The 144,179-nt window shown below is 39.4% G+C and overlaps 1 protein-coding gene across 1 annotated transcript; it reads right to left on the bottom strand.

Annotated features, from left to right (window-relative positions):
- Positions 1–72,466: 72,466 nt before the first annotated feature.
- LOC126229634 (uncharacterized) lies at positions 72,467–119,466 on the bottom strand. Its single transcript, XM_049942375.1, has 6 exons — positions 119,426–119,466; positions 118,627–118,764; positions 116,119–116,194; positions 91,698–91,885; positions 72,634–72,778; positions 72,467–72,484 (listed from the first exon to the last, which is right to left on the bottom strand). Exons 1-6 carry the CDS (start codon positions 119,464–119,466, stop codon positions 72,467–72,469), a joined length of 606 nt encoding a protein of 201 aa, XP_049798332.1.
- Between the last annotated feature and the right edge of the window lie 24,713 nt (positions 119,467–144,179).

Below are 144,179 nucleotides of genomic sequence, written 5' to 3'. Positions count from 1 at the left end.
ACAGAAAAGATTTTTGCTAGAGCCTGGATTGCAACTTCTGAAGTGGTTGAGGAGCAGCGAACCGCATATGGGAATCGGGAATAAGCATCAATGACAATGAGCCAAGAGCCATTGAGAAATGGGTCCGCAAAATTGATGTGAACACGTTCCCATGCCTGGGTTGCAGGCGGTCATGAAGAGAACGCTGACCTGGGAGATGCCTGTTGGCTCGCACACTGGGAACAGGCGGCCACCAAGTGCTCAATTTCTCTGCCAATACTGGGCCAGTACACATGTCTGCGAGCCAAGGTTTTAGTACGGGAAACACCCTAGTGCCCCTCATGTAATAACGTGTGGACTTCCCTTCGCAAACTTGCAGGAACAACCATGTGAGGATCTGTATCATCGGTAGCCAGAAGGAGAACTCCTTCCAAGATGGAGAGGCGGTCTCGTAGAACAAAATAATTATGAAGAGGGTCTGAGGCCCGGCCTGGAGGTCGGGATGACCACCACTGCTGAATGAGGTGAACTACTTGCCAGAGAACCAGGTCACCTGCCGTTTCCCTGGCGAATACATAATCTCCTCTCGATCGAACTTAGGATCCGGGCCCACTGGAAGACGGGAAAGAGCGTCTGCATTGGCATGCTGTCCGGTAGGGTGAAAATGAATGTCATAATGGTACTTAGAGAAGAACAAGGCCCAGTGCTGTAGTCTGTGGGCCCCCCTATCCGGAATCTGAGAGGCGGGGCCAAATAACGATATTAACAGCTTATGGTCAGTGATTAACTGAAACTTCATGCCGTACAAGAAATGGTGAAACTTGGTAACAGCGTAGACAATGGCCAAAGCCTCTTTTTCCACCTGGGAGTAATGGGCCTGCGCGGGACTAAGAGTTTTAAATGCAAACGCCAGTGGCTGCTCGGAACCATCCGCATTGCAATGGGCCAGGACCACCCCCACCCCATACTGCGAAGCATCTGTAGCCAGGACCAATGGCTTATGGGGGTCAAAAGTAGCCAAACAAGGCGGTGACGTGAGGAGGCCCTTCAGCGAGGTGAACGCTCGCTCGCATGCAGGCGACCAATCAAAAGGAACACCCTTGCACAGAAGACAGTACAGGGGGCAGGCTATGGTGGAAGCCCTGGGAATGAACCGGTGGTAATAGGCAATCTTGCCTAAAAAAGCTTGTAACTCCTTCAGCGAAGCGGGCCGAGGAAGGTCGATGATACCATGGAACAAACTTCCTAGCGGCTAGACGCCATGCTGAGAGATGGTGTAGCCCACATACTCAATGGACAGTTGGAAGAAGTTTGACTTACGCAGGTTGCAACGCAAGCTCACAGACCTGAATTTGAGAAAGAGGGTGCGAAGGTTGTGCAAGTGTTCCTTCATGCTGCGGCCTGTGACAATTATGTCGTCCAGGTAATTAATACAATGAGGGATTGTCGACGTGACATGCTCAAGATAATGCTGGAATATCACCAGGGCACTGGATATTCCGAATGACAACCGCTGGTATTGGTAAAGGCCAAACGTTTGGAGTCCTCATCAAGTGGTATCTGATGATAAGCCTCCGAAAGATCGATTTTCGAAAAATATTGGCCTCCCGCTACAGCGGAGAGCAATTCATCAGCACGAGGCAAAGGATAGGTGTCCACCACCAATTGGGAATTAATGGTAGCCTTGAAATCGCCACAAAGACGTAATTTTCCCGAGGGTTTCCTGACAATAACGAGGGGCGAAGCCCACTCACTAGAAGAAATGGGAAGAACGACCCCTAGGGCTGTCAGCCGGTCTAGCTCTTCTTTTACTCTAGGGCGGAGAGCCAAGGGCTCGCATCACTGACAACAATAAAAGTAATAGGCCGAGTGACTGATTTGTAAGTCACGTCGGTAGTGAATTGACCCAGTAGGGGAATGAACTGTTTACCATAACTGCGTAGACACCGGTAAACTGGCGCCAACAGGGCGACCCAAGGTTGGAGTAAGTTTGTGCATTCAACAAAGAAACTGCCATGCTTGTATCTACTAGCAGTTGTAATCGGTGCGACCGAACCGACACCTCGATAAAGAGTTTGTGTGCCGATGCATCGGGAGCCTGGCCCAATGAAACTTCCTGAATGTCAATGTCCATGTCCTCTGTACCTGCTTCCTTCGATTCTTTTGAGGCTGAGTGGCAAACTTTAGGAATGTGTCCTTTTTTATTACATTTGCGACAAACGGCCCAACGCTGGGGGCACTCTGACCGATCAAGATGTATATAGCACGATGCACAGGACGGTAACACGGGCTGGCAGCCGGAACTCTGTTTACACGCCGTGCGGGAGCGGCCATAACAGCCAGATTGTATCGCTCGCACGTCGTCCACCCCAGGCACAGTGGATGCAGCCATGCCGCCCTGAACCGCCGCGACGTCGCACCATGCTTCCAACTGTTTACCTGCGTCGTGAGAGACTTCATACGATTGAGCAATGGACAGGACTTCCTCAAGGGAAAGGTCTTCTAACTGCAGGGCCCGTTGTCGGACCTCCCTATCAGGGGCTGAACGAACAATGACGTCACACACCATAACGTGGGCATACAACTCTCGCGAGTGCTCCGTGACAAAATGACACTTGCGACTAAGACCGTGCAGGGTAGCGGCCCATGCTCGGTAAGACTGCTGCGGCTGCTTCTTGCATTGATAGAACTCGACCCTAGCCACCACAACATGCATGCGATGGCGATAATATGAACACAGCAATAAACACAATGTGTCAAAAGACAAGGACGAGGGTTTCGATGTTTGTATGCGTCCCAATCCTCTGCCGTCTCATCATACGGGGGAAAGGGAGGAGGGAACGGCGCTGGAGCAGACTGCGTGGAGAGCAACACCGGAAGCACTTGTTTCATGGTTGCCATGGGCTCCGTCTGCTGCTCAACCAAAACCTGCACTAAATCCTCCATGCCGTGGATAAGCTGGGAAACCGGAACAATGACACAACACGTGAAAGAATTACCCTACTCGTCGCCAATTGTGTAATAACACAGTTCACGTTTTCCGTCGCACTTCACATAGCGTAGACCGGGAACTGTCTCCTAGGAGTGCCCGATGTGAACTCACTGGGCACGGCCCATGCTGCCTGAGTTGTTGTTGTTGTTCCGCCGGCAGAGGTCGCAGCCGAATTCTCGCGTGCCCTCTGGTGGACGGGACTCTGCTAGCGGCAACTACTGTCTGTGACACGCCGTGCCGATGTGCGCCTCCCATGATCTTTATGGTGGCTACTGCATTTTCTCACTTCTTGTTAGTGTGCACAGTGTCACCATGGTGCTATGTTTCTCCATGCTCTCAAAGACCCTTTAAACTTATGGCCATAATTGTATGTAGAGAACATCAACAATACTACAATGCTCACTGCCAAAAAAAGGAAGAGCTCTCTTCTCTTAATACTGAATTTGTCTGAAGCTGTATTCCAGAAGAATCATAAAACATATTAATGTCTTCCACATGTGCATCATGATATGAATATGATGGTAAAATCAGAAAAATTTGAGCTTCTGAAGAGGCTTATTAAAAACCATTCTTCCCATGCTCCACTTGTAGATGGAATCATTGGGATTGTAAATGACAGTGGAACTCAAAAGTAACACATTACAATGTAGCATTAAAGTATTACTTTCAATGAATATGATTTACATAAAATCACTGGGTGCAAATGACTTGAATTTAACTTCATGTAGCTACATGTACTTTCAATCACATTATAGAAATCCTTGATTAAAGATTAAAAAGCAGCTATATATGTGTGGATGTAGCACTGCCATACACCCCCCCCCTCCCCACCCCCACCATCCCCACCCCAAAAAAAAGGAAAGCATGCACACGACATTCTTCAATATTTTTATTTTTCATTCTTTACAATTATGCTGGGGTATACACTTGTTTTAGGGATGCTTTCTCCAGTTGTAAGGAATATGTCAGACATAAACATTGTTTTGTACAAAAAAATGTATCAGATCTGCCTTTGTTACAGTTCATGCATATCTGGTCTGGCTGAGGACTAGAAGATTAAAGGAAAATAAATTGTTATAACAAATTAACTTTTATATTTGGCACATCAACTTAGATACTGTGATATGATATCACTGGTCATTTCAATCCATTCATTTTTTAATCAAAGATCAAAACTTGTTTCCAGTTGTTTTCTAGCAACAATCATAAAACATTGTAAAAGGAACCATGAAAGGATAATATCATACATCAAGTTAAAGAATCACTTATATACTTGATAACTGATTTGTCTTTTGATGTCAGCTGATGCTGGATGTCACACTATGAGGTCGAGTCTCAATATCAGGAGATGATGCTGTCATGTCTTCATCCACAACAGTCAGATGATTTTCATTTCCAGATGTAGGCTCTTTCTCTGAAATAATTTTCATAACATTAACTATACAGAAGAAATTCTGAATGGATTTAAAACAAACAACTTTCTGGGGAGGGCAGCCACAGCTCAGAGGCATTATGAATGACAATAACAAACATTCAAATTATCATAAAAATTATAACATTTAAAAAGTCAAGAATTGATGAGCAGTTTCCAAAAGGTGCACAACTGTATGAAGATACTGTATTTGCAACTATTGGTTTCATGACAGTATAGACATTTCTTCGGGTTTATCTGTCAAGAATACAAATTTCTGAAAACAAAAGTGACAAGTACTCACAATGGTTACATTTCCATAAGGTATATGGACAACATGGAGTCCCAGCTCTCAGGAAGTTGTCCATGTTAAGAGTCAAACCACACAGGTGGGTCGTCATAATAAAATTTAGTACAACCAAAACATCCTTGTCAATGTGTACAAAGCATTACTCTTGAATTAGTCAGGCCTAGAAAAAAGTGGAGGAAAACTATAATAATGAATGGTACACTAGTGTGAATGAGAATAAAATGTCTAAAAATTAGCTAATGTCTAGGGAAAGTACTATAAGTAATGGCAAATACCATTCAAAAAAAATAATACTCTAGGATAAAACTGAAATCTCAAAAATATAAGAAATTTGAAAAATAGCTTACAGGATAACACCCCAAAGGATACATTATAAGATACAGTAGACACTAGCTGCATAAAATCAGTATTTATAAAACTTAGCATACTTCTGCCTTATTGCTAACAGGTGAATGTGGTGCATGCAGCCTGTGGAGGGTAGCAATACACTGAATGGCAGAAGGAACCATGTCCTTTAGCCTTCCAGTGTATAGCTACCCTCCACAGGCTGCTTGCACCACACTGGCCTATTAGCAAGGTGGAAAAATATGCACGTCACATCGGATTCTAAGTTTCATTTACATTGATTTTATGCAGCTTGTGTCTACTGGATCACCCATTAGTGTGTTATCTGATATGCTATTTTTCAGATTTCTTCCATTCTCGACATTTCACTTTTATAACAGAGTATTATTTATTTGCAAGAAGGCACTGTAGCCTTCTGCCTTCCAGTGTATTGGTAGCCTCCAAGGCCTGCTAGAAAGATGGCAGAAGTATGCACATCACATGGGATTTTAAGTTTTATTTACATTTGTAGGTATTTTTCCCCTTTCACAGTAATGTCCCATTCCTTATGTATGCCCCCCCCCCCCTCTCCTGCTGCTTTTTTTCTGGGCCCTGCTCACTCAACAGTCATGATTTGTAAATTTTGACAAATATCTTCCGGGTGTACTGAATTTTATTATGACAACCCACCAATGTTGTTTGACTCTTAATGTGGACAATGTCCAGAAAGCTGGGATTACATAATTGTCCATCTACAGTATGAAAATGTAAACATTGTGTATGAAAATGTAAGCATTGTGGGCACTTGTCATTGTTTTTTTAGGTAAATGCCAACACTACGATTCTATATTTGTACCATTTCAAAAATTATATGCAGCAACTTGTATTCTTGATAGATAAACCTGAAGATCCATCAATACTGATGTGAAACAAGTAATTGTGAATAAAGCACCTAGATACAGCTATGCAGATTTTGAAAACACCTCATCATTCATATAGTAGCAAATATACTCTCGCATGCAAATACCATAAAGCTGCTGAAGGCATCCTGCAATAGATTGTCCCAAACTGCTACTTGCAGTTTTTGTTGCAATTTGGCAATGATTCTTGCAGGCTTCAGAGAATGAATAAGTATCCGCTTGAATATGTCCCATACATATTCAATTGGCAAGAGACTGGTGACTTTATTGCCCAGGACAATTTTTGTACACCATGGAGAACATGTTATGTCACATCAGCTGTGTGTGAATGTGCATTATCCTGCTTAAAAAGAAAATCACCTTCCTCTTGAAGAAATGGCAGTGGCACAGGGATAACAACCTGTGCAATATAGTGGGCACTGGTCACTTCACCCTGCAGAAACACCAAATGTGATTGCAAGTTGTAACTTTTGGCTGCCCACACCATGAAGCCTGGGATGTGACCCCTCTGCCATGGATGAATACGCTCTGGAATAGACAGTTTACCAGGTCTGCATGGTACAGATGTATGTCCATCACTTGCATACAGATAGAATGTACTCTTAACACTGAAGACAACAGAGTTCCATTGCACTCTCAAGTCGACTCTTCGCCAATACCAATGTAGTCTTGCTTGGTGGTGTCATAGTGTCAGTGGTAGCTTTGCCAGAGGCATAAGTAATCTTAGTCCCACTGCAAGCAGACAGTTTCACTGGTTTTTGGTGATACATTAAGTGCAAGATGTGCCCAGATTCCTTCTGCGTATGATGGCCTGTCAGCCACTGCTGCTCTCACAAAGCATCAATCTTGATGTGCGTCTGTATTACATAAATGTCTGGAATCTGTTCTATCGTGGAAATGTTCAACAGACAGCTGTTGAAAGCAATTTCAGTACAGAGTCAGTGGATGGTCTGAGTCAGAGGATCAGGCAGTCCTGTGACCATACAGGCTACAGATTCCTTGACGAACACCACAGGAGAGCAGGGTTTTGGGTTAAGCGTAATAGGTAAGGGGTCTGTTAAACACAGGAGGTGGCTATATAGGTAATGGGGGTTGTTTGAAGGGAGTGAGCAGTTTTCTAGATTAGAGGGTCTCATGAAAGAACAGAGAGGTGCAGATCAAACACAGGATGAGGGTGGACCTAGGAACCAGTGGTATTGTAGTTGTAGTATAGCTGTGCTGAGAAAGACCCAGATCTTCAAGCACCAACAGAAAGCACTGAAGTTCAAATTGTTAGAGGTATTGAAAACTTGCTAAAACCAAAGGTATGTTCAACTGAAACTTTTAGAAAGCAGCTAACAGCACTCAGAAAGGATAGATTAAATACAGCTGGTGATGGCATGTTTGTTGGTGTTAGAAGTAATTTAGTTTTAGTGAAATTGGAGTAGATAGTTGCTGTGAGTTAGTTTGGGTAGTGATTATACATAACAACTGGAATAAATCAAACAATGGAAAATCCAGGATGGAATGTAACAATATTATGAAATGGAAAGTTGCTACTCATCATATAGCAGAGATGCTGAGTCACAGATAGGCACTAAAAAAAAAAAAAAAGACTGTCACAAATAAATAAAGCTTTCAGTCATTAAGGCCTTTGTCAACAATAGACATAGAACACACACACACACGATTTCAGTCTCAGGCAACTGAAACCACACTGTGAGCAGCAGCACCATTGCATGATGGGAGTGGTGGCTGGGTGGGGGTAAGGAGGAGGCTGGGGTGGGGAGGGAGAAGGATGTATGTTGTGGGTGGTGAACAGTGAAGTGCTACAGGTTAGATGGTGGGCAGGGGAGAGCTAGGGTGGGAGGGGGGAGGGGAGCAATGGAAAATGAGAGAAGTAAAAAGAATGAGTGTGATGGTGGAATGAAGGCTGTGTAGTGCTGGAATGGGAACAGGGAAAGGGCTGGATGGGTGAGGACAGTGACTAACCAAGGTTGAGGCCAGGAGGGTTACAGGAACGTAGGATGTATTGCAGGGAGAGTTCCCACCTGCAGAATTCAGAAAAGCTGGTGTTGGTGGTAAGGATCCACATGGCACAGGTTGTGAAGCAGTCATTGAAATGGAGGATATCATGCTTCACAGTCTGTTCAGCAAGAGGGTGGTCCACTTGCTCCTTGGCCACAGTTTGCTGGTGGCCATTCATGCGGACAGACAGCTTGTTGGTTGTTATGTCCACATAGAATGCAGCATCGTGATTACAGCTTAACTTGTAGATCACATGGCCGGTTTCACAGGTATGGGATATGTGATGTTTGTGATGGACTGGAGTAGGTGGTGGTGGGAGGATGTATGGGACAGTTCTTGTATCTAGGTCTATTACAGGGGTATGACCCATGCGGTAAGGGGCTAGGAGCAGGCGTTGTGTAAGGACGGATGAGTATGTTGTGTAGGTTCAGTGGATGGCAGAATACCACTGTGGGAGGGGTGGGAAGGATAGTGGGCAGGACATTTCTCATTCAGGGCACAATGAAAAGTAGTCGAATCCCTGGTGTAAAATGTAATTCAGTTGCTCCAGTCCTGGGCGGTACTGAGTCATGAGGGAAATGCTCCTTTATGGCCAGACGGTGGGACTTTTGGAGGTGGTAGGAGACTGGAAAGATATGTTGGTGGTGACTTCAATCTACCCTCAATATACTTCCAAAAATGCTTGTTTAAAGACAGTAGTAGGCATTAAACATCATCTAAAATTCTACAAAAGGCATTCTCAGAAAATTATTTTGAGCCAGTAGGGAGGACACTCAAAGTGTAATTTTGAAATATAGAAAGGTCTTGATAGCACAATTCTTTATTAAGTGTTACAAATTTCAAAATTTCATCATCAGACTGAAGATAAAAATCGAACTTTATTACAAAATACAGCAAGCTTGGTACTAAAGTTTGGTTTCTTCCTTCAGTCTGATGGTGAAATTTTGAAATGTGTAATGTCTAATAAAGAATTTTGCAATCAAGACCTTCTATACTTCGAAGTTATGCCAAATGTAAATGTTTGTGTGCCTCTACTACGTAAATATTTCTAGATCATGTAATGCACAGTGTAACTGGTTGTGAAAACACACTTGCCCACTTAGCAACAAATAAGCCTGAGCAAATAGGGAGCATATTTGTTGGCAGTTTTGTTTCAAATTACTATTCAGTTGGTATGAAATTTCGGTAGGCAAACAACAAGTGCATATGCTGCTGCCACCACCTCCCCTCCACCCCTATCAATCCATCAGAGCCGAGTTAGTTGCTTCCCTGGAAACCAAATCCTTGCTTCGTAGATTCATTTTTGACTGGTATGAGATTCCCTTCATACTTCACTTCCTGAGTGTGGCTTGACTGCCAATTTTACACATAGCCAAGAACTCTGAAACTGCCCCACAAAAAGAAAAGTTTGGCCCCACTCAATATAGACCCTCAATAAAGGCCTCTAATTTACATCCAATCTTGATGTATGCTTCTAAAATATGCAATAACAAAGGGTAAAATAACAGAGCTTCATGTCTTATTGACATTGGTTTCATTACTGGCTGAGAATTAATCCAAACAGACAAATGAAAACATGCTTCCTGTCCATTATACCTACAGAGATAGACATGCATAAAGCTGCAGAAATGAGGCAAAAATCATCCCATTAAATCCAACTGACATAAACAGACATTAAAACTTCACTGGCTACCAAAGATTTCAGCCCTGAACACCAACAGTACTTGTATTGAATACCAAGTACAGGACATATGGTGGAAAAATGATTTCATGTTACTGTATCTGTATGCTTTCTAAAATCTAGGAATGATATTTTGTAACAAAAACTCCTCAGGCTGTGCATATCTCACGTAATACTCATAGTCTGCCTTAAGCACTACTTTCCTGCCATCAACAATATATAAACCACTCTGAGCATTGTTGAAACAAATATATGTATACAACAAAAAATCTTTTGAAAAGTTACGATGTCATGTCTTCAAGATCATTTATTTGTGCAGGAAATCGTATACTGGAGAAACTTTACATATGGGAGGAACAAAAAATGAAGCAAAATTTGTAAAAAGTAGCTCTGGAATTATGGTGATAAGAGTACATCTGACAGTAAAAATAAATATTTAAAAAATTTAAAAAGGTAGTTATTACCATTCATTTTCTGTATGATCTGCAATTAGAAATTATTTTTGTCTCTTACTAACAATATTTTACAATAAAACCTGGAATTTTGGTTTTCTAAAAAACTCCAAACTTAATATAAAATGTTTATTAGAGGAAGAAGCACAATAGTTTCTTATTACCTGAAACAGATATACACTGTTGATCATTGAAGGGAATATGGTGTTCTGAATTGGTCAAATTTTCAAATGATTTTTGTATTTTTGGAGTTTGATTTTCAGTTGAGGAAGTTAAAAGTTTGGCAATACCCGTAAAATGTAGATGTTTGCCCTTCTGTAAAAGAAGTCAGTAAAAAAATTATCAGTATGATACAATAACTCAGGGAGGCACAACAGTTTAATAAATAAAAACATTAAGACTCCAAAAGTGCAATTATTACCATGACAAGTTTCCTACTGTCGATGTAATAAAGTATATGTACTAAAATTAACAGTTTTCATGTGCACATGAGAAACACTTGGATTTAAAGACACAGATAATAATGTAATAGATATTCTTTCTTCTGAGAAATTAAAACAGCATAAGGATTCATCAGAGTGGTATAAAGCAAAAGAAATGCAAACATGTTTAAAACACGCAAATAAGTAGAGCTGTAGGACAAATGCACATCCCTGTGTTGTACACGTTCTTAACTCCTTGTAGCATAATGATGTACTTACCAAATGTTGAATGTTGAATTGTTGCCCCGTGATGTATTTTCTGCATGTATTTCATAACCTTGTATTTTTGCTGCCCTATTGATGAGAGCTACCAAACACTCCTTCCATGTAACACTCTTACTGCATGGTTCCATAAACTAAATGGTTTTAGACCATATCTACATTATGCCAGAAGATTACACCAAGGGACTGTACTGAGTGAAACAATGTAAAGTATATTTGCAATCCCCTGCAGGTCAACACTATAGGTGAAAATTGAAAAGCAAGCAGAACTGAGCTTTCTGGTTAAAGTACGTAAGTTATGGTACTACCTAAGTTTTTTATTTATATAGATGCCAAAGAACTTCAGACATTGAGTCTCATCCAATGTGTGCCCATCCTGCTACACTTCTGGTAAACTATTTAGCTGTTTACTGTGATCAAGTCATAAGCTTGTTCCATTGTACTGGCTGTGTCCAGTATTGATGTGTGTGGGTCCTCTATCAGCATCATGTGTCATCAGCAAGAAACAAAAGTTTTAAAGTGTTCTCCTATGACACAGATAAACCACTTTTCTCCTCACTCCAAAGTTAGTCTTATTCCTGTCACATCAAATGGTAATGTGACACTATGTTCTCTATCGTAAAAACGTAACTCCATACATGCAAGGAAAATGACTTTTATGTTACGCCAGTTTACTTTCTATGGTACAGGATAATTTTTCATATTAATTTCTACAGAACTGAGTTTGTGAGATCATGTATTTATTATATCAGAGACTACAAATCCTAAATATTTCCTCCATATACATTTCTGAAATTATAATCTTCCTACACAACAGACAAAAATTATTTCAGGAGAATCATTTTAACCGAACATATAACTCAAGAAATAAAAATAATTTTATGCTACCCACACACCAGATTAAATTATATGCATGGCCTCCACAGTATATGGTGATGACAATATACCTATAACAAGTTAATGGGCAAAAGCATATTTAATATGAAGCTGAAATTTTAGAAATGAGGCTACAGCAGATTCTGTGGGAGAAATGCTACTATTCAATAGAAGAATTCATAGAGGATGAAATGATAATTTGAGCAAGGGGTAATTAAGTGTTATATTTTATTGTATAAACATACAATAAAATATAACAAATATACAATAAAATATAACAAGATTGGATTATTATTATGATGCTGCTTACTAACATCAGATGTTCTTTGTTTATCATGAAATTTTACCACAATTTGACATGTCTATTGTACCCGAATCAAATGATTTAGATTATATATGTTATGAGACAAATAAACCACAATTCCCAAAAAAGTTATTTCTCAAGAGAAACCTTTATGTAAAACAAACTGTGTTGTAAACAAAGTTTAGGATCATGTCTAATTTTTATTTACTTATGTGACTTTAACTTCTGTAGCAGTCAGAGAACAATAATTCCTATTGCAACTGACAGATCATTCTTCAGGTTTTGCATAGCTTGTCAACATTTTTAGTGATGTGGGCGTCCATGCTGTCAGTTTCTTACTTCACCTTTTATATTTTTAATAATCTCCTCTGGCTTTCAACTTTTCTATCATTGTGTCTATATATTTATCACTTTTCATGTCTGTGTAGCTGTTCAAGCAGTTGAGGGATGTTTGTTTGCACATTGCCTTTTTCTTGGTTTTATGGTTTGAGTAGCCTTCCTCACTATTCTAGCTTACCATACATGTTTCTATTTGCACACACTATCTACAGTTTCTTTCTGGTCTTGTCTTTCATACCTTTGCAGCATTTCTATGATTTGACAGATGTTGGTTCACATCCTGCCTTATTAATATTACTTAGTCATCCTTGGTTCTTTGTCCAAACATCCACATTTTGTCGAGGATCGATTAATATTCTTTTAAAATATCAATTTTCCTCATACACTGTTTTATTCTAGATTATTACAGTTTAAAATGATCGATAAGATTTCTTATTGCACTAATTCTCTGTTACATAGTGATAGCTACTTTAAGTATAGACTGAATTTTAGAGTTCACTTCCCTCTTTGTTCCTACACCAGCATACACAGTTTGAGAATTTACTTTGTTGATGACTTCTAGTTTTATATTCTTCTTTTCTGTCTTATATCTTTGGTTACATTATTTGAAATTGGTTTTTCAATGGATGTGATGATGGAGTAAAACAAATGTTTTCAAACACAGGCTCATGTCTCAGCCTAAATGTGTGCATCTCATTTCTGATATTCTATTCTTTTCATGGTTTTAATAAATTTACTGCTGTTGGATATCTGTTTTCTGCAAGTCATCGACCAGCTGAAGAACCATTCTTCCATTTCTACAAGATAACAAGATAATTCTTTCTTTCTCCCTCCCTCTCTCTCTGGCAGGAAACTCTCTCACATTATCTTTGACAATGACATCCCACATTTATTGTTATAGTCTCTCAGAAACAAAGCACTGCATTTATTGAATTTTGTTGTGATTGGCTGTGAGCAAATATTGAGTTTTACAGAAACTCATAATTTTCAACACCCTATAACAACAGCAAGTACCAGATTTTGACCAAACTGTTTCAACAGGTCATGCATGAGAGTGTGGCATCGATCCACAGATTAATAGGCCAGAACATCATGTGTGTATTATGTCTTCGAGTTGATCTTTGTTTTGTATACTTCCGGGACCTCAGTTCCTGCCTAGTCTTCGACCAGTACATTTGTCATGTAATCAAAGTATTGATGATTAGAAGAGAGAACCGTGGTCATTACCTTACCACCTTGATACCTCCCTCAGTGGTGACCCCAAAGTTCGAATAATCCATCGAACCTAGTACAAAGTGACTACTGCGCCAGCTTCCGCGGTCTGCGTGGACCTTTGTCCGCTACACAATGGCCTTCTACAACACACCGCCGCCGCCTGGTTTTCATCAGCAACAGCAACTAAATTCAAGCACGCCAGCTGTAGTCAGTGCCTGACATGAATTTCTGCAGTCCTATAGCCTCGAGAACCCAGGGACCTCGTCAGGTGCAGTGGTTTTGAACATGATGCCAGTGATCTCCGACTCTGGCTTTGTTATCCCCGAAGTGCTTCAGTTTTCGCTGCACAGCAGTACAAGAAACCACTACACACTGATACCAAACTTTAATGCAAGTACTGTAAATAGAGGGGAGCATAGTTTTCATAATGTGCCACAACAGGACACCTTTTTGAATGTGCAAGCTCTACATGTGTATCACTTCGTGCCAGTTGCACACTACGTGTATGATATTCGCCAGCCTTTTACTCTGAGTGTTCATCAGTGCACTAATTTGAGTGCGTCAGGTTCCACCAAGCTCATCAGTGACTCTGTCATGGAGAATTTTGCTTTAAATGTGGAGGACCAATTGCATAATAACCCGTCGAGCAACCGCCGTGACCACTTTGACCTTCCGCCGCAATAACCAGTCCTGCTTCGCTCCATGCCGGGCTTCCTTTTTTGCTTCCCCTCCAGCTACTATGAACACAGCCAGCAAGTCTGCTTCCTCTCTACCACCCTCACGACGGAGAGTTAACTTTGACTTGCCTACTCCTGCGTCTGTGAGTGGCTGCCCGCATTCTTCGACCGCCAGCTCATTGAATCTACCGAAACTTCTGGCTTTCAAACCTGCCCATCTGGAATTCTGGTTCAACCTGGTCGAGCAAACTTTCAGTGTCTGTGCACTTGCTGACAACACCCATTTCAGATGCCTCATGAACCACCTCCACGACCATGTTGACTTAATTTATGACCTGGTTAAGTCACCTCCTCCGAACGAGAAGTACGCTACAGCTAAACAAGCGATACTGGAACGTGTCTCCAAGACAAGAAGAGAAAACGTTTGACAGCTCGTCTATGAAGAATGCCTCGGTGACAGATCTCCGTCCTAGCTGTGGTGATGTCTTCGACTTCTCGTCAGTGAATGCGACATGCCAGACACCACGCTCACCGAGATTTGGACAGAAAAGCTGCCTCTGTCTGTCCAGATGGCCATCTCCGCCTACGAAGATAGAACAAATAGCGAACGCTTGCGTGTTGCCGACCGAGCTTACTCCGCTCTACTACGTAAATGCCGTGCCCAGCAGTCCAGCAGCTATGCCAGTTTCCAACCACAACCAGGGCCTCAACGTGGATGCCCCACTAAACCTAAGTCTGTCAAGCTCGTCACACTATCGGCACCTTCACGTCCGCACAGCAACAGCACATCTGACTCTGCGGAAGATTCTGGGCCGCCGCCGTCTGACCACTCACAGGAGGAGCAGATGTTTGCCCATAAATACTGTTTCTTCCATGCAAAATTCGTGGAACAAGCACAGAATTGCAAACCGCCGTGCTCCTACCCGAACTAAAACCGCAGGTAGGCAGCAGCGCCACCTCCTGCAATGTAAACAATAGGTGCCGTACCACGCTCCATTTTGTGCCCAATGCTAATGCTTCAAATGGACGAGTCTACGTCCGCGACTTGAACTCTGGCACAAACTTTCTCATCGACATGGGTGCAGATGTTTCCATACTTCCATCTTGTCTTGCTACCGAAAAGATCCGGCTACATGAAACTGTCCTATGTGCTGTAAACTTATCTAGTTTGTCGTGCTTAGGTTCTACTTTATATGCAGTGTCCCTCTTGGCTGAGTGCAACCTGAAGTGGTCCTTGCTGGTGGCTGACATCGACAATCCCATTTTGGGCATCGACTTTCTACGACACCTCAAACTCTAGCCTGACCTTGTGAAGAATACAGTGTTCTACCACCCTACGCAGGAACACATCACGTGTGCTTCGTCGAGTGTCAATAGTACTGCTAGGTCCACCTGGCTAGGAAGTGTAATAACCCCTCCTCCGAGCTCTTGTCATGGACCAATAAGTGGCTCATGGAGCGTGTCGAGTCTACACGCCTGCGCTTGGAACAACTTGAGCTACACCATCTCCTCAATGACTTAAGTAACGAGTTATCTTCAACACGGCAGCAGCTTGCAGCAGACGACGCCTCGGCAACACACAAGGTTAGTCGGTGCCACTACAGTGTTCTTGCGCCCGAGTGCATTTGTGACCATGTGCCACATAAACTGTACAGTGTCCACACTCCCGCCAGCTCCAACTGTGTTAATTCGAGTGCACATTCATCCCCCTCCTCGCTTTGGCAGCTAACTTCCCAGGTGCAGGTTAATATTTTTGATTTACTGCCACCAGCTGTTCATTCGTGCCCACTACTGCCACCAAGCTCGACAGCAGCGCCTTCGGTTACTAATAAACAGTGTACCAACCTTGTTTCGTGTAGCTCACTTGTTTGTCACTCCCAGCCACCCAACAGTTGGCACTTATGCAAACTTTCGCCATTCGTGTCACAACACAGCCTAGCGGCTGCCACGCACACTATGCCACAGACAGTCGCCTCATGTACCACGTTGCGCATTTCCGTGGTTACACACGGCACCGCCCACAAACTCCACTTGCAAGACGGACCACCTATCTCTTGCCGACCATGTTGTCTCAAGCCAGAACTCATGAAAGTGGCTTGCAAACAAATAGATGATCTCCTAACAGCCTGCATCATCGAACCATCTGCCGGATGCTGGGCCTCGCCTATCCACTTCGTCACAAAAAGCGACAGCACCTGGCATATGGTTGGCGACTATACTAAGTTGAACTCTTGTACTATCGTAGACAAGTACCCGGTTCCTAACGTTGTGGATTTTAACCATGCTCTTGCAGGTGCCAAATATTTCTCGGTAGTGGGTTTTAGGAGGGCCTATCATCAAATTCCGATGGCACCAGAGGATATTGAAAAGACAGCTGTTACAACACCTTTCGGCCTTTTCCAGTACCAGTTCATGCCCTTTGGCTTCCACAACGCTGCACAAACTTGGCAGAGAGTCATAAACAAGCTGCTGTTTCATATGGATTTTTGTTTCGTTTACTTGGACGACATTCTTATTTTCAGTCCTACTTTGCAAAAGCACAAGGAACATTTGCAGATTCTTAAAGACACTCTTACCGCTGCCAGTGTTGAACTGAATAATAAGAAGCTCCAGTTGCACCAGACTTCGGTAAGATTCTTAGGCTACATCGTGTCAGCGAAGGGCCTCACTCCTACCGAGGATAAAATCAAACCTGTTTTGGATTTGCCACGCCCTCACTCGTTTAAGGAGCTGTGCAGGTTCATCGGAACAGTTAACTATTATAGGAAGCACTTGCCTGCTGCAGCCGAGGTTCAGGTTCCCCTAACAGACACCTTTGCTGGCAAAAATATGACTGGTATCCGCCCGGTCCCCTGGACCCCTGCCATGGAACAAGCTTTTGACAAACTGAAGCACCTACTAGCAAACGTACTGACTGTTGCCCACCCGCATCCGACACTACATTTTTTATTACCACAGATGTCAGTGATACCACAGTAGGTGCTGTTCTCAGCCAAACCATCGGAGATACTACCTCTCCTTTGCAGTTCTTTTCTAAGAAGCTCAACAGCGCTCAAAAAAAGTACTCAGCTTTTGATAGGGAGCTCTTAGCAGTTTACGAGGCTGTGAAACACTTTCGCGCCGAGGTTGAGGGTAGAGACTTCTACATTTTAACTGACCATAAACCTTTGGATGCTGCTGTAAAGAACCCCCTGACTTACCCTCCACCTAGACACTTCCGTCATTTGGACTTTATATTGCAATTTACCTCTGACATACGATACATCAAGAGTGCAGATAATGGTGGTCGCAGATTTTTTGTCTCGTGTCGGCGCTCTCAGAACTCTGATAGACCTCTGTAACTTGCCTCAGCTGCAGTCTGCCAACACGGACACTATGGACCTTATTTCCGATCACAGCCCGTCACTCAAACCTGTGCGATCCACCTTTCCCAGTGTCATAGGTGAGGTTTGGTGTGACGAATCAACTGGTACGCTGCGTCCCTTCATACCCAAACATCCACAGAGACAAGTGTTCGACAAATTACACAACCTAGCTCATCCAGGTGTGAGAGCCTCTACCAGACTTATTTCAGAGCGCTTTGTCTGGCACGACATGCGTTGCGACTGCCAAGCATGGGCCTGTGCCTGCATTCCATGCCAACAAAATAAAGATTCGCGGCACACATCACCCCCACTAGGCAGCTTCACTGCTCCTTCCAGTCGCTCCCAGCACGTTCACATCAACTTGGCGGGCCCCCTCACCCCCTCCGAGGGTTACAGATACGTGCTATCTATTATAGACAGAACCTCTTGTTGGTTGGAAGCTGCCCCGCTACCCAATATTACATCCGAATCAGTGGCACGATCCTTCAGAGGCACTTGGATTTCACGCTTTGGCTGCCCTGTTTACTTGACGACCAACCAAGGCCGTCAGCCATCAATTTGAGTCTGCCTTGTTTTCTGAACTATGTGGGCTGAACTATATAGGCTGTGTAGCATCAAGAAAGTTCATTCAACCGCATACCACCCCCAAAGCAACGACCTCGTGGAACATGGCCCTACATTGCCATGGCCTCCTTTGGACGGAAGCCCTGCCATTCGTCTTACTCGGTTTGTGGACCACTTTCAAGGAAGACCTTAAAGGCTCAGTGGCCAAGTTCGTCTACAGCCAGGCCCTTACACTGCCAGGCGAACTTGTTGCTCCTACTCCAGTCGTCAAACCATCCAAACTGCCGTCCTTGGTAGAATGGGTGAGTTTACACTGTAACAAGCTTCAACCCCCACCCCCTTCCAGCTACACGCTCGGCACTTGTGAATTTGTGTTCCTTTGCGATGACACTGTAAAAGCCCCGTTACAGACCCCTTACACAGGACCATACAGAGTTGTCAAACAAACCAGTAACACAATGGACATTGTAATTAAGGGCTCAGTAACTACTGTTTCCCTCAATAGGGTTAAATCAGCTCGCATCGAGTTTTCCCCTACCTCACCCACCGTTGAAGAGACCATGCTCTCTGGCCACCCTCGGCCTTCTTCCTCTGCTCATGATTCGAGTAAACTCACACCTACACCGGCCCTGTCAACGAGCCCACACTCATTCCAGGGTTTTCCGCCTCCTGGCTCCCATAGAGGAGGCCCCAGCTCCCAGGGCTCTAACATAACAGTTCCATCTTCATGCAACAGCACACAGCGCTGCTCTCTTCTAACCGGTGCAGCCCGCAGGTTCCTGCCATGCCCACTCAGACCTCAATGTCTGACACCCACCCCTCTACTCGCAGCACACCGCCCTCACCATACTATGGTTTCCCTACCCCACTGGCTCAGCATACCTCTCTGTTAGCAGGCGCCACTTACGAGCTCTCTACCCACGTTCATCCTAATGACATTTGTGGTTTATCTGTTGTCATTAGTGGTGATACTGCATTAGTGCTGCTTGCGTGTGATGATTCGTGTGACTCGTTAGGTGGTGTGTCACAACGTATAGTGAAGCGTTTCAAAATCTCTTGAAGACCTATATCTCTAACGTCGATCAGTTGTAGAATTTTGGAACATGTATTATGTTACGGAGATGAAAGATAAACTCCAGTGGAAGACTCTGCAGGAGAGATGCTCAGTAGCTCGGTACGGGCTTTTGTTAAAGTTTCGAGAACATACCTTTACCGAAGAGTCAAGCAGTATATTGCTCCCTCCTACGTATATCTTGCGAAGAGACCATGAGGATAAAATCAGAGAGATTAAATCCCACACAGAAGCATACCAACAATCCTTCTTTCCACGATCAATACGAGACTGGAATAGAAGGGAGAACCTATAGGGGTACTCAGGGTACCCTCCGCCACACACCGTCAGGTGGCTTGCGGAGTATGGATGTAGATGTAGAAGTGCTACGTGTGGCAACCTACGTGCTTATGTTAGGCCAAGTGGAAAGGTGATCATTAGGTTCCCTGCCGACGACACCCTTCCACACCAGCACTCCCGCACTGGCCAATGAGTACGACTGCCAACGTCGCTTCAAGACTTCAGCATCACCATTCCAGGATTTGCTCCACGCTCTCCTCCCACACGGCCTGTGCTGTTATACGTGGAGGAACTCACTGTAACCCACTTAAAACTCTCGCCAACCCCCCCCCCCCCCCCCCGCCCACCCCCACCCACTCCCCCCCACCACCTTCGGGTACGTACTCCATACTGCGGGTTGCACCGGTTTTGTATACTTCTGGGACCTCAGTTCTCATCTAGTCTTCGACCTGTACATTTGTCGTGTAATAAAAGTATTGATGATTAGAAAACAGAACTGTGGTCATTAACTTACCACCTTCATATCTCCCAAAAGAGCAACTTTAATTTATAATAAAAAAAACCTGAATTTTGAAAAATTCTTCAGTATTTATTGACCTTTGAAAAAATATTCCTCATTTGAGTAGGAATTCTTGAAGCTATCTAGATGGTTCTTGACAAAAACATATTTTACCCCATGGATTGTTTTGGCAGTGTGTTTTCTTTTGTGCAGGAATTTCATCCAGTTATCTTTACCTTCTGTGAGTTCCATTTTTGCCACACAAGTTGCCCTTTCCTCAAAACCATATCACATTAGCAGGTCCACCATGTACATTTCTGTTGTTTTGTTAATGGGTCTATTTTGTAAGTTAGTTTCGCTTAATGCTTCTTGTCACTGCTCTGAATTTTATGGCTCTCAGAACTTGAGCTTCTTGGTGACTTCTTCCTATCTGTTCCATGCTGACTTACCAATTTATTTGTATTGGGACTTCCTAGTGATATTTGGAAGTACCTTGACCTCGATCTTTGAGAGACAGTAATACGAGACATAATTTGCACTTTTCAGAACTTTGACATCCTGACCTACAAGTATCAATGTGCTTTGTTTGTAATAATATTATTGTTATTACTACTCTGCACTAAATAAAACTCTGTACTTCTGCAATATGTGCTTTGGTCCTCTGTCTTTCAGTGTCCTTTGTAGAAGAAGATATGATTCGCAATGTTTTAGAAATATTTTTAGAAAAGGATTAACTTTCTTATCTTAAGATGTCATTGGTAAACTTGTTCACCTTTTTCATCCTGCAAGTTACCTCTGATTAGAGCAACTGTATCAGCATTTTTGAATATATAAAATTGTTCCTTTCCCCTTTTGAATTAAAATAAATTGTTGGTAACATTTTGTTGCTACCATTTTACAACCATTGTCAGGTAACCAATTTATTATGCAGCTTGTACCTATTTTATGAAAGACAATTGATTTAGAAGTAAATGATCAATATCTATTGTACTATTTACCTCTATTCTTGCTGGGAATGTTACTGTAGAATCAAATCAAAGCTGGACAACAGCACCATATTTTGAAATGCCTTTCATCAGTACTGTCCAACATTAAATCAACTTAGAAATCTTTGCATATAATGACTTTCTACTATTTTTTTTATCAACAATATTAGGAAAAGTATAAGATTGCTACTCGCTGTAGAGATAACCCACTGAGTTGCAGACAAACACAACAACAGAACTGTTACACATTATAGCTTTCTGCCAAAGCTTTCTTCAGCAAAGAAAACAGATATACATTCACACAAGCAAGCCCATCTCACACTCGTGACACCATCAGTCAGAGTTGCTGGTGACAGTGGTTATGTATGTATACAGTGTGCTTGCTTTTGTGAATGTGTGTTTGTTTTCTTTGCAGAAGAAGGCTTTGGCCAAAAGATAAAATGTGTAACAGTCATTTTGGTATGCCTGGTTGCAGCTCAATGGTTCATCTTTATGGGGAATATCAGTGTATCCTTTTTCTAATATTGTCAGTAATTTGTTCGAAAGACTTCATAGTCAGAGGTTAAATAAACTATTAATATCTGTCAGCTGCTAAAGTAATCAACAGTACTTACACTTTTAATAGCAAGAAGCCCATTTTGATTTGATGCAGATTTCAATTCTTCAGGTAGAGTTTTTGTTAGAGATACATTGCTGGAAAACCTATAACACAATGTCTGATAATAAATATTCTTAACACCCTAACAAAAATTAAATGGACATAAAAAAGAATTACATTCATGACTGACCGTTTCTCAAAGCTGTGTAGACTCTCTAATGAGGACACATTTTTTTTTATGTTATAGGCTAAACTGAGATTCCTGTTTATGTATTTATCATCAACTGGCTTCAGAGAGAGTCTTATTTTTAACTGTGTAAAAGAAAAATAAATTATTTAGAAGCATTTCTGTAATAAATTCAAAGTATATTACAGTTAAAGTAAAACTGTTAGGTACACTTAGTTATTTTCAGTTAAAAATTGACCACATATATTAAAAACAGACAACATTTACAATAAGTGCTTCTCTGAAAGAAAAGGTTTTTTCCCATATGCAGTATTCAGTTCATTTTCACCAATATGTAATCACTAGCCTTTTACCTGCAGCTTCACCTGCTTATGCATTCGACATGTATATTGAACACACCTAATCCTCTCTCTCTCTCTGTGTCAACCTCTTCCTCCCTCTGTCTGTCAGTCTCATGCTTCCACCTCTATCTGTCTATCTCCTCCTTCCACTCTCTCTGATCTCTTCCCCCCCCCCCCCCCCCTCTTTACCATTTCCTCCAACCCTTCTCTCTGTCCACATCTTCCTCCACCTCCCTCTTCCATTTCCACCTGCCCCCCAGCCCTCTACACCTTCCATCTCTCTCACACATACCGCTCTCTTCCACTCTCCCTGCCCATTTCCTCCTCCCCTCACCCCCTGCTTTGTCTATTCCCTCCTCTATTCATCTCAACCTGTCCACTTGCTCATTCGCAGATGTAGTCCCTGCGATACAGTTCAATAAAGCAGGCCAATATTGCTCCAACATCATGGTTGTCATGCAGAGCACGCTACACATAGGGGGCTTGAAAATCATTTATTTGCCCCTGATATACAGATGACTATGCAAAGCAGGTTGATGCTACTATAAGACAGCATGCATGTCATGCAGGGCAGCCTACATCTCAGACATTGGGAAACTGTGTCTTGCCCCTGATGTGTAGGCTGTCCTGCAAATCAGGTTGATTTGGTGGGCTGATATAGTTCCCACATAAAATTCCTTTCATGCATGGCAGCCTATAGACCAGGGGCTGGAAAAAAACACATTTTTTTCCCACGTCTTTGCTCCTATTGGAACTACGAGGTTATAAACTCCACAGTGCTGAAATGAGGCCTCTGTTTCAGTGCTAAATTTGGTTGAAATTGATCCATGAATCTGGGAGGAGATACCAGACATACACACATATGCTCTGCTTTATACATACACTGAAGATCCAAAGAAACTGGTGTACCTGCCTAATATTGTGTAGGGGCCCTGCAAGCAGGCAGAAGTGCCGCAACAGGTTTGATGTGCTACAAAAAGATGAAAATTGTGAACAACAAAGCACTGAGGTAAATAAAAACTTCATAGTTCAAGAAAACAGCATAAGTAGCAAGAAACATTCGTACAACAGACACAGCAGTAACATAAAAAGCTCACCTAAACACAAAAAAAGAATAACAGTGTTTGCAGACAGCCATGGGCGATCAGTTGCAGCTAACTTAATGCATCAAAGTCATAATAATTTCGTAATGCAAGGAAATGTTATACCAGGTGCACCATTAACTTCAATACTTGAAAGCTGTAACAACTTACAGAATCTCACAATGAATGAGACAGTTATAATTTGGGGTGGCACAAATGATGTAGTCAAAAATGAAGCAGACAAGGCATTAAATGCTATAACATCAGCATTAATTAAGCTTCAGCACACAAATGTAATCATAGTAGGGATACCCCATAGATATGATCTTGAAAACTGGTCTTGTGTGAACGATGAAACCAGGCGAACAAATAGGAAAATAACCAAAATAGTGAAATCTTTCCAAAACACTCAGTTTGTAACAGTCCCTGAGAACAGAGACTGGTACACTTCTCATGGACTACACCTAAATGCTAATGGCAAGGAAGAAATGGCCAGAACTTTACTTGCAGTCATCTCTCCAAAAAATCAACTAAAGCCTGCAATATCACTTGAGTGGAAGGATCCAGATGGAACTGAGCAAATAATACCACAGCAAGAAAAAATTACAGTACCAGAAATCAAACACAATGTTGTCAAGAGGACAGTAACGAACAATGGAGTAGGAAGATCAGTTTGCAGCAACAGGATATTCAAAAGTCCAGAAACACATTGTGCTCCTAGAAGATCCTGAAGACCAATAAAACCCAGAGTTCAAAGTGACATGTTTTTGTGGGAAAGTAAAGCAACTAACAAATTCCCAGGACTGGGTAAAAACAACTTTCCAAGCCAGCTAGTTAAAACAACAGAAGCTGTGGCATCAACAGCAGACTCTTCAGCATCACTTACTCAATCAAATGTGGTGGAGTATACAACTCCAGTTACTGCAACACCAGGCAGTTCGGCAACTCCTCAGACTGTACGGAGCAAGAAGGCACCTCAACAGCTACCTTGACAACTAGACAGATAGAAGCCAGGTTGGGTAGTAGATCAAGAAATGCAAGATCGCCAAAGAACAGGAACACTTTTTAATGCCTGGATCCAGAACTTATGTAAGTGAACCAACTCAATGCATTTTAAAGGAAGATAATCAGAGTGACCAGTTAAAAATACCACTAAGGCTCATGCACCTAAACATACAGTACCTTAGAAATAAGCTTAATATATTACAGGTTTTTGTAAATGAACAGTCACCTCATATAGTAGTGTTAACTGAGCATGGATTAAAATCTGATGAAATTATTTACTGTAAACTAGAGGGCTACTCCTTAGCAAATAGTTATTGTAGACAGCAACATAAGGGTGGTGGTGAGGCAGTTTACATTAGTGAGAATCTCGAGTACAAGAAAATAAACTATCTAGACCAGTACAACAAAGAAGGCTTGATTTAAGTGACAGGCATTGAAGTCCACACCAAAGAGTGTAGAGAGGTTATGAGAAAACACAAAGTTATTGGGATTTATTATCAACCAAAGGCTGATGTAGTTAGCTTCATAGACATATTTAGTAGAGTAGTGGGACGTTGTGGTCCCAGTGACTTAACTGTACTTGGTGATCTGAATATTGAGGCAAAATCTTCCAGTTTGTGTAATATGAGGTTAATAGATACTCTTAACCCATATAATCTCATAAATGTAGTAAATAGTGATACCAGGGTAACGAAGTCCACATCTAGCAAAATTGATTATGTTATGCTATGTAAACATATTAAAGACAGTGTTAGGTGCTGGAATATGAATTTTCACTACTCTGACCACAAATGCCAGCTTGTAGAGTATGTAAACACAAGCATCCCAAAAATGACAAAAGTTATCGAAAGTAAAAGAATCCTAAAAGATGGTAACATCCTTGCCCTAAGAAATAAATTAGCTATAGAGGACTGGGATCTGGTTTACCAGACTGAAGGATCTGAAAACAAATGGGCCAAATTCTATGATACTATGCTAAGACACATTGATAGATGCTGCCCTGTTAAGAAAATACAAAGAGTGTTCACCCATAACCAAAGTGCAAAAACCAACAGACTGATACTTCCAGCAAATATGATAAAACTCAGGCAAAACATCCAGGACCTGGATGTGTTACACAAGTCAACAAACCTGCAGGTTTTTAAGGCCAAGTACAATGAAGCCCAGAAAATCTTTAAGAAAGAGCTTTCAAACCTAAGAAAACAGATATACAGCAGTGAAATAGCTCAATCAGACAATATAGCCAAGACCTCATGGAGAATTGTAAATCAGTTTCGCAAAGCCACACCAAAGCCAGAAACTGAAATTGTAAATATAAGACATGAAGGAAACACAATTAAAGATCCTAATAAAGTCTGCAATGTTTTCAATAAATATCTGCAGCTGTTAGTCCAATAAATAACACAATTGTGAGTAGTGAGGTAAAGCTCTGCCCCTTTGAAGAGCCACCTTTTGAATTCAAACAAGTAAGTGAAAAAGAAATAGGCAGGATAATAAATAATCTAAAGAATAAGTTCTCATCTGGATGGGATGGTTTGAGTAGTATCGTGATTAAAAAATGTAATAAGGAATTAGTTAAAATAATCACCCACCTGGTAAACTGCAGTATGAGAGAACATACATTTCCAAATGTATTGAAATGGAGCACAGTTCAAACCAGTGCATAAAAAAGGATCATTAATACCTGTCTTCAGCAAAGTATTTGAAGTTGTGCTGCTGACACAACTTAATGACTATTTCTTGAAAAATAAGTTCCTAACAGAGACACGAGATGGATTCCGAAAAGATCATAGTACTATCACAGCAATTACGGAATTTCTTCACAAAACGTATGGTGCTCTTGATCAAGGAATGCAAACAACTGGCATATTTCTAGACCTTACTAAAGCCTTTGACTCGGTAAACCATGAGTTACTTTTAAGTAAACTTGAGTCATACAATGTAAATGCTGCATCCATGCAATTGCTGGCTACATATTTATTTAACCGCAGTGTACAAAGCTGACTTACAAAATCAATAATCAGATCATTAATCTGCCCTGCCTTTGGATTTGGATTTGATTGTGGATTGGATGTGGCACTGTGTGATGGGGACACCACATCTATATCACCTTGGTTCCAGTTGTTGTTGTTGCTGCTGCTGCTGCAGTCTTGTCTGAAGACTGGCTTGATGCAGCTCTCCATACTATCCTATCCTATGCAAGCCTCTTCATCTCCAAGTAACTACTACAACCTACATCCTTCTGAATCTGGTTACTGTTATCATCTCCTGGTCTCCCTCTATGATTTTTATGCCGCACGCTTCCCTCTGGTACTAAATTGGTCATCCCATATTTCTCAGAATGTGCCCTACCAACCAACCCCTTTTTCTAATCAAGTTGTGCCACAAATTTATGTTCTCCACAACTCTCTTCAGTACCTCCTCATTAGTTACTTAATCTACCCATCCAATCTTCAGCATTCTTCAGTAGGACCACATCTCAAAACCTGCTATTATCTTCTTGTCGAAACTGTTTATTGTCTATGTTTAACTTCCATACAGGGCTACACTCCATACAAACACTTCCAGAAAAGATTTCCTGACACTTAAATCTATACTTGATGTTCACAAATTACTCTTCTTCAGAAATGGTTTTCTTACCACTGCCAGTCTACATTTTATATCCTCTCTACATTAACCATTCTCAGTTATTTTCTGCCCAAATAGCAAAACTAATCTATTGCATTAAGTGCCTCATTTCCTAACCCAATTCCCTCAGAAATTTGACTACATTCCATTACCCTCGTTTTGCTTTTGTTGATGTTCATCTTACATCCTACTTTCAAGGCATGGTCCATTCCATTCAATTGCTCTTCCAAGTCCTCTGCTGTCTCTATGAGAATTACAATGTCATCGACAAACCTCAAATTTTTTTTCTTCTCCTGGACTGTAATTCCTACTCCAAATTTTTCTTTTGTTTCCTTTACTGCGTGCTCAATATGCATATTGAATAACCCTCTCTCATTCCCCTTCTCAGCCTCTGCTTCCCTTTCATGCCCTTCAACTTTTATAACTGCTGTCTGGTTCCTGTACAAATTGCAAATAGCCTTTTGTTCCCTGTATTTTACCCCTACCATCTTTATAATTTGAAGGACACTATTCAAGTCAACATTGTCAAAAGCTTTCTCTAAGTCTACAAATGCTATAAACATTGGTTTGCCTTCCCTTAACCTATCTTCTATGAGAAGGCTTAGAGTCAGTATTGTCTTGCATAGTCCTACATGTCTCCAGCATTGAAATTGATCTTCCAAGTGTCCGCTTGTATTAGTTTCTTTATTCTTTTGTAAAGAATTCATGTTAGTACTTTGCAACAGTGACTTATTAAATAACAGTTTGGTAATTTTCACACCTGTCAGCACCTGCTTTCTTTGGAATTGGAATTTTTTATTCTTCTTTAAGTCTGAGTGTATTCCACCTACATCATACATCTTGCTGACCAGATGGAAGAGTTTTGTCATGGCTGGCTCTCCCAAGGCAATCAACAGTTCTAGCAGAATGTTGTCTACTCCTGGGGCTTGTCTTGACTTATGCCTTTCAGTGCACTCTCAAATTCTTCATGCAGTATTATGTCTCCCATCTCATCTTCATCTTCATCATCTTCCATTTTCATAATGTTGGCCTCAAGAACATTTTCCTTGTATACACCCTCTATATACTACTTCCACCTTTCTGCTTTCCCTTCACTGCACAGGACTGGTTTTCCATCTCAGCTCCCGGTATTCATATAGCTGCTTCTTTTTTCTCCAAACGTCTCTTTACTTTTCCTATAGGCAGCACCTATCTTCCCCTACTAATATATGCTTCTAAATTCTTACATTTGTCCTCTAGCCATTCCTGCTTAGTCATTTTGTACTGCCTGTCAGTCTCATTTTTTAGACCTTTGTTATTTCCTTTCATCTGCTTCATCTACTGCATTTTTATATTTTCTCCTTTCATCAGTCAAATTCAGTATCTCTTGTGTTATCCAAAGGTTTCTAGTAGCCCTCATCTTATACCTACTTGATCCTATGCTGCCTTCACTATTTCATAGCTCAAAACTACCCATTTTTCTTCTACTGTATTCCCTTCCCTTGTTCTTGTCAATTGTTCCTTAATGCTCCCTCTGAAATTCCCTACAACCTCTGATTGTTTCTGTTCATCCAGGTCCCATCTCCTTAAATTCTTACCTGTTTGCAGTTTCTTCCCTTTTAATCTACAGTTCATAACCAATAAATTGTGGTCAGAGCCCACATCTGCCCCTGGGAATGTCTTGCAATTTAAAATCTGGTTCCAAAATCTCTGTCTTACCATTACACAAGCAATATGAAACCTTCCAGTGTCTCCAGATCTCTTCCATGTATACAACCTTCTTTCATGATTCTTAAACCAAGTGTTAGCTATGATTAATTTATGCTCTGTGCAAAATTCTAACATGCGGCTTCCTCTTCGATTTCTTTCCCCCAGTCCATATTCACCTACAATTTTTCCTCCTCTACCTTTTCTTACTATTGAATTCCATTCCCCACTGCTATTACATTTTTGTCTCCCTTAACTATCTGAATAATTTCTTTTATCTCATTGTAATTTGTTCACTCTCTTCATAATCTGTGGAGCTAGTTGGCATATAAACTTGTGCTACAGTGGTGGGTGTTGGCTTCGTGTCTATCTTGGCTATAATAATGCAGTCACCATGCTGTTCAAAGTAGCTTATCCATGTTTCTACTCTTTTATTTGTTATTAAACCTAATCCAGCATTATCCCTATTTGATTTTGAATTTATAACCCTGTATTCACCTAACCAGAAGTCCTGTTCCTCCTGTCACCAAACTTCACTAAGTCCCTCTATATCTAACTCTAACCTATCCATTTCCCTTTTTAAATTTTCTAACCTACCTGCCTGATTAAGAGATCTGACATTCCACACTATCATCCATAGAACACCAGTTTTATTTCTCCTGATAACATCATCCTCCTGAGTAGCCCCATCTGGGGATCCAAATGAGGGACTATTTTACCTCCAGAATGTTTTACTCAAGAGGATGCCATCGTCATTTAACCATACAGTAGTAGAGCTGCATGCCTTCAGGAAAAATTACACCTGTATTTTCCCCTTGCTTTCAACTGTTCACAGTACCAGCACAGCAAGGCCATTTTGTTTGATATTACAAGGCCAGATCGGTCAATCATCTAGACTGTTGCCCATGCAACTACTGTAAAGACTGCTGCCCCTCTTCAGGAACCACATGTTTGTCTGGCCTCTCAACAGATTCCCCTCTTTTGGGGTTGCACCTATGGTACAGCTGACTGTATTGGTGAGGCATGCAAGCCTCTCCACCAATGGCAAGGTCATGGTTCATGAGGGCAGGGGTATAATTAGTCAAAATAAAAGAAATCACCTACATGGACAGGATTCAGAATACAAGCGAACATCATTGTCAAGGTCTGTATATTTAACATATCAATGGATTCCAATCCATCATCTGCACGTCAGGCATCCATCAGTGTTTTCTGATTCAGGACCTGGCAAAATGATGGAATGGGTTTGACTGAGTCACCAGTTACAAGTGAGATGATGTGATGTGTTCGACAAATGTGCCCAGCCCAGCAGTGGCTCAAGAATAATGAAGAGAAACTTAATAGCAGAGATTAATTCTAGGCTGAAATGAAAGAAAAAAAGTTTGGCAACAATCAGCATTAAGTGCACTTAGCTGAAGAAAGACTGAAGAATAAGACCCAGCATCATGGGGAAATGAGAGAGTTGTACATACCGAATGTTTAGGCCACATGCCACATCATGAATCCTGACAGGACAGAATCCTATAAAATCTCACATTTGTTGAAATAAATCGAAGAAAACATGCACAGAGCCCTTCTGGTACAGAATATTACAACAATAGAGGAATTCATCAAATTGTCAACAGAGGAATTCATCAGTGATGCCAACAAATTGAGGAAGACATGTACCAGTCTTTAGCACAAATCTTTGCAACCAGCTGAATGCACCAGGGAGAATGTGTTCAGCCAACTCATAACTACATCACAGCCATAAAATGACAACCCAGCACCTGACAAACACAGGTACTATCAACTCCTATGTGAATTAGAATGTCAGGTGGAAGAACAGACATTTGGAAGAAAGAGGATAACAAACTGATGTGTTTGCACTATGGTTGTGGTTAGCTAACTGGACTTGAATTTGGAAAGACAATGGTTCAAATCCCTATCTGGCCATCTAGATTTAGATTTTCCATAATTTCCCGAAATAGCTCCAGACGAATGCTGTATTATCACACCAAGCATCAGCCTTCTATTCATGTGAATTACCTGCAGACAATTACAGCTGACTTGTGGGATGAAACCCATACTGTACATGGAAAGGTCATTCCCCAACAAGCTGCAGCCACACTTGATTGTTGTACAGAGGTACCAGCGATTTGCATAGCTGCCAACTTCTAGGAAACTAAGTGACACGATTATCTACAGATGTGAGACCACCACAGGTGCATATCTTCCACAGATGACATTCACCAAAATATCAGTGAACCTAACTGACGTCATCATCAATGGTCAACTTGTCTGGGCACTAGTTGTCTCAAGGCTTCCCTTTCTGTAATCTTAGATGTTTATCACTGTCAGCTGAAGAAGACTATGTTCAGTGATATGAAATTGATGGTGCTGAAAGTCTCACTTGGAAAATATGTCCAGCTGACATATCTTCCATGGATGACATTCACCAAAATGTCAGTGTATCTAATTGATGTCATCATCGATGGCCAACTTGTCCAGATGCTAGTTGACTCAACACATCCTTTTCTGTAATCTTGGATGTTTATCATTGTCAGTACAAGAATACTATGCTCAGTGATAAGAAATTGGTGGTACTGAAAGTCTCACTTGGGAAATATGTCCAGCTGACAGAAATATGTATGGCAAGAATAACTACAAGCGACTGAACACAGCCCTCTGAATTTAAGGTTTTAATGGAATGTAGTCATAATATTATTCTCAGATGGGTCATCTTGCAGGCATGAAAAGCAGTTGTAGACTGTGGAAGATCAGAGCCCTGGATTGACAAAGCTATTCCAACAAGTACACTTAACAAATTTTGTCAATAATTATTACTTAAGATCTGTCTAATCATAACTGAATAAAGCAAGTTTTTCTTTCCATATGTGTTTGACATTTATTATTTGTAAGACATCTTCAGTGGCATAGAATACACAAGTATTTGTGTTTAAACTATTTTGGACATTATATATTGAGGCTATAAACAGTTCTGGCACTTTCTACTTATCTGTTATGTAGCAATACCATAAATTTCTATTTACAAGTTTGATAGCTGTTGACCTACATGCATTTTTGTCCCTTCCTTACAGCTGATTTTCTTCTGCTTTCTGCCATACAAAGTTTCATTTTCACAGCACTAGGAAATGAACAGTTGTTTACTTGATGGTATTTTTTGCAATGTGTTATCAACAGCTGAACTTTATTACTAACTGTTGAATGTGATGTCAGCGAAGTGACCCCGTGTGTGTGTATGTGTGTGTCTGTGTGAGTGTGTGTGTGTGTGTGTGTGTGTGTGTGTGTGTGTGTGTGTGTGTGTGTGTGTGTGTGTGTGTAGTTGTTTGCATGCCTGCATGTTTCAGTATGATTATGCAAGTGATTATGAAAACTTTTTATAAATTATTTTTTTTTTATATTATTTTGTGTATGTGTTTGTATGTATTTGTTTCATCATTTTATGTATTGCTTTAACTTGTTGGTATGAATGAGAGGATTTCTTTTTAATTATGTTTTGCTTCTTTTATTATGTTTAGCAAAGAGTTTATGATGATGTGTGTCTTGTCATTTATTACATGTTTTTTCTCTACTATGGCCTTCTGGGTGTGACAGTGCCCCCACAGTGATAGAACATGTTGGTTGTGGTTGAGTAGAACATTATGTCACACAGTTTGCAAATTTCAAGATAACAGAGTTACAGGAGCAACACGTCTGCATTAAATTTTGCATGAAACTCAAGAAAACCTTTGCATAGGCACACCAAATTATGCAGGATGACTAGAGTGATGAGTGATTAAGCCACACTTGGTGTTACAAATGGTTCACACAGCTTAAAAATGACTGGATGGAAGTTAAAGATGACCCTCATTCAGGATGCCCTTTGACATCTACGACAACATTCATGTCAGGAATGTCAATGAAATTGTGCATGTCAATCAAAGACTGACAGTCTGAGAGATTGCAAAAGAATGTAATATTTCAGTTGGATCATGTCATGAAGTCCTGACACAGCATCTTGGAATGTGTCGTGTTGTCACCAAGTTTGTCCCATGGCTCATGGCTCAAAACCAAAAAGACCTTTGCCTTGCAGTCTGTGAAGACCTTTTGGATCATGCAAATGAGAATGAGATGTTCCTTAAGAAAATCATAACTAGTGATGAGACATTGGTCTATGGTTATGATGTTGAGACCAAGGTTCCATCTTCACAATGGGTCAGGAAAGGTTCTCCAAGACCAAAAAAGCACATCAGGTCTCAGGTCAAATGTCAAAGCCATGCTGATAGTTTTCTTTGAAGGATTAGTTCATTATTAATTTAAGCCACAAGGGCAAACTGTTAATCAATGGTAATATCAGGATGCATTGCAATGCCTGAGAGACAATGTGAAAAGAAAATGGCCTGAAATATGGTGAGACAATTTGTGGCTCTTGCACCATGATAATGCACCTACACATTCATCCCTGTTCATGCACGACTATTGCACAAAAAATTAAATCACTTTGCTGCCTCATCTTCCAGACTCTCCAGACCTGGCCCCTGCAGACATTTTTATTATCAACTTGAGAAACCCATTGAAAGGATTTGCAATGATAGACAAGATAAAGAAAATTTGCAGATAGCATGTTATGCAATCTAGCAAGAGGCATACCAAGACTGCTTCCGGAACTGGAGAAAGCGTTGGGAGTGATATATCAATTGTGGAGGAGGGTATTTCAAAGGTAACCATGCATAGTAAGCAAAAGGTAAGCGGAGAAAAATTTTCTGGACAAAGATCTGAATTTTTTGAACAGATCTCATGCAATCTATCCAACACAAATTATTACACATTTGCAGAATGCTTAAAACACCATAACCACCATCCTACCAGCTTTGAACAAGAAACAATAACCATAGGACAAATAACCACAACTACTGCCTTATACCAATGCAGGAACACTATCATATACAGAAAGCAATAGCAGAGAACAAACACGATAAATGAACAAACACACACCAACACAAACTCTTTGTTAAACTTAATAAAAGAAATAAAAAAGTAATTGAAAAGAAATCATCTAAAACATACAACCATAATAAAACAAACACACACATATAGAGACACATCACTGATATCACAAAGACACATTCAACAGTAGTAATAACATTCAACAGCTGGCAACACTATCCAACACATAAAATCAAGTAAACAAATGTTCATTTACCAGTACTGTGAAAATGAAATTTCATATGGCACACAGCAGAAGAAGAACAGCTGTAAAAAAAAGAAAGAAAGAAAAACAACACACCAGCATCTATGAATTTAAAGAAATTTATACTACCACTACATCACAGATAACGAGAAACAGGGTACTGGCAAATCAAGGTCAACAAGGCTGACTGAGAGCAGCAAGGCTGACTCCTAACAGTCTCGATGAATTCAAAATTATGCTGTTTTGACCCCATAATGCTCCAGTCACCTTGAACATATACTGAACAACCTGCTGTGACACCTAAATGTACTTATTTTTGCCATTTGGATAACATCATCATTTTTTCTAAACCATTTGAAGAACATCTAACCTGCCTAAGAACTGTGCTGAAGTGTGTTCAAATTGCAAGGTCTCTATGTGAGTCCAAAAAAGTTCCTCTTTGTCACCCATGAGATAAGAGTCATGGAGCACCTACTGAATGGTGTAGGAGTCCATCCCAATCCAGAGAAAATAAGAGCAGTCACAGATTTTCCAATTCCTTGGTACATTCATGATGTGAGAAGTTTTCCTGGAATATGCTCATACTACAGGTGATTCATAAAGGACTTCTGTACCAACACATGACCCTTGAAAGAACTACTGCAGGAAGATGCCAAAATATCCATGAATTAAACTTAACAAAGATCTTTGTTGTCCTTGGGAGGAACTAATACCTTCTCCAGTTCTAGAATTGTATAAAGAGAATGCCAAGAGAGAGCTCCACACCAGTGCTACTGATTCTGGAGTAGGGTCAGCTCAAGTACAAATTCAGAAAGGTTCTGGAAAGGTGACAGCTTATGCCTCCAGAGAGTACTCTTGAAGTCTCAGATGAACTACTCTATAACCAAGAAAGAGTGCCTTGCAGTTATTTGGGCCATCACCAGTTCCAGCCATTTTTACTTGGTAGACCATTCACCACTGTGATGGACCACCATTCTCTGTACTGACTGACTAGCCTGAAGGATCTGTTGGGTCAACTAGCAAGATGGGCACTAGGGCTAAATAAGTAAGACATCACAGTGGTATACAAATGCAGATGTGCAAACACAAGGACGCTGAACGTCTTTCAAGAAATCATTTGGTGGTACAAAGCAGCATGAATGAAATATCAGTCATTGGTGCATTAAATAAGATTGCTGCTAAACAGAGGGAAGATCCAGCACTGTTGAAAACCAAAGAAGTCTTGAAGAATGAGGAAATGACCAATGGAGACTTCCAATTATTGAGTGGAGCATTGTATAAGAGGAACTATGATCCAAAGGGGTAGAAAGGGTTGCTTGTCATCCCACCTCACCTTTGGTCAGCTATCCTGATTTCCATGATGTTTACACATCTGATCCACTGGGCTCTGTGAAGGCTCTAGACAGAATCAGATGCAGATATCACTAGCCAGCCTTCTATCAGTCTGTTAGACATTATGTGAGCCATTTTAAGGGATACCAATGATGGAGAAAGATTCCCAAAGTTGGCAAATAGAAATTGATGACTAACAATCTAAACTGGCTACATCACTTGCTATGCTGTCACTTAAGCTGTGCCAACAGTCAAAGTTCCATAAACTGCAAAATTTCTAGTATAAGATTTCATTTTGAAGCACAGAGGGCCCCATGTGCTGATCCCTGACTGCAAAAAAGTTTTTCAGTCAATACTAGTATAAGAGGTAGTTTCACATTGCGACATCTCCCACGTGACTATTGCCTACCATTCACAGATGAATGACCTTACAAAATTCAATAACATGATATTGGGAGAAATGCTCTCAATGTATGCTGATATCAACCAGAGAGATTGGGGTACAATACTGCCCACTGTGACATTCTTATACAAAGCAGCGAAGCACAACACTACAGGCCGCACAGCATTCTTTCTGCTCCACAGTCACGAGATTCAAATGACAATATACACATTGTTCCCATTTCAGCTTGATGATATGCAGGATGACTATGTGAAACATCTCATCACCAGTACTGAAGAAACAAGACAGTTGGCTCACACTTAGACCATGAATTCCAAGGAGAAAGACCAAAAGAGCAAGAGCTACAATGCCAAGTACTGACCAGTGACATACAGCCTGGGAGACTTAATATGAATTTTTATTCCTGGTCATAAAGTAGGACTAACGTGAAAGTTTCTATAGCACTACTCTGGGATGTAGCATACACTTTGTTGCTTGTCATGTAGGAAGTTCAGAAGTATGACTCTTTATTATGAAGATAAAATTTCAGAGATATCCTCCACATGAAACCATACCACAGAGTACAGAGCGGCTTGCCTGTTTCATTGCCAAGGTTCAAGGGAACTTAAGATCCACTCAGCAATTGTGAAGCATCAACAGTAGGAACTACCTTCAATGCCCATCATAGTGGACTGTACGTAACAACAAGACCACAACATGAAGATCTACCAGTGCCACCATACAGAGGACGTTGATAAGATCTAGATGTAGAGTGCTAAAGTTGGCTCAAATGAGAACTTCTGAAAGAGTGGGTCATTGTTTCTTGGGAGAGGGAGCAGTGTCACAAGCTGTCACACATGCAATGTGGTGTAGTGGTTAGTGTCCCTAGCTTACATGCTTAGGGTCACCAGTTCAAACCTGACCACCTGCTATTTGTTGTTTATTACTTATCATTTCTGGAAGGTTCTTGATATATCTTATGTTTACGTTCTGGAATATTCAATGTTTGTACAAATACCAGCCTGCTGGAATATTCAATGTCTGTATGTGTGGTATCAATAGTTCCGATGCCACAGCGTAGTGGCACGCTCGTAGGTTGGCACTACGAGGGCAGACGAACTAAGTGGACCACAGCACCCTCTAACCAATGCTGTGGAGCACAATAAGTGCCGCTCTACTTTCAGCCCAGTTGATCAAGATCAGATGACCTAGCAACTTAGCTTCAACTTGTATGGTGGGCTAGCCATTACAGACTTTGCCTCTGTTAACTTCTATTAGCTGTTCCTTTGATACATGAATGGATTCGCTCCTATGTGCTCATCTGTACCAAAAGTTAAGTAATGTGTTTGTATATGTTTATACACCAGTGAAGGTGCTTTAACTTTACTTGCAGTACCAAAGTGCTTTACCTCACCTGCTCCTACTTGCTTCCTTCATTCGGCCTATATTGCAGATCCCAGGAGCAGACCCACGCACCACCTTCCAGGCGAGGGATAAAATTTTTTTCCCTCTACTTATGTTTCTTTGCTCAGTACTGCTTTAGCTTTTTTGTGAATTCTCCATGTGAATCAGTGTATGAGTGCTTCCACCCTTCACTATAAGACTATTTTGTGTCAACAATGGCTTCGACAAAGGAACAGGCTTCACTGTCTGATCTTGTATGGTTTCAGGCTCAGCAAATGACGAAGCTGCTTGCTGCTGTAAATGGACTGCCCTCACCACAAACTGCAGCTACTTCAGCACCTGTACCTCAGCTGACACCCACAGTGCCACCATTTTGTGCCTTCAATCCAGACATTGAACGCTGGCCAGAATACATCGCCCAGCTCAAGGCACACTTCGCCGCATACAACGTACTAGGTACAGAGCGGCTTGCCTGTTTCATTGCCAATGAGGGTGTAGTGTTATACTGTATGCTCGTAAAATTGTTCCCCACTGCCTGCCCAGAGACTAAAACTTACGCAGAAGTGATTGATGCATTGAACTCCAACTTCTGTGACAATATAAATGTAGTAGCTGCACGCTACAAATTCTTTCGCGTCCAGCGTGGTCCTAGTCAGTCCAATAAATCTTGGTTAGCGGACCTTCAGGGACTAACATCTGATTGTGACTTTAATTGCTCATGTGGACTCTCTTATGCAGATATCATGATTAGAGATGCAGAATGTGGTGGACCACCACATCCGCAAGCAAATCTTATGATTTAAAAACCCATCTTTGCAGGAGGTAGTGGACTTGCTAGACATACAAAATACATTAGATATGGCTACCTTCGCGTTTGACATGGCCCCGGGTGTATGTACTGTTAGTGTGGCACAACACGTGCCCTCCCACCCAGCCCTGTCACAGAGAGCTGCACCGCGCCACTCACACGTGAGTAAACAAGTTTCCAACCAGGCCCCCACTAAGAAACTGAAATCTTGTCGGAACTGTATTCATGCCACGCACAGGACAGTTGCCCATCCTGTCAAGCACAGTGTTATTTTTGTAATAAGAAAATACACGTGCAAGCTGTGTGTAGTAAGAGAAACTCTAATTCACAGCCTGTTTCCCGTTCGCATGACTCGCATGGGCGTCACTGCAATGGAAACCGCCGTGGTCATGATTCACATCAGCCTATTGACGTTAATGCTGTTTTTTCAAGGTCTTCTGCTTCATGTGCTTCTACAGCTCATTGTGTGAATAAACAAGTTTTGCCAACCACTTCCTCTCGCATTCAGCGTGATGCGAGGAAACTTTTTGTGACTTTGAACATTTGTGGACGTTCTGTGCACATGTAGATGGACACTGGTGCGTCAGTTTCTTTACTGAACAGATCAACGTATGATTTGGTTGGTTCATCCCTCCTTTGTTGTTCACATTCCATGCTGACTGCATTTACTGGACAGGAAATCTCAGTGCTTGGCGTGTGTAGTTTGCAAGCCGTGTATGGTGCAATGACACATACAGTGTCTTTCCATGTGCTCCGCTCTAGTGATGCTACGAACATTTTTGGCATGGACGCATTTGAACTTTTTGGCTTCGCAATTCAGGACAATGTACTTTGCATCAACACTAGTGACCATGCACACAGTGTTGCTGCACTATGCGATGGTTTTGCTGAACTCTTTTCTGATGGCCTTGGTTGTGCCACAGACTTTGCAGCACATGTTGTAGTTAAAGACAATGCCATGCCTATTTTCCGGTGCGCACACCCAGTACCGCACGCACTGCATGACACCATAGCTGCTGAACTTAAGAATTTGCAAGTCAGTGGTGTCATTGAACCTGTTTCTGCTTCACAGTGGGCTTCACCTATAGTATGTGTGAAGAAACCAAATGGTTGTCTCCGTATTTGTGCTGACTTTTAAGTCTACAGTAAATCCCCACGCAGTGGTCGCTACATTTCCCTCACCGTGCCCTGAAGACATTTTTGATAAGCTTGGTGCCAGAAAATTCTTTCCCACGATTGACTTGCGGGACGCATACTTTCAAATTCCGCTCGACGAACAGTCCCAGTGCTATTTTGTGGTCAACACCCACCTTGGATTGTTCAAGTTTCGCCGCCTTCTGTTCAGTTGTGCTTCAGCTCCTGCAATTTTTCAGTCTTACTTGCAGCAGTTGTGTGCCACTGTCCCTGGTTGTTCCAATTATCTGGACGATATTGTCATATCAGGTCGCACCCCTGATGAACATTTGCAGAATTTGCATGCCTTATTTACCGTACTTTTGCAGGCAGGACTCAAGTGTAACAGAGACAAGTGCAAATTTTTTCAAATGGAGATTCAGTATTTAGGACATACGATTAACGGACATGGTATCCACCCCTCACCGTCACATCTCCATGCGATTAGAGGCTTGCCAGCACCCAGGAACTTGAAAAAGCTTCAGCCTGTGTTGGGCAAAATTACATATTATGTTCGGTTTGTACCAAATGCAGCACAGATTGCAATGCCTTTGCATCACCTTCGGCATAAGAACGTTCCTTTTGTTTGGTCTTCGGAATGTGACGCTGCTTTCCACAAGCTCAAATCTGCTTTGTTGAGCGACTGCTGTTTGATTCTGATCGATCCCTCCAAACCAGTTGTCTTGGCTGTCGATGCACTTCTCATGGAATCAGAGCAGTTCTCTCGCACCACATTAATTCTGTCGATCGCTTGATCTGATTCTTCCGAATTGTCATGTATGTTTATTGATTCGTGAGATAAGGAATTAGCTGATGGGTTTCAAGTGGATTTTCGGTGCATTGCTTCTGTATCTGTATCTACATCTACATCTACATCTACATCCATACACCGCAAGCCACCTGACGGTGTGTGGCGGAGGGTACATTGAGTACCTCTATCGGTTCTCCCTTCTATTCCAGTCTCGTATTGTTCGTGGAAAGAAGGATCGTCAGTATGCTTCTGTGTGGGCTCTAATCTCTCTGATTTTATCCTCATGGTCTCTTCGAGAGATATACGTAGGAGGGAGCAATATACTGCTTGACTCTTCGGTGAAGGTATGTTCTCGAAACTTCAACAAAAGCCCATACCAAGATACTGAGCATCTCTTCTGCAGAGTCTTCCACTGGAGTTTATCTATCATCTCCGTTACACTTTCATGATTACTAAATGATCCTGTAACAAAACACGCTGCTCTCCATTGGATCTTCTCTATCTCTTCTATCAGCCCTATCTGGTACGGATCCCACACTGCTGAGCAGTATTCAAGCAGTGAGCAAACAAGCGTACTGTAACCTACTTCCTTTGTTTTCGGATTGCATTTCCTTAAGATTCTTCCAATGAATCTGCTTTACCGACGATCAACTTTATATGATCATTCCATTTTAAATCACTCCTAATGCGTACTCCCAGATAATTTATGGAATTAACTGCTTCCAGTCGCTGACTTGCTATTTTGTAGCAAAATGATAAGGGATCTATCTTTCTATGTATTCACAGCACATTACACTTGTTTACATTGAGATTCAACTGCCATTCCCTGCACCATGCGTCAATTCGCTGCAGATCCTCCTGCATTTCAGTACAATTTTTCATTGTTACAACCTCTCAATATACCACAGCATCATCCGCAAAAAGCCTCAGTGAACTTCCGATGTCATCCACAAGGTCATTTATGTATATTGTGAATAGCAACGGTCCTACGACACTCCCCTGCGGCACACCTGAAATCACTCTTACTTCAGAAGACTTCTCTCCATTGAGAATGACATGCTGCGTTCTGTTATCTAGGAACTCTTCAATCCAATCACACAATTGGTCTGATAGTCCATATGCTCTTACTTTGTTCATTAAACGACTGTGGGGAACTGTATCGAACCCCTTGTGGAAGTCAAGAAACACGGCATCTACTTGGGAACCCATGTCTATGGCCCTCTGTGTCTCGTGGACGAATAGCGTGAGCTGGGTTTCACACGATCGTCTTTTTCGAAACCCATGCTGATTCCTACAGAGTAGATTTCTAGTCTCCAGAAAAGTCATTATACTCGAACGTAATACGTGTTCCAAAATTCTACAACTGATCAAAGTTAGAGATATAGGTCTATAGTTCTGCACATCTGTTCGACGTCCCTTCTTGAAAATGGCGATGAGATGTGTCCTTTTCCAATCCTTTGGAATGCTACGCTCTTCTAGAGACCTACGGTACGCCGCTGCAAGAAGGGGGCAAGTTCCTTCGCGTACTCTGTGTAAAATCGAACTGGTATCCCATCAGGTCCAGCGGCCTTTCCTCTTTTGAGCGATTTTAACTGTTTCTCTATCTCTCTGTCGTCTGTTTCGATATCTACCATTTTGTCATCTGTGCGACAATCTAGAGAAGGAACTACAGTGCAGTCTTCCTCTGTGAAACAGCTTTGGAAAACAGCTGCCAATGCTTTTTGGCAAATTGTTTTATGGTATATTCATACTCAGTGGCCTCTATCTGCTACACAGATTAGTGACCCACTTGTTTGACATTACTTTGCTCAATGTCACAACTTGTCTGTACTCCACGGTGTTATTTTGTTATGAACTGACAATGATCCATCTCGTGTGGTTGTACCTCCTTTGTTGCAGTCGGAAATCCTCCAATTACTGCAAGTTGGTCATTGGGGTATAGTGCAGATGAAACAATTAGTGTGTTGTCACTCCACTCAAGTTGGCATTGATAAACAAATTGAGAATTTGCTTGCCAATTGTTGCTCTTGTGCGGAGCATCAGTCTGCTCCCCACCAGTGCTCCTTTGCATGTCGGACTCCTACTGCGCCTTGGCAGTGTGTTCATATCAATTTTGTAGGTCCTTTCTAGGACACCCACTGGTTGATAGTTATTGATGTGTACAGCAACTTTCCTTTGGTTGTGCCTTTCTTCTACTACATCTGCCAGTACTATTCGGACTTTGACGTCTATTTTTACCATTGAGGGCCTTCTTGAAGTTATTGTCTCCAACAGTGGCCCCAAATTCATGTCCTCAGAGTTTGAAGCATTCTGTGCTGCTAATGGCATTTGCCATCTGACCACAGCCCCATTCCACCCCCAGTCGAATGGCAAGGCTGAACGGTTTGTGCATACGTTTAAGCCACAGATGAGTAAGTTGCGTGCCACGCACTCTCATGAGTGTGTGCTATGGGCTTTCCTTGCTTCCTATAGCACCCAGCTGCGTGACGCCAATTCCCCTGCAGAACAGCTACATGGTTGTGCCCATCAGTCGCTCTTGCAGCTATTGCACCTGCCGCTGCACACTCCCACTGCTTCACCTTGTTGTGGCTTGGCACCACATGCTCTGGTGTTCTATCGTGTTTTGTCTTGCAGGCAGAGCAGGGTGCATTCATTGCCAGCTTGGCTGCACCTTATTTGTCATTTCTGGTCCCTCCGGCACTGTCAATCGCCACCGGAACCAGATCCATTTGTGTTGTCCTCGGTTTTCTGCTGCTGGTTCTTACCGGCAGAATTGGAGGCTTCGCAGCTTCCGCCACCACTGCCATGACTCCACCACTGGTGCTTCCGCAGCTCGCGCCTCCAGCGTGCTGACTATTTTGGATGAAGCTCTCAATTGAAGCTCATTATATCTAGCAGTCTTTTTCAGAGTGCCTGTCTATCATTCAGTGCCTGCTCTGTGTCGTGAGTAGTATGCTAGACTGTTCATAGTTGTCATTCAACCCTGATTTTCAATTGTTTGACACCAAGGACTTACATATAAGAAACATTAGTGTCAGAAAACTGTACTTTGTGCTGTTTGTTTGGAACACATGAGTTTTGGAAGGCTTGATAGTTAAACGGGATTATTTTAATTAATTATAAATGTATCACTTGCTATCTTGTGTTTATTAATGTCAAACATGCACTCTTAATCTGCATATTCATGTGACAGATTCTGGTGGATAATGTGTGTAACTGCCACTCCAACTGATTTGCTATATTTATTATTCACTCAAATATTCTGCATTGTGCTGCCATTTCATTTAGTGCTACATGTAGAATCATAACTGTAAAAAAGGAAGGTTAACATTCAAAGTCCCTTTCCTTTGAGTGTGAACTTTAGCCATATTATTTATAAGAATATTAATATTTGGCAACCGAACATGACTGCAACTCAGACCACAAAACTACATTTAAAAAAATGCACCTGAGTATATCTTGGACCACAATGTTTCATGACACATGAGTCAACTATCACTCAACAGTAGACTGATTTTGTGTGAGAACTATGTATGGATGTCTTGCTATCTGTCTATTGGCAGTTGCTATCCTCTGTCATAAAATTACTTTGATAGAAGCAGTAGAGAACATAAGAGCTACTGTCACAACTGACTGACCCTATTGTGTGCTTGAATTGACACAAGATTAGATTAGATTAGTTTTTCATTCCATAGATCCATGTTGAGGAGATCCTCGTGGATGTGGAACATGTCACTTTTTTTTTTTTTTTGTGTTGGCCACTAGTAAGTCTTTCAGGCTCCTTTTAAACTGATCTTTATTTGTAACAAAATTTTTTATGTTTGCTGGAAAATTATTGAAGATAAGTGTTCCTGAGTAGTGGACCCCTTTTTGAACTAAAGTAAGTGCTTTTAAGTCCTTGTGCAGATCATTTTTGTTCCTGGTATTGTATGTATGAACTGAGCTGTTTGTTGGAAAGAGAGATATATTATTTAGGACAAATTTCATCAAGGAGTAAATATACTGAGAGGCAGTAGTTAGTATACCCAGTTCTTTGAAGAGGTTTCTACAAGATGTCCGTGAATTTACTCCACAAATAATATGTATTACACGCTTTTGGACTCTGAAAACTTTTGTTTGACTTGAAGAGTTACCCCAAAATATTATTCCATATGACATTATGGAATGAAGGAATGAAAGTAGGCAAAGTATGCAAGCTTTTTCACTTTTATGTCGCCTATGTCTGCTAACACTCGAATTGCAAATACAGACTTGTTAAGGCGTTTCTGCAGTTCTGTGGTGTGCTCCTCCCAACTGAATTTATTATCAAGTTGTAATCCCAGGAATTTAAGACAGTCAACCTCTTCTATCTGCTCTTCTTCATACTTTAATCATATGCTGGGTGGAAACCTCTTACAGGTTCTGAATTGCATATAGTGAGTCTTTTCGAAGTTTAATGTCAGTGAGTTGGCTTTAAACCATTTATTAATATCCATGAAAATATCATTAGCAGATCTTTCTAGAACTACACTCGACAAACTATTTATTGCAATCTTGTGTCATCTGCAAACAAAACGAACTCTGATTCTGGCAGTGTAACTGATGAGAAATCATTAATGTACACAAGAAAAAGCAATGGCCCTAAGATGGATCCTTGTGGGACACCACATGTAATTTCTTCCCATTCTGATGATGACTGATGACTTAAATTCACTAGTCCCTTGCACTGACACCCTTTGTTTCCTGTTAGTGAGGTATGACTTGAACCATTTTGCAGCACTGCCTGTGACACCATAGAATTCTAATTTATTTAAAAGGATGTTGTGGTTTACACAATCGAATGCCTTTGACAAATCACAGAAAATACCTGCTGCTTGTAACTTGTTATTTAATGAATTAAGTACATTTTCACTGTAGGTGTAAATAGCCTTTTCGATATCAGAACCCTTCAGAAATCCAAACTGTGTTCTTGATAATATGTTATTTGTGGTCAGATGGTTGAGAAGCTGCCTGTACATTACTTTTTCTAATATTTTTGAGAATGCTGGCAAAAGTGAAATCGGTCTGTAGTTTGATGGCATCTCTTTATCCCCTTTCTTGAATAGAGGCTTAACATCTGCATATTTCAGCCAGTCAGGAAATGTCCCAGTTATAATTGACTGGTTACACAAGTAACTTAGAATTGTACTAAACTCACAAGAACATGCCTTAATTAACTTTGTTGATATTTCATCGTAACCTCTAGAATGCTTTGTTTTTAAAGATTTTATTATGGAAGTTATTTCTTTTGGTGAAGTGAGTGACATATTCATGTAGCTGAAGCTATTTGTAAAGGCTAGTTTCAGATATTCAAGGGCATTATTTACTGATCCTGACAATCCCATTCTATCAGTAACGGATATAAAGTACTTGTTAAATAGATTTGCCACACTATGCCCATCGGTTACTAATGAGTCATCTACCCTTAGTGCTATTTGCTCCTGTTCCTTTCTGGTTCTACCAGTCTCCTCTTTCACTATATCCCATATTGTTTTTATTTTGTTCCCTGACATTGCTATCTTCTTCTCGTAGTGCATTTGTTTAGGTGTATGAATTACTTTTTTTTAATATTTTACAGTATTCCTTGTATTTAGCTAAATCATCAGCACTGGAGCTATTCTTGGTCGACAGATACATTTTCCTTTTTGTCTTACAGAAAATCTTTATTCCTTGTGTGATCCATGGTTTTATTATAGACTTCTGTTTAATTTGAGTAACTTTTAGAGGAAAACAGTTTTCAAACATGGTACTGACATTGTTCATGAATGTGTTATATTTTTCATTCATGTCATGAGCACTATAAACATCTTTCCAGCTCATATCTTTGAGCATTTTTCTAAAACACTCAATTTTTGGTTGATTGACTACTCTCCTGTACTCAGATTTAGCAGTCTTGATAATCTGCTTAGAATTTACATCTAAAACAAGGAGCTTCATGTCATGATCTGATAGTCCATTTATTACAGGTTTTATGATATGATTTTGTTCCTTTGATTTGTCTATAAAAATGTTATCAATGGCTGTCCTTGAGGATTTAGTGATCCTAGTTAGAAAGTTTACAGTGTGAGTTAGATTGAAAGACAACATTACTAACTGCAGTAAATGTTTACTGGAAGATTGCATTAGAAAATCTGTATTAAAGTCAGCAGCAATCAAAATTTCTTTGTTTCTTCCTGTTAAATAACCCAAAAGAGCTTCTAGATGATTTATTAATAGATTATAATTTCCTGCAAGTGCTTGGTAAATAGTTACTATTATATAGGATCTGTTATGGAACTCTACCTCTGTTGCACATGCTTCTAGATGCTGCTCTGAACAGAATTTATTAATGTCAATGTTCTTGAATTTATGGCAGTTTTTAATAAACGTGGCAACTCCTCCTCCATCCATATCTACTCTGCAGAAGTAGGAAGCTAGCTTAAATCCTGAAATGTCTAACATATCTATACCAGTGGTCACTTGATGTTCAGAGAGGCAGATTATGTCAATTTGGTTAGACGAATTCATTTCATTGATACAAATGAGTAGTTCATCAACTTTATTTCTAAGTCCCGGAATGTTCTGGTGTAATAAAGATAACTGATACTGTATACTAATGGGATTATAACTGCTTTGGTGAAGATGAACTGGCAGTTTCTGATTACTTTCTGTTAAACATTGTTGAAATGGAGGCTGTATGCTAAAATCCGACTCCTGTTCATCTGTTTTCTCAAACTGAGTGTGCCTGCCAATCTCTCTTAAAACTTGTTTTCTATCCCCCTTCCCTATCCTAAAAAAGACATCCCTCTGACACCTGTGATCACTGGTATTTTACCACTTGTGACAGTGTCCCCTCTTAAGTTTTCTGCAATCAACCCAGACAGTTTTACCTTCCCTTTCCTAATGAGGTGAAGGCCATGCCTAGTGTAGTCCCACCTATCAATAGCATCCACAGGAATCAAACCAATATGGGACCCTATATCCGTCCTAAGCAGCCACTCCAACTCCAAGTTCACCCTCCCTACAGAAGAGTTCAAATGAGGCCGATCATGGCGTCTCAACACAGACATAAATCCCACACTCGTATGCTTCGTTGCTGATGCTATCTTCACCAGGTCACTCTCTATGGAATATTCAGAGTCTCTGTCAATGCTATTTCCCAGACCACCCACTATAACCACGGCATCCTCCTTCGTAAAATCCTTGCATAAAGAACCTATATCCTCTGTTACCTGACCCAGATCTGCACTAGGCTTGAAAAAGTTTGTGACCTGGTACTCTGGACCTAGATTTTCCTGCAGTAGTTGGCCAACACCTCTACCATGGGAACTACCTAACAACAGAACTTTCTTTCTCTTTACAAATTTCCCTACCTTTTTCAAGTCCTTGAAAGCTTGTTGTGCCCTTTCTACAGCTTCAGCTACATGAGGCTCATCTGATTCTGACTGAGGCAACAGGTCAAATCTATTTTCAAGATTTATCAGAAAACTGTCTGATGCTCTCCTTTGCCTGTTCCCCCTATTACCTGTTGCCACTTCCCACCTCTGTTCACCCTTCTCCCTCTTTAACCTGTCCAGATCCTCCCTTGCCTTGTCTAGGTAAGCTTGAAGAGCTGTAATTTTCCCTTCCTGTTCCAGTATTTTCCTATCTCTACTGCAGATCCTACAATACCACTGGTGAGCCTCATTTATGTCCCCCATTTCCCACGCCACTACATTCGCACCAATGAAAGAAACTACAACACCCATCACACCATACCCTGGAACTAACGATCCTATGGCATGCCACACACTTCTCACTCATGGCAAAAACAGAAATCATATAAACTGATTTAAGTACTGACTACTACGTAAACAAAGGACCCTAGAAACTATTCAGGCAGATATAAATAAATTGAAAGAGTAATGAATAAAAAACTGGTGATTACATATAAGTTTAAGTCACTGTTTACTTATGATATGCGTGCGTGAAATTAAGCCTAAAATCTGTGCTATAGGCGCGAGAAGGAAAATAAACTTCTTACCCCATTTAACCTTATTTAACACTTCACTAACACTTGCACTAATGTAACAACACTTATAATATATTTATACCAACTGGAAACGTTTACCTATAAGTTTAATTCACTGCTTACTTACGATTCGCGTGCGTGAAATTAGGCCTAGGATTCGTGCTACAAGTGCGAGAAGAAAAATACACTTCTTACACCTTTTAATCTTATTTTATACTTCACTAACACTTCCACTAATTTAACAACACTTATATTATATTTATAACACCTGTAGACATTTAAAAGTAGCTTAATAACAACGCTTTTTATAATTATTTAGCGCAGCAAATACTCAAAGAGTCCGCGTCGGCGAAGTGTTGCCAACCATGCAGTGTTCAAGCATGCACTCACTAGGATTTGATGTTTTCTGTAATTCTGCTACAAATACGTCATATATGTTAAGTGGGTAAGAAATTTCAAAAATTCTAGAGGAAGAATTAAATGATTCTGGTTCTGAGGGAGAAATATCTGAGTGGGAACAGTGTGAAGAAATTGGTGAAGGACTCTTCCAGAAAAGCGCAACAATGCATCAAGAAATTGTTCCTAGAGCAAATATCAGAAATATGCTTCTAGGAGTACACTTTTCTGATAAAATTTCTGCAACTGAGATATAGAAGTATCCAAAATGGGATTGCAAGAATTGTTTGGAAAAGATGAACAATCTACTGGCAAAATAAGCAGGAAATGTGCAACATACTTCTCTGCATGCAAGAATATTTCAGACATTTTCATTATATAATAGCCAAATGTATGTGTAATTTTTCAAGAAATAACCTTGCACCTTTCTTTTTTTGGAGGATAGCTAAAACTTCTTTCATCATTAGTGTAAAATTTGTAATCTATCACAGAACTAAAATAAAACTGTCATAAAAAAAGTTTGATGGTAGGTCTTTTTTGGTGTATATTACCCTTCACAATACCTCAACCAGAGATGAGCCGCTGACACTTTGAGTAATGGCATAAATGGTTCTTTTTCTGGGCCCAAACTTTTTTTTAAGAGGCTGAACCTCAAAATCTTAACTACATACTGCATTAATAAGCACATACGTCAGAAACAGCTATCATGTTGGAGATATAGCATCCTTGTCACTCCAGCAAATGAAATTCTTCAGCAGAATGATGATGATTTCTTAAGGTTTTTCATTGCTTCAACAAACTGATGTTCTTTGTCATTACCATCATCTTCTTCTTCAAAAATATCACAAAGCACACAAAATACATGTATCCATCTAACTGCTTGAGCCCATTAAATGTTCTGTTGGAAGTCCCTTCTACTTCACTACATCAGATCTTCACATGAATTCTTACAACTAACATTTCTTATCATAGTGTATTGAATCTTAACAAGATGAATGAATCTTAATTATTGTAGTATTCCATAAGTTCAAATCACTCTAATCCAGTGCACATAAATAAACTGTACTTGCAGGTTATGGACTACAAACAATAACTTATCTAAAGTTTAATGATATTGAAACAGCTAGAAACCATGTATTAATCTTTGTGAAAATTTGATGAACACCTCATTATATACTTGATTTCTTACTTATGATAATGTTCATACTGTCTGAAAACAAAACAAACTTGGTATCTGTTAGTGTTATTAATGAAAAATCATTATTATTATTTCTCTTGTTCTCTCAGCTGGCAGGTCACTATCATATTGGTAACTGAATGACTTGTTTCTTCTTTTTGACTGCCTTCAAACTATCGTTCTTCCCTCCCTGAGGAAGGAACTAACAGTTCTGAAAGTAGGACAGTTTTTTTTATTTATTTGTATGTGTCTATAGGCAGGACTTAGAATTATACCTCCAAAAGATAAGTACTGATGACCATTCTGTTGACTTACAATGTTATCATTTTGTGTGTGATTTTGATACAAAGTTCATTAATATATTGAGGAAAAAGTAAGGGCCTTAGATGGTACTTTGTGAAACACCCCACACAACTGTTACCTAGTCTGAATGGCTGATAGCATGATACAAAAGTTTTCTAAACAGACACCCATTGTTTATTAGCAGAGAAATATAACTTGAGTCATTCTGCATAATAAAATTTTAATTTATTTAAATGGATGTCATGATTTATGCACTCAAATGCCTTTGTCAGATGACAGAAAATAGTGGGTGCATGCAGTTTATTGTACAATGAATGAAGTAAATTTTTCAGTCTATGTGTCAATAATCTTAACAATATCAGATAAAATTGTTATATGGACTCAAATTTTTAAGCTGCCACTCACATAGTGCCTTCCCCAAATTTTTGGACAATGCTGTCAAAAGTGAAATTTAATAGACATTTGACTGTATTTTGTTATCTCCTTTCTTGCACAAGGACTTTACTATAACATTTTTTAACCAATTGGATGAAGTTCCAGTGATGAATGACTGCAAATGAACATAAAATCAAATATAATAAACCTACATAAAAGTATATTAATTACTTATCTTTATATTTTTCACAACCATTAGAGCTTTCATTTTAATTTTGAATATTTCCAGTGCAACCTTATATGGATTGACTAAATAAAAAAAGTAATAGGAAAAGCAGTAGCGAGACTGAGACATTCATAAGAAGAATCATGTGCTGACATAAAATTCGCCACTGTTATTATGCATTTGAACTCCCATGTGCACCTCTGCTGCTGGTGCTGTGGGCAGCATGACTGTGGTGCTTCTTAAATGTAGCTGCCTGCCATTTGCTGTGGAGTGACAACATGAGATCTTTTCTACCAATATTGTGTGAGGTTGGCTTTTGTCAATAGATTTTGCTGAGAAACTGCAGAGTTCATACATAAGGTTGATTTAATTTCTCAGTGACATCAGAGGAAGTTGAAAGGTCAGGGCATCAAAATAAGTTACTAACTCAGTTGATACCGATGTTCTTGAACGCTTACCAGCCAAACAGTGGAAACAGATTATCGATGTACTTACTGGCAGATTAGGTGATATTAAAGAAGCAGAGTATAAAACTAAATGAATGGACAACATGCTTGTGTGGCCTCTCCTTTCAAATTGTACCAACCTAGGAAGGTGCTATTGATGAGATGTTAAATATGGCAGTTATTAGGCCACACAAATCCCCATACTCCTCTCCTATATATGTGGTGAGTAGGCCCCAGTGCAGTGTGAGATCACTTGCTTCTTGATTATTGGGCTCTCAATAAGAAAGTAGTTTTTCAGTTTATACCCTTTCCTGATTCGCATCTGTGCCTATCATAGTTCCAAATGACAAATGACTTGACCACCTTTGACTTAAATCAAGCCTGCTATCAAATACTGCTAACTGAGAAGTCTAAGTCTTGTCTACAGGGGCAGTCGTGCTGTCGAATATACTGGATTAAAGTTTTTTCTGACCTCAGATTTGAGAGTGTCTATCATTATCTTGGTGATCTCCAGTGAGAACTTTCAGAAAAATGTAGCCCACATGATGGAGGAGCCTCAGCTGTTGTGTGGGGCTTGATTCATGGTTAAACCTTCAAAGGCTAGATTTACTCAGCCTGAAATTTCATATTTAGGTTATATTATTTCTAACCAATTGATCAGATCTGGACAAAGGCTATTTATTCTTGCCCCTACTCAAAAATATAAAAGCCAGGCTTGTTTCATTGGCATCGCAAATTATGTCTCTAAATTTATTTCTGATTTCTTGCAACTAGCAGGATCTTTAAATGATCTTCAGAAGAAAGGAAGGGAATTTAAGTCTGTCCGGACAAGTGATCTTTAAAGAAAACCCTGGTGAGCTCCATGGCTGCCTTTAGCAAGGAATTTGTCATTCAAACTGATGCCTCCATGTCAGCAATCAAGGTGATCCTTTTGCAGCAAGGGGTGGTCAGAAGACAGCCTGCTGCTTATGCCACACATAAACTGTCTCCAACAGAAGATAAATATTCTGTATATGAGCTGGAGGTACTGAAGGTTTTGTTTGGTCTCAAGAAGTTTAAACAAAAGTTAGAATATCAACCATTTGTCTTAGAAACTCTCAGTCATGTGCTCAGTTGGGTATTGGCCAGGCCAAGGCAAATGGGCAAATTGTTAGGTCATCAATAGGTATCTCAGACTTCCAGTTTAGGATTAGGCATGTTTGTGGAAGTGATAACATCATGGCCAATGGTTTGAGTTGTGTGTTTAAGGAGCAGGAAGAAAACCTTGATGAAGACTTCCTAGGAGAGTGCTCACCAGAACCATTCAATAATCAACGCTGTCCTATCCTTAGTAGGTTTCCATTGCTCTTCAAAGATGTTGTGGCACAACAAGATGTAGACCCTGAGTTAAAATCTCTTAAGGAAATTATAAAGAAGGGCAAAGTGGCTAAGACCTATTGTTTGAAGGGAAATGTATTGTATCATTTAGGCCATGGGAATTGAGGTGATAAGGTCATGCTACTGAATGATCAAGTTTCTTTAGCCTTCAGATATTACCACAAAACAGCAGTTGGTCATCATTTGGGTAGTTTCAAAATCTGAATGAAGATTAGAGAAAATTTCATTTGGAAGGGAATGGATGAACAGATTAAGTGATTGGTGTTGGGGCATAAAATTTATGGTATTAGCAGACCCGTATTAAATACATGGCAAGGGACTCTATTTTTCGATACAGTTAAGGAACCTATGCAGAAATTATATGTGGACTACATTGGGTCTTTCCCACACTCAAAAGAGAGTGACCAGTGTATCTTTGCATGTATAGATGCATTTACACATTTATTCTGAAGGGCTTGTGATGCAGTGCCTTCAGAAAATTTAAAAATACTTCATAAAAAAGAAAAAAGTCATATTTTGAATTTATTAGAGGAAGCAGAAATTTTTAGATACAAAAAGAAAATGCACCGTTCATGTTGAATAACCAATTAAAATTAAAGTACTGTAGCATTCTAGCTAATTTTGATTGTTTATATGATTAGGTATTAATACATAATAAAATTCTGTATTATTCTTGCTTGTAATGGTAGTGACCCAGCATTCCTAGTCATGAGTACATGAAGTCACGATGGCTCACATGGATGGCTTCTGTTCCACCAGCCAGCTAGTCTCTCTTTGTCATTCACCCAGGTTGCTTTTAATTTGCCCGACACCAGACTGCCCTGCCATCACACCACTAATAAATTGCCACCTGATACATTACACATAGTATTTTGCATAGTGCCATGACTGATCATGATAGCAGTGATGATTTTTTATCACCACTCTGGCCCCTTTAAAACATTTTTGCATCCTCTCACCAAAAAGTAATTTTCTTTTCTCTTTTTAGATGTAGCCAAATTTTAAAAAAACATGGCTCTATGATCACTAGTTTAACCTATCAACAGTTTGTCCTAAATGAATGGAGCATGCCCTCATTACCTTTCACTCACCATACTATTGACAATATTCACTGAATCATAAATTTTGATTAGGAGAGATGGGAATGCCTATGATCTTTTAGCATTGTGACTATATTTTAGACATTCCTTTATAAATTTTAATATCCATGTAGGTTGCACCCAATGATGCAGCTTTAGATTGCAAAACCGGTTGTGTTTTAATAAACAAGAATTTTACCAGCTGTTAGTGGAATTCTTCCATAACCAATAGGTTACTTGTCATGCCCACACAGAATGCTGCATGTCCCAGTCACATTAATGCAACCACCCTGAATAACTATCTTTTGCAGCATGGATATGATGGAAGAGAGTCAATGAGCTTCTGGAAGATACCAACAGCAATGTGGAGACCTGCTGACTCCAGTGCCATGACTAGCTGTTCTAGAAATCTAGGTTGAGGACTTATACGATGAACAGTCCAATCACGGTGGTCACACAGATTTGCAATTGGGCATAAACCTGGGAGTTTAGTGGCCAGGGGACTACAGTAAACTCATCTACAAATCACATAAGTACACTATAAGCTGTGTGACACATTGCATTGTGCCAAGAATAAACAAACTGCATGTATTTGTGGACACAGTCTGTAAGGATAGATGCATACTTGTGTTGACACATTGTGCCTCCCGGAATGATAGGATCACCCACGTCTAGCCACAAACACATTCTCCAGACAATAACACTCCCTCATCTGGCCTGCATCCTTATGACAATTGTTGCAGGGCTGTACACACCAACAGCCATCTGTCAGATGGAGCATTAAACATGTTTCATGTGTGAAAAGGTCATCCGTGACAATTCAGTTTATGTCCAAAAGTAGTATTTGTTGTGCAAATTCCTGCCTTCATCGCCAACAAACAGCAGTCGGTGTGGTTGCATGAACCAGGCACCTGCTGTGGAGACCCATGGCAAGGACAATCTTCACCCTTTCCTCCATAACCTCAATACCTACTTCCAAGTCCACCTCACCTTGTACTTCTCACCTCAACAAGTCATGTTCCTAGATGATACTCTCCACCACTTAGATGGCTCCATAACTATGTACATTTACATCAAGCACACCAACAGTACCTCAACTTGGACACCTGTCACTCATTTCATGTCGCCTCTCCAATTGTGGATGCCACATCTGTGATGGAAGCAGGAATTGTTGAAACATACTGATAACCTTATCAGAGCCTTTATTAGAAGACAGTATCCTCTTCTGCTCATCAGTAAATAAATGTCCCATGCTGTCTCTCCTCTGACACCAGTAAACCTTTTAACCAGCCACTGACCAGCACTCCTCTGAACATTTAATGTCACCTTAACCTTGGATAGCTCAATCACATCCTTTACCAGAGCTTTGACTACCTCTTGCCATGTCCTGGGATGAAGAATACCCTACTCTAATCACCCAAAGTTGTGTTGCAGCACCCACCCAACCTACAGAATACTCTTGTCCATTCCCTTTGCAATCCTGCTCCCAATTGTCCATTCCCTTTCCAATCCTGCTCCCAATCCTGCAGGCTATGGGTAATTCTCTTGTGGTCGACCCATGTGCAATACCTGTCACATAAATTTACCCACCACCTCCTACTGCAGCCCAGTCAAAGGCCTTTTGTACCCTATAAAAGTCAGGGCCACATGTGAAAGTAGCCATGTTACATCAGCTATGCTGCAGTATTCTATGTGGGCATGACAAGTAACCTACTGTTTGCTCTCTAGAATGTCCACTACCAAACTATGTGAAACTGCCAACTTGGCCATCAAATCACCAAAACCTGTGCTAAGCTGATTCCCACTAACTCACATTATCTTTTTGCTGATCTCTTTGGTCCACACCACTCCTTCCCTGTCCAAATCATTTTCTATCTTCTCCCACCACTCTTCCTCCACCCCCATGTGGTCTCTCTTTCTCTCTCTCTCTCTTTCTCTCTCTTGCCACCTCCCCACTCTTTTCCACCACTCTCCCTTTACCTCTTCCCTCCCTGTGTTTCTCTCTGTACTTCCACCTTCCCCTCATTTCCTCCCTTCCCTCCCCCTCATCTGCCTCTCTCTTGCTCTACCTCTTATATGCTCTACGGAGCTGTCATCCATTGACTGACCTCCCTCACAGCATCCAACTACTCCTGCTTGCTTCCCTACACCAATCCCATTTCCATTTGCCCAGGCAACTACTATCAACAATTAACAGGCATACATTTCTTTTAGCTTTTTGTGCTGCATTTATTCATTCAACTGTCAGTCTCACCACAGTGTGTGCATTTTGGTGTCGGTGTCAATGTGTGTGTGTGTGTGTGTGTGTGTGTGTGTGTGTGTGTGTGTGTGTGTGTGTAACTGTGTGCACTTTTATTAGGGAAAGTGTAAGCACTCAAAAGCTAGTGTAAATACTGTTTTCTGTCAATATGTTTCTATGGACCACACATCAGTCAGTTATAAGTGAGTGCTTGGCTTTTCATAATTTTATGTATTATTCCATCCATGAATTTCCATTGTTGCTTAACTTTATTTCTGATAGCCAAATTAAATGTTATTACAGAAGTATGCTTACCTTGAGTACAATGGCTGCAGATACGAAAATGAAAATAATGTTAATCAATGTCAGACATAAGCTTACTGATCCTAGAATTGCAAGCTCAGTGACAGCATCATCTGAGTATTTAAGTGGTTTCTTCAGTACAGGTGATTTGCCGTAAATGCAATAAGTACACGTCAAAGCCCACAGAAGTCCCTGCAACAGAGGTAATTTTTCATAGTATTATTTCAGTTTTAAAGAAAAAAATAAGGAAGCTGGTACGCAGAATATAAAAAAAAATAGCAAAAAATTTGCGCACTGTACCCTACTGTTAATTTCAAAAGTAACAGCATGTGTCTTTCTAGGTTTCCGGATGACATTTAAATTTCAGTTTTACCAATTTCCTCAAGCTTTCTCTTTGGATTTGTTTCTCTAATATAAGATAAACAAGCTCTTAATGTATTCATCTTGGTTTTCTGATGAGATGAATCAGCATCAAATCAATGTAAAATAAGAAACATTTGAGCTCGACAAGGAAGCTTACCAAACAATTATTCACCCCAAAACCATTCAGGCTGGAATAGAAAGGGGAGAAGTACAGTGGTACAAAAAGTACCCTTTGCTGCACACCTTAAAGTGGCTTGTGGAGTATATATGTAGACGTTCTTTGGATTTCAAGAGTGCTACTGAAGAAAGGACATACTATTTTGATAAGAATGATTTACATCATTTTCTGACAAAGTGTCAAGATGACATACGTACATGTCATTCTGATACTATGTCACAAGATCACAAAATGAATCTTTTTGAAATATTGTTCCTTCTCAAAGAACTCATTCAACTGGATTGCAGAAAATTTTAGAATTGTCAAACAAGTAGTTTGTTCCAAATGTAGAGTTCTCCCTGCATTTCTTTAATTTTATTTCACTATGTATTTTGATACTATGCTACTGTGATTCATCTTTTTGGCAAGGAGTTACTTCTTTCAACCTTTAATATCTATAAAAGATTTGTACATGTTATTTTGGATTTGGTGTCAGAGATCTCATAACACATTACCAGCTCCGCTGTGTTTAATTTTTATATGCTGCTTCACAGTGTATTAAAAGAAACTGTGTTTTCAATATAATGTATCTTTTTGAAAGTGGACTGTGACACACATAAGGTAATAAATCCAAATAAAATTCCTCACACTACCAGTGAACTCCTTATTGTGGCATATTAGTGCAAGGTTATTATTCTACCCTGAACTGCATCTTTAAATTGGGGCAAGTTTCAGCTCTATGCTGATCAAGACAGAGGTGGCGGAAGGGCAACTCACTACAGACATTTCTTGAATTCTGTTGGTAGGGTAGACCAGAACATTAGATTACAGTCAAGCTTTCCAAATCAGTGTAAAGATCCAGGAGACATTGCAAGTCTGATTGTCTCAGTCCAGTTGTCTTCAACTGCTTCTTTATTTTGGAGACTAAGGACAAAAGCATTCAGATATCCAAATAAGTTCCAAAGCAGTGTAGGAAGAAAAGGCCAAGGTGGTAGTATTTCTGGGTAGTAATCATAAGAGGAGAACATTAAAATGGATTCAGAACTCTCTGGGTAGTGATTATCAGGTTACTCATGTTTTGTAAGCCAAATGCATGCCTCAAGTGATGTCACCTGTGAATTAGTTTCTTTTAGGAAGGATATTGGAAAAGAAGATTATGTAATAATATTAGGTGGTGAGAGTCTGCACCTTATCCTATTAGGGATGACATCAGTGACGTTTCTGAAAAAGCTCTTCGGGAGGACGACGGTTCAATCCCGCGTCCGGCCATCCTGATTTAGGTTTTCCATGATTTCCCTAGATCACTTCAGTCAAATGCCGGGATGGTTCCTTCAAAAGGGCATGGCCGATTTCTTCCCCATCCTTCCCTAATCCGAGCTTGTGCTCCGTCTCTAATGACCTTGTTGTCGACGGGACGTGAAACGCTAATCTCCTCCTCCTCCTCTGAAAAAGCTCCTCACTCTAGTGTGAAGAGTATGTCGCCCTCTGATGATAAGCCATGAATGAAGTGCACTGTGGACTGTATTAATACAGAGCATGGAAAATTGCCGAGGTGAGAGGGACATTCACATGTGGTTGTAAGTGATTCATCACCTCTCACTCAGTTGCATCATACATGGCATTGTTCATATCTCAATGCTTCTGGTAAGAGGCTACTTGCACAGCTAATATCCATAAGCATCCAGTCTGACCAAAGCAGTATATACTGTATCCCAGTGATTTCCAGTGTGCTCCGTATGCTTTCTTATAGGATAAATTCATCTGAAAGACAGATCTGAAGAGTAAATGTAGTTACAGTTGTTGAACTAGTTCAACAAAATACTCTAAGATGAATAAAGCTGAAGGTATTTAGTGTCTTTCATCGAAATATAAGAATCCTTACAAATGAAATTCTCATATCCACTCAGGAAAATGAAAAAGCAGATGGAATTTCAGCAGATTTGTGCATATCACAATATCATATCTAAATCACTGAAATTGAACAGATTCACATTGCTGTATACAAGCTAATACCAAACTTCTGTAGAATGAATAAGAGCAAAGAAGGAATGACTACACATGCAAAAAATGCAGTTAAGTCCCAATACTTTCAGGTCACCAAAAATTATTCTCAACTACTTTTTGAACATTGTGCCATGACAGTGGATTGTAAACACACAAGCTTCTAGCACAGACAGTTTACAGATCACCAGCAGGAAGTATATTTATGAATTATTTAGGAATAAAGGAGATGTCTCACCTAAAGGCAGAAGTGCTGCATTGTCAACAGATACACACACAAAAGGTACAGAGATTTACCTTGCTAGCTTTCAGAAAGGACTTCCTTTCTCAATCTGTAGGAGAAACATGACATACACTGAAATATTACTGTATCTCATTGCTACCTATCAGAACCCCTCGGAGAGCATTAAAGATAAACACCAGTCCTAATTGTCCAATTGTAAAGTGATCTGTTTCCAAATCACATACAAAAACAACCACTATTTCAGTATACATATAATTCGAAAACGATACTTTGCTGATTAACATTGTTCTTATGTGAGAAACACAATATAAATGTGAAATTAATACTGTAACTAATCAAAAGAAATGTAGCACATGGTTAGGATGTACCAGTAAACCTATCAGTATAAAATTACTACAGCAAATTAAATAGAACATATAAATAAAGCATGTTAATTGAATCTCCGATATATGTTAGCACTAAAATTCAGGCCCTAGTTGTTTGGTTATAAACAAATTTAGAAATGTAATTGTTACCTGTAACATAATTATTCATAAAATGTTGTATTAAGTCATAACTAAGTTGAAAATATGTTCACCTTGTTCAGCACTGTGATTGTAAATTTTTAGCAATGTGTATCTCATATTTGGTTTAACTTTTAATTGTGATTTTACATAAAATTGTAATTTTCATTGTCTGTAATTGTTAACAAAAGTATAAATAGAGGTCTTGCAGGCGCCTTGGGGCACTCATTTTTTGGCTAGGGTTGTGAGCAAATGTATTGTAGGCTCACTCTTTTGTTGATTGTTGTGAACTCTGTGTCGTTTGATGTCAACTTTGGGTACATGTGATGTAACCGGTACAGTTCACCAGGCTCGGACACCAGAGTCCTGGAAATATATTGGTGTTAAAACTGCACTGTACTTTGGAATTTATTTGGGAGTCTTCTGCAATCCTTTTCATAGGCTGCACAGCGCCGAGACGAATCCAGGAATTTTAAAAAACCCCGAAAACTAAACAACTCTCAATGTTGGTAGAATTGACGTGAAAATAACAGCGCATCGACTGGGCATTTCACTCAAAACATTTGCAATGCGGAGGTGGGAAAATATAAACATCTCAACACACACACACACACATAACAGCGCATCGACTGAGCATTTCACTCAAAACATTTGCAATGCGGAGGTGGGAAAATATAAACATCTCAACACACACACACACACACACACACACACACACACACACACACAGGAGAAACATAACCCCCCCACACGCACACGCACACACACACACACACACACACACACACACACACACACACACTCATAAGCACATGCCTGTCTCCATACATTGTGCTCATTTGACTGCCAGTTCTTTCCTGGCACATGGTGAGTGTACTGGGTTGAGGTGGGGGTGCAGTGTGGGGTGGCATGAGGAATGGAGAGAGGCGGGAGGCATGGAGGGGTTTGTGGGGAAAGCACCTAGCAGCTCATGGAAGAGTGGGGAGCTGTCTGTGGGCTAGTTAGGGGTGCAGGTAGATGGGCACATGGCAGGTGGCTGAACACTTGACTTCAAAGACTAGGGCATCAGACGGCAATACACAACTAGCTGACACATGTTGGGCAGGGATAATGGGAAAGGGCTGCTGTACACACACACACACACACACACACACACACACACACACACACACACACACACAGTATTTGGTGGGGAGGGGGGACAGTAAGTTACCTTAGGTTTAGGCCAGAGAGGTTATGGGAGCAAAGGATGTGCTGTAAGGATAGCTCCCATCTGTGCAGCTCAGAAAAGCTGAGGTGGTGAGAAGCATCGATATGGCATGGGTTGTGAAGCAGCCATTGAAATCTTGCATGTTGTGCTCCACTGCATATTGTGCCACAGGGTGGGCCACCTAGTTTTTGGCAACAGTTTGATGGTGGCCATTCATTCTGATTGACAGCTCGTTAGTTGTGATACCAGTGTAAACTGCTGTGCAGTGGTTGCAGCTGAGTTGGTATATAACATGGCTGATTTTACAGGTGGCCTGGACTCTGATGGGGTAGGACAAGCCTGTGATGGGACTGAATAGGAGGTGCTGGGTGGGTTGACAGGACAGGTCTTGCATCTGGGTGTTCCACAAGTGAATGATCCCTGTGATAGGGGATTGGGGGCGGACTAGGATGTTGTGAAGGTTGGGTGGGCAGCAGAACACCACTTTGGGAGGGGATGGAAGTATCTTGTGTAGGATGTCTCTCATTTCAGGGCATGATGATAAATAATCGAAGTTCTGACGAAGGACATGGTTCAGTCATACCAGTCCCGGGTGGGACTGGGTGACAAGGGGGGCGCTTCTTTGTGGTTGGTTCTTGGGATGAATGTGAGGTGGTATGCACACGCGCACACACACACACATACACACACACACACAAATAAACACACTATTTTGTGCGGGGACCACGAATTACCTTAGGTTTAGGCCAGAGAGTTTACGGGATCGAAGGATGTGCTGTAAGACTAGTTCCTATCTGCGCAGCTCAAAAAATCTGGTGGTGGTGGGGAGGATCCAGATGGTATGGGTTGTGAAGCAGTCACTGAAATCTCACATGTTGTGCTCCACTGCATGTTGTGCCACAAATAACCTAAATTGGAATGATCACATAGATGATGATGTGGGTAGAGCAAACCAAAGTCTGCAATTCATTGGCATAACACTTAAAAAGTGCAACAGGTCTACTAAAGAGACTGCTTACACTACACTTGTCTGCCCTATTCTGGAGTATTGCTGTGCGGTGTGGGATCTGCATCAGGTGGGACGGATGACATCGAAAAAGTTCAAACAAGGGCAGCTTGTTTTGTATCATAATGAAATAGGGCAGATAGTGCCACAGACATGATTCATGAATTGGAGTGGCAACCATTAAAAAAAAGGCATTTTTCATTGCGACAGGATCTTCTCGTGAAATTTCAATCACCAGTTTTCTTCCCCGACTGCAAAAACATTCTGTTGGCACCCACCTACATAGGGAGAAATGATCATAACAGTAAAATAAGAGAAATTAGGGCTTGCACAGACAAATTTAAGTGCCCGTTTCTCCTGTGCACAGTTTGGGAGTGGAATGGTAGAGAGACAACTTGAAGGTGGTTCATTAAACCCTCTGCAGGCATTTAATTGTGAATAGCAGAATACACACATAGATGTAGATGTAGATGGGTGGTCCACCTTGTTTTGTTGACCCCATCCCTGAAGTCCAACATAACCTCCAATCCCTGCTGCAATCCTTAGGCTCTTCCCAAAACCTTTCCCCTGAACCCGTCTCTCTGCTCATCCCAACAACAGCCCACTCACCCACCTTCTACATGCTCCCCAAAATCCACAAATGTAACAATCCTGGTCACCCCTTTTTGGCTGGTTACAGTACCCCCATTGAATGAATCTTGACCCTTGTTGACCAGCACCTGAAGCCAATTGTCCAAAATCTAGCCTGCCACGTTAAAGAAACCAACCACTTCCTGCACTGGCTCTCCATCATCCCCACACCCTTACCTCATGGTCCCTACTCATCTCTGTATAAGCAGCTTCCTTAAACACCAGTATCCCTCATGCCCATGGCCTTGCCATGAATGGGCACTACCTCTCTGAACACCCTGCAGATTCCAAACCAACCACTCCATTCCTCATACACCTAACAAACTACATCCTAGCCCATAACAACTTCACCTTTGAAGGGAAGGTATGCAAACAAATTTTTGGCACAGCCATGGGCATCCACATGGCAGCCTCCTATACCAACCTCTTCATGGGCCACCTAGAGGAAACATTGCTAGCTTCCCAAAACCTCAAACCCCTGGTATCATACAAGTTTATTGATGCCATATTCGTAATCTGGACCCAAGCCCAGAACACTTTATCCTCATTCCTCCACACTCTAAACAACTTCTCTCCCATCCACTTCACCTGGTCCTCCTCCATTCATTATGCCACCTTCCTAGATGTTGATGTCCTCCTCTCAAATTGCTCCACCCACACCACAGTCCACATCAAACCCATCAATCACCATCAGTACCTGCACTTTGATAGCTGTCACCCTTTCCACTCCAAAAGATCCCTCCCATACAGCCTGACCACCAATGGCAGATGCATCTGCAGTGATGAGAACTCCCTTGCCCAGTATGCAAAAGGCACGTAAAGGCCTTTGCAGATTGGCAGTACCCCCCAAGACCTAAAACACAAACACGTCTTCCATGCCATATCACCCCACACACCTGATTCTCACATCCATTTCAAGAACCAACCACAAACAAGCACCCTCATTGTCACCCAATACCTCCAAGGACTGGAACGACTGAACCATGTCCATCGTCAGGGCTTTGGTTATCTATCATCATGCCCTGAAATGAGGGACATCCTATCCAAGATACTTCAATTTCCTCCCAAAGTCGTGTTCCACCACCCATCCAACCCCCACAACATCCTATACCATCCCTATGCCGTTACAACCCCCAGTCCCCTGCCACAGGGATTATACCCTTGTAGAACGCTCAGATGCAAGACCTGCCCTATCCACCCAACCGGCACCTCCTACTCCAGTCCCGTCATAGGCTTATCCTACCCCATCAGAAGCTGGGCCATCTGTGACAGCAGCCATGCTATATACCAGCTCTGCTGCAACCACTGTGCAGAATTTTACATTGGTATGACAACCAGCCAGCTGTTAACCAGAATGAATGGCCATCATCAAACCATTGGTGGACCACCCAATGGCACAACATGCAGCAGAGTGCAACATGTGAGATTTCAGTGCCTGCATCTGGATCCTCCCCACCACCAGCAGCTTTTATGAGCTGCACAGATTGGAGCTATCCTTACAGCACGTCCTTCACTCCCATAACCATCCTTGGGTTGGCAGCCCTGCACCAAGCGAGACGCGTGAGTTTTGTGCTGCCATACAGGTAAGTGATTTAGACTGTAACAGAACTCAGTTTAGTTCAGGAAACTAGTTTAATACATGTATTAGTGTGTTTTGCAAGCTTACTATTAAAGGTTTCACTTCTCTTTACGTATTATTCCAGAAAACGTGAAAGGAACATAAAGTAGGGTTAGATCGTATTTTTGCATACAGTTTAGTGCAGTAAAACTTGTAGAATCTCATTTAATTGTTCTGCTCCATTCCAGCAAGTTAAGAAAAGCATATCCCTTTGTTGTTTAACTCATATTTTGTGAAACACAGTGTAAATTTTAAGTTCCGGTATCTGGAAACTTCGCACATACGGTAGTAGCTTTGTTTACATACAGTTGTGACTAGGCCTAATTTTTGTAAACGTGTTTTTCTTCTTGTTTTCCGGTAATCTAACTTATTGTCACTAAAGTAAGTTTGTTCACATATGATTGAGACTAGACCTAATCTTTTGTAAATGTGATTTCTTGTTTTTCAGTAATTTGATTTGACTTATTCTCACTAAATTAAGATTTTTACCATGAGTGAAAAGTGCCTGACGTGCCATAGAATTGTTAGCTCTGGGGTTTGGTGTGATGGGTGCAGTAGTTTCTTCAGTGACTGTAGCGGCTTGTGAAATGGGGAAGTGGATCAGACTCATCAGTGGTTCTCTAGGATATGCAGTAGAGATAGGAAAATAGTGGAAGAGGAGGGGAAAATTGCTGCCTTTCAGGCACAGTTAGAGCAGGCTAGGGAAGATCTGAACAGGTTAAGGAGGGAGAAGGGTAAAGAGAGGCAGGAAGTGGCAACAGGTAACAGAAGGAACAGACCTAGAACTTTGTCAGACAGCTTTGTGGTGAATGTGAAGAATAAGTTTGACCTGTTGTTTCAGTTACAAACTGATGAGCCTCAGACAGAGGTAGGTGTAGAGAGGGCCCAACAAACTTTCAGTAGCAAATTGAATAAGAATGTAGGGAAGTCAGCAAAGAGAAAGAAGGTTTTGTTGTTAGGTAGTTCACATGCCAGAGGTGTTAGGATCAGAATACCAGGTCACAATTTTTTTCAAACCTAGTGCTGGTCTGGGTCAGGTGACAGAGGATTTAGGTTCACTCTGTAAAGATTTTACCAAGGAAGACACCTTGGTTATTGTGGGTGGGCCGGGCAATAGTATTGGCAGAGATCCTGGGTACAATGTACAGTGTGACTGGCAAAGATTGCATCAGCAATGAGACATACCAGTGTTGAGTTTATGTCTGTTCTGAGACGTCATGTGTCAAAATAAAGTTTATAGATGGACCATCTGTCAATTTGTATGTGCAGAGTACTCACAGTGTGCTGGATATTGCAGAGCAGAAGATGTCTCTGTCAGACTTTGATGGCTCAACTGAGGATGAGTGGAGTTGCCCAGTTGAAATATTGTGGAATGTATTGAACAATGACTGAAAGCAAGACTGAAATTTGGTTGAACATTCAATGGACCAAAAAAATTTTTAATTCACAGTAGTTGTGTTATCATATATGAAGCTTCATTAATGACTTTTGCAGGTATTCCACCCCATCTATAGGATTTTTATTTTTTGCATTTATTTTACATCTTTTGCTGTTACTTTGTCAAATTTATGTCTTACTCTGACTTGAAATAAATAAATGTACATTATCTTGATAGGACTCTACATAAATATCAGATTTGGATTCAGTTATGAAGAACTCATTAAAATTTTGTTATTCCCTTAGAAGACCTCTCATTGCATTAATCCAGACTCATGATTGTCGGTCTATTTCGCCAACTGAACTCATTTTTTTTTTTTTTTTTTTTTTTTTTAAAAAAAGCTGTATTACAAGTAGTAATGTTCAGTACATAGGACTCAGTATTTAATATTTGCAAATATTTTCTTTTAAAAATATCATTGTAGTCAATAAATATTGAATTACTAATAACAGATAAACAGCAGCTATATGGTAAAACTGAGGAGGCAGCAACTTTTGTATGGTCGCACCTTTCTTAGTAATTTACTCAATTAAATTCCAATGACATGACAGCTAACAGAATCAAGCAGTTCCGTGAAAGTTTATTGTGAACAGAGTACACAGATTTGTAGTGCCATAACCCAGTCTTTGGTCAGAAAATTATTAGTCTTTAATGAAAGTAAGGAAATATAGCACTGAAGTGCTACACTGTGTTGTATTAACAGCTGTGGGCCAGTTGCCACAAGGGTGGTGATTGGGTTGCAATAGAAGACATGCCAGTGGATTGTGCAGAAAGGACAGCAAAGCACAGCCATGAACAGCTCTGCACAGCCATAACAGTGTAACAGTTGGGGTGGTGTCACCACACTGGGGCAAGCCTCTCGTTTTAGCAATGTGACTAGGTGTCGTGTTTGAACAAAACGAATGGGCACTAGGGGCAAGTCTGGATTTTAAGGCAAGGATCACTCTTCATTGCCAGAAGCCAGCAGTGCTGCCATGATGCCAGAGTGACACCAGAAAGTGAGACAACTGTGCTCTGCCAGCTGTAGCAATGGGTTTGAGATCAGGCTGTATCTGCCTCCTGCATGAAGTCAGCCCTTTTGATCTACTGTCCCTGCCTGCCAACTCCAACGCTGAGATCCTAGCATGACCCAGCATCACAACACCAGCCACCAGCCAACTGCTGTCTGAGGGCACCAGTTCATACTCCACGCACAGCTGCCTTCTCATGCATCACTATGATGTGAGTGGGGTCCCCGAGTCTATATGACACCGAGGGGAGCAGTGCACATACTGCCACTTGGGGGTGCTTGCAGAGCTGATGGTTCATCACTCAAGTGGAGCACCATTGCAGCACAACATAACACGCCACTGACATCAATGCCTGTGGCCTACAGAAGCTGTTTTTCTTTAACTGTAACTCAATTTGTTTCTAAAGTCCAACTGTATGAGAGACATGCAGGAAGTTACATATTCATGTGGAAAGTGAAATTCTTATTGAGTATGGACGTCAAATACATTGTTAGTTAATGAAAAGTAAAGTTTGTATGTCTACTTATTCCATAAGTAGAAAGAGTCTAAAAATTCCTGTACCTAGCATTATTCGATGGAGAAGAAGTCAAGAGAGTTTCCAGCAACCGGCTATACAGTAAAGAAGAGTGGCTGCAAATTCGAAGTAAGTCATCTTGTAAAGAAGTGGAAGGTGGTTTGGGGGAATAAGTGGATATAACCCAGATCCACACTCACATTTTAAGTTGTCAGAATTTTAGAACGTCAAGACCTGTGTGAAAGGACCGAGAAAGCAGGAATTTTAAGTCAAAAATGAGAGAAGAAGCTGTTATGTGTTGCCATGGCAACCAAACATAAGAAGACAAGGGAATTACTCTGAGACATTGGAATATGTTCAAGCATCCAATGGAGTGAAATTTAAATGGAAAAACATTGAAAAAATGAAAAATTCACAACAATAAAAATAGTAAAGAAGATTTCAATGTATTTGTCTAAGAAGAAGTACGCATAGAATGCTTCAGCTAAGAAGATCCAGTGTGAGGAGTATACAGCTCTTAAATACATCGCGGGGATACAGACGTGGAGACTGACATACATCCGATGCTGCCAGCACCAGCTGCTGTTCACCGGTGCTGCTGCCTCCACATCTGCTCACCTACACAACAAGAATTCTACGCTGAGTGACCGAGCGAGGTGGCGCAGTGGTTCGACACTGGACTCACATTCGGGACGACGACGGTTCAATCCCGCGTCCGGCCATCCTGATTTAGGTTTTCCGTGATTTCCCTAAATCACTGCAGGCAAATGCCGGGATGGTTCCTCTGAAAGGGCACGGCCGACTTCCTTCCCAATCCTTCCCTAATCCGATGAGACCGATGACCATGCTGTCTGGTCTCCTTCCCCAAAACCAACCAACCAACCTATGCTGAGTGAGCGTGAAACAAAACTTGATTACTTTAGTATGAAATGGTACAAGATACTGTTGAGTGAACTTTTATTGTGTAATTATCATCTTTAAAGTTATTTTTAAATGCTTACAAGAGCTAAGGCATGTAAAAGTATGGAAAATACACAACAGGTTGGGGAAACGAAAGACCCAGCTATGGCCATGAAAATTAGCAAAGAAATGCCTGACTGGGCTAAGTTAATAAATTTAATCAAAGCTCAGAGTCTTAAATTAAACACATTAAGTTCTCAATTAAATGCTCAGAGTGCAACTCTTAAGTAAAGAACTAGACTTAGTAAATTCTCAATTAAATGCTCAGAGTGAAACTCTAAATATTCAAATAACAAATTTAGGTTTGTTAAACGCCAAAGTTGACTATCAAAGCAAAGCATTTAGTAATCTATGCAAAGGCATGGATGCTTTGAAGATTGAGTTTGACACTATAAGTAATAAAGTAGGGAATTTAAAAGTAGATTTAAGAAAAAGTTGACAAATTCTTTGACTCATATAAATGATATGTTTACTGACCTTAGTCAGAAACAGAATGATACTTTTCAAGATTTATCAAAAATGTTAGAACTTGACATTGAGAACAAATGTAATAATGTAGAATCAGAACTTACTGAAAAGTTAGGATCTTTTGAAAACGTGTACTATATTAAATATGAATATTTTGAAAGAGATTCTAGATAAGCATCATGAATCAATGCCAATTAACCAATTGCAAATTACAGGTGTCAATACACAGGTAGATAATGTAGAAAGGTTTTTCAAAGAGAAAATAGTTAACTCCAATATTATAAATGCAATTAGTTTCATGGAACAATTTGGAGAAATTATAGATTGAAAGGTTACCGAGAGAATAATATCCGGGAATGTGTCGCCTATTCCTTCTTCCGAACTTAATAATATCAGGAAGGGTATGAACGACCAGTGGAGGGAAATTAAGCTCATCCAAGATAAAGCAGGAAAAAGGATAACTTCACCTAATGTTGTGTTAACTAGTGAAGTGGTGACTGATTTGCAATGGGGAGCTAATTCAGGATTATCTAGACAATTCCCTAGATTTAAGTCAGGCAGAGATGTACATCCGACCCATTTCTTAAAAAGATTTAACCAAGCTTTGCCAAAAAATTGGGAAGATACCAAGAAGATCAAATTTGCTGTGGGGTACCTTCTAGGGGAAGCCTCAGAATGGGGAACAGTAAATATTGAGAATTTTTCCACTTGGGAAGACTTTCAAAAGAAATTTAAAGAGAAGTACTGGTCTGCTGGTCTGCCAGTGCTCAAGAAAAGTTAATATCAGATCTATGGGACCCAAAATATTATAATAATCCTCTGGGGTACTATAAGGAAATATTTTGAATTTCGATTGGCATTAAAAAAAAAAAAGGGGGGGGAGGGGTTGGGGAGAGAGAAAAGGGGGAGGGGGGATGTAAAGGATGTAAAGTTGTATATCCTCCAGGGATGTTAACATTCTGCATTAACAGGAGGAGTAACGACCATCAGATCACGAGTTTTTTTGGTGTGTCTTACAAAATAGTTTTGTTGCACCAAATTCCTTTAAAATCTTCAAACTATTCTGTCATCTATCCCCCAGGGAAGTTAACATTCTGAGTTAACAGGTGTAGTAACAAATCTGTCAGATCCCAAGTTGTTTTCGGTGTTTTTTCCAAATAGTTTCCTGCACCGAATTCCTTTAAAATCTAGAATTATTCTGTAATCTTTATGCTTATAAAACCAGATATGGCTGTAAAATAGAGAACAATGGATGCTGAGTTGTTTTCAGTGTTTCTTCCAAAATAGTTTTCTTGCACCACATTCCTTTAAAATCTTAAACTATTCTGTCATCTACACTCCCAGGGACGTTAACATTCTGAGTTAACGGGTAGAATAACGACTGTGGGATCCCAAGTTGTCTTCAGTGTTTCTTCCAAAATAGTTTTCCTGCATCAAATTCCTTTAAAATCTAGAACTATACTGTAATCTTATTGCTTAGAAAACCGGATATGACTATAAAATAGAGAACAACATAAGAGAATCACAGAAAAAAGTGATATCTACATGAAATAAACTAAATAGAGTATCATATTTGTGGAAAATATAATAAGATGTGACTAGCTGAACAACTGTTATACTGTAGTGTATAGATTTTCTATTTTGTGTGTATGTTTGTGTGTCTATCGACCTGCCAGCGCTTTTGTTTGGTAAGTCACATCATCTTTGTTTTTAGATGTATTTTATACTTTTTATGAGATTGATGGTTGGGGGGAGGGGGGGGTTGTACAAATTTTGAAGGGGTGGGTATTGTAGCTAAAAGCATGATATACAAGAACAGATAAATCATGATTAACAGAAAACACATATCACACTTTTCAAACAACCCTCACAAACAAGTGTGCCTGATTTTTCACCATTTGCCGTTTCCATGGGGTTGCTAGGATTTCCTACGGTGACCTCATAGGGTGAAGGTGGGACAAGTCTGTTCTGTAGGAGATGATTTAACACCGAACCTCCTCTGGCATCGCACTCAAGTACCTGAGGGATAGGGATCCTAGGGAAGGGGGTGGGAAAGGTTTCCTGTCTTTAGGGCTATCTTCTTTCTTTTCTTCGATCCTAGCATCCGTATCTATTTTTTCCCTCTTTCCATATTCACAAAGTTCTATCGCTGCAGTCCTTCCTTATTTTCGTGGTTACTAAAAACCTAAATTTTATTTTCAGATAAGAAGGCTGAAGAATCAGACTACATGAACACACATCCACATATACACAAATATACACTTCTACACAAACATTAAATCACATACGAGGAAGCCAGTCACAATGTGAGAACTGCAAGATGTTGTAGGGAAAATGTGTGTACATATGGAAATATGCACATACATATAGGAAACTATGATGGTTCTACATCGAATATATATATATATATAAGTAGAGGTGCACATACATAACGAACAACTATAAAGTAGTAATGAGTAATGAATAAATATGAGAGAGGCATGAGCAAAGAAAGAAAACGAAAGTAGGAGTAGAATTAGTCATGTTGATCATTAAGAAATGTCAGTGTAATATGTACTCTGATGAATTGAAGGATAGATGAATGTAAATAGTACATGTAGATATAGTATCTATTGAAAATATAGAAGTTGATAAGTAGATGAGGACTCTAGGGGGTAAGTGATATATTAAAAAATGAATCTGAATTTTAAGATAGATTCATATCTTTACCAGAAGATACTTAATTATGGTATACATAGAAATGTATATTATGGTAATGAACCGTGAGGCCTACTCAGAAAGGATAAGGAGGGTGTACCCAGCATTCACTAAGTATAAAGGGCAGGTGTACCTATGTGGAGATAGGATGATCTGTGGCCTAAAAAACAGAGATGTTTTGTAAGGGGCGTACCTACCAAAATAGAAAGAGGAAGTGCTCTCATTAGGTCAACCCACAAGCAAGGAATAGGTGCTGATCCTAGGAGAAGGGGAAAATATCATGACAAAAGTCACCAATTTTATAGGGATTATTCTGGGAAGTGTGAATTCTGTGAGTGACTAGCATTATTACGTTTTGTGGAAATAAATGTGTGTCAAAAGAACACTTTCATTTTGTCCAGAGTTCCTCCAAGCTACAAATAATGAAAACAGTACATACTAGGAAAAAGGTAGTACAAAAGATAAGAATAGAAAATAGATTAAATATTAGTAAAGCTGAGTAAAACCATGAGTAAATGCTCATGTCTTAATAACAAAGTAAAATAAGAGTAGAGGAACAGTAAGTGAAAGATTGTTCAAGAGAGGACAGAGAATTGATATGGAAAGGAAAGATACGTATATAAACATATGTAAGAAATGTATACTGTTAAGATATGAAATGTTATTATGAGTGATATTATTTGCATAATGATTACGTATCAAATATCGCATGTTCGATCTGGGGGGGGGGGGGGGGAGATATGTAGTGATTGGAGAATTTCTGTGTAAATTCTAGAACCACTCAGTCTTCTACCATCTCAACACACGATATTCTGGATATGAGTGTGGGATGGTAGAATCCTACCTACTGTGCATCACATGTTTGTGTGTGCAGGTTTAAAATCAGTCATGGAAGAAAGTAGACGCTGTAGTCAGATGGCACCGACAAGTACCTGTCGAGTTTATATGCAGCTCTGCACTTATTGTGTCATTGACTATTGTTATTCAAACAAGATAGTTGTAAAAGTACTCTTATAGACTCTTGACGTGACCTTGTTAGAGGCAAGACTCATTTTATGATTCATGTTAAGAAACGTCATGGTATCCAAGCCAACTTTCTTTTAACTGTAACTCAACTTGTTTCTAACATCTGACTGTAAGAGAGACTTTCAGGAAGTTACATATTCATGTGGAAAGTGAAATATTTATTGTGTATGGAGGTCAAATACATTGTTAGTTGACGAAAAGTAAAGTTTGTATGTCTACTTATTTCATAAGTAGAAGGAGTCTAAAAATTCCTGTACCTAGTGTTATTCGCCGGAGAAGAAGTCAAGAGGGTTTCCAGCAGCCGGCTATTCAGTAAAGAAGAGTGGCTGCAAATTCCAAGTAAGTCATCTTGTAAAGAAGTGGAAGGTGGTTTGGGGGAATAAGTGGATATATTCCAGATCCACCACTCACACTTTAAGTTGTCAGAGTGTTAGAAGCAATACCACATAGAAGATGCTGTCCATTCATCAACCACAGCTAGGGTCAGCAGTGAAGGGCACTGTACCATGTACTAAAATGAATAAAGCTCTTTGTAATTGTTAACAGAGTTTGCCCTGGGCTTCATGGCCTGTCACCATCACTCAATCATCCACCACCATGCCCAGCACACTACATTTTTGCTAACTTATACCTTGACTTATCCAATGTTCCTGGAGGTTCACTTTCTTGATGGAACCTGCAGAACATAATGAATGAATGACTCAATGAATAAAGTCCAAAGTGGCAAAGCGTCTGCACATCTTCAAAAGAAAATGAAATGCATAAATGTTTTTAACAGATGAGTGTAGATGCTCATTGGACCGCATTGAAGATGATCACCACTGATTGATCACATTTTATCAGCACACAAATTGCAGAGTTAATAGCTTTTATTTTGTGCTGAACCTCATAAACAATATTTTTCAGTTGGTTGCAAGAACACTCTGCAGTTAACTGACTACTGAACCTAAGTTGGTTTGTTTTGATGAAACAAGTCACAGCAAACAGACACTGATCAAGGCTGAGAAACAGTGGTGCACTAGCACCACAACAAATAGTTATTTAGTAAGACAATCATTTTTTTTTCTTTTTTGGCAGGCCTTTTAAATATCTGAACCCTTTAAAGGAACTATAGGCCATGGAAACATAAACCGTCCATCTCTGAAGCATCTGCATTTGTATATTTACTTATTTTTATGAAATTTATCTAATTTAGGATGAATATCTGCAAATATTCCAAAAAGTACAAATTAGTCACACAAAATTAGAAAAAAATGCAATTAACTTCTATTCATTACAATTAGTCCATTATGAGTTTGTAAAACAATGATGATAACCAATAATAAAAAGGACAGGACTATGGCTGTAGCTTACTGTATTCACTGCAGGTGGTAGAAGAGACGCAGATATGGCAACACCAACAAGTGAGGATGTCTTCTGTCCTAATTCTGAAATGGCTACTGCAATGCCAGATAGGACAGCAATTATCATTCCCATCCAGACCGAAGGTAATTCTCCTCTTTAAAAAATAAAAAAATAAAAAAATTGTGAAAAATTATTCATTGCAAATATGCATACATGTGATGGAACACTGTGTGAATTTTCATTCATAGTATTGCAAATATCTGTCATCATTTTAGACAAGAAGTCTTTGAGGGGATTTGTGACCATGTTGGAACTAATGATTATACACGTGTCTTGGTCACAATTTAAAAAAAAAATTATTTTTAACTTCTCTTGAAGCTTTTTGGGTTACTTCATCATCATATCTGTGACATGAGAATATCATACTCTTGTTACATATAATTATTCAGTAACCACTTCAGTGTCCAAACTGACTTAGTGTCACATATCTGATGATGGGGTAACCCAAAATGCATCATGATAAATTAAAAATTCTACAATATAGCCATTTACACATCAGTTGGCTAAAAAGGAGTAATTAACCGTGCTTATCTAACAGACAAACTTCTGATGTAAAACCATATAAAATACTGTTACTTATTAAAAATCACAACAGAAGCATAAAATTACTTCATAAGATCTTTAAAATTTGGAGACACATTTTACTTCCTAAGTCTAGTGATATGTCTGGACATTGTTATCAATTATGCAGTGTTGATTTGTGTATCTGCTTTAATATTATGTGGGAATGCTGCACAGCACCTGGCCTGAGGTCTATGGTTGTGCACAATTTGAGCCAGCTGCCCAGCTAGTATAAGGATAGCCACAGCCTGCCCTAAATCACTTTTCTGTCAATGTGTAACTGCATTTTACAGTGATATCAGTGTATATTTCATAATGGATAGTGCATTCATCAAGACTGTGCTTCTTTCACTCTTCAGACTTTGCCTGCATCTGCAGCTGCCAGTTTCATCTTTGGACTTGACTGCAACATGTTTTCTTCTCATAAATTGCTTACCTTATGAACATATCTGTTTCCAAATCTATAATGCCACACTTATTTCATGTGTTTATACAAAGTTCTATGTGGCAATAAATGCTGAGTAATTTCTATAAAAATGCCTGTGAGATACTTGGAAAATGGACATCCTTGTCATTATTTTGAGCTTTATAGTGTGCTAGGACAATTTTTTCATGTACTGCTTGAACTGCATGAAGTAAAGTTTTGTTTGAGAAGTGTGGATGTAATTCAACAGTTAAATGAATGACAACAGTGTTAAGCTTCCTGAAATCAATTGCAGAAAGCTCAGCAATGTTACAGCTTGAGCCATCTCAAAAATCCATGTAATAGCTATGAGGCTGGAGTACATTGAGCATAGGAAAAGAATGCAATTAAATGCAGCCTGGGATGTGGATCTACAAGAACTCAGCTGTAATTGTAATTTCATTTGTCTATGTGACAAATACTATGCTGAATCCTTAATTAGAAATGTGATCTATTTATCATCAGTTCAAGATGTTCATTCACGGATGTTACGAAATTCAGATCCCTCTCTACCATAAGTGCATCTATTTGCTGAAGCTTCTGAAAGTTCACAAGCAGCACAGCAAGCTTTGTCAATGAACTATCTCATTTACTAACTTCCTAGCAAGATAATGATATTTGTGTGAGCAAGAGTGTAGCTGATTCCCAAGTCGCCTAGAATGTGCTGAGAAGCATTCATCCATGGAACTCCCTCATTACCAAGCTATCTGCAGACTTATTCCAATGCAAAACGTATGGTAAAAGTTTGCTGTGGTCAGCCTAGTAGCCCACTACCAGGACCAAAATGTGATGACCCAAATGAAGACTATTAACTCACTATGTCATTGTGATTCTATTGCTCCACAGAAATTAATACTGTGAATGTTACTCATGTGACACTAGTTACTTATCTTTTTTAAATAAGCAGATCAGTATCCCTTACAAACCACTTCACATACTTGAGCACTGAAGGACCACAACTAATAACAGAAAAATCACTCGGTTTGAGGTATGGGTATTGTGAAATTCTGCTTCTTGGACAACTAACATATAAGCATATGACTGGTGCTATAGCATCCTTAGTGTTGGCAGGTCCTATAGTTAAAAATGTCCTTGGCTTTGATGCATACACCATATTCAAATTTTATGTTCAATGATGTTTCCAACAACCTATTCCTATTGCTATTACACCCAAGTATCTGTATGAGATGCCGAGTCTAACAGTGATTCATTGATATTATTAACACTCTCTGCACAAAGTTTTCTCTCTATCTAATTGCACCTAGTGACTAGAACAGATTTTGAGACTTACAGCTTCTTCAATATCTGACCAAAACCACTGACCCTTCCATACTGACCTCAAAGAAGACTTAAATACTTAGAGCAGCATACTTATAGCAAACAGTTCACAGACAATAGTGTTAGTGGAGACAAGTTTTGCTGCATGCTGACCTTAAAATGAATTCACAAGCAGAAGTAGACTCATGACCTTTACATAAATGCAATGAACTGTCCACAAAGCTTTCTTAGGGGTCGTCCCCCCCCCCCCCCCCCCCCCCCAGGATAAATTAAATTTGTCTGACACTGATTTTCAACCTCAACTAGACCAAAAATCTGAATAAATACATCTACATCTATATTCTGCAAACCACTGTGAGGTGCATGGCAGAGGGTATATCTCATTGTACCAGTTATTAGGGTTCCTTCCTGTTCTGTGGAGCACAGGAAGACTGTTTGAATATCTTTGTGGATGCAGTAATTATTCTAATCTTATCTTCATGGTCCCTATGTGAGCAATAAATATGGGATTGTGGTGTATTCCTAGAGTAATCATTTACAGCTAGTCCTTGAAACTTTATTAATAGACTTTCTCAGGATAGTTTACATCTACCTTCAAGATTTGTCCCAGTGACCTGTGACCATTTGTGCTGCCCTTCTCTGTATACTTTTCGTATCCACTTTTAGTCCTACCTGGTACAGGTCCCACGCACTTGAGCAATATCCAAGAACTGGCCATGCGAGAGACTTGTAAGCAATCTCCTTTGTAGACTGATCACACTTCCTCAGTATTCTACCAATAAAATGAAGTCTACCACCTGCTTTACCCATGGCTGAACCTATGTGATCATCCCATTTCACATCCATACAAAGTATTACTCCCAGGTATCTGTTTCCATCCAAGATAAATGTTGCATCCTCCCTAACAAAAAGTCCTAAATCCAGTCACACATTTTCACTTGATACCCCATATGACTACAGTTTGGACAATAAGTGTTGGTGTGTACTGGGTCAAATGCTTTGTGGAAATCAAGAAAGGTAGTATCTATCTGACTGAGTTGATCCAATGCTTTCAGTATGCCACGTGAGAAAAATGTGAGTTGTATTTCACTTGATCGATCATTTTCAAATTCATGCTGGTTGGCATTCAGGAGGTCATTCTGTTCAGGATACCTCATTATGTTTGAGATCAGAATATGTTCTAAGATTCTACAACAAATTGATGTCAAGGATATTGGACATTAGTTTTGGGCATCACTTCTACCACTCCTTTTTGTAGACAGACCTGTGTCTTTTTCCAAGAAGTGGGCATGGATTTTTGTTCAAGGGATCTACATAGATTTTAGTTAGAAGAGGGGCTAACTCAGCTGCAAATTCAGTATAGAATCTGACAGGGATTCCATCAAGCCCTGGAGCTTTGTTCAGTTTTAACAATTCTAGTTGTTTCTCAATACCACTGACACTAACATTTATTTCTTTATATTTTCAGTGGTACGAGGATTAAATTGGGGTAATTGTCTTGGGTTTTCCTTGGTAAAGGAACATTTGAAAATGGAGTTAGGCATTTCAGCTTTTGATTTGTTACATTCAATTTCAGTTCCTGTCTCATTCTCTAGGGACTGGACAATAACTTTGGTGCTTCTAACAACTTTTACATACTACCAAAATTTCTTTGGGTTCTGTGAAAGATCACTTGACATTTGCTATGGTTGTCATTGAAGGCATGCTCTGTTGACAGCCAAACATGTTTCATTCAGAAACTCTCTATCTATAGCCCTATGCTTTGCTTTATGCAGAAGTTTCTTTACAGTGGCTGAATACCATGGAGGTTCCCTCCCATTATGAAATGTTGTACTGGGTACATATCTCTCCAGTACATGGTCAACTATTCTTTTAAACTTGAGCCAGAGCTTCTCTACATGCTCCTGTTCTGTGCTGAAAGTTTCAATTTTCTAATTGAGATGATACTACTGGTTTTTTATCTAATTTACAGAACATATATATCTTTCTGCTTGCTTTAGTTGTCCTTTGATCTTTGGTAATTATTGTTGCCACAACCATGTCATAGTTACTGATACCAATTTCAATGTGGAAATCCTCAAATAGGTCAGTTCTATTTGCTCCCATTGGATCTGATACATTTCCATCATGAGTAGGGTTCTTAACTGTCTGTACTAATAGTTTTCAGAAAACGTATTTATTAAAGTTTCACAAGATATCTTATCATGACCAACACTAACAAAACTGTAATTTTTCCAGTTTACTGTTGGATGATTAAAGCCTCCATCCATGATTACAGTGTGATTGGGGAACTTACATACAAGTGAACTGAGGTTTTTCTACGGTTTTCAGTTACATCAAGAGATGAATAGAAGGATCCAATTATCATTTTATGCCCACCCCTGACACTGAGTCTTGCCGAAACAATCTCACATGCAGCTTCAATTTCTACCTTGGTGGATTTTTGTTTCTTCTCTACTGCAACAAATACACTCCCTCCATTTCTCATTTGCCCATTCTTTCGATATGCACTTAGCAGTTTCCCCAAAACTCTCGCTGCTATCAGTTTCAGGTTTCAAACAGCTTTCTAGACCTAGTATCACGTGAGCTTGAAACTCTGGCACTTTGTTGTGAATGCTTCTGCAGGTTACCATTATGATTTTAATACTCTCACATGGGGGAGGTATTTCTTTTGCTCTTACACAGATACTTCTGTGTTTCCTAAAGCTATCATTATCTGGATGGGATGGACAGTCACCTAATCTAAAAAAAAGCCAAGTGTGCACCCCATACGTAGTTACCGTATTTACCCGAATCTAAGCTGCACTTTATTTTCTGGTTTTTGTCATCCAAAAAACCACCTGCAGCTTAGAATCGAGTGCAAAGTAAGTGGAAGTTCTGAAAAATGTTGGTAGGTGCTGCCACAACTAACTTCTGCGGTCGAATATATGTAGTGCTACCCAGGTGTGCTTTGCAGGCACAAAGATAAATACTGGCGCCAAAACCTCTGAGTCAGTAAATAAATTTAAAAAAAAGTGGAAGACGAGCTTTTTTCTCCACCCCGAGTTTCGACCACTGCGTTTTCATAAATTATCCAACGAAGTAAATACAAATTCCGTATTGTTCATCTTCGAATGTAGCAGCATTTCAATGTACTGCAAAAATCTGACTGGCAAGACTGTTTGGGATGTTTATCAATATGGTCAACTCTTACGTTCTGAATTTTTTCCTACCTGTGAGGAGAGATGGTTGCTGATAGGAACTTTTATGAATTGTGCATCGCATTCAGTATTCTCTTCACCATATGAATAATATGAATATAACAGTTTTGCCATGTATTCTTTCGTGTTTGCTGCTATCTCATTTAAATCCTGTCTGCCTAATAAACTACGAAACTAGAGTGAGACAACAGTAAACGCGCCAGAAGATACATATCATGTCATGTCTATATTCGTATTATTCTTATGCCTAATAGTGATATAGTCAGAAATGAAGCACAGCAATTGACTAGATTTTTAAATCTAAGATGACTCTAATTTCTGTGCAGAATGTAATATACTGAAGAGGTATCTGCAAAGATTTTCAAACGGAGAAAAATGTTTGCTAAACTCTCGTTCAGAACATCTTCTGTCATACGCAGTCTATTATTTGGTTATGTTGACCATTATCAAAGACGATTCCTCCCCCCCCCCCCCCCCCCCCCCCCCGACCGGCGACAGGCCGTAAACACTCATTATAAGAATGCAACAAACATTGCATGACACAGTACAGTAATGCACTTTCAGCTTAGAGTAACGTAAACACCTGTAACAAAGAGAACGCCCCTTATCAGATCAAAGAAAAATAAGCAATCAATTCAAACCAGATGAAGCATGTGAAAAAGGAAGGGTGCCCGTATAAATATGGACGGAGCGCCTGACGCATAGCAATGGCTACCTGCTAAAGCACTGCTAAGCTTATGACTCGAACCAAACTACTGTAGCTCTATCGTCATTCATTCGACCTAAATTGTGTCTCATATTACAATGGACCAACATTGTTTCGATTTGGAGGTGCGGCCTAAAACTTTTCTCTCCCCTTGAATTTAGAGTCTCAAATTTCAGGTGCGGCTTAGATTTGGGAAATTTTTTTTCCCTTGATTTCGAGTCTCATTTTTCAGGTGCGGCTTACATTCGAGTGCGGCTTAGATTTGAGTAAATACGGTAGCTACCTGAGTAGCAGCCACTGATGTGTAGTGCACACCTGACTTCAGTGCAAGTCCAGGAAGTCACAGCCTAGCTTGTCACAGAACTTTCTGCTTCAGCTCTTCCACTCAGAACCAAAGGGCCACAATCAGTTCTAGGGCCAATGCTGCAAAATGCTTTGCTGAACCTTCATGTGTAAGGCTGGTCTTCTCAATCTTCTCTGCCAATTACTGGAATCACCTGAGAGTGACCCTGAAGTCCACATGACAGGTGTTATTTGTTGCAATATGCACCAAAATCTATAGTTGGTTGCACTATGTTCCCTCAACGGCTGCTGGAATAGCCTCTTCAAAAAATTGAATGAGGCCCCCAGGCATACACACTAGTGCACCTGGTGTCCTTTCCTGTCCCTTTCTGCCAATGATTCATAGACCCATACCCTTTTGTGTTTGTCTCTTCCAGATTTCCTCAAAACAGATGAAGTGAGTCCCACTGGCTCAGTTTCAGTTTCAGTGAGAAGCAGCATCTCAGACTTGTTAATTAGGGGGATCAGTACAACACCTTCAGCCCTCCCTGGTCTCTGTCCACCCTATACAGGATGCCTAGATCTACACTCACAGTCAAGTGGACAAGCAATGACAGATTCTGTGCTCTCTTCAGAGGAGACAGAATTCATGGGAGAGGATAGCACTTGAGGTACCTCTGGTACAGGTATCACAGGTATGTGACCTCAGGAGTTCTTCCAACACATCAATTCGCAGAAGCTGCCAATAATCTAACAGTAGTCAGGATTATTTCCAGCTGCTGACAAATGTCGATCAACCCATCCCATGTTTGAGAACAGCATTCACAGTTGGGCTGCATTTTGGCTGGTGCAATGTATTACAAGTCAGTGAACAAATAACTTTAAATGAAGCCCACTGATTATCCTTCAATCTGTAGAGCTAAAAAGTTGCTAATTCCCTATAAGAATTAAAGCAAATACACAAAACAAGATTTCTGTCAGTTTAACACAAAAACTTGTGGTAAAAACTAATAGTTCCTAAAACATTTTGAGGTTAATTATAGTTACTAGCAAACTCAAAAACAGAGTTAATTTATAATAAATGCAGATAATTTATAGGGCTACTCTTGCTTAAGAGAAAACTAGATGTAACACAGTATGTTAGTTAAAAAATATGCTATGGCAACTAAATCACAACGCCAATTTGAGACAAACGGGTCATAGATAATGCAAAGCACAATGGTAGCTTCCAAAAGTTCTCAAAAACACATGTTTATTTGCTTTGATATACAATGAAGTTCAGGAGTAATGTATTCTTTGACAGAACTGTGAACCACAAATGCTGATTTGCTACAAAATAAATTATATATACAAAACACTCATACCAGTAACTTATGAAAATATAGTTTCGTAAGTGTCCAAAAATTCTCTTGTCGTCAACAACCTTTTCATGTTGTATCAAAGCAACAGATTACCATTTGGGGTAGCAAGTACCCCTACAATATTCTAAACACACCCAGAACAGCTGATAAATGGTGCTGCACAGTGAGTACATTACTTAGATGATATTACTGTTACACACCAAACAACTGCTGAACATCTGTGTTATTTGCAACTTAAGGCTGAGACATTTTCACAACATTAAATGTCAACTTCCCAGAAGCTGCCCACCCCCTCCCCCCTCTCCCATTCAAACCTACTGTGCCACATGTAGGGTATGTCTTGAGCAAGGAAGATCTCAAACCAAAGATGAAGTACAATGAAGCAATCGAGAAGTTGCTAATACCAATGAACTTAAAGATTAGCAAGTGTTCCTGGACAGAATCAATTGTCACACTTGATTTATATCTCAAGTGGCTGCAGTCTCTCAGCATTTGAACTTCTTATGCTGAATTAGTACAATATTAGAGTAGCCCTATATCTGTTAACAGGCATTTTGGCAACTAGAAAACAAACTAAAACTATCTACCTGTCTAAAAATGTAGCAACCACCTGTGTCCCTGGTCTTAGTAACACACAGCTTTGAACATGGAATGCACATAGTCTTAACACATAAATTTCCAGAATGATTCTCAGAAGCCTTTGACTTTTGCTTCAATAAGGTTATCATGAACATAACAACAGTATTCTGAAAATAAAAAGAAGTTGCCAACTATATATTTTTTTTTTTTTATTGTGCAAACGCTTTAGTTTTTTGATATATGACCACAAAGCTTTATGTTCCCTTTTTGGGGATAACCAATTTACCAATTATATTGCCCCAGTTCCAACACTGGGCTTATACTTAAAAACAAAAGTTATTTTTTCCTGTTTTTATTCAGTTTTCAGTGGTTGCTGACTTGGGGACACCCTCCCCTAACATTATCTTTATTCAATAGAAATTGTCAATACCAAAAATACTTTCTACCTTTTAAACAAGTTTATATTATCTCAGCTGTTTAACTAAAAGAATTTCATATGATTTTGAATATGATGTGGTTATAATAGAGGGAAACATTCCACGTAGGAAAAATATATCTAAAAACAAAGATGATGTGACTTACCAAATGAAAGTGCTGGCAGGTCAACAGACACACAAACAAACACAAACATACACACAAAATTCAAGCTTTCGCAACAAACTGTTGCCTCATCAGGAAAGAGGGAAGGAGAGGGAAAGACGAAAGGATGTGGGTTTTAAGGGAGAGGGTAAGGAGTCATTCCAATCCCGGGAGCGGAAAGACTTACCTTAGGGGGAAAAAGGGACGGGTATACACTCGCACACACACACATATCCATCCACACATGTCTGCTTGTGTCTGTATATGTGTGGATGGATATGTGTGTGTGTGTGCGAGTGTATACCCGTCCCTTTTTCCCCCTAAGGTAAGTCTTTCCGCTCCCGGGATTGGAATGACTCCTTACCCTCTCCCTTAAAACCCACATCCTTTCGTCTTTCCCTCTCCTTCCCTCTTTCTTGATGAGGCAACAGTTTGTTGCAAAAGCTTGAATTTTGTGTGTATGTTTGTGTTTGTTTGTGTGTCTGTCGACCTGCCAGCACTTTCATTTGGTAAGTCACATCATTTTTGTTTTTAGATATATTTGAATATGATGTGTTATATTTCAGATTAAAATGTATAAAATGAAATCACTTTATTTTCTTTGTTACAATCGACATGTACAATTAAAATTACTCTTCTTTTAGAAACATTTGAAAATATGAAACATCTAGCACACTTAAAATTCATATTATTAATTGCACAATCTGATGATATTTATTAAATTTATTTCTGGGTTCATTTATAAAATAATGATATAACTTGGTGAAGATTCTTCTTGTGTCAACAAAATTTGTAAACTCTTTGGAATATTTTTAGTACTGCAGAGTTAGTAGTGGGGACGCCTCTGATGTGATTGAACGTGTTTTTAAATTTGGCAGTAACAATGTAAAGACAATTGTGATATAGAAAAATGTAATAAAATAAAAAGTTAGAGAAATAGAAACTATGGAGCAGGCCTACTTCAGAATTATCATGTCATTTTGAACATACAAAATCAAAAATTTCAGCCTCAAGAATCGACCCCTAGACATGACAAACTGGAGCCAACTATGAGAAAAGAAGTAGAAAAGTTATTTGTAAATCTTACTCCTCTTGAGGCTTATTAAAAGAATCAATTATGAAGTGAGTGATTACCAACAAATGATGTGAGGGGGGGGTAAGATTGCAATTGGTGGCCTCTTGTGGAATCAGCTGTCTGATAATGAAGTTTTGTCTGTTGCAGAAGAAGGGACAGTGATTTGTGCCATTTGCAGTTTATACAAGGGTTGACTGAAAAGTAATGCCTCCACCTTTGTAACTCTTCAACAGTTGGCAGCATTGGTAAGCGGCTGGTACTGGCTTGTTCCATAGCCTCTTCTCTGCAGCTCCAGTTGGCAGGAAGCCTTAGCATTGAACGGTTGTGTTGTTACAGTGTAAAATATGGAACCCTGCGTAGCCAGTTGGTCAATGTGATTTAAGCAACATGCAGTCATTGAACTCTTGACAGCAGAAGGTGTCACCCCAAAGGAGATTCATCAGAGTATTAAAGCAATTTATGGTGATTGCATTGATGTGAGTACTGTGTGTTGTTGGGCGAGTAAGTTTAAAGATGTTGAGGTGGGAACATCTGACCTGCCTGACAAACAAAGAGTGGGACGTCCTGTGACAGCAACCACTGAGTTTCACAAGTAAAATGTTGACAGATTGATTCAGGATGGTTGTTGTATCACTCAGAGAGAAATTGCAAGCACAATCGGCATTTGACAAGAACATGTGGGTCACATTATTGCTTTGCTTGGCTATCGGAAGATCTGTGCATGATAGATATCCCGGATGCTGCCTCCTGAAATGAAAGTGCACAATCTTGAAATTTGCCAGGAACTCCTTTCGCGTTACGAGAATCAAGGTGACACCTTTCTCTTGTGACAGGAGATGGAATGTGGGTACACCATTATGACCCAGAGACAAAATGTCAGTCTATGGCATATCGACACAAAGACTTGCCCCCAGAAAAGGAAATTAAAAATGCAGCACTCAGCTAGAAAAATCATGGCCAGAGTGTTCTGGGACACAGATGGTGTTATCCATGTTGATTTCCTTGATTGTGGAACAACAATAAATGCAGAGCTTTACATCACAATGCTGTGAACACTGAAATAATGGCTAACAAGGGTCCAAAAGGGAAAGGGAAATGTTTTCCTGCAGCATGACAATGCCAAACCACACACTTCACATGCCATCATGGCAGAACTTCAGAGACTGAATCTCACCACCATATGGCATCCTCCATAAAGTCCAGATTTAGCACCGTCTGACTTCCATCTGTTCCCACTGAAAGACGATTTGCGGGGACATCATTATGCTTCTGATGAAGATGTTCAGAGAACTGTGAGACTGTAGTTGCGGAAACAGATTGTCGACTTCTTCCATGATGGCTTCAGAAAACCTGTTCATCGCTGGCAGAAATGTATCCAATTGGCTGGTGATTATGTGGAAAAGTGAATATTGGTAATTAAAGATCACATACTAAGGATTATTTCTGCATTTGATTTATTAAAATATTCCCATCCAAACCCAATTAATGTAGGTGGAGGCATTACTTTTCATTCAATCATTGTATAGATAAATGAATTTCCAATCACATGAAGAAAGAAGACAGAGCTGCCCAACAAATTCATATCAACAGTGATGAGATACTATCAACAATGATGGACCAGATTATGACTTCTATAACAGATGTTCCTCTTATGTTGTCTGTAATATGTTATGTATCAGACACTTCTATACATATGTATTCTATCTTTTGGCATCATATTGTACAGCAATTGGAAAACCTTATAGTCTGTCACAAAATATTGTAAACATATTGTTTCCAAATTTTTGTGAGAGGGATATTGTAAAAGGACACCCTCCCCTAACATTACCTTTATTCAATAGATGTTATCAATACCAAAATTGCTTCCTACCTTTTAAACAAGTTAATATTATTTCAGCTGTTTAACTAAAAGAATTTCATCTGATTTTGTATATGATGTGTTACATTTCAGGCTAAAATGTATAAAAAGAAATCACTTTATTTTCTTTGTTATGGTCAAAATGTACAATTAAAATTGCTCTTCTTTTAGGGGCATTTGAAATTACAAAACATCTGGCACACTTAAAATTCATGTTATTAATTGCACAATCTGACAATATTTTTTAAATTTATTTCTGGATTCATTTATAAAATAATGATATAACTTGGTGAAGATTCGTCTTGTGTCAACAAAATTTGTAAACTCTTTGGAATATTTTTAGTACCGCAGAATGAGTTAGTAGTAGGGATGCCTCTGATCTGATTGGATGTGTTTTTAATTTTGGCAATAACAATGTAATTTTTGATTTAAAAGAGGAGATTGTAAAGACAGTATGATATAAAAAATGTGATAGAATAAAAAAAATTACAGAAACAGAGATTAGGGAAGAAGCATACTTCAAAATTATCATGTCATTTGGAACCTACAAAGTCAAAAATTTCAGCCTCAAGAATCAACCCCTAGACATGATGAACTGGAGCCAAATACGAGAAAAGAAGATAAGTAAAAAAGTTATTAGTAAATCTTACTCCTCTTGAAGCTTATTAGAAGAATCAATTATGAAGTGAGTGACTACGAACAAATGAAGTGAGGGAGGGTAAGATTACAGCTGTTGCTCTCGTAAGTATATCAATATGAGTACAGTGTTCTAAAAAATGTAGGCAATGCAATTATGGTATAAACTTATAAACTTCTAAACTTAGAGGCTTGTGCAACAGAAATAGTATTTCATAATAGATCTTTTATTATAGTAAGTATATACAGAGCACTTTCAGGAAACTTCAACCTCTTCATAAAAATCTGGAATCTCTGTTGTCCCATCTCATAGTCACTGCTGGTGCTTTTAATGTGAATTTATTGAAAAGCTTCATCAAAGAACTATTATTGCAACCAGTAACACTGTCATTCAATTAATTCCTACTAAGAGCTTTGCAACTAGGGTACATAAATGCTCTTTGCAGACAAATCTAAGAAAAAAAGTCTTACCACAAAACGAATAGCAAATGGGCTATCTGATCATGACATGGAGCATCTTGAGTTAAATGTTGAAACTTTTCAGGATAAAAAATGATATGAATGGGATAGATGTTTACAGTACTTCTGACTCAGATGGGAAATACAAAGCATTCATTAATAAAGTTACTTTCTCTTTGGAAAATTGTTTTCCCCTAAAGGTAACTCAAATCAAACAGAAGTCTAAAAGTTAGCCATGGACTACACAAGGAATGAAACTATCTTGTGGGACAAAAAGGAGACTGTATCTACAATCTAGTAACAGCTCTGATGTTAACATTGTAATGTATTAGAAAGAATACTGCAAAATATTGAATCAAGCAATCCAGATATCTAAGCAGCTTTATTATGAGAAAAAGATAATTACATCAGGCAACAAAATGAAAACTATTTGGGATATAGTGAGTACAGAGACAGGTGCAAGGCAAAAAGGAAGAGGAACAGATAGTTCTAAAAATAAATGAGACATTGGTAACAAGTGCATGTAGTGTTGCAAACCTCTTATACAAGTGCTTTGTTTCTGTTATTGATAGCTTGGTGTTATCAGGTTCAGTAAACAGTGCAATCGAGTATCTGAGACCAGTCTTTACAAATAACTTCAGTCTTTACAAATAACTTCAGTAAAATGGAAATGACACTCACAAAGAAGTAGCATCCATCACAAAATCCTTAAAATCTAAGTATTCTAGTGGTTATGATAGTATATCAAGAAAAATAATCAAAGAGTGCTCATGCAAGTTGAGTTCTGTCTTAAGCTATTTCTATAATCAGTCTCTTATCAGTGGAACATTTACAGAATAGCTAGTACATACTGAAGTTAAGCCACTTTACAGGAAAGTAGTTAAAGAGATATCAACAAACTATTGGCCAATTTCACTTTTTCTGGCATATTCAAAAACTTTTGAAAAGGTAATGTTCAAGTGTCTCCTTAGGGCCAAATCTTGCAGGAAAAATTAAGTGACAGGTACCAGCTCACAAGTATTTTCAAGCCCATTGCATGTCTTAGCAAAGTGATAGAGGATGTAGGATCATTGTGCAATAGTTTTACAAAGCAGGATCATGGTGTGGTACTGGGTGGAGTGGGAAACAGTATTGATAGGGATCAGGGCTACAATATTACCTATGGCCTGGTAAAAATAGCATCTGCAATGAACCATACAAATGTTGGCTTGGTTCCTGCTTTCATGCAGTATGATCGGCCCCAATTGAACAGCTCTGTCAGGTGGATCAATATGGAGCCAGATCAGCTGCTTTGTGTGGCTACTTTGTCAGGCATAGGTTTGGTTCCTGATGATGGTATTGGTAGGTGGGACTTCACAAGACATGGTCTGCATCTCAATAGGAGAGGGAAGGGTAAACTGGCTGGGATGAAAGCAAAATCTTTAGGGGGGGGGGGGGGGGGGGGCACTGAACCTCATGGGAGTCCTTTTTTAGGCCAAGATCAGTGTCCAATCATCCTACATCGATTGAAATTAAGCTTAATGAGAAGCTCAGACAGGCAGATACTAGAGATATGACAATATCACAAGATTTTCATAACAGTACAGTGAAAAATAATGTTAGTATGTCACAAGATTCACATAAAAGCACAGTGAAAAATAATGTAAATATATTGCATCAGAATATCAGGGGATAAAAAAACAAAGTAGATGAGCTTCTTGTTTGTTTAGAAGATTTAGAAACTGAGTGTGGAATAGATGTACTATGCCTGTCTGACTATCATATATTCACAGGTATGGAAATGGTAAATGTAGGTGGATATAAGCTTTGAGCACATGTAAGTAGAGACACCATGGAGAGAGGAGGAGTTGCCATATATGTTAAAATCCGTCATAGAGTGAAAAATTTGGAAACAAAAAAATTTTGTGTAGAGTAACATATTGAAACATGTGCATGTGAGCTTAAACTAAGTAATGGCACTTTCATGATTGTAGCCATGTATTGGTCCCCTTTGGGAAATTTTTAACTAGTTTTGAAAAACTTGGATTGTTTGTTGTGCTATCTGTCAGACACAGGAAATAAAATTATTGTTTGCAGGGATTTTAATGTAGATTCTCTGAAAGAGTCCTATAGAAAGCTTGACCTTAAAGTATCACTTGGTTCTTTCAATCTGACATCAGTTATTGATTTTCCTACTCAGGTGGTACAGGAAAGCAGCACACTAATAGATAATGTTTTCATAGACCAAGATAAATTTAATCAAATAAAAACTTTTCCTGTTAAGAATGGTCTGTCTGATCATGATACACAGTTAATTACGGTATATGATATAGGTCCATACACCCCTAATACAAAACAGCCCTCCAAAATAGTGTGTTCAATTAATGATTTAACAAGTCAAAATTTTAGGGAAAGCTTACAATAGTTAGACTGGGATGAGGTGTACAGGGAACATTATGTTAATTTAAAATATAACCTACTTCATGATACCTTTGTGAGTACATTTGATAACAGTTCTCTACAAAAACAGTGAAATATAATTGTAAGAAACCATGTAAAAAACCATGGCTTACTAAAGGGATAAAAATATCTTGTAAACAGAAAAGGGAAATGTATCTTATAGCTAGGAGGATTAATGATCCTGAAACAATGAAATATTATAAAAACTACTGCACTGTATTAAGAAAAGTTATTAAAAAGTCCAGAAGTATGTGCATTATGTCTGAGATTAGCACATCTGATAATAAAATTAAAACAATTTGTAATATTGTTAAAAGGGAAACAGGGCAACTGAGAGCACAGTAGGACTGTATTTCTATCAAACACAATGAAAAGTTTGTTAACAAGAAGTCAGAAGTAGAAAAATTTATTAATAATCATTTTTAAGTGTTGTAGAGAAAACAGGATCCAGCTATTCATTAGAAAATGCAAAGCTGTATATGGAAGAGGCAGTACCTATGCAATTTGATAAAACTGAAATTCAACCCACCTATCCTACTGAAATTAGGGAAATAATAAATTAACTCAAAAGTAAAAGCTCACATGGAATTGACGGCATTTCCAACAGAGTACTAAAATCTTATTCCCAACAATTAAGTAGAATTCTCAGCCACATATGTAGTAGCTCAATGAAACAGGGCATTTTTCCAGATAGACTGAAATACGCTATTGTTAAACCATTGCATAAAAAAGAGGATAGATCTGACGCTAACAACTACTGCCCAATTCTGACAGCTTTATCCAAAATTCTTGGAAAAGTTGTGTATTCAAGAGTAGCATCACATATTTGTAAACATCAAGAACTATCCAAATGTCAGTTTGATATTCAGAATGGTTTTTCAACAGAAAATGCTATATATGCTTTCACTGATCAAATATTAAATGCACTGAATAACTGAACATCACCCATTGGGATATTTTGTGATCTCCCAAAGGCTTTTGACTGTGTGAAACATGGAATTCTTCTAGATAAGCTTAAGTATTGTGGTATAAGTGGGACAGTGCACAAATGGTTTAATTCATACTTAACTGGAAGAATGCCGAAGGTTGAAATTAACAGGACAGATAGTCTGCAAAAACCAGCAGAATCCTCTAACTGGGGAGGTATCAAGAATGGTGTCCCAGTGTCCCACAGAGTTCAGTCTTGGGCCGTTATTGTTCGTAATTTAAATTACCGACTTACCACTCTACATTCATGAAGATGCAAAGCTAGTTCTTTTTGCTGATGAAATAAGTATGGTAATGATACACAACAAGCAAGAATCAGCTGGGGAAGTTGCAAATAATGTCTCTCAGAAAATTATTAAGTGGTTCTCTGCAAATGGACTCTCACTAAATTTTGAGAAAACACAGTTTATATAATTCTGTACAGTAAATGGCATAACACCATTGATAAATATAGACTATGAACAGAAGTCTATTGCTAAGGCAGAATACTCAAAATATCTGGGTGTGTAAATTGATGAGAAATTAAATTGGAAGAAACACATCGATGATCTGCTGAAACGGTTAGGTTCAGCTACTTATGCTATTAGAGTTACTGCAAATTTTGGTGATAAACATATCAGTACATTAACCTACTATGCCTATTTTGATTCACTGCTTTCATGTGGCATCATACTTTGGGGCAATTCATCATTAAGAGAGAAAGTATTCATTGCTCAAAAGTGTGCAATCTGAATAATAGCTGGAGCCCACCCAAGATCACCTTGCAGACATTTATTTTAGCAACTCAGGATATTCTCAGTACCTTCACAATACATATATTCGCTTATGAAATAACCCATCCCAATTCAAAAATAACAGCAAAGTACATAGCTACAACACTAGAAGAAAGGATGATCTTCACTATTCTGGATTAATAACACTTTGGCACAGAAAGAGATGAATCATGCTGCCACAAACATCTTTGGTCATTTACCAAATAGTATTAAAAGTCTGATAGATGGCCAACCAACGTTTAAAAGCAAATTATGAGTGTATCCAACAAGTAAGGTCTCCTATTTTTTTGTAAGTACATAGACCTGTTTATTTCTACAATGGTTTACATCAGTTTACAGCTTGAAAATTTAGCTATTTTTCGACACAATCACCATTTATGTTGATGCATTTTTGTAGACACCTTGGCAGTTTTTGTATGCACATGTCATACCAGCTCGCCGCCATGCTGTTCAGAAAGTTATGAACCTCTTCTTTCACCTCATCGTCGGATATGAATCGCTTTCCAGCTAAATGTTCTTTTAACCTAGGGAACTGGGCACCAAGTCAGGACAATAGGGTGGGTGGGTGATTATGTTCCACTGAAACTGTTGCAGGAGAGCAACAGTTTGCTGAGCGATGTGTGGGTGAGCATTGTCATGGAGAATGTGTATGCCCTTGTTCAACATTCCTCTTATCCGGTTCTGAACTGCCCGTTTGAGTTTTTTCAGAGTCTCACAGTACCTGTCAGCATTAATTGTGGTCCCAGTGATTCAGCTCCGATGCCGAGGTGAAAGAAGAGGTTCATAACTTTCTGAACAGCATGGCGGCAAGCTGGTATGACATGAGCATACAAAAACTGCCACAGCCTCTACAAAAATGCATCAACAGAAATGGTGATTATGTCGAAAAATAGCTAAATGTCAAAGCTGTAAACTGATGTAAACCATTGTAGAAATAAACAGGTCTATGTACTTATAAAAAAATAGGAGACCTTACTTTTGGGATAACCCTCATAAAAGTATTTCTGAATGACAACTCCATCTACTCAATAGATAAATTCTTAGATATGAAGTAGCAACTGTAAGAAAAAAAATATTTTGTGTAAAGGAAACTCATGTTAAAGTGACATGTTCCACATCATTACAAAATGTCATATTCATGATCTATAGAACAAGGATTAATGTATGTATGTATGTATGTATGTATGTGGGATACTAGGAAACAGCCCTTCCCCTTACTCCCTTCTGACCCAAACCTGTCCCTGAAGTGTGTTATTGGCTGTCCAAAACAGTTTATCTTCTCAATAGATTGATTGTCAGCCTTCTTGTCTGTCAGTTATTCACCATGTTTTATTTACAGCTCCAAAGTTCAAGTGAAATGTGACTGCAGACATCACATCCACATTAAAAGAAAGAAACAAGATGAGAAAACAGTACCACTGAATGAAATACATTCTTTTCAGACGCAGACGGAATATATATGCCGATGAAATACATTCAGTGTAAATTGTCAAAGGATGAATAAAAACCCAATTCAGTTAATTTTAGTGACTTATCACTATGGATTACCATTTCATTTCTCATCTTCTCTGTGGTAAGCATCATAAAATTTTACTCCATCATGGCAAATTTATTTCAAATGCTTCTTGAATTAAACATTTAATAATCACTCTACAAATTAAATTTTAGAAGTTCAAATGATTTACCATAGACTTTCATTGTCTTATACAATTTTAAAACAATGGTTATATAATATTAATATAGTGCCCAAAGGATAGTTAAATTTCTGAGTACCTACCTAGAAATCATTTCTTCTGTGGGCCATTCACCTGTACCAAAGTGTTCCGTTGATAGACCAATAATAAGACCACAAAAGAATCCTTCTATTATACAAAACATGAGACCAAAAATTTCATTTAATATACCCATTTTCACCAGTTGTATGTCTCTTGTCATTGCTCCAACAGCACAGGATAACACAGGTCCCTGGAATGAAATATTAAATTTATAAAGTGGAAGTGTCTGAGAGCACTAATAACACTTTATGAGATGACCTTAAAATCAGTTTGCAGTATTTCTGTGTGCTATGTACACTCCTGTAAGTTTTTAATGGTCTGTGAAGGTTGTGTAGACCACTTCTTCCACATTTCTACATAATTTATACTCCTTTTTACCAGCCTACTGCAATAAGTAAATCTCATCCCATCTGGTAGGGAAGACCTGATCCAGGGTTCTGGATGACTTATCGGAACTGAACTCCTTTCCCTAAATCTCTCTGCTCCTTTTTCTTCACACCTCTTCTTTCTCCGTTGACTATTTTGCCAAAAGAACAAGCCACTGGTTCCCAAAGTTTGTAAAAGTTAAACTTTTGTGTGTGTGTGTGTTCTACTGCTGCCGCTTGATGAGTAGATTTTTTATCTATCCATTCACATTATAAAGTAGTTCTTGGTATCATGAATTACAATTTCTTTTTCAATTTTGATTTATTGGTATCATAACATACATAAGCTAAATAATTTGACTCACAAGGGGAGGCCGCCAATTGTGAAACTCAGATTCGATTCATACTGCGCATAATAAAAGCTCATGGCCAAAGGTGTAATGTGGCAAAGCAGCAAGATGCACTTCTCAGCCGTTGTCGAGAAAAATCGACAGTTAAAAGAAACCGTTGCGGTGAAATACTCTCTACGATTAATAGTTTTCTACAGCGTCGTGGCGCAGCAGTAAGCGCTCAGGTTCGTAATCCGAAGGTCGCCGGATCGAATCTCGCGCCATGCAATTTTTATTATTAGTTTTTTGTAATTCATATATATATATATATATATATATATATATATATATATATATATATATATATATATATATATATATATATTACGAACCTGAGCGCTTACCGCTGTGCCACGACGCTGTAGAAAACTATTAATCGTAGAGAGTATTTCACCGCAACGGTTTCTTTTAACTGTCGATTTTTCTCGACAACGGCTGAGAAGTGCATCTTGCTGCTATATAATGAATTGCTTATGCATGTTGGTGAAGGCGGATCGCTCTCCAACTGTACCGCCTCCATTTTTCCGTTTTTTTAACAGGGTGCACCGAAGCTCTCCCGTCCGCACTGATTTTCGACGATGTTATAAGTAGTGCTAGGGACCGCATCTACCTTCTTTCGAAGTTAGCAGGCAACTACTCTGTTACGCGGCGGCTCGTTTCGGCCCATTCAACATCTGTCCTTCAAGTGTAACGAGCGAGTAACGGAGTTTATATTTCATACCTGCCACAGCGAATTTGTGTTCGTGGGGTCTCTATTCTAATTCGAACGTTTGACTTACGCTATACGTATTCGTTTCGGAATATCGTTTCTACGTCTTCTGTTAACTATACATGGTTAACATTATGAAGACTATTAATAACATTTGTGAAATACAACTTTGTATGCGGAAATCATAATGATGTTCGAAGTCGCCAGTTTTTCCACGACAAACGACTTTCAACAACTTATTATATGCATAATTGTTGCAACTGATTGCCAGGAATTATATATATATATATACATATATATTTGAATTACAAAAAACAAATACTTAAAAAAAAGTTGCATGGTGCGAGATTCGATCCGGCGACCTTCGGATTACAAACCCGAGCGCTTACCGCTGTGTCACGACGCTGTGGAAAATTATAAGCCGTAGAGAGTATTTCACCGCAACAATTTCTTTTAACTGTCGATTTTTCTCGACAATGGCTGAGAAGTGCATCTTGGTGCTTTGCCACATTACACCTCTGGCCATAAGCTTTTATTATGCGCAGTATGAATCGAATCTGAATTTCACAATTGGTGGCCTCCCCTCGTCAGAGACAAAAGTCACATTTTAAACTTTACTAAAAAATAGAACAATTGATGATAATAACAGTACCCTAATATTAATACAAGTTTTTTAGCATCAGTGTATACACACAACAAAAGAATAATATAATATCAAGTCACTCATTGCTAAAATTATCATTTCATCTTCAATGAGTTCTTCTGCCGAATAGCAAAATTCCTCCCACAGACTGCGGGAGCCTTATTTTTGAAATCTCTGACATCATACAACATATGTTTTACTTATATGAATATAATAGAAAGAAATATTCCATATGGGAAAAATATATTAAAAAAGATGCTGTGACTTACCAAACGGGAAAGCGCTGTTAGACAGACACAATTTAAAAAAAAAAAAAAAAAAAAAAAAAAAAAAAAAAAAAAAAAAACCCCACGAAGATCAAGGTTTCGCAACCCACGGTTGCTTCATCACAGGAAAGATGGAAGGAGAGGGAAAGACGAAAGGATGTGGGTTTCCTTTCGTCTTTCCCTCTCCTTCCCTCTTTCCTGATGAAGCAACCGTGGGTTGCGAAAGCTTGATATTTGTGTGTGTGTTTGTGTGTTCTTTATTGTGTCTATCTACCAGCACTTGCCCGTTTGGTAAGTCGCAGCATCTTTTTTAATATATGTTTTACTTATTTACTTATCACATATTTTCACCTTAGTATACTGTGGAGCTGCAAAAATCATTTCAGATGTGGTCTGTGGGCAGCATAAAATTATCTTTGTTCCTCCTCAAGCAATTTGTGTAAGAAACTTTTAATTTAGTAAATTTACAGGAAGGGAAGAGTTACAATTTTTAGTTTCTGAAATAATGGGTGACAATACTTTTTTCTGTGGAGTACACGTGTCTGACATTTTTTGTCTCTTGTTTCTGGATCTGAGGTATGCTATTTCAACTCCCCCAGAAAACTTACCACAGCTAACCACAGATTCAAAATAACTATGATATTCTATTTTTTTGTGTACACACATCAGGAATTTGCTAGTACTTAAATTACAAAAGCAAAATTGCTTAATTTATTTAATAACAACACTACAAAAAGTATAGAGTACTACTCACCATATAGAGGGATGTTGAGTCATATACAGGCACAACAAAAAGATTGCTATGCATTTAAGCTTTCTGTCAAAAGGCCTTCTGAAGTGGAAAATACACACATTCACATAAGCACACAGTTCACACACAGCATCTCTAGCCACTTTGGCCAGACTACAATATAACGACATCTGATCAGAGCAGCACTCTGATGTGAGTGGTGAGGGTAAGGAGGTGATAACGGGTGAGAATGGAGGGTTTAGCAGCATAAGGATGGGAGTCTGCAGGGATGTGATGCACACAAGTTAGGGTTGCTGGGTCCACTCAGGAGGTCTTGGTGGAGTGGAACGGGGAGGGAAACAGAGAAGGTGAAAAGGACTAATGATTGCATCAGCAGAATAAAAGGCTGTGTTCTGCAGCAGTAGGAACAATCAAGGTGAAAGGTAGGTGGAGGAGACGGACTAGCAAAGGTTAAGTTCCTGGAGAATTATGATAATGTAGGATATATTGAAGAGAGAGTTCCAAACTGCACAATTCAGAACAGCTGGTAAGAAAGATCCAGATTACACAAGCCATGAAGCAGTTACTGAAGTAAGCACTTTGTGATGGGAAGCATGATCAGCAGCTGGTTTGTCCTGCTGCCTCTTGGCCAGCGTATTAGCGATAATGCCCATATAGAAAGCAGCACAGTGATTGCAGCTTAATTTGTAGTTCACATGACTGTTTTCACAGGTTTCCCTGCCTTTGATGGGATAGGACTGTAGTAGGTAGTGGTGGGGCAGTGTATGGTACAGGCATTGCATCTATGTCTACAGCAGGGATATGAGCCATGAGGCAAGGGGTTGTTGAGTTTCTGGAGGAATGTGGATAGGGTGACCAGGACAGAGTATGTTTGGAGTCAGTGAGGTAGTCGGGCTTGGGAAAGGTGGTGTTCAACAGTGACAAGGCCATGGGCATTGTGAAAGTTAGTATAGAGGGAGGTGACATCACTACTACTGGTAAGTAGGAATATAAGGTTGGGATCAGTTTTTAGGTGCCCAATTGTGGTTCTTTCTCGAGATATAACTTTGTGATAAAGGAACAGGAACTGTGGAGAGCCGCTGGAGGAAATGGTCATTGTCTTTTATACACGAAGAGTAGGTTATGGGTAATAGACTGAAGGTGTAGGTCTATGAGAGCAGAGAGTCTTTCAGTGGGGGCGCAGTAACTGCCTCCAATGGTGTGTCCTCGGTGGTTGGGTTTATAGACTTTAGGAAGCATGTGGAAGGTAGGAGTTTGGGCTGCAGTAGGGGTGAGGAGAGAGAAAGACTCAGGTGAATGGTTCTTGCATGGAGCTAATGATCTGAAGAAAGCCTGGACATCCTGTTGGATTTTGGGAGTGGGGTCACTATGGCAGGTTTTGTTGCTGGACAAATCTGACAGCTGGTGGAGTCCCTCTGCCAGGTAATCCCTGCAGCTCAAAACCATATTGGCAGAGCCATTACTGACAAATAGGAATATAAGGTTGGGATCAGTTTTTAGGTGCCCAATTGTGGTTCTTTCTCCAGATATAACTTTATTCTTATCTCATTTGTAGTTAGTTTTCTCCTTTCACTAAAGACCCTACTCTCTCAGCTTCCATTTATTTCCCCCATACTTCGTCCATTCCATCCTTTTTGTGAGATTTACATGCCTTTTTACATATTTTATGAGTTTATCCCTTGTATTTTTAAGTATTTCATGTATTTTTACACATTTTTTTATCCTCCGCTAAGGATCCTTATACAGAAAAGTTTGCATATCCCTATCCAGAACCCTGTCACACCCACAATTCCTGCATAGTTGCCTAGCTCATTGAATCTCACCCCCTCCCCCACACCCAGCCCCCCTCCAAATGGACTGACTACATAATTACCCTTCTAAAGCTGCAATCCCTTCTTCCACAATGACTTCTATCTATTCAAATTCTGATAGTTCATAGCCCTCACCAACCTAGTCCCACAAAACCATGTAAATCAGGTCCATGCCTCCTTGCAATACCTCACGTGATCCCATAAAATTATCCTGTCCTACAGTCTCAAAGTCCTGCAACCCATCTCTCACAATGAAACTCTTGGCCCCCAGGAACTACAGCAGCTTGCACAATGCCATCTTAGAAAATTATCCATCTCATGTTCCTGCCATAGAATACCATTATCCATAACTTCTACAAGAGTCTCCAAACCTACCCCACATCCCCTCATAGACAACAAACATTGCCTCACAGACCTATTACATTCACAACATCCTCAGAAGCTCCCTCCCACCACCAAACAGAATCCAGAATCTAACCAGAGCCTTAGTCCCACGGAAGCATCATTCCTTTCCAAAGGCATTACCTTTTGTCCTACTTTCAAATTCAATCACACTGGAAGTGTTAAAGAACTTCTCTCCATCTCCTGGTTCCTGCAGTGGAAACACTGCTTCAATATCAACCCTACCAATCAAACTCAACCAGAAACCAATACTGAATCCTGTCTGACTCAGTTCACTAATACATCCAACTCTAATCCAAAGCTACTGCACCAAAATCGCCCCCTGTTAGCATTCCAGAATTTCTTCATCTCAAACCTTGCCTCACCATCATTCCCCAGATCCATTAACACAGAATACAGCCTCACATCTGCAGAAAGAAATTCATTTCATCACCATCTGAAAACTGATCCTGACCTTACAATTCTACCTACCAAGAAACACTTTGGTTTAGATCCATACATACTGGGATGGAGGGACTGTGCCAGCTGTCAGATTTATCCACTTACAAACCCTACCATAGTGAGCAAATTATGGAACTCCAACAGAATTTCCAGTCCCTCCTCAAATACTTAGGCCCATCCCAGTATCTCTATTCTAAGTCTCTCTCTCTCTCTCCTCACCCCCTACCCCTCCTAACACATCTACTTTCTACATGTTCCCTAAACTCCATAAGCCCAACCACCCAGGATATCCTGTTGTGGCTGATTACTGTGCCTTCACACAGAGAATCTCTGCTCTCATGCACCTACACCTTCAGCCTATTATCCATAACCTCATCCTACATAAAAGATACCAACCATCTCCTCCAGCAACTCTCCACAGTTCCTGTTCCTACAGCATATGATACCCTGCTCATCACTGTTAATACCGCCTCTCTCTGTATTAACATTCCCAGTGCCCATTACTTTCCTGCTGTTGAACACTACTTTTCTAAAGCCCTACTAATTACAAGCATACAACTTCCTTTCTGATCACCATAAACAAGTATATCCTTAGCCAAAAATCACTTCTCCTTTGAAGGCATCACCTACAAACACAAATGTAGTACAACAATGGGCACCTGCATGGCACCATTCTACACCAGCTATCTACAGGAATCCTTCCTAACCACCCAGAATCCCAAACCCCTCATCTAATTTCAACTCATTGATGAAATGTTTGTGGACTGAGGATGAGGAAATCATATCAACATTACTACAGAATCTCAACAACTTCTCCCCAATTTGCATGATCTTGTCCTAAACCTAACAAGCCAACTTCCTTGATGTTGACCTCCACTTCTGGAATGGTTTACATCAGTACCTCCAACCATATCGAACCTAACAACCATGACCAATACCTCCACTTCAAAGCTGCCACCCATTCCATACCAAGAAGTTCCTTCCACAAAACCTAGACACCCATGATCACTGCATCTGCAGTGATGAGCAATCCCTCTCCTAACATACCACATGTCTCAGTGAGGTCTTCAGAGACAAAAATTACCCTCCCAACCTTGTACAGAAACAGATCTCCCATGCCCTGTCTTTCCAGTCACCTACCAGCTCTCACAAGCCCACCAACTGCCTCTCCCCCAAATCACATACTCCAGTCTAGTCACAAGCATCTCCTATCCCATCAAAGGCAGGGCTACCTGTGAAAACAGTCATGTGATATACAAACTAAGTTGCAACCACTGTGCTGCTTTCTACATGAGCACGATGACTCACAAGCTGTCTGTCCACCAAGTTTCCCAACACAATGTGCTTCACTTTAATGACTGCCTCACAGTCTGTGCCATCTGGATCCTTCCAACGAACACCAGTCTTTCTGAATTGTACAGGACTCACTGCAATTCACCCTACATTCGCATAACCCCCAGTCCTCATCCTTCATTAGTCTGCATCCTCCACCTACCTGCCACCTCGCCACTCCCTCTGCAGTGCAACACAGCCTTCTATTCCATTATTGCACCTATAGTCCTTTTCCCCTCCTCCACTTCTCTCCTTTTCCACTAACCCCCCCCCCCCCCCCAAATCCACTTTCTTCTCCCTCCAAAATGTCTCCTGACTGCACATAGCAGCCCTACCCTACACCCACCATGTCGCTGTAGGCTTCCGCAAGCAGCACCACATCTTCCCTCACCCCTTCCATGAAAATGATCCTTCTCTGCCTCATGCCTCCTCATTACCCTCCTACTCACAATGGACAGCTGCTCCCATCAGCTGCAGTTATGACATAGTCTGCCCACAACGGTCAGAGATGGTGATCATATATGTGTGTGTTGTGCTTGTGTGAATGTGTGTGTGTGTGTGTGTGTGTGTGTGTGTGTGTGTGTGTGTGCCCTCTACTTCAGAAAAAGGCATTTTGTCCATAAGCTTAAGTGTAAAGCAGTAAAGCAGTCTTTCCATTGTGCCTGTTTGTAACTCAGCATCTCCTCTACAGTGTTAGTTCCAATCTATACTTTTCATAATATTGTTATTATTCCATCCTGGACATTCTATTGTAAAAATAAATGTTTAAAAAATCATAAAAATGTTAGTGTTTAATATTCATAAATACTGTCAACTCCACCTGAATAGTCAACAATCTTCTAATATGAAATAAAGTACTTCGTCATTCAGTTATCCATTTCTTTATAGAACATCAACTTCTTGAGAATCTGTGAAACACATTTTTTCATGAGATAGAAGCACTCAGCATTTTCTAGATGCACCATGTACACTCATCTCAATGTGTCACTTTTGAAGATTCCTTCATATCCTTTGACTGGAGTTCCTTGATTTTTTTGTTGGATGATTCATCTTGTTGCAATCCATATGGTCTAGTTGCAGGTTGCAATGTTCTTGTAAATGAATTACTTTGACAATTCCTTCATGTCCTTTGAATTGTGTTCCTTGATTTTTTTGTTGAAAGATTTTCCTTGTTGCAATCCATATGGTACAGTAGTATGTAGCAATGTTCTTGTAAATAGATCACTTTGACAAAACTGGAAACAAAATGCTGCCAATGTCATATTCACAAGTGGTTCACTGCCTGTTCTCTCTGCAGTTTCTCTTGTAAAATATACCCACTGACCGTTTTCTAAATGCATTGCCAAATGAACAACTGCCTGCTCTTGATAATGTATTGGGGAACCCAATATTTATGAAGATACTACATCACAATTTATATACGTGCCCATTTTATACCATAGTATTTCATATCTGGAGTGCCATACTCAATGTTGCACTCTGTTGTCTCTAGTTATTGTGGAACAGCCATATTGCTGCCTTTATTAACATATTTGCACAAATATTTAATTGATTTCACTGACACCCAAACTTCCAGATGTCAGACACTCAGATTGTTACAAAATATTGTGTATCAATAGTGTATCAATGAAAACACTAATTTAGTTCATGCTATGTGCTGTCATCCAGTAGAACACGTGTAAATAGTAATTAAAGGTAAGACCCAAACTACAGGGCAATGGAAAAAACATATTTGTGAACACTTGTTTTGAAGATCTTACTTGGATGAGCTGCTACCATGAGAGTTTGTTAAACCAAACATCCTACATTCATATCCATATCCACTGTTGTCAGTCTTTTTTTTTATCTGTTTACTCATGAAACTGTTATACGGGAGAACATTTTCCTGACATGTAAAAGGACTTTTCAGAGTTTGTAGCAATGTTCTTTTGGCAGCCTGCTTTTGCTTCATTAGTTGTGTCTCATTTAAACATTGTCTTGGATATATCTTTGCACACCTCTCTTCACTTAGTTGAAAGTAGTAAACCTATAGAGTACATCTGTATAAATAGATGTGGTGTTCTGTCACACGTGTTTGCTGTTGTGACATTTGATAAGTCGACCTCACGCTCTACCAACTGAACCACATGAGATCTACAAAACAACTACTCACAGATATGCTTTTCCTGTGCTCCATAGTTCTGGTGTTGCTTTTAATTACTATTAATGCATATTCTACTCAACAACAGCACATAGCATGACCTAAATTGGTGTTTTGGTTGATACTCTGTCAACATACAACGTTTGGTACTGATCTGAGTGTCTGACATCTGGAGGTTTGGGTGCAAGCTGCAGTACTCCACATATATGTCTACTTAAAATATTTTTGACAGAAGCAGATTTTATGGAAACATCCACTGCTTATCTACTGATACTTCTATCTCTAGCTTTGAATTTGTATTTTGGCAGTGAAACAGCTATTTTCTGAAGACTGTCTTCTGTACTTAGGATATCCATCTTCTCCTGTTTGTGTCTCATTTAAACATTGTCTTGGATATATCTTTGCACACCTCTCTTCACTCAGACTTGATGAATTCATATTTGATTTTCCACATGGACCATGAGTCAAGTATTTTGCTATTACAGTATATTGTGTAATTTTTGATCCTCTTTTGAATTCATAAATTCAGCTCAAATTACTTGATCAATTTGATTTAGACAGATTTTTTCATGTAACCAATTAAATTATGTGAATGAGGAAATGCTTATTTCTGCCATTCAATTGTGTACTTCCAGCATCTAATAATTCCAAAAATGTGATACTTTTTAATGACATCATGAATCTAATTTCTTTCTGTCTGTAGCAGGTCTGTGATAGTACTCGTAGAGGGAAAACAGAGTTAAACAAGAGCTGTTCGTGCTTGTCAAGATGGGTTTGAGTCTTCCTGTGGGCTATGTAAGGTCTATAGACAGTTTGGGAGACAGATGAGATAGGTGGAGAAGTGGCAGACAGACCAGCACTGGATATACATACGGTCCTTTATTTACTCATTCAATTTAACTCCTTCCAGCTAGCACAGTCATCCCAGTGCCTTTCCTTTTTCATGTAATGTTCCACAATGAGCAACAGGTATGGTAACAGCCAGTGGCACAGATAAGTGAGCTGCTTATTTGATGGAGTTTCAATTCAGGGTGCCGACTTAGTAACCATGGCCAGGTGCCACAAGACGCTCCATATAGGTGTGATGCAGAGCAAGACTAGCTAGAAGCATCTTCTATCTTTATGGCAGACAGCAATATACCTGGTGGCACGTTGATGACATTGGCAAACCTGTGAACAAGCTACCAGAGTTATGGCAATGCCTCCAAATGACACAGACTGATAGTTATATACTGCTTGTATGGCCAAATAATGACTAATTGTTTGGCCATGGTTAAATCCTGTTTCTCCCTGCTGATTTCTGTTGTTTTCATTAGTCAGTGTGCCATGTCAAATCATCTGGCGTGTATTAGTGATCACCCAAGTGTTATAATTGGGTTGCAATACTCCTACAGGCTGTCTCACATGACAGGAGTAACTGTGGTCTGTCTTCACAGAAGCAATGTGAAGCTGCTGACTACACAGTCTCCTTGTCACAGTATTCTTTTGCTTGTTCCATGTTCCATTTATAAATTTATTCTTTACAGTTTCCTGCTTCTGCAAAGAAAATTCGCCCTCAAGTTTTGCTGGAACACGTAGGTTTATGTACAGTCATTTGCAATTCACATTCCTACCATCTCTCACAATATCACTTTCTCCCCTGCAATATTTACATTTTTTTCTCAACTACTGAGTCCGTATTTTCTCATTTTTCCTTCAGGTCACTTTTAGACCTGTTAGTAGCTATGTCTTTTCATCTTGTGGGAGAGCATTGGGAATCAGAAAAGTATTTAACCTACTTACTTTTTGCATGCTAAATTCATTTCTCCCACTTTTTCCTATTACTTGTACCACCTTCCTCTAACAACTCAAACAGAAGTCTCATAATCAATATAACATTGCATCTACACATGAACAACAGGCACCACTTGGCCGTGTATGTTTCTCTTTTCATTAACTTACAAGCATACAATCCTGTTATCTTAGTACTATAACCAACAGACAATGAAATCTACTTATAAGTTTATGCTCATAAGTTACAAAGGGCATTCAAAAAGTTTGGCACCGTCATCTCTAATTCTTTTTACTTTTTGCAGTAGGAAAATGAAATTTTTTGTGAACATACTTAGAACGTTTAGCTATAAGTCGGTATATAAAAGTATTTTTTTTTTTTATTATTTTTATTTACAGGTGAGCCATAATGGACCGTGAAGTAGAGTCAGGTTGTGACAATAGTTGGTGATGGAGTTCCTCTTCAAGACCGGCGATGACTCTGCCACATCGATTCATAGGAAGTTGCTCCCTGTTTACAGGGAGGACACAGTGGATTGCAGTAGTGTCCAGAGGTGGTTGTAGAGGTTTAAAGAAGATAAGTTCTCTTTACTGGACAATCCACGATGTGGTACACCATGGACGGCATCCAAAATGACAGATGTGTGACGACACGACAGCTTGCTGAAATGACTCATTTGTCATTGGGTGATGTGGTTTCACTGGTACAGTCACTAGCGTGCAGAGAAATATTTTGGATTATTTGATCAATGGTCTCCTTATTCACAGCACTCACTGCCGTCAATGGTTTACCACATTGTGGATTGTCCGGTAGAGAAAAATCACCTTCTTTAAACCACTGCAACTAACCACTGGATACTGCTGGACTCCATTGAGTCCTCCTCATAAACAGGGAGCAACATCCTGTGAATCGATGTGACAGAGTCATTGCTGGTCTTGAAGAGGAGCTCCATCACCGACCGTTGTTGCAACCTGACATCTACTTTACGGTTCATTATGGCTCACCTGTAAATAAAAGAAAATGTAAGCTAAATTCTACCTTAATCTAGATGGTACAGGACTGACCTACAAGCGAACAGAATGGTTCTTGTACTACTGTATTGCTTTTAAATAATGGCTCATATGATCTCTGCAGATTGCCCACTGTCCTTTCTTTTGCTCTATATTCTTATACCACATTAGTTCAGAAAAGTTTATTTACAACAGCAGGAGATCTATGGTAACCTTACATTGATCCCACTTTCAAGACATCGTAACTTGGGAATCTATAAGAACTTTCTTCCTTTTACTTCATTAATTCCTCTCACTTTGAGAGATTTATGCAGTGGCCCCATTGCAAGAGCTCTCTGATACCACTGACCCAGATACAAGTGCCATAACAGCCCCACATATGCTGTACAAAAATCCTAACTTTTCTCAGGCACAGGCATTATATCAGCACCACCTGTGCTGTACAGTTATCCTACTTGTATAATTTTCCAGCTACAGCCACTATTAACAGGACTATCTGTGCTGTTCATCAATCCTATATTTACTCATTACAGGTGCTGCATTAGCTCTACCTGTGTCGTACAATGAGAAACCCCTTTACTTTCATATATCTGGTGGGTTTTCCCACTATAACCCTTCCTTGGCTTGATCAGCTGTTGCTGGAGGATCTACTGCAAACCTGAACATTGCTTCTCGAGAGACCTGGAGCAATTTAATTGATGATGTCACAGTCAATGATGCATCTCCCACCTGTATAGGATCTCAGAGTTTTGGCTGTTTTGAGACGATGTCACATGATTTGAAGACAGTAAAACCAGTTAAAACAATACCATTGTGGCTCTTTATTCCAGTTCTAATTAACTGGCATTGTACCATGTCTTAAACTTACCTTAATATACTAAGTGGTACCTGTTGATTATTTCCCCTGGGTGTCACATTCTCCAAATTACATCTCCCAATATTCCTGGTTTAGCTACAATCTTAAATCCTACATTATGACTATCTTCTACATCTACATCTACACACATAGTCCACAGCCATCATATGCTGCATGGCTGAGGATTTCCCATACCATTACTAGCCATTTTCTTTCCTGTTCCGCTCACAAACAGAGTGAGTGAAAAACAACTGTCTATATGCCTCCAAATGAGCCTTAATCTCTCTAATCTTATATTCATGATTCTTACATGAAAAATATGTTGGCAGCAGTAGAATCATTCTGCAGTCAGCCTCAAATGGTGGTTCTCTAAATTTTTTCAATAATGTTCCTTGAAAAGAACATTGCTTTGCCTCCAGTGAGTTCGCAAAGTGTCTTTGTAATAGCTGCACATTGTTTGAACCTACTGGTAGCAAATCTATTAGCCTGCCTCTGAACTGCTTAATGTCTTCCATTAATCTGCCTTGCAGATCCCAAACACTCAAACAGTACTTAACAATGAGTCACTCTAGTGTCCTATATGTGGTCTCCTTTACCGATCAACAACAGTCTCCTAATATTCTCCCAATAAACTGAAGCTGACCATTTGCCTTCCCTACTACAATCCTTACCTGCTCCTTCCATTCCATATTGCTTTGCAATGTTATGCCTAAATATTTAACTGACTTTACTGTGTCAAGCAGCATACTACTAATACAGTTCTTGAACATTAAGTGTTTTTTCCCTACTTATCTACATTAACTTATGTTTTTCTATATTTAGAGCTAGCTGCCTTTCATCAAGCCAACTAAAAATTATGTCTAAGTCATCTTGTACACTCCCACAGTCACTCAATAATGACACCATCTCATACACTGCAGCATCACCAACAAACAGTTGCAGACTGCTGCTTGCCCTGTCTACAAGATCATTTATGTTTATAGAAAATAACAATAGTCTTGCAACACTTCCCTGGGGCATTCTCAATGATACCAACAATAGTCTTACAACACTTCCCTGGGGCATTCTCTGATACCCTTGTCTACAACAAACACTCGCCATCAACAACATACTGGGTTCTGTTACTTAAGAAGTCTTCGAGCCACTTACATACCTGGTAACCTATTCTATATTCTTGTAACTTCATTAGCAATAGACCCCTTGGTTGAGTTATTAATACACATGTTACTGCTGTCATCCTTACTCCTTATGTATTTACACAACTCCTTATTTACACAAAAATCCTTATGCCCCTTCTGGTTTATCTTTACGAAGTTACCAAAGTTTACATGGTACTCAAGGTTTTCGATGCCTGAGGCAGGCACACTCTCTGCAGTGGCTGGTGTAACACCCTATTTAGTGCAAACCCATCATACTATGGGGTGAGATTCAATGCATGGGGTGGAGTGCTCAAGTAAGTTGCACTGGATGCACTGGAGTTAATGTTTTGGCACTTGGTCCCTTAGCAAACACTACAGTGGTATCTCACAATGGTGTTACAGAAAAAAAACAGGGAAAGATCAAACTAAAGCAAACAGGCATTTCCACAAGTGAAAGAAAAACTTTGTGCTGCTGTTTACACACATTACTCTCCGTGTGTGGGGAATCACTGTTTGTAGTATTCTGTTATCAGCATGTTGCACACCTTCTTGGTCATCATTGATCCATCAGTATCCAAACCGATCTCCACTCTGCCCCACATTGGGTGTGGTGATGGCATTGGCCAGAGTCAGCATGTGAACTGCAGCTGGAGAGTAGAGGTGACTGGCAGGTGGGGTGCTGGCTGTCTGGGATGGGCAGGCAGATGGTGGTGGTCATTGGTTATGACCCGGTGGTGCCAAAGTTATGACAGTGGCTCTGACTGACACAGACTGGGTGTGATACACTTCCCAGCTGGCAGAATGATGACAAGCTGGTTCCTTCGAGGTTTCTTCCTATTTTTTGCTAAATAAGAAGGGGAAAATAGGCCAAAGGCATGAAGTGAAGTTTATGTTAGGGAGGGCACTTGACTAGAGTAGCCCACGCAGCTGTGTTACCCATACTGCTATGGTGGTATAATGGCTAACACAAGTGCCTAGTAAGCAGGATACCTGGGTTAAAGTCCTGGCCATGGTACAAATCTTAATTCATTGCTTCAGCTTCTATCACTTTCCTATTTGTTCCTGTACCTGTATTTTGGTTCACTTGTTTCAAATAGAATTGGTAACAATCATCCTTCTTACAAAATTTAACATATATTGAAGTGCTTTCCAAATAACTATGTGTTTCTGTGGTACATTGCAATCCTCCTCTTCCTCAGTGAATAATTATATCATGACTTGTGTACTCACTGTTACAATTACAACAGTAATTTCATTGACTTGAGGTTCACTGAATCAATGTTTGTGTATCTGGTGTTCTGTCAGTGTGATTCACAATTTTGTATTTGAACCAGTGCTTTTTTGAATATGTCAACCAACTGATTGTAGTTATGTAAAGTTATGTAAAGTTCTCTGCAGTTATTCAATGATTTCCTGCCAGAATCCACTTATATCTGCACAACTTTCAGTTGCTCATTCTCACTGGAATACACTCGCTATGATCCCACTCTATGATACACTTGTGCTTTAATCAAAAATACAGGACTGAATTGATGTTCTTCGCTGCTCATGGAGGTAGCACCAAATGGAGTCATCAGTATTGCACACATGCTCCATTTTCCCAATGATGTGTTTGTTCTGCTATTTAACTGGATCATAACAGAATGCTTTACATGCTGAACTGTAATCTCAAGTGTTCTACTCTTCAGTTAGATGATAACAGAATGTTTCACGTGCCACACTGTAAACTCAGTTTCTTCTACTTTGCACTTCCCATACACTAACATTTTGATCACACACCTGCAGTCACTGTCAGTATTCCTTAATACAGTAAACTTCCATTTACAACACCATTCACTACCATTAGCAGTTTGCTTTCACTTAAATTTATTTCACTTTCTGTCACTCTGATTTCCAAAAGTGTATGATACTTGTGTCTTGCCGTCCACTACATATAACCTTCTGGAATGGAGCATATGCCCACCATAGCAGGATATTCAAACATCAAAGTACATTCTTGTGTGTTCTGGAACATTCTCAAATTTTCTGAGAAAACACAGTACGGTCTGGAACGTACTCGAATATTTGGAAACATTCACAAACATTCTGACTAATCTCAACCACTTCAGCACTTAATTCCCAACTGCTTTTTCAACTGTCCATAACAAATCTGTTGGTGCAATGCCTTTTTTTGACATCGATATTTTCAAACCTAAGACCTGAATTTACAAACTGAAACTTCTCCACTGGAGGGCTACCACACTATTGACCTCCATGGGGCTGCAGAGGTGGGTTGTGGAATTATAGTGGCATCCAGGGACAAACCACACTTACATTTATTATGTATATTTGATAATGGCTGATTTTGAGAGTCTTCAGATTTATCAATTTGTCTATCCATGAAATCTTTAGTTTCTCTACAGCACAACATCACTCATCCATTTTTCTTCCTTGTCCTCCCATTCTCCATACCTCATACCCATTCAAGTCTACCTCCTAAATGGCTAAATGGCTCTCTTGTACAAGTCATTGTCTCAGTATGAGAGCACAACAGTACACAAATATAAATAATCAGGAAAATCACCACAATTGAACTGAGTGTACAATTTATCCAAATAATAATTCAGGAAAACCTGAAATGGAAAGTGTAAGGACTTCTTGTAAAAAAGAAATAAATGTGTTGTTGTCTTCAGTCCAGAGACTGGTTTGATGCAGATCTCCACACTACTCTGTCCTGTGCAAGCTTCTTCATCTCCCAGTACCTACTGCAACCTACATCCTTCTGGATCTGCTTAGTGTATTCATCTCTTGATCTCCCTCTACAGCTTTTACCCTCCACACTGCCCTCCAATACTAAATTGGTGATCCCTTGATGCCGCAAAACATGTCCTACCAAGTGATCCCTTCTTCTAGTCAAGTTGTGCCACAAATTTCTCTTCTCCCCATTTCTATTCAATACCTCCTTATTAGTTATGTGATCTACCCATCTAATCTTCAGCATTCTTCTTTGGCACCACATTTCGAAAGCTTCTATTCTCTTCTTGTCCAAACTATTTATCGTCCATGTTTCACTTCCATATGTGGCTACATTCCATACAAATAATTTCAGAATTGTCTTCCTGACACTTAAACAAATTTCTCTTCTTCAGAAACACTTTCCTTGCCATTGCCAGTCTACATTTTATTTCCTCTCTACTTTGACCATCATTAGTTATTTTGCTCCCCAAATAGCAAAACTCATTTACCATTTTCAGCGTCTCATTTCCTAATCTAATTCCCTCAGTATCACCCGAGTTAACTCGACTACATTCCATTATCCTCGTTTTGGTTTTGTTGATTTTCATCTTACATCCACCTTTCAAGACACTGCCCATTCCATTAAACTGCTCTTTCAGGTCCTTTGCTGTCTCTGACAGAATTACAATGTCATCAGCTAACCTCAAAGTTTTTATTTCTTCTCCATGGATTTTAATTCCTACTCCAAATTTTTCTTTTGTTTCCTTTACTGCTTGCTCAATATACAGATTGAATAACATTAGAGATAGGCTACAACCCTGTCCCACTCCTTTCCCAACCACTGCTTCCCTTCCATGCCCCTCGACTCTTATAGCTGCCATCTGTTTTCTGTACAAATTGTAAATAGCGTTTTGCTCCCTGTATTGTACCCCTGCCATCTTCAGAATTTGAAAGAGAGTATTCCAGTCAACATTGTCAAAAGCTTTCTCTAAGTTTACAAATGCCAGAAATGTAGGTTTGCCTTTCCTTAATCTATCTTCTTTGATAAGTCTTAGGGTCAGTATTGCCTCACGTGTTCCAGTGTTTCTACAGAATCCAAACTGATCTTCCCAGAGGTCAGCTTCTACCAGTTTTTCCATTCGTCTGTAAAGAATTCATGTTAGTATTTTGAAGCTGTGACTTATTAAACTGATAGTTTGGTAATTTTCACATCTGTCAACACCTGCTTTATTAGGAATTGGATGTATTATATTCTTCTTGAAGTCTGAGGGTATTTCGTCTGTCTCATACATTTTGCTCACCAGGTGGTAGAGTATTGTGAGTGCTAGCTCTCCCAAGGCTATCAGTAGTTCTAATAGAATGTTGTCTACTCCCGGGGCATTGTTTTGATTTAGGTCTTTCAGTACTCTGTCAAACTCTTCACGCAATATAATATCTCCAATTTCATCTTCATCTACATTCTCTTCCATTTCCATAATATTGTCTTCAAGTACACCACCCTTGTATTGGCCCTCTATATACTCCTTCCATCTTTCTGCTTTCCCTTCTTTGCTTAGAACCGGGTTTCGATCTGAGCTCTTGATATTCATACAAGTAGTTCTCTTTTCTCCAAAGGTCTCTTTAATTTTCCTGTAGGCAGTATCTATCTTACCCCTAGTGAGATAAGCCTCTACATCCTTACATTTGTCCTCTAGCCATCCCTGTTTAGCCATTTTGCACTTCCTGTCAATCTCATTTTTGAGACATTTGTATTCCTTTTGCCTGCTTCATTTACTGCATTTTTATATTTTCTCCTTTCATCATTAAATTCAATATATCTTCTATCACCCAAGGATTTCTACTAGCCCTCGTCTTCTTACCTACTTTATCCTCTGCTGCCTTCACTATTTCATCTCTCAAAGCTACCCATTCTTCTTGTACCGTATTTCTTGCCCCCATTCTTGCCAGTCATTCACTAATGTTCTCTCTGAAACTCTCTACAACCTCTGGTTCTGTCAGTTTATCCAGTTCCCATCTCCTTAAATTCCCACTTTTTGCAGTTTCTTCAGTTTTAATCTGCAATTCATGACCAATAGATTGTGGTCAGAGGCCACATCTGCCCCTGGAAATGTCTTACAATTTGAAACCTGGTTCCTAAATCTCTGTCTTACCATTATATAATCTATCTGAAACCCTCTAGTATCTCAAGGCCATTTCCATGTATACAACCTTCTTTCATGATACTTGCAACAAGTGTTAGTTATGATTAAGTTATGCTCTGTGCAAAATTCTACCAGGTGGCTTCCTCTTTCATTCCTTACCCCCGTTCCATATTCACCTACTACTTTTCCTTCTCTTCCTTTTCCTACTACCGAATTTCAGTCACCCATGACTATTAAATTTTCGGCTCTCCTCACTATCTGAATAATTTCTTTTATCTCATCATATATTTCATCAATCTTTCTGTCATCTGCAGAGCTAGTTGGCATGTAAACTTGTACTATTGTGGTAGACGTGGGCTTTGTATCTGTCTTGGCTACAATAATTTGTTCACTATGCTGTTTGTAGTAGCTTACCTGCATTCCTATTTTTTATTCATTATTAAGCTTACTCCTGCATTACCCCTATTTGATTTTGTATTTATAACCCTGTATTCACCTGACCAGAAGTCTTGTTCCTCCTGCCACCGAACTTCACTAGTTCCCACTATATCCAACTTTAACTTATCCATTCCCCTTTTAAATTTTCTAACCCACCTGCCCGATTAATGGATCTGACATTCCAAGCTCCGATCCTTAGAACGCCAGTTTTCTTTCTCCTGATAACGATATCTTCCTGAGTAGTCCCCACCCGGAGATCCAAATGGGGGACTATTCTACCTCCAGAATATTTTACCCAAGAGGGCGCCATCATCACTTAACCATACAGTAAAGCTGCATGCCCTCAGGAAAAATTACTGCAGTAGTTTCCCCTTGCTTTCAGCTGTTCGCGATACCAGCACAGGAATGCCGTTTTGGTTAGTGTTACAAAATATATAATAAATAAATATGCTAAACAAATACTGTAAAGACACTGTCACACTACAAACTGTGTTGTTGTTGTAATCTTCAGTCCATAGACTAGTTTAATGCTGTTCTCCACATCAGTCTATCCTAAGCAGATCTCTTCATCTCTGCTTAACTACTGAAACCGAAATATGATTTATTCTATATACTATTGTAGGTTCATGTGTTGTTACGATATGCATAAGCCTAATGTTTACCAATGGTTAACAGGGTGGGGTATAAATGATTTATGGCAGTTGTTCGAAACTTGAATTATATCTGTCTGACCGATTCATCCCGATACTCAAGCTGTGATGCATACTCAGTAACATACAAAGCTTGGCAACATGAATATCCTACAACAACAGAACCAATTATTGTGAGACTCGTTAACCCGGTGTGAGTGAGGTGAGAAACTGTTACACCAGCTATGAGGTGGGTATGAGATACCCAAAACTCTGATGACGAATTTTTGATACTATAATCATGTGTTAACTATTTTTTTTACTTGGGACGTTAATAATGGTGTCTACTAAACAAGATAAGTAAAATATTATGTTTAAGAAATAAAACTTTTTTTTTTTTTGGGGGGGGGGGGGGGGGGGGGGGAATAAGTGCATATTTTCTCAGAAAATGTATAATTTTCAGAAGCTTAAAATTTTTTCATGCAAAATTCGACTAAAATTACAGTTTTTAGATTAATTAATGTAATAATATTATCTTCTAATTTTAAAGCAGAAAAAGGAAATAACAGGTCTTATGAGATCAATTAGCTCAGCACCAACATTACACCTACAAATCAGCACATTCTCAACACATAAAAATTGCATGCTCCATGACTTCTCACACTTCGAACGATGTAGTTTTTCCCAGTGGATCAGCAATCCTCTTTCAAATTTCCCTTGGAAGACGTATGTTTTCTTGTCTAATGCAAAGACTGTCATTTATCAGATTTAAAACTACATTATGAATGAAATCTTGGTGCTTCAAATGTGTTTTGTTATCTTTTTTATTTTCTCTGTAGACTGTGATGACATTTATGGCAGCCATATTGAGTATTCCATAAAAAATTGTCATAGGCCAATAGTTCTTGTTGCGAGTGGCACAACGTTAATCTGCAACACTGATACTGGCTTTAGTAGCATCCAATAAGTAATCATTTCCAGTTTCCTTTATCACCTGTCAATTGGTCTATGTTTTTATCATGGTATAAATTTGACATAAACAGCACAACTTTATTATTTTTTTTTAGGTACATAGGACACCAATGTAACATCATTCTGGACCCCAAATTGAGAACTATATACCTCTGTTCCTTTTTTGAAAATCTCAGGTACACTAGTCTTGTTTTTATGGACCATGCCGACAGAAGTCAATGTATGTTCTTTCAAGAGGGGGTAACTAGTAAACCAATTATTGAATGTCAAATTCCTATTTGTTTTTGTTATTGACTCCACTAAATGGTCTACAATATCAAACGCTTTATTACTAAGCTGTTAAGGTCCTGGTGGCTGTTTTCCGAGTATACTTCAGTTTGAGGATATAGAATGTCTTCACATCTACAACAGCAAATATTTTTATGCCATATTTGGCTGATTTGTTTCACATGTATACATGGAAAGGAAATCTCCCTTGGAAATATAACAGCATCTCATCAATAGTAAGGTTCTCAGATGGCATATACTTTTGTTGAATATTTTCAACAAAATTATCAAAAATATCTCTTATAGCAGCCATATTGCTACTCTTTTTCCTTTCATCCCAGGTGTTCTTATCATCGAATCTCATATGATTTTGGAGAAAGTAAAACCTCTGCAGTGACATTGTAGTCCAAACGATTGCAACTCCAGTACCACCACTACACCACTAACCATTCAAGTTTTGTGCAGTTTTTACCCACTGTACACAAAAGTCCCATAAATGCCTTCAAATCCTTCAAAGTTGTATCATTCATGTGGTTCTGCTCTTCATTTTCTGGATATTTTACCTTGACATGCCATATTTGATTATTTGTATATGTAAGTATAGTATTCAACATACTGTTTGTTATAAAAAGACTCCAACATTCAGTCTGTGTTTTCTCATGTTCTGCAGCACCTTTTACACCTGGAAAATTGGTAATAACATTCTCTGAATGAATACGAACACTTTGCTTAGGGCAATCCTTCATCCATTTTGTACCATCTTTGGAGGTATAAAAAGTCCCACGTACCACAGGTGACTGACTACGAGCCGGTAATGCAGATTTTAGCTCTTCCAAATCATACAAAATACCCTCTTGATCCAAAGCACTTTTTCTCTTCTTCGCTCTCAGAGTCACAGGAACTAGCATTTGAACAGTTTTCTAAAACTTCTAGTAGTTCTTGTAGTCAACATTCATTCTCTTCATAAGACATCTTGAGAAAAATAAAATATAAAAATAAATCAAAGTATACCACAAATAACTATATATCTCATAAACTTGCTGACAATTCAAAAATGTAACACTGACTATGAGATTGGGGGTGTGATGAACCCTAGCCACCTTTCTGCACATGACGCTGGCACAACAATAAACTTTAAACTGCATCTTGCACCCCTCTCCCTTACCTCCAGCTACTGTGATAGCAAGATTTCTGTGGCAACAATAACATTCAATAATCAGCACTTCAAAACACCTCGGGTATGACATACACAACCTCATTCACCCTATCCCGACACCGTTAAATTTAGTGACTTGGCTTCACTTTATTTCAGGAACCATTGTAGACATTGACATGAAACTTTTACAGGACATTAAACTGTATGTTCTGAGTCTACTGAACTACAATAACTGTATTTCAGCCACTACTTTCATAAATACAATTTTTTAATTACACGGTTAAAATTTTGTCCACTTTTTTGTACATTATCCTAAATAATTTTAATTATACATAACATTATGTTCTTCTTTTAGTTCAGTACACTCAGGATATGTATGTTATTACTCCCTGAAAATATGAATACTCTGCTCAAAGTGGTTTCTGAGTTTTAGGGAAAAAAGCAACAGAAAATGTAAATTTTCAGGAATGGCTTCTATAGTTTCAAAAACTGTGACTCAATATATGCTTAATTTTTTATTTTTAGTCACTCAGAAGCATGATGCACCATACCGTATCTCATCCTCTTGATGTTTTCCAAAGTTTTTTCTTCCTTTCTTCTTTCTGGACTCCTTAGTGGACAACTGTGCTGCTTACTCTGCTTTATCAATGCGAACCTTGTCCATCCGTTTAAGTTCTCTGATGCAGTTTGCTCCAGGATTAATTCCCGTACACTGCAGCACTTTCTCCTTACCAATTTTGGCATCATTAAAAGCAGTAACAGCATCACTGATCCCCCACTTTAGTGTCTTCATTCCAACAAAAACATTTTTTGGTAAGCGAGTCCATATAAAATTATTGAACGACTCATTGGGATTTTGAGTCTGACCATGCAGACACTTCTTCAGTAATTCAGGATTTGCCAGGTCTCTGTAAATAGGTTTTATGGTTTTTATGGTATCCATGACTGCTGTTGGGATGGAATATTTATGGCTGTATGAACAGTTTGAGTACTGGGCATTGTGGTAATTGCACCATGAATCAGGTCCAGGAGGGCAAAGGTGGTGTACTGGTTCTTCATCAGTTGACAGTCTGTGGAAGAAGGTAGCCCATACTGTCTGCTTCATTTTCAAAAAATCCTCAGTATTATTTCTAATAGCCATCCCATAATACTGCTGTAGTTCATCAGTCTTTTGTATGTCAGCTTGCCTCTTATGGTTTTACCATCAGAAACTTTCTTGTCTCTCAAACTTTGTTTCATCTTTCTCAACCCAGTGCCCATCCTCTTCAGGACATGATTTTTATAACTCTGCAATCCACAGCCTTCTATATAAATAATTACTGATTTTATTTGATCTCAAAGTAATGTACATTAAAATTTTAATATTTTCAACTGGTCTAGATTATATTTTAAATAATAAAATAAAATACTTCCCACGTGAGTTTATAAGTGATATATCATTTTATTCAGAAAATTGAAAATTTTATAATGAGATAAAAATCTGAGAATGTGAATTTTTTTCCATTCTAACTCCCCTTAAGAGCTAATACAACAAAACATGTAACGTCTTCAATTGTCTGCAAGTGCATTAATATATTTCAGTAACCTGTTAATTTATGATTGAAAGAACTGTACTGCAGCTCCCTGAGTAACCAGTGTCTTATGATGTTTTTTAGAGAAATACAACAAGAGTTTAGCAAATAAAACATTCTGTCTTTGAAGTTACGTGGACATTCATAATTCCTCATTCTGTGATATAATGTAGTTTCAGAGAGTATTGTGCTGATTTAATGGAGTTACCAGATGCATGTCCATCTTTTATTCTTGATGGTACAGAATTGAAACATACATATAAAATTCTTCTTCATGTATATCACAAAAGGTGGTGGCTAGTAGAGCACCTGTAGTTGCTCACTGAACTGAAGAAAACTGAATCCATACGGTACATGATCATATGAGTCCTTGTCAACGATATCTGGAATTGTCCCCTCAAAAAACTTCTGTTCTAGATGATTTCAAAGATAACTACAGGTACTGCTCATTTAGAAGAAAGTAATTTGCTCCCCCCACACACAAATTGGAAAAATTGTATGTTTCTTACCATGAGAGGTGATATAAGCATACTTGCAATGAGTATCATAATACTGTTTTCCATGAGACCAAGAGCTGCAACAAACCTGAAAAAAAGTATTTCTGACAACATGAAATTAATAAAACTTCTCATCTCGTTATAAGTTTTGCAGCAACAGAAAAAGTTCTTGTATTTTTACATATGATCATGATTTTATTGCAATATAATCTAACAGACTAATAACAAGCATTTGACTAATAGTGATCAGTCAAACAACATACAGTGTGGTGCATAGGTGTGGGATCACCCTTCTAAACCAAAACAATGGAATAAACCGAAATTTAAAGTCAAGCACTATGAGATGGGAGGAGGAAAACCTATGAGGCTATTTTACAAGCATGGTGGCTAGCTTAGAAGCCACCATCTAGGATGCAAATCAAAATTTTTAAATGCAAAAGTGGTCATATGACATACTAAAAAGGCAGTGAATTACACAAGAAAAACAATGGCGTTTTTCATTTGTACATTTCTTTCTTCATTCTTGAGTTATGTTGCATACGTACAGTACAAGGCAAATGCAGCTGCAGGATGTGCCTGACGTGTTGTCCACCTTACATGGTTGTTATCCACTTCATGCATTCCCCATTGCCTTACACCAACGAATATACCATCATTTGAGCACAAGTAACAATCATCATCTCCCTGAGGTGGGCATGGTTTCTGATCTTCAATGTTTACACAGTTGTCTTCACAAGTTCCCACAAATATAAATCTAATGGACTGAAAATATGTAGGCATCAGTCCAACCACAACAACCTATCCATCTCCAGAGAAACTGGATACCATGTATGCCTGCACAGCAGTAATGAGGTGGGGCACCACTGTGCTGAAAGAAAGTTGGTAATGACTTGTCTTGAGATAGCAAAAATGGCAGTATTTATTCATTTAACAACTGCAGATATTTTGCTGTAAGTCTACCCTGAATGAAGAAGGTCCCAAAAATATGAGAACACCATATGCCACACCAAACCATCACTTTCAAGATGCACGAGTTATCTTTTATAGCTCCATTCAGCAAGGGCTGACATCTGCCTAATATCTGTGATTATGTTTACTTACATCTCCCTCACCGCTTTCACCACCAGACACGCCCCCCTTCCATTGCGCTCAAACCATGCTCCACACTGCAGGAGAGGGGGAGGTTGGGAGGGGGGGTTCTGCGTGGCATCAACAAGTATGTACAACATATCTCTTGCTTGTCAGTTGGCTGTACGACTTATTGTAATGTGAACGTCTGTAATGAAATATACCGAGTTTTACAGAAATGTGTGTGTTTCCTTGGGCAACAACCCAACAGAAATTCCACAAAGTTATATATAGTGGAAATTAGTGAAGTTCAAATGCAAGAAAATAGGACTTCTGGTCAGGTGAGTATATGATTCTAAATACAGAATCAAACAGTGATAATGCAAGCATACGTCTAATAACGAATAAGAAAATAAAAACATGGGTACCTCCCATGAACAGCATAGTGAATACATTATAATAGCTAAGACAGTAATTAAGTTAAATTCCACCACAGTAGTACAAGTATATAAACCCTCTAGCTCCACAGATCGAGATATTAAAACAGTGTGTTATGAAATGAAAGGTCATTCAGGTAGGTAAGGGAGATAAACATTTAACCATGACTGGAGAGGAAAGGAAGAGAAGGAAAAATACTAGAATGTAATAAAGTATATACAGGAGAAGGGAGCAGTAAGAATATTGTGTACAGTAAACAACCATACATCAGAAACTTGCCTATTTAAAGAACTCTAAATTTTTATACTCACACTTGACCATAATTACTTGACAGTTTTTGTTGCCAAATAATACAAATCACTTTCAGGTGTAGTGTGGTTTGCACAAACAGAATAAAGGAAAGAATTATTCCTTTGTAGATTTTGATTCCTTTTATGTGATTACAAATCGGTTACTGAGTTACTGTATTCTGATACAAAGGTCTTCATCATGTTCCATCAAATATAGAGCAAGAAATTGGGAATCCCTGCAAATTTAGGATCTGGAGATTTTGCTAACTATAAAGGTTGCAATACTCATCTTTAATAAACATCTGTACCAACAACACCTCCTTATTACACACAAATAGTACATAGCACTTAATTGTAAATACACATCTCTTAAGGATATTCTTCATTATATGATTAATAAATCATGACAAATTAGTGGGTGCATCATGGTGATAACTATTTCGTTACCCATGTGTTGGCACAAAGCTCTCACTGCTGTCAATTTCAGAAATCTGTCAGCTTCTGGTGCAAAATATTACATGAGCCGTCATGCTTTTTAGAACATCAAACACAGGTGCTTAATTTGTCTGTCTATGAAATTTTTATAACATTTTCCTACAGCTGATAACTAATGCTTTAACTGTCTCTGAAGAGTTCAGAGACACAGCAGAAGAGAAGAGGGACAATATGGACTGTAACAAGCATAGGAACATCCCATTATTGCTACTATACTGTTCATACTTACCCAGCAATTAGCAACAATATCAGGAAGTCAAATGTGAACTCTGCTTGAGCTGTAGCCCCTTCTATAGCACCAATAACAGATGATCCTGGTTGTAGTGACGTAAGGGAGCCTCCCCATGCGGGAATAGTCAACTTCATGCTGAAAATGGACAAACTTTACAGCTTACAGTCTTATCTGTGTCTTCCAGGAATAAAATAAATTATAATTTAGATTATAATGCTGTAAAGAGGTCTATAGTGTTTTTACTAGCATATTATCACCATAAAACTGGAAAAATATATTGGAATCTCTCTGACGAAGACAGCACTTGTTTGATATAATTTTAGTATTCTCTTTGTAGAAATGTCAATATTTAGTTTTAAAGAGGTATTCTCTTTACAGACACATTCCAAATTGAAATATCTGATAAATAGTTTACTTCTACAGTATAACTGCACCAAGTTATGGATACAACTGCACACATAAGGAAATATAGTGGAACTAATCTGATAAGTGAAATTCCACGATGGAAAAAATTAATAAAGATGAGAATAGACAACTCACCTGCAGCTGAACTCTGTGTGGTGCACAGACACATGTAATGGAACAGAAACTTTCACTAGCTTTTGGTCTACCACAATTTTTACAGTTAAGCACCCCCCCCCCCCCTCCCACAAATACACACAAAGTTCCTTATGTGTGTGAGTGAGATAAAGAGAAACAGTGAGGAAGGTAGAGAAGGGAGGGGGGGAGAGAATATTTACATTCTGAAAAAGGAGCAGTAGCTTGAAAGATAATGAGCTGCCACATGTGTCTTTACACCATGTCATTCAGCTGCTGCTGTGTGTTGTGTATCCTCATCCCTATAGTGGTGGGAATATTGTGTATTTTTCTTACTGCAATGGCTTTCATAAGTGATATTTATCTTCAGGTAGAGAAATGATTTGGAGATTAGTCCATATCTCCAAGAGACCATCTTTGCAGTCAGTATAAAATTTTTTGTGTAGTACTTGCCTGTGTTACAAAACTGATCAATGAGAGTGCACTAGTTCCTGCTATTTGTAGGTGAACTAACTGTGATCCACATACCACCTGATAAAATATTAGAGTCCTCTTTAAAAGGGTATGCTGGTCACTTTGGAACACTGATGATAATGTAGAGCTGGTATTGGGCACTCAAGAAACCCTCGATTACCGATCTTATGTTATAGCAGTGAAGTAGTGTGTACATACCAGTAAGTTGTATGGAATCAGAGGAATAAGATGGGACCATGTTGAAATTTGACAGAATTGCAGAAAGGAGTTATCAGCTTGGACATACTAATGGTTGTACTATGAATGAAGTTGCCCAATATGTTGGTGTATCAACACAGACTGTCAAATATTTCTACAAGGAATGGTGCACCTACTTATCATGGCATAAGAACATAGGTTGCAAACAGAAGGAATCTAACCAACAAGGACCTGAGACAAATGTGACATATTCTCAAAGACAATCAGTTGACAGGGAACTTCTGCTACCATTAAGTGCAGGTCTGTATCATCCAGTTTCCAAGCAAATATTGAAGTTGGGTACCTAGCAAAAGATAACTGCTCACAACAGCACAAAGCTACAGATTTCCAATAGGAAAACCTACACAGAAGCTGAATAGCAACTGACTGGATGTATGCAGTGTGTAATACGTGTCTGTTTTGCCTCTTTATTAACTGATGGAAGGTGTTGAGAAGCAACAGCCCAATGAGGTGTTTAATTCACAGTATGTGAAAGATGTAATTGAGGTGTAGCATGGTTCTGCAATGTTTTTGGGAATATTTTTGTACCATGACATGAGTCCACCCATTGAGATTACTGTGAACATGAACTAGGATGTTTATTTCATGATTCTCACTGACCAGATGTTGCCCTTTCTTCTGGATCTTCATATGAATATGTTGTGGACACATCCATCTTCCAAGATGATAATAGCTGTATTCATAGGGTGGTTTGATGAACACTCAGGCACCATGTCACATCTCACCTAGCCCAATAAATCATCTGCTCCTAATCCAATAGAATCTGCGAGAATTGCAAACAGCAGGTGAGACATTGTAATCCTTACAGTTTGGTAGCTGTACAGGAGGTAATAATCAGTGAGTGGCTTCAGCTGGATAAATTATGCCTGAAGAAATTTGCAGATTGTCTTCCTTGCCAAAATGAGGCAATTACCAAGTTTATAATGAGTTGCAATGCTACCATTCCAGTATCGTCCTGGAGTCTCAGTTGTTGTTTGATGTCTCGGTGGAACATATGAAAACTGTTTTCTGGGATTGTTCAAAATATTAAACAACACAGTTGCTACAGTTAAGTGGCTCTTCCTACATTTCTTACCACAGTAAATTAAGAATAGCCAGGTCCAGTTTCACATTTGCACATCATATACAGGTAGGTACCTCATCTCTAAACATAACCTTGATAACACTATCTCAGCAAAGTGACACAATATTCAATGAAAACATCACAGAACACTGCAACAGCATGACACCCTGGCAGAATAATAACTAGAACAGTGCAAATGACAATGTTTTTAGTAAAGTCACCTCAATGAAAGCACCCATTGGCCAAATTAATCACTGTAGTAATTCAGACGTTAAAAGATGGATATTGGAGTTCCGAATTTTTTACAAAACAGTCACTCACAGATGTTACATATATTTGTTATGTAGTTATTGGATGGTTGTTACATTTGAGCCCAGACTCTCAGAGATGTTAACAGCATGACTAGGGAACACATACCTTTATGGAATAGTTGCACATGTTCACTTCCCAACTGAAGACTTTAAGGTATATAAACATCACTTATATGACATTGAGGCTCACACTCTTTATGGACTACTTACACATAAATGTTACCATTGTTACACCTGAGCCTTCACTGCTGATTTTGGGGTGGGGTTGATATGATGTGAAGATTTTTCTTGATTTCAGAAGCTACATAATGTTTTGAAAATTGGATACATTAGTTTTTTTCTATTCTGAATGGCACTAATGTAGTGGGGAGTTTTACAAAATATACTGTCAATTAATAATTATGAAAACACACAGAACCATTTTATGCATCTGCATTCATAATACGCTATTTACAAGCATAGTTGGCAATCTTGAAAATAATTTTACATTATGATAAATTATACAAAATCTTCACTCTTGGCTTCATTCATTAGTGTAGGATGTCATTGTATTCATAAAACTTAGGGTACCAGACGTACAGACTCTAGCAGGTAGTATGGCACAAAAGACAATAATCATGTACTTTAATTATCTTTCAAGTTAATTAGTTTCCAGTAAATCAAAAAATGTTATCAGGAAGTGTGAAATGATTGTTTCTCAAATGAATGGTATCAGTACCTTAGATTTTCATGTGCCTAGGGTTCATAGGGAGACATCAAACCTACCAGTTACATACTTCCTCTGGAATAGCTCATGATTTTTTAAAAAATTCTGTTTGTTAGATTATTTCTTCTGCATATTACAGTTGCCTTTAAATGTATCTCATAGAGCTGGTCCTGCTGTTCAGTCCCAGCTTCTTTACCATGCTTGGATCCTCTTACCTGAAAATTTCATGAGTTATCTGGAGAAAATGCTCTCATTTTTCTCCTCAAATTATGTAAAATGTTCATAACCAGAGTTCCATCATTTCAACCATATATTGTTAAATTAACCATTAATACAATGTACTTTACAATGAGCACCAGGCTCTTCCTCTGTGATTCATATACAATAGAGCAAGTCTGTTACATTACATTTTACATAATGTTCATTTCTATTGGAGGTTCTTCAGTTACTCCCTGGCAGTCCACCATAACACTTTGCACCAGCAGCTGCATAGAATAACATCATCGCCACAGCAAGTGATGGCTTCCATTCACCACCTGTGCCCATCGGAGGTGCAACTCCTGTGCATATTCTTGGCTCTGCATAAACGCAAGCCTAGTGACAGTGTTTTGTTCCACTCTAGTTCAGTTAATTTAAAATAATAGTTTTTCTCTCTATATTCACATGAATGTCTTCCATTACTTGAAGAGTATGACGAGATTTCCTAACAAAATGTCATGTTACACTACATACTCTCCAACCTGAATTGTAGATATCATGCATACTACAACACCATACATGATTTCTACATTTACTGTAAGGAAATTTCCTCTTATCTAATATACACTTCATTGTTTTTATTTGTTCATGTATATCCTTCCAATATAGGCATGGGGGCTCTATATTTTTGCTATCATTCATTGTTAAATAAATTACTTCCACTATTTGAAATTTGTATTATTACTCAAGAATCCACTGTTTTACCACGTTCTTCATTACACAATTCTGTGCTTTCTAATCACGTCTTGTGTCTTGCCACTTCTTTACGATTATCTTATGGTACCACAATATAAGGATCAAACCTCAGAACATAACAGTATCCTGCTAATGAAGCTCAGAACAGGTAAGTCATATAAATTATTTATTATTTTTCTTGTTCATTCTTTTAGTCTGGAGGCATTTGTCCTTTCATTTCCTTTCAACTTATTCTTTTCTCCATTTTTCCAGGGATCAGAACTCTTTCCCCTATTCACAATATATGATGTGATGTAGCACTCCACTTCCTTCACTTGCAAATAAAAATATGGTTGGGGCCATCCCTCTAACAGATTAACCCATACCTGGTACAGGTTCACATCTGTGGGGTGATCTACCCAACACAGCTCCACACCATAACTTAACAAGGTGCATCATGTGCCTCCATTATCGTAATAATGAGTACTCAAGTTTTGTTTCCCTTTAAGACTCACTACTGTCCAACCTTCCTTTTAATGTATTATCCACCTGACATTTCTGACTTCCTGGTCAGTTCATGATCTACTTTTTTAAGGCCTCCTCCATGTTTTTCTACATATACTTGTATTTCTATCACATCGCCTTTTTACCCTATGTGAGTGATCACTGCACCGCTTCAGTGTTAGCTAGTCATCTATTGACCTATAAGAAAAGATGATTACAGTACTGTATTCCTCCTTCCAAAAAAGTGACCAAGCTAACATCTTTTCTGATGTCCTTTTGATCATCCAGGTTACCCATATACAAGGTGTGATTCCAAAGTTCCAAGACTGATTCATTTCTGAGCAGGGGAGCGTGCGCGGAACAGTTCCACCGGGAGTGGAAAGTAGTGGGGGGTCTCAGGGAATGAACTGACACTGCGGCAGTTGCCTCCAGAACCCTGGAGAGTGCGCATGACTGGCAGAGTGAGTGCGTGTCATTGACCTTGGTTGAAAAGCAGAAGAGGGGAAAATGGAGCAGCACTTGGAGCAGCATTATAAGATTAAGTTTTGGGTGGGTCTGAACAAAACCCCCCTGGAGGCTCTTGGTATGATTCAAGAGGCCTTTAAGCAAGGAGCCATGTCCAGTGCAATAGTTTTCATGTGGCACAAATGTTTCAAAGATGTCCATGGGAATGTTGAAGATGACGACTGCTCTGAGAGGCCATCATTAAGCCAAACAGATCAAAATGTGGAGAGAGAGTGCAGGAACTTTTAAACAATGATCATCGTCTTAGTACTAGATTAATTGCCGATAAACTGGGACTCAGTCAGAGTACAGTGTGGAGGATTGTGACAGAGAATTTGATGATGCAAAAAGTGTGTGTCAAACTGGTGCCAAAAGTTTTGTCGGTGGATCAGAAGAAATGGCGCATGACTGTTTGCTAGGAAATGCTCCAACGGTGGAATGTTGATCCAAACCTTCTGGAGAAAGTGGTTACTGATGATGAGGCCTGGGTCTACAAGTATGATCCTGAGTCAAAGTGTCAAAGCTCAGAATGGCACACCGCTTCCTTGCTGAAGCACAAGAAAGCTTGCATGAGCAAGTCGTGTGTGAAGTGCATGCTGTTTTTTTTTTTTTTTTTTTTTTTTATGGTAAAGGCATGACTCACAAGGAGATTGTTGCTCGTGGACAGACTGTCACACGTGACTTTTATGCTGGAGTGCTTCACCACTTGAGGGATCGAGTTTGCCGTGTCCACCCGGTGATCAAGGGTGATTGGATTCTCCACCACGACAATGCGCCCGCTCACATGTCGTGTGCCAAAGTTTTGGTCAAGTTCAATGTGACAACACTGCTGCAGCCACCTTACAGCCCTAACTTGGCTCCAAGTGACTTTTTCCTCTTTTCCCTGCCCCCCGAAGCAAGACAGGCCTGAAAGGGAAGCAATTCGCCGCCTCCATCGACGCCATCCAGCAGGCTTCGATGAGAGCCCTTGACAGAATGACACTTGAGGCCTTCCAGAAGGGCTACTGACAGTGGAAGACACACTGGCAGCGCTGTGTTGATGCTGAAGGATCATATTTAGAAGAACTTTAGTCCACTGTACTTAAATGTCCAATAAATTTCTAGTTCTGAGTTAAGTCTTGAAACTTTTGAATCACACCCAGTATGTGCATGTATGTATATGCTCATTAACCTTCGAGTGTTCAATACCATATCATTTGTATTTCTTTGTGAATCATCAATCAAACTTTAATATCTTGATTGATTTATGCACTTACTTTAAACAAAGAACACTTAAAATTATTTATATTGATGTCATGTTAATGAATATCAGCTTGTTATACTATGGGCTGAAATTGTTTCACCATTTCTACATTATATAATTCCTTCTCTTTACCACTTTCTGGCTCTACTAAGAACAATGGCTTTAGGTGTGGGATACCATTTACTTGATGTGGTCCCACATATTAAGGAAAAAAATTTATTTGTCTCTTTTTTAATCTTAAGAACATAAATGATGATCACATGTTAAAACTAAATCATCAGTTACTAATTCTGGTACATGGGCAATACTGTACCACAGATGTTGTTGAGCATTATATAGTAGGTTATTCTCTGCTCACCTCTGTACTTCATCTATAATTAATTCTTCCCCTTTGGGCCAACTATACACATTTAACATCGGTTCTCCTATGAAAGTTTTATTCATTACCTCTACATTTGATAATCCCATTGTTATGTGCAGTAATTAATTTATCAGTGTCTGAAATTCAGAAATTAATTATGCCCATGATGTATGGTTTGTGGAACAATATGCCCTACAAAGACATGAAATTTCATTCACTATTCATTCACAGGGACTACTTATGGGTGATATTTAGAAATCGCTATATATTTTACTTGTTTCTGTAAATGTGTGACTAATAAATTGTAGACTATTATTGATATGTAATCTGAGTGGTTTTCCGACATCTCTGAAATATTCTCCCAAACAGTGAAATACTGCTTCAGCACTTACTTTTTGGTAGGGTAGGGCTTAACATAGTTGGACCAGCACTCTACTAGCACAAATATGTGTGTTGCTCTAGCCCTCCCTGATGAAAGTTGACCAAAAAACTCTGCTGCAGAATGGTCATGAAATCAATAACACCCATCATATCAGTCTCCTATGCAATAACCAACATTCCATGAGAAATGCTACAGCTTGATGATCAGTATTCACCGCCATTTTGGATCCCCATATCAAAGTCGGAAACTTTTATATGCTCCAGACTAAGGCTTTTGTATGCTCCAGACTATGGCTGTTGCCATATAATTCAATTCAGGTTTGGTCAAAGCTTGACTGGAAAATGTTAGTTATTGTGTTATCCTGTGGTAGGATACCATTCACCTTCAAACCGTTCACAAGCCACTCCATACTCCAAAGCATCAGTACTAAATTTAAATGGTTTATCCATACATTGATTTTTAAAACTACAGTAGGTGCATTGACTAATGCTAATTTAATGTTGTTGAAAACTTCTGATTCTTCATCTCCCCAAACCCATTTCAATCTTTGCTTAATAAGTTTTAACAAACATGGATCATCAAACCCTGCTAATCCAAGAAATGACTTGATTTCTAAGTGTTCTTAGGTGCCAGACAGTCTTTGATTGCACAAATCCACTCTGGATCACCTTTTACCATTTACATCTACCATAAAATAAAAATTTTAATTCTTCTCTGCTGAAATGTGACTTAGATAACTTAATCATAATGCCTTTCTTTGCAAAACCTGTCCACAGTTTTTGTAAGTACAGCACAATGTTTCTCAAAAGTTTTGGATACCAACTGTACGACATTCACATAGATGATTAGATCTTGCAACAGTTCCTTTCCTAATGCTACATCTAAAGCTCTAGTGAATACTGATGCTGAAGTGTTCACACCAAACAGCAAAATCTTAAACTGGTAAGACTTACCTTCATATAAAAAAGCTGTAAATTTCCTAGAATATTCATCAAGTATCACCTGCCAGTATCCCATAGTCATGTCCACTGAACTAAAATACCTTAGTTGTTTGAATTTCATCAAAATGTCATCAATACTAACTGGTTAGTCTCTTTCTGTTTCTATATATGTTCATTTAGTGTTCAAGCATCGAGCATCAGACAGACTCCTCCTGTAGCTTTATTGGTACCATCAATAATGGATTATTGCAAATGCTAAAGATATGTTCCATGATATTAACTTCAATCATTTTATCTATCTCTTCTTGTACTGCTGTGGGTATACTCAAGAGCACTGAGTATGGTTTGCAAAAAAAGGCATTTTGTCCTTCATCTTAAAACTACATATGTCGTCTTCCAGTACTCCTGGTTTATCTGAAAATACTGTTTCATATTGTAATAATAACTTATGCAAATCTTCTTTCTGAGAATTAGTTAACAAAGTTGATTCATAAGCTTTTATTTTAATCTGTGCCTGCAATACCTCTTGGGAACTAGATTGATTCTCTGAATTTATCATTGTCAATGTGGCAATTAAATGTATTTTGTAATTCTTCCTATCCATCAAGTTTCAGTTCTTAAATTTTACTATACAGTTACGGTTATTATATTTATGCCTTAACTCTTTTGTAGCAAAGTCTAATGTTAATCTGTAGTTAGATGCTAATCAACATGATAACAAATGTAAATCCACATTTGGCACTCCAGCCACTGGAAGTGTGGTATACACTGCTCTTTGTTTTAATATCTCTAGCAAAGATTCTGATATAAGTGAAATTTCAGTGCTTGCATCTATGCAGACATAAGTTTTATGATTATTTATGTCTCCTGTTACTAAAGATTTACTATTCTTGTTAGTCTAGTTCTGTTCTCCTTCCTCTAATAACCATTCCTTCATGGGTAGTGTTTGTGTAAATGATATGAGCTGGCCAATGTAAGGGCACGATCCTACACTGACATGCCCTGAATCCTGGCCTCCCCTCCAGGATATTCTTCATTTCCTACTAATACCATAGATCCAATGGCAGAAATGCTTGTAGTTATGGATTCTTGTTATTCGTTGCCATGTTAACAAACATCAGGGCATTGTTGTTTCTTGACCAACTGTTAAGTTGTTTATTCTAGCCATATGCAGACCTTGTAACTTGAAAAAAGTTTGCCTCTCTCCTTTTCTGGAATTTATTACTTATTTGGTTACTATCACTATTTATATCATCATGATTTTTATTATTCCCTCTATCACTATTCATAGTATCTAAGCTTTCTATAAAATGCAATAACTTGTTTACTGTTGTCCATCCTCTATATAAAATCTCTTTATGAACATGACAGGGTAGTCTTCTGACTAACACTTTAGCTAAATGTACTTCTTCTAATAGCTTATCGAAGTATTTCAGCTGAGTAAGATGCCGATCTATGTACTTCTTAAAGCTGCCCCATGAACTGTTATAGTATTTAGGGTCAATACATTTGAATGTTAGTTTCTCCTGTATACTTTGAGACCAACACTTCCATTTAAACTTTTGTCCAATAGCTTGTTATACCTAACAATCTTCTTTCAACTTTCCTGTCTGCTGCTCAGTGTCTCCTCTATGTGGTGAGTGTCAATGTATCCAGTTTTATATTATTGCTAGTCCACCTTAGATTTTCCATAAAATATGTAATGAAGATACAAATATTGTGTGAACTGTTTGTATGGACTGTTCTTTATGTGTAAATGAGTGTTGATAACTAGGACTATAAATAGTTATACCATTTTTTATATTCTCTTGTGTATTTATTTTTCACCATATTTTTCATGAATTTGCTGGGTTTCAAGCAGGGATTTGTTTTTTGTTAGCTTTGGTACATGTCCATCTAGGCAAAGGGACCTGTTTTCTTTAGCTTCAGTATTAGTCCATCTAGCTACACCATGTCATATGTGGCAGTCAATTCAACAAAATCTTTCCAGAATCGTGGTTCAATTTTTTATGCTATAGCTACAACAACTGCAAGTAGCTCTAAAACAAACTTGATAAGGAGGAATGACAATGTCAATTTGTTTTTACATGTATTATATAGAAGCCTGCTGACCAGTTTATAATATATACTTAAGAGTGCTACAGGAAAGTAAACTGCTTGACCTCCACCGAGTTTCCCTCAATTTTGTTTGACAATAGTTGAAGAGCTATTTTAAACTGATTTGGCATCCACTCTGATATTAGAGTATAAGTGCAGAAATTTTTAAGCCAATCTCAAGCAATGTTTCAAAGATAGGCAGTGAAGCAACTACTGAAGTTAGGAATGTTGTGCTATGCCACTGGGTGCTCAAGTCTTCTTTTGACCCAGTTTGGCAGTGTCTATTCATTCCCATTTAAAAGACTGTGTAACAAATACACCAGGGCTTGTGAATATGACTGCTTTCACTGGTCACTCAGCCTGTGGTATGACAGCACATGCCTATGCACGAACTGTAATAGGATGTGCTGGATGGGTGCATAGAACAGATCTTCCACAGAGGTAGACCCTCCTGGCAATGGTTTCAGACTAATTTCTTTTTAAAAAGATGACAAGGTTAGATCAAATAATGGAAAATATAGGACAGAATAATGACAATATTATGAAAAGGATAGATCACTACTCTCCATATAATGGGATGCTGAGTTACAGACAGTGTAAAGGGACACATCCTCCTCTAGCATTACTTTTCCTCAACAGTAGTAGTCAATACCAGTAATATTTTTCAAATTTTGGACATGTCAATATTATCTCAGCTGTTTTTTTCTGAAAACTTTCATATAATTTTATAAACAATATGTTATATTTTAAGCTAAAATTTATGAAAAGGAATTATTCTGTTTTCATTGTTATAATCAATATGTACTAGCTCTGAATGTACAGTTAAAATTGTTCTTTTATTATTATTATTATTATTATTTTATAAACGTTTGAAATTACAAAATATGTGGCCTACTTAAAAATGTTTATTATTAACTATGCAATCTAATACTGTTTATTATGTTTATTTCTGGATTCCTTTATGAAATAATAATTGAACTTAATAGAAATTCATTTCTCAAGAAAAACTGTAAACCCTTTGGAAGTGAAGTAGTAGTAAGCATGCCTCTAATGTGATCAGATGTAGTTTTGTATTTTGGGCAAACTGTAATTTCGACTATGTTAATGTGAAAATTCAAAATACTGTGTGATGTATTAAAATGTGACAAAATAAATTAACATAAAAACAGAAATTCTGCAATGACATTATTCAAAATTATTTAGATCAATTGAACCTTGAGAACCTAAAACGTGAGAAGTTCAGCTTCAGGTATCAGACCCCTAGACAAGAACAACTGGAGCCAACTCTACAAGAAAATATAAGTAAACTAAAAAGTTTATTGTAATCTTACTCCTGTCAGATCTTCAGAAAAAGAAACTTCCTGGCAGATTAAAACTGTGTGCCGGACCGAGACACGAACTCGGGACCTTTGCCTTTCGCGGGCAAGTGCTCTACCAACTGTGCTACCCGAGCACGACTCATGCCCCGTCCTCACAGCTTTACTTCTGCCAGTACCTCGTCAGCGCACACTCCGCTGCAGAGTGAAAATCTCATTCTGGAAACATCCCCCAGGCTGTGGCTAAGCCATGTCTCCGCAATATCCTTTCTTTCAGGAGTGCTAGTTCTGCAAGATTCGCAGAAGAGCTTCTGTTAAGTTTGGAAGGTAGGAGACGAGGTAGTGGCAGAAGTAAAGCTGTGAGGATGGGGCATGAGTCTTGCTTGGGTAGCTCAGTTGGTAGAGCACTTGCCCGCGAAAGGCAAAGGTCCCGAGTTCGAGTCTCGGTCTGGCACACAGTTTTAATCTGCCAGGAAGTTTCATATCAGCGCACACTCCGCTGCAGAGTGAAAACCTCATTATTCAGAAAAAGCTTTGCAAACTGGTGAACAATAGTAGCAACCAGGAAGGAGGAGGTAGATTACAACAGGCTCAACAAAAAGACTGCTTTACATTTGAGTTTTTGGCCAAAAGGATTTCTTTCAAGTGGAAAACAAACATGCAGTCACACAAGTACAACTCACACGCACCTGACCACTGTCTCTGGCTGCTGAGGCCACTGAGTCTGCCTCAATGGCCAGAGATAGTGCTCATATGTGTGCAAGTTGTGGAAAAAAAAAACTCAAATGTGTAGCTGTCTTTTCTTTGTGTCTGTCTACAGCTCAATATTCCCTCTTTAAAGTGATTAGCAGTCTATCCTTTTCATAATATTGACAAGATTATATAATTTTTAAATGTTCATTTCTACTTACTCCTCTGCACTGAACTGTTGTTTCTGACTATACAGATGTTCCACTCTGTCACAGAATACTGAACAAGGTATAACACTGCAAAATAAGTACAGAAATTTCATTAAATCAATATTTTGTATTTACCTACACATTTAATAATATCATGTAAACTAACATGTTGTGAAGATAAGAAAATTGTGAAAAGTGATTGTAGGGGCTGTTTTTTTATGCAGAAGTGAGTGCTGATAAATAGAACTATAACTCATTATACTATATAAGATTTTCTTGTGTGCAGTTTATAAAGAATAGAATGAATGACTGCATGGCACACTGGACATGACATACGTAATATACCAAAAATGTGAGTAAAACATTTCCATTATTAGAAATGAAGGTCAGAGATGGATATCAGCACAATTAATACAATATTTAGTTTTAGATACATAAATAGTAACACAAAAGTTGGAAATAGACTTGGGTGGAAAATAAGAGCAAGATAAGATGCAATAATGACTTCTCAAGTTTATTACATTGTCAATTATATAGTGTTTGTGCAGTAAACAACTGTGTACCATTGTTGCTATTTTTATATGAATGTTTGGTGAGTGGGGATCCCATTAGAAACACCGCCTGTATATGAGTGTGGCTGGTTCTCTACAAAATTGTAGAAGTACCATACCAGTACTGACCACCATTGGCTTGATAAAGGGCACCAGGAAGGAATGAGGAATGAATGTCTGAAAATGACAATTGCAGATGTTATAACTTAAGCCTGTGACAGTAACCACTACATGTGATGCATGCTGAGAATGAGAAGTGTCAACATTTCACAGCCATAGTTTTTTGATAGACTTGTGAGAACTTGACCAGTGAGACTCCCCAACATAACATCTCTGAGTGTCAAGTGCCACTGATACACTCTGCCAGTTTAGACTCAACCTGTGTTACATTAGGGAGGGGGGAGTGGACAGGGGGGGGGGGGGGGGGGGGAGCTCCATGGAGATTCGACCAGCAAGAATCCTCAATACAACATCTCAGACTATCAAGCGGTACTGAGTAGATACTCTCTGCCACTTTTTGTCTCAACTACCTGTGTCATACCAGGATACTCAGTCCACAATAGTGTATATACAATGTGTAAATAAAGCAGTGAACTCTAATGTATGTATTCATGTCGTATCTTATCACATCTGTCTGTACATGAGTTCCTACAGACATCTTGAAATGGGCATTCAGTTGTGTGACACATTGTAGCATCAAATACTGGGAGTTCTGTGGAATTGCATCTTTGAGGAGTGCATGCTGGGACAGTGGATTGCAAAAATTACATCTCTCATCTACTTAAATTGTAGCACATAGGGAAGAACCGTTACAGGAATGTACAGTGCCAGTCTTCCAAACATGAGGACTGACATCACGTCAGAATATGAGAAAAGAAATGTTGGACATCTGAAGAAGAGAGCACTGGACCAACACTTTTGAATAGAATAGAATAGAATAGAATAGAATAGAATCTTTATTTGCCTTTCAGTATGTTTTCCATACAATTGGCATCCTCAGTGTGTTCAATACATTATTTTTTAATTACAATAATTATTATTGTACATAATTTTGCCTGTGCAGGGCAAGCAGATATGCATGCTAAAGTAATATTGGTAATACAACAATTATTTATTCACAATAGTAATAATAATAATGATAATAATAATAATACATCATAACAGTTAAATATACAATAGTATCAAGATATATTTATGGTACATCTTATGTATCCATGTAAAAAGTCTTTGTTGGTACATTACTGTCACAAACATATAGGTATAATTCACATGGCAGTTTTTTGTTTCGTGTAGCATATCTCTTTTGTGTCACTGTTTAGAAACTCATCAAGTGAGTAATATGGCATACATTTGAGCCACACTTCTATTGTTTGCTTTAAGTTATTCATCGGTAGTTCGCTCACAGCCTTTGAGAGTTTGTTATAAAATTTCAAGCTAAGGTGTTTATGGCTCTTTTGTATTAATGTCAGCCTTGTGTACGGTAGGTCTATGTTACTATTATTTTGAGTATTATAAACATGCACTTCAGATCTTGAATTAAAAGTTTTTTATTATATTAAACAATTATATATATATATATATATATATATATATATATATATATATATATATATATATATATATATATATATATATATACTAGTTAGTGTCATTATCCTCAGTTCTTCAAAATGATTTTTGCAATTTTGTCTTGGTGCTAGTCCTAAAATGCACCTAACTGATTTCTTCTGCCACTTGAAGATAGTACTTGAACCCACTGAGTTACCCCAAAGAAGTACCCCATATTGCAGTTGTGAATGGAAAAAAGCAAAGCATGTGGAGATTAGCAGATTTTTACTGGTAACATGTCTCAGCTTGTGTAATAGAAAGAGAGTTCGAACAAGTTTGCCACATAGATAATTTGTGTGTCTGTCCCATGTAAGTTTTTGATCTATACATAAACTTAGTAATCTGACATTTTTTTGTATTCTGTTCAATAGGTTTCAGGGTGAATAAATTTCTCCAGTTTTTGATTTGTTTAATAATAAAAGGTTGGCTCTGCACCAGTCACTGCTCATTTCAGTTACTACTTTGTTGTATTCTATGACATCTTGCAGATTTTCTCCATCTCTTATTAGTGTCATATCATCAGCATACAGTACATTGTTGCATGGCATATAATTTGAGAAGTCATTGGTGTAAACAGTGAACAGGAAAGGGCCAAGCACTCAGCCTTATGGAATTCCTCTCTTTACTTTCATGGGTGTTGACTTTTGATAGTTTGTTTTTACTAATTGTACCCTATTGCTTAAGTATGATTGAAAAAATTGCAATGGTTTATCTACAATACCATAATGTTCTAATTTTTTTTATCATTATTTCAAGTGTGACTGAGTCGAAGGCTTTTGTTAAATCTAACAGTGTAGCACAGGTTAGTTTCTTGTTTTCATATCCTTCATACACTCCTGGAAATTGAAATAAGAACACCGTGAATTCATTGTCCCAGGAAGGGGAAACTTTATTGACAAATTCCTGGGGTCAGATACATCACATGATCACACTGACAGAACCACAGGCACATAGACACAGGCAACAGAGCATGCACAATGTCGGCACTAGTACAGTGTATATCCACCTTTCGCAGCAATGCAGGCTGCTATTCTCCCATGGAGACGATTGTAGAGATGCTGGATGTAGTCCTGTGGAACGGCTTGCCATGCCATTTCCACCTGGCGCCTCAGTTGGACCAGCGTTCGTGCTGGACGTGCAGACCGCGTGAGACGACGCTTCATCCAGTCCCAAACATGCTCAATGGGGGACAGATCCGGAGATCTTGCTGGCCAGGGTAGTTGACTTACACCTTCTAGAGCACGTTGGGTGGCGCGGGATACATGCGGACGTGCATTGTCCTGTTGGAACAGCAAGTTCCCTTGCCGGTCTAGGAATGGTAGAACGATGGGTTCGATGACGGTTTGGATGTACCGTGCACTATTCAGTGTCCCCTCGACGATCACCAGTGGTGTACGGCCAGTGTAGGAGATCGCTCCCCACACCATGATGCCGGGTGTTGGCCCTGTGTGCCTCGGTCGTATGCAGTCCTGATTGTGGCGCTCACCTGCATGGCGCCAAACACGCATACGACCGTCATTGGCACCAAGGCAGAAGCGACTCTCATCGCTGAAGACGACACGTCTCCATTCGTCCCTCCATTCAAGCCTATCGCGACACCACTGGAGGCGGGCTGCACGATGTTGGGGCGTGAGCGGAAGACGGCCCAACGGTGTGCGGGACCGTAGCCCAGCTTCATGGAGACGGTTGCGAATGGTCCTCGCCGATACCCCAAGAGCAACAGTGTCCCTAATTTGCTGGGAAGTGGCGGTGTGGTCCCCTACGGCACTGCGTAGGATCCTACGGTCTTGGCGTGCATCCATGCGTCGCTGCGGTCCGGTCCCAGGTCGACGGGCACGTGCACCTTCCGCCGACCACTGGCGACAACATCGATGTACTGTGGAGACCTCACGCCCCACGTGTTGAGCAATTTGGCGGTACGTCCACCCGGCCTCCCGCATGCCCACTATACGCCCTCGCTCCTGGAAATGGAAAAAAGAACACATTGACACCGGTGTGTCAGACCCACCATACTTGCTCCGGACACTGCGAGAGGGCTGTACAAGCAATGATCACACGCACGGCACAGCGGACACACCAGGAACCGCGGTGTTGGCCGTCGAATGGCGCTAGCTGTGCAGCATTTGTGCACCGCCGCCGTCAGTGTCAGCCAGTTTGCCGTGGCATACGGAGCTCCATCGCAGTCTTTAACACTGGTAGCATGCCGCGACAGCGTGGACGTGAACCCTATGTGCAGTTGACGGACTTTGAGCGAGGGCGTATAGTGGGCATGCGGGAGGCCGGGTGGACGTACCGCCGAATTGCTCAACACGTGGGGCGTGAGGTCTCCACAGTACATCGATGTTGTCGCCAGTGGTCGGCGGAAGGTGCACGTGCCCGTCGACCTGGGACCGGACCGCAGCGACGCACGGATGCACGCCAAGACCGTAGGATCCTACGCAGTGCCGTAGGGGACCGCACCGCCATTCCCAGAAAATTAGGGACACTGTTGCTCCTGGGGTATCGGCGAGGACCATTTGCAACCGTCTCCATGAAGCTGGGCTACGGTACCGCACACCGTTAGGCCGTCTTCCGCTCACGCCCCAACATCGTGCAGCCCGCCTCCAGTGGTGTCGCGACAGGCGTGAATGGAGGGACGAATGTAGACGTGTCGTCTTCAGCGATGACAGTCGCTTCTGCCTTGGTGCCAATGATGGTCATATGTGTGTTTGGCGCCGTGCAGGTGAGCGCCACAATCAGGACTGCATACGACCGAGGCACACAGGGCCAACACCCGGCATCATGGTGTGGGGAGCGATCTCCTACACTGGCCGTACACCACTGGTGATCGTCGAGGGGACACTGAATAGTGCACGGTACATCCAAACCGTCATCGAACCCATCGTTCTACCATTCCTAGACCGGCAAGGGAACTTGCTGTTCCAACAGGACAATGCACTTCCGCATGTATCCTGTGCCACCCAACGTGCTGTAGAAGGTGTAAGTCAACTACCCTGGCCAGCAAGATCCCCAGATCTGTCCCCCATTGAGCATGTTTGGGACTGGATGAAGCGTCGTCTCACGCGGTCTGCACGTCCAGCACGAACGCTGGTCCAACTGAGGCGCCAGGTGGAAATGGCATGGCAAGCCGTTCCACAGGACTACATCCAGCATCTCTACGATCGTCTCCATGGGAGAATAGCAGCCAGCATTGCTGCGAAAGGTGGATATACACTGTACTAGTGCCGACATTGTGCATGCTCTGTTGCCTGTGTCTATGTGCCTGTGGTTCTGTCAGTGTGACCATGTGATGTATCTGACCCCAGGAATGTGTCAATAAAGTTTCCCCTTCCTGGGACAATGAATTCACGGTGTTCTTATTTCAATTTCCAGGAGTGTATATTACTAATATATATATATTACTAATATTCCACTGCTTTGGTTGTCGATAGTTCAGATCGAAAGCCAAACTGGTTCTTACTCAATAATTTATTACTTTCAAAATAATTGTAAATTTGGATATGTATGCAGTTTTGTATTACTTTTGATATAATGGGAACTATTGATATAGGTCTATAATTGTTTGGCATTTTTCTGTCACCTTTCTTATAGATTGGAAGTGTAACTGTCATTTTCAGATCACAAATGGTCAAACCACAATCAGTAACTGCAACTAAACCTTCGGCAGAAACAACAGCAAAACCAACAGATACTACAACAGATCCACCATCAACAGAAATAGTGCCAATAAAAGAATCAAAGGCAGCAATAGCACGAAGAATCCTGTCAGCACCACCACCACAACCACTACCACTACCACCACCACCACCTCCGGCCACAGAAACAGCAGCAGCAACTGAACCAACAACAACAGTAGCAGCAGCAACAAAACCATCAACAAATGTTGCAGCAACACAACACTGCCTAAGGAGGAGTCAAAGACAAGGTACATCTACATCATTAAATAAGGATTTTTTATGGCTTCAGACAAAGAACAGGAAAAGATTGTGACAAATCAGCAAGAAAATCTGCAGATAAGTCACAACTACTATGGAAAAAGCAGCACATTACCAGGTAATGACAAAAGAAAAAATACTTGCAAAACAGTCAGGATAATGCGTCAGAATATTCAATGCCTCAGAAACAAAGTACTAGATCTAGAAGTAGCTTTAAATAATCTTGCTGATGTCTCTTGTATTTGTTTATCTGAACACTGGTGCAAGGCTAGTGAATTAAGTCTCATAAATATAAGCAAGTTTAATTTAGCATCACATTATTGCCGAAGTGTTTTTAAAAATGGTGGGGTATGCATTTACTCTAGAGTAGGACTGCAGTTCAAAGTGAAAACAGAATTGGACCATCTAAATATAGAAAAACATTTTGAATCATGTGCCATAGAGTTAAAAACTGAGGAGAAGAGTGAAAAACTAGTTGTCATTACAATATATAGATCTCCACTGGGTGACAAAAACATATTCTTCAAAAAAATAGAAGCAGCATTAAACACTTTTTATAGTAATGAAGTGAAATTATTTTTATGTGGAGATTTTAATATTAACCTGTTAATTGAAAGTGATGAAAAAAGACAGCTTTTGAGTATACTCAGCAGCTTCCACATGAAACCACTCTTTACAGATGCCACCAGAATAACAGAACTGTCATCTTCTCTTTCAGACAATATTTTCACAAATATAGAGAATGGTATCACTGAGCCACTAAACGTAAACTTAGGTCTTTCTGCTCACAATACACTATTAACATACATAAATTACTCTATCCCCAAGGCAGTAAAATATACGTGGGGATACAAAAGGCACTTCTATACAGAAAAAGTGGATACTTTCATCCAGTTGTTAGCTAATGAAACCTGGGAAGATGTCTTTGCACAAACAACAACCGAGGAATCTTTCAATGCTTTTTCTAGTACATTCATGTCCCTATTTGATATGTGTTTCCCAAAAAAGTTCACAAAGATCAATGTCATGCCTAGGAACACAAGCCAGTGGATAACACCTGCTATTAGAGTATCTAGTCAAACACTAAAACATATCATTCAACTCAAAAAAGATAACAAAGATGTACACTTCACAGATTATGTTAAGACATACAAGAAAATTTACAGGAAGGTGATCAAAAAAGCCAAGACAATGAACAATGACAGTGTAATTGCTGGGTCAGCAACCAAATCGAAAGCTATATGGAATGTAGTAAAAAAAGAAATAGGCCCTAGCAAAAATGTTAGAAATCCAGATGACTTTGTTGTAAAAGATGATCAAGGTGTGCTAGTCAGAAATCTTACTTTCGCAAATTATATTAATGACTACTTCATAAATAGTCCAATCAATCTGAGTAAAAATTGTTCTAAGATTAGTAGAACATCAATCCCAGAAGAACAAAGTGTTAATTCATTATTGCTACCTCCCATGAACAAATTGGAAGTTAATCGAATAATAAAAACAATGAAGAATAAAATGTCCTCAGGGATTGACGAGATACCTTGCTCAGTCATGATGAGATGTGCTAATGTCATATCAGACCCACTCTCACACATCATAAACATATCATTTTCAGAAGGTGTCTTTCCACAACGATTAAAAATTGCAAAAGTAAAACCATTGTATAAAAAGGGCAATATACATGAAGTGGGAAACTATAGACCAATAGCTTTATTATTGGTATTTTCAAAAGTAATAGAGACAGTCATGAAAAACAGAATTACAAATTACCTCGAGAAATTCAATCTATTGTCTGTAAACCAACACGGCTTTCGCAAAGTAATGAGTACAGATTCAGCCATCACCCAATTCATTGAAAATATTGTAACGGGGCTAGATAAGAACAACAGTACAATAGGAATAAATTTGGACCTCTCAAAGGCATTTGATACTGTCCAACATGATATACTGCTAGACAAATTAGAATAGTTCGGTATACGAGGAGTAGCTAAAAAGTGGTTTCAGTCATATCTCCATAATAGGAAACAGGTAGTAGAAATTGCAACAACAAACAGTAAAAACCAAAGTATTGTTTACAGATCAGATATTCAAACTGTGCCAATTGGGGTACCGCAGGGGAGTGTTCTAGGTCCTCTCCTATTTCTTCTTTACATAAATGATATCAAGATTCCAGTAAATGGTACTCATATAACCCTGTTTGCGGATGACACAAACATTGTAGTAACTGACATAAACCGGGTATTGCCAACATCTGCAACCAGAGTTATAGAATATTTGCAAAATTGGTTTAAAGTGAACAAATTAACCATAAATATCTCTAAAACTAATTATATCCCTTACAGGAAAGCAAAGTCACACTCTGATCTAGATCTCAGAATACAAAATAAAGAAATTGTGAAAGTTGCTACCACGAAATTCTTAGGTGTACATATAGACGAAAGTTTAGACTGGAAATCCCATATCCTGTATCTCTCGCATAAGTTAAGCTCTGCTTGATTTGCTTTACGCGTTATTAGCTTTGTATGTAGTAGGAAATGTAGCAGAGCTGTTTACTGTGCTTATATACATTCTGCTATTACCTATGGCCTCACCTTCTGGGGTCACAGTAAGAAAAATCTCAAATCCATCTTCACTCTACAAAAACAAGCTGTTAGAATAATTACCAACAGTTCAAGGCTAACTCCTTCAAAGCAATTATTTAAACAGCTGAATATTCTACCCCTACTGTGCCTCTATATACAGAAAAGCGTAATTAATGTAAAAAGAAATATTAACAATTTCCAATCCAACTCGGATCTACATACTTACAACACAAGAAAGTGCAATGACATTCATATAAAAAGAGTTAACAAGGCTTTGGCGCAGAAACAAACAAACATACAAGGAAGCAGATTGTATAACAAACTACCGGTAAAGATAAAAGAAATAAAAAAAATGGCTTCATTTAAAGAAGCAGTATTCAAATTTTTAATGACCAACTGCTAGTATAGTGTAAAAGAATACCTGGAATAGCTTCATACTAAACAATTATATGTATGTACTCTGTGCCAGTAGTAATTTCTATCTGACTGTTGCTAAGATCTAAATAAATAATATGTACAAAAGTGTTAGAATTGTATGTGTTATATCTAAATATCAACTGTGTATTCCATGTAAAAAGTCTTTCTCATACATCAATGTAAATAATCAAAGTTGTACATGCTATTTCAATGTGGTCTGATGTTATGTAGTTGCTGGAGAGCCACATTCAGAATCTGATCCAGTCCCGGAAAGTATCCTGTCACAAGTGGGGCACTTTTGTGGTTCTTCTGTGGGAGATTCTGGGTTTGAGAGGGTGAGGAAGTGGCTCTGGTTATTTGCTTCTGTACCAGGTCGGGAGGGTAGTTGCGGGATGCGAAAGCTGTTGTCAGGTTGTTGGTGTAATGCTTCAGGGATTCCGGACTGGAGCAGATTCGTTTGCCACGAAGACCTAGGCTGTAGGGAAGGGACCGTTTGATGTGGAATGGGTGGCAGCTGTCATAATGGAGGTACTGTTGCTTGTTGGTGAGTTGGATGTGGACGGACGTGTGAAGCTGGCCACTGGACAGGTGGAGGTCAACATCATGGAAACTGGCATGGGATTTGGAGTAGGACCAGGTGAATCTGATGGAACCAAAGGAGTTGAGGTTGGAGAGGAAATTCTGGAGTTCTTCTTCACTGTGAGTCCAGATCATGAAGATGTCATCAATAAATCTGTACCAAACTTTGGGTTGGCAGGCCTGGGTAACCAAGAAGGCTTCCTCTAAGCGACCCATGAATAGGTTGGCGTACGAAGGGGCCATCCTGGTACCCATGGCTGTTCCCTTTAATTGTTGGTATGTCTGGTCTTCAAAAGTGAAGAAGTTGTGGGTCAGGATGAAGCTGGCTAAGGTAATGAGGAAAGAGGTTTTAGGTAGGGTGGCAGGTGATCGGCGTGAAAGGAAGTGCTCCATCACAGTGAGGCCCTGGACGTGCGGGATATTTGTGTATAAGGAAGTGGCATCAATGGTTACAAGGATGGTTTCTGGGGGTAATGGATTGGGTAAGGATTCCAGGCATTCGAGAAAGTGGTTGGTGTCTTTGATGAAGGATGGGAGACTGCATGTAATAGGTTGAAGGTGTTGATCTACGTAGGCAGAGATACGTTCTGTGGGGGCTTGGTAACCAGCTACAATGGGGCGGCTGGGATGATTGGGTTTGTGAATTTTAGGAAGAAGGTAGAAGGTAGGGGTGCGGGGTGTCGGTGGGGTCAGGAGGTTGATGGAGTCAGGTGAAAGGTTTTGTAGGGGGCCTAAGGTTCTGAGGATTCCTTGAAGCTCCGCCTGGACATCAGGAATGGGATTACCTTGGCAAACTTTGTATGTGGTGTTGTCTGAAAGCTGACGCAGTCCCTCAGCCACATACTCCCGACGATCAAGTACCACAGTCGTGGAACCCTTGTCCGCCAGAAGAATGACGATGGACCCGTCAGCCTTCAGATCACAGATAGCCTGGGCTTCAGCAGTAGTGATGTTGGGAGTAGGATTAAGGTTTTTTAAGAAGGATTGAGAGGCAAGGCTGGAAGTCAGAAATTCCTGGAAGGTTTGGAGAGGGTGATTTTGAGGGAGAGGAGGTGGGTCCCGCTGTGATGGGGGACGGAACTGTTCCAGGCAGGGTTCAATTTGGATAGTGTCTTGGGGAGTTGGATCATTAGGGGTAGGATTAGGATCATTTTTCTTCGTGGCAAAGTGATACTTCCAGCAGAGAGTACGAGTGTAGGACAGTAAATCTTTGACGAGGGCTGTTTGGTTGAATCTGGGAGTGGGGCTGAAGGTGAGGCCTTTGGATAGGACAGAGGTTTCGGATTGGGAGAGAGGTTTGGAGGAAAGGTTAACTACTGAATTAGGGTGTTGTGGTTCCAGATTGTGTTGATTGGAATTTTGAGGTTTTGGAGGGAGTGGAGCTGGAAGTGGGAGATTGAGTAGATGGGAGAGACTGGGTTTGTGCGCAATGAGAGGTGGTTGAGGTTTGCTGGAAAGGTTGTGAAGGGTGAGTGAGTTGCCTTTCCGGAGGTGGGAAACCAGGAGATTTGATAGTTTTTTGAGGTGAAGGGTGGCATGCTGCTCTAATTTGCGGTTGGCCTGTAGGAGGATGCTCTGAATAGCCGGTGTGGATGTGGGAGAGGAAAGATTGAGGACTTTTATTAAGGATAGGAGTTGACGGGTGTGTTCATTGGCTGAGTTGATGTGTAGGTGAAGGATTAGGTGGGTGAGGGCAATGGATTGTTCAGTTTGGAACCAGTATAGGGACTGATGGAAAGAAGGGTTGCAGCCAGACATGGGAACTTTAAGTGTGAGGCCTTTGGGGGTTATGCCAAATGTCAGACAAGCCTGGGAAAATAAAATATGCGAGCGTAATCTGGCTAGGGTGAAGGCATGTTTGTGGAGGAAATGTAAATAAAAATTAATGGGGTTGTTGTGGGGGTGTTGTGAGGGTGACATGGTATTGAAGGTGGAAAGTTTAACATGAGGTTGAAATGAAAATGAAAGATAAAAATATATGGGGAGAAAAAACACGTTAAAGGACGGAGAAATTCGGGAAAATTTCGAAAAAACGTATTAAAAGGAGTGGTGTTGTGGTGAAAGATTACGAAAATGGGGCTAAAAATTGTCTGACGAAGAAATAATGACGTTAAAACCTGTGGGGAGCGGCTAAAATGATCAGTGATGTGCGAAAAACGGAAGTGGAAATAAAGTGAAAGTTATTAGAACTGGCCGAAATGGTTGTTTAATACGTGAAAGCAGCTGTTATTGAACTAGAAACGGTGGATTTTATAGCAGCGGTAGTGTTGAAAGCGGAAAATAAAATTTTTTTGGTTATGGTTTGGAAGTGGGTTACGTATTATTGAGTATATATAGGAGGGATAAAATTGTATAGTAGATTACGGTGAAAAGCGGAAGGTGAATACAAATTGAGATTACTGGAAAAAACAGAAAGAGAAAATAAAGAGAAAATAAGACGACAGGATAGATTTCGAAATGCAACAGCGACAATAACAAACGTAATTGTTGGGTTCAAATTAATGATATGGTTATAATAGAGGGAAACATTCCACGTAGGAAAAATATATCTAAAAACAAAGATGATGTGACTCACCAAATGAAAGTGCTGGCAGGTCGACAGACACACAAACGAACACAAACATACACACAAAATTCAAGCTTTCGCAACAAACTGTTGCCTCATCAAGAAAGAGGAAAGGAGAGGGAAAGGCGAAAGTATGTGGGTTTTAAGGGAGAGGGTAAGGAGTAATTCCAATCCCGGGAGCGGAAAGACTTACCTTAGGGGGAAAAAAGGACGGGTATACACTCGCACACACACACATATCCATCCACACATAGGTGTCTGTATATGTGTGGATGGATATGCGTGTGTGCGTAATGGACGGGTATACACTCGCGCGCGCGCACTAGTTCAATAACAGCTGCTTTCACGTATTAAACAACCATTTCGGCCAGTTCTAATAACTTTCACTTTATTTCCACTTCCGTTTTTCGCACATCACTGATCATTTTAGCCGCTCCCCACAGGTTTTAACGTCATTATTTCTTCGTCAGACAATTTTTAGCCCCATTTTCGTAATCTTTCACCACAACACCACTCCTTTTAATACGTTTTTTCGAAATTTTCCCGAATTTCTCCGTCCTTTAACGTGTTTTAGCGGCAACACAACCACCTAACCTTTATGCACATCGCTGTCTACCAACCCAAGTTCACCACAGGATCAACTCAACCAACACTTTTTCGCCTTTTCTCATACCAGATCTCCAGTTGCTTTCTTGTTCACCTTTATGTCTCCCCATATATTTTTATCTTTCATTTTCATTTCAACCTCATGTTAAACTTTCCACCTTCAATACCATGTCACCC

This window comes from Schistocerca nitens, unplaced genomic scaffold, assembly GCF_023898315.1.
Source record: "Schistocerca nitens isolate TAMUIC-IGC-003100 unplaced genomic scaffold, iqSchNite1.1 HiC_scaffold_376, whole genome shotgun sequence".
NCBI classification, from domain to species: domain Eukaryota; kingdom Metazoa; phylum Arthropoda; class Insecta; order Orthoptera; family Acrididae; genus Schistocerca; species Schistocerca nitens.
This window is presented reverse-complemented; position numbering and strand designations above follow the sequence as displayed.

Excerpts from the sequence above, each read along its gene's own strand:
- LOC126229634 (XM_049942375.1), bottom strand. The coding sequence starts at position 119,466 with ATGAGGATACACAACACACAGCAGCAGCTGAATGACATGGT. Across the intron at positions 116,195-118,626 it reads ATATTGTTGCTAATTGCTGG|GTTTGTTGCAGCTCTTGGTC; the intron begins GTAAGTATGAAC and ends ACTTTTTTTCAG. Across the intron at positions 72,779-91,697 it reads ACAGAAGAAATGATTTCTAG|AGGAGAATTACCTTCGGTCT; the intron begins GTAGGTACTCAG and ends TATTTTTTAAAG.